Consider the following 137,226-nt stretch of genomic DNA (forward strand, 5'->3'; position numbering starts at 1 on the left):
AGTAAACACTCCTGGGCAGGAGTCTATGTATGCAGGGACATAGAAGCAAACTGCTCAACAAACTGCTTCTGCATCCTGGAGCCCTGCAATGCACCCCTGCAGCCAGAGGCCATCTTTAAAAGCCAGCCCCGCTCCCTGCTCCCCTGTGTTTCTGTTCAGAAGCAGTGTGCAGAGCATGGGGGCAGCACTTGGCAGCTCTCCTGCTGCAGCCTCTGCCTCCCCATGCCATGGCTGCTCCAGCCCCTGCCACTGACACCCAGGGCCCATGGCTCTTGTTGGCCCACTGCCAGCTGGCCCACAGCTGTCTGGACCCTGCCGGCTCCCCCACATGCAGCGACCACCGGCCTGGTTCCACTGTGCTGTCTCAGGGCCGCTGCCTCCATGCAGCATCCACCTGGACCCCATTCTGCTGGCCACACCCCGACAGAGACACCAATGACGGGCTCCAGGACACCATAGCCAGGGCCATCCTTACCCTCCAGCCCTGTCGCCTCTGGGCCTGCCAGGCTAGCTAGGACTGGTGGCTGCACGTTATCCAGCACACCTGGGATGAGGAGCAGTGGCTAGATGTGTTCCGCATGACCTGAGCCTCCTTCCTGGACAGCCTGGAGCAGCTCCGCTTGCACCTGGGGGAGCAGGACACCACCATGTGGCAGCCCCTCCCTGCAGATATCCGGCTGCCATTGCAGTTGGGCACGCCTGCCAACCTCCACTATGTTGGCCACCTCTTCAGCGTGGGCAAGGCAACTATAGGAGGCCATTCTGGAGGTGTGTGGCACCCTCCAGGACATTCTGGGGCACACCGTGCTCTGCGTGCACGACACCCTGGAAGTAGTGGCGGGGTTCTGTGCCCTGGGATTCCCCCAGTGCATTGGGGACCTGGACAGGACCCACATCCCCATCACCTGCCCACCCCATGGTGACCACCCCTACTACAGCTGGCAGGGCTTCCACTCCATTGTGCTCTAAGCCATCCTCAACTACTACAGTGCCTTCACTAACGTGAGAACCAGCTGGGCAGGCAGTGCCCACGACACCCACGTGTTTCAGAACTCCCCGCTGCCAGCCCTGGTGAAGAGTGAGTGCTTTGCATCCGAGGTACTGGACCTCTAGCTGGGCACTGTGGTGGTCATGCCCCTCCTCATCGGGAGAGTGCCCAGAAGCCACTGGAGGCTGGTCCTCCGAGGAGACACTCTGGCAGGTGGCCAGAATGTCTCTATGGCTGCTGTGTCTCCCTGCTGCTCCAGCACATTGCCTCAGCGTGCTGGAGAAAATACAAGTGGGGCATGGCATGCAGCAGCAGGCAGCAAGCCCTCGGGGCGCTCATGGCCAGTGGCAGGCAAAGCTCCCTAGCAGTACATGGCTATGGCTGAGTCTTGGGAGCTGCACATGCGTGGGGTTTGTGGGGAGAGCGACCATGTGGCCCCCTCCCCCATGGCACACAGCCCCTACCAGCAGTAGCAGCAGGCTCACGGGGCGCTCAGGGCCCTCTACAGGCAGAACCCCCCCGGTGGTGCTGAACTCTGGCCAAGCTGGCCTGGGTCCTTGGCACGCGCCTTTGGTCTGAACTGGGCTGGCTCTGTGCCAGCACATGGGGCTCTTGGCATTGCAGGTGGGAGCCACGCACCATCGGGCTGGGCCCGCTCTGCGCCTCCATGTAGGGCTTCCAGCACTCCAGCGGGGAGCTGCACATGGAGGCATGGAGCCAGCCTAACCTGATGGCAAGTGGCCTGGGAGCCACAGGAGTTGTGCACCATCAGCCCAGGTGGGTGGCAGTGGGATCTATGTGTGTATGTGATGGGTCAGGGGTGGCAGCAGGGGTGTGTGTGAGACAGAGGTGCAGGGAGTGTAGGGGTTACAGGTAGAAGCAGGTGCCAGAGGTGGGTTTGTAGCCCTCCTGCTCCCCTGGAGCAGCTTGTGCAGGGGGAGGCCGGCATGGAAGGGAAGGGGCTTTCCCAGCCCAGTCCCTGAGCCCATCAAGGGCTTCCCAGGAATGACATGGAGATTGCTGGGGCCTGGGCACAGGCATAGGGGGCAAAAGAGCAAGGGCTGGTACTGCTCAGAGCCACAAAGCTGCAGGTGGGAGAGCTGAGGCTGGACCCATGTCCTGGTCCAGGAAGGGAGCTGCTGCCAAGAGCGAGCAGCAGCAAATGATAGGCAGGCAGGGGCTGTGGGTCAGGAGTGAGGGGCAAGGGCATGGGCAGGACACCAGGATATCAGTGCTGCTCAGTGCCACAAAGCAGCTGCAGGACACTGACTGTGATTTTTCCCTCTACTTTACCTGTGGCTAATCAGGAAGTTATGCCTGTTTTTTGCACATCCTGGACATGTCCACATATGCAAGGGCATGCGCTTGTAGTGCCACAAACAGCAGCGGCACAAATTTGTGCTGGTAAATTGTGCCTCAGGGTGCATTTTGTTTTGCAACAAATTGTGCCACTTTTGGCAACTGCCCTTGCTCAGCAGCTCCTAGCTGTGCAGCCAGGGGAAGCTGGAGCCTGGGGCCAACAACTGTGCTGGCCCCAGCAATATAAGCAGGTGGCCTGGCGAGCAGCTCAAGGCAACTTGCCCTCAGGAGTTTCTTAGGTCTGGTTAGTTGGTATCTGGTGACACTAGCCCTGTGTCCCAGCTGGGCTGCTGCAGAGTGGTCCTTGTACTGCAGCAGTCTGGCAGTGGGCACTGCTGACATACTGAGACTTGCTGCCACCTGCTACAGCATCTACCCGCTTGGACCTGCGGCCCCATGGATGCATGCCTGCCAGAGCCAGACAGGGACCACACGGCTGCCTGTGCTGAAGTATGGACACTCCAGCAGACCTGCCTGAACCTCTGGACCAGCTGCCAGCATGCTGTGGCACAGCAGCACCACTGCACCCAGGGAGACTGGCCTTAGGTTAGACTCAACTGCCTGGCTTAGGTCTGCAAGTACCAGCTGCCTCTGCCAGGGAGCCCATCCTGATGCCCTCTGCCCCACCGCTGCCAGCACAGACCTGACCCAAGGGGGAGGATGAAGATCCTGACGTCGCCTCCCAACATCTGCTGCCACATCTGGGCCTGGGCCACGAGTAAATACTGGTGGGAGCACAGTCCTGTCCACTTGGGATGGACATTGGGTGGCCCAGCTGGCCCCAAACATCAAGCAGCAGGACACCATGATGCACCCAGCCCTCACCCTGGAGAAATGTATGGCCATAGCCATCCCGAAGCTGGTCATGCCTGCCAGCCTCAGGTACGTGGCCCACCAGTTTGTAGTGGAGAAGTCGAGTGCTGGCTTGGCCATCCTGGATATTTGTGGGGCCATCCAGGACAGCCTGGCTGACCAGGTCATCCGGTGGTCGACCCCAGAGAGGTGGTGGTTTGGAGCCCTTGGGTTCCCCATCCTCCCAGTGGATGGAGAAGCTTGCTATGTATCTCAGCACATCCAGTGACAGGAGCAGCAGAGCCGACCAGCCAGGAACAGTGTTGCAGGCAAAGACCACCCCTTCTGACGGTGGCACGCAGGACCCAGAGTGTGTGAGGCCATCACTACTCATCTGCTGACCTACCCCCCAACGCAGTAGGGCACTCGCCTTCTCACCGCCTATGCCAGGCCACCCACCCAGGGGCCTCCATCCCTGCCCACTATCAGGACTGCAACAACATAGGCAGTGTGGCTCTTGTGAAAACAAAATCAACTTTATTTCCCTTCCCTCTCCCCAAAACTTCTGCAACACCAACAGCTCAACACTGCAACAATACCCAACACAAGACCCTCCACAATCCTACCACCATTCACCCAGTCCCACCCCCCCCTGCACAAAACCATTCAAAGCCAGTACACTGTAACTATTTACATAAGAACCAGGGGGAAAGAGACAGTCCATAGGGGCAGAGGTAACACCAGGGGAGGAGGCACAGGGAGGAGGGAATCAGAGATTGGCAACCCCTCAGCCCTGAGCCTGGCTTTGGCCCTGTGTGCCACCACTCCATGTGTGGAGGCCATGCTGTCGTGGCTGGGGCCCTGGCTGCTCTGGGGAAGGCAGTGGGTGCTCCTCCTCAGAGGCATATGCTGCAGCTACGTCCGAGACCAGGAAGCAGGGAGGCAGGAGCGGTACCCCTCGATGGCTGTGGCAGGCCTGTGGGGGCTGCTGGGGTACCACCTGAGCCACCAGCCAGGCAAAATGCTCCCAGCTGGGACCTGTCCCTGGTGGTGGGAACGTGGGCTGGTCAGGGGGTCCAGGAGCCAATACTGGGGCTGGCATGGGCTGCGGCACAGCAGCTTGAGCGGTCAGGGTGGGGATGGCGGCTAGGAGCTGCTGTGACACCCTGAGCTTCTCCTGAATGGCAGTGTTGATGGAGGCCTGCAGTTGCCTCAGCTCCCTGTAGCTGTCCTGGGCCAGCTGCCGCTCCTCCATTATTTTTGCCAAAAGCTGTTGCAGTGCCACCCTCCCAGCCCGCACCTCCTCCAGGAAAAGTGCCTGGTCACGGCGGGAGCGGCGGAACTCAGCCAGGACCTGCTGGCGGTATTCCCGGGCCTCCCGGAGGTGTGCCCGCTCTGCCCGGAGCAGCTCCTCCTGGATGCCGTCCCGCCGCGTGCGTTGCACCTGGTGCAGGTGGCGCATCCGGATGGCCCCTGGAGTGCCTGAGAGTGGCTGGGCAGCTTCTAGGCGCCGGACAGTGGCCTCTCCCCTGGCAGACGGGCTGTCTGTAGAGAGAGGAAATGGAAGGCCATCTTCAGCTACAGAACCATGGCATGGGGCACGAACAGGCCTTGGCTAGAGTCCCCAGGGAGTAGCCTCACGCTTGGGTACAGGGCCAGACAGATGGCCCCCAAGTCAGAGCAATGTGGGGCTGGCACCCTGACAAGGACCGTAGCCATCCTGGGGTTGCCTGTTCCCTCCCAGTGTGTGCCTGGGTGGCCTGCTGCCCAAAGGGGGCCCCCACCTTGCCCATGGCCTCCGCAAGGCCCCACCTGGAAGGGACAAGCGTTACAGCTAGCCCAGCCTGGGGTGCCCAGCTTCTCCCATTACCAGGATAGATGCATTGCTCTACAACCCCTGGACCCTCAGTCACTGGCTCCAGTAGGTGCAGAGCTGCAGCCTGACAGGCACAGCCCTGGTGACACTACCACCTCCCCCCTGCCCTTCTGGCCGGGACCAGCTCCATCCAGCTGGGAGTTTTGGCAAGGGGGGGAGGCTGTTCTGCTGGAAAGGCTGGGCCTGCACGGCAGAGAAGTGGGGGTCAGGAGAGGAGGGAGGAGTGCTGTTCCTGCCTCCCTGTCCCAGGCCTTGCTGTAGTGTCTGCCTCTGAGGAGGAGTGCCCACCCTCCTCACCAGAGCAGCCGGGGCCCCGGCCACATCGGCGTGGCATCTGCACACAGGGCAATGGCACACAGAACCAAGACCAGGCCCAGGGCTAAGGGGCCGCCAACCCAATTCCCTCCTCCCTTTGCCTCCTCCCCTGGTGTTACCCGTGCCCCTAAAGACTCTCTTTTCCCCCTTGTTCTTGGGTAAATAGTTGCAGCGTATTTCTGGGTTTGTGCACAGAGGACAACTGGGTGAATGATGGTGGGGCTGTGGAGGGTCTCGTGTGGGATACTGTTGCAATGTTGAGCTTTTGGTATTGGGGAAGTTTTGGGGAGAGGGAGGGCAAACAAAGCTGATTTTGTTTTCACAACAGCCACACTGCCTATGCTGTTGCAGTCCTGGCAGTGGGTGGGGATGGAGGCCCCTGGGCAGGCGGCCTGGCAAAGGCAGTGAAAAGGCTGGTGCCCGACTTGGCGGGTGGTCCAGAAGATAGGCAGTGATGGCCTCATTCACTCTGATTCCTATGTGCCACCATCGGAGGGGGTGATCTTCATCTGTGGCACTGTTCCGAACTGGTCAGCTCTGCTGCTGCTGTAACTGGATGTGCTGTGATACACGGCAAGCCTCCTCCATCCACTTGGGCTCAAAGATTTCTCCCTGGGTCCTTTGCACATTACGAAGGACATAAACTGCAGCGATGATGTGGCGTATGTGCTGCAGCACTGCCTCCAGGCAGATGGCAAGGCTCTGCCAGTGCCCCTTCAGCTGGCCAAATGACCACTCAACAGTGCACTGGCAGCAGGTGACTGCCTCATTGTAGCGCTGCTGCCGAGCATCCAGGTGCCCCAGGAAGGGGTGCATCAACTAGGAAGGAGCAGGTACGCAGCATCCACCATCATCACTGGTGGGATGGCAACATCCCCGATGATCTGGTCCTGGATCCCTAGGGCAAAGGTCCATGCCTCAATCCTTGGACTGGGAAGTGTTGCAGCATGTGTGTGTCATGGGCCCACCTGGTGTTAACGTGCGTGAAGCGGCCGCGATGTTCTATGACTGCTTCAAGCACCACCAAGTGGGCACCGTGCCAGTTGACATACTGCTGCCCTTCCTGGGGGGGCAGAAAACAAGGATGTGGGTCTCATCAAAAGTCCCAGAACAGTTGGGGAACCCAAGGATCCCAAACTCCACCACCACCTTCCCGGCGTTGGCCAGCCAGATGACCCATGTGGCTAGGCCAGCCTGGATGGCCCCACAAACATCCAAGATGGCACAGCCATTGGTGGACTTCCCCACACCAAAGGGCTGGGGACATCAGTGTCCTGTTGCTCAATGTTTCGAGCCAGCTGGGCCACCAGGTGCATTAATGTGCTCCTTGACATTCTGAATGTTTGCACACAGCGTCCAGCATCCCAGGTGGGGAGGACTATGAGCTCCCACCAGTGTTTACTGGTGGCCCAGGCTCAGATGTGGTGGCAGATGCAGGGGACATCAGGATCTTCGTCATTCATCATCAATGAGTTGACATGGCATAAGGTGACCAGTGGCGTTCCTCAGGGTTCAGTACTTGGACCAGTGCTTTTCAACATATTCATCAATGATTTGGATTTGGGTGTTAAAAGCATGCAGGCAAAGTTCATGGATGACACCAAATTATGGGGGAGTGCGGTCATGCTGGAGGACAGACTGGGGATACAGGCTGACCTGGACAGGCTTCCAAAGAGGACAGATCAAAACCTGACGACCTTTAACACGGAGAAAGCGCTCCATCTGGGGAGAAATGATCTGCAACACACTTACAAGCTTGGCGGTGCTACACTTGCCAGCACCATAACTGAAAGAGACCTGGGGGTCATGAGAGACCACAGAATGAACATGAGCCACCAATGTGATGCCGTAGCTGGCAAAGCAAATAAAATACTAGCATGCATCCACCAATACATGTCAAGCAAGACTAAGGATGTCATCCTCCCACTCTACTCAGCTCTTGTGAGACTGCAGCTGGAGTACTGTGTCTAGTTCTGGGCGCCACACTTCAAAAAGGCTGTGGAGAAGCTTGAGAGAGTCCAAAGGAGGGCCACGCACATGATTAGAGGTCTGGAGAGCAGGCCATGTGAGGAGAGGCTAAAAGACATGGGACTGTTTAGCCTGGAGAAGAGAAGACTTAGAGGGGACTTGGTGGCAGCTTATAAGTATAGAAGGGGCGTATATCAGGGCCTGGGGGAGCATTTGTTCAACAAGGCACCCCGGGGGAAGACAAGGAACAATGGACATAAACTGCTAGAAGAACACTTCAGATTGGACATAAGGAAAAATTTCTTTATAATTCGAGTTTCCAGGGTCTGGAACAGACTCCCTCCAGAGGTGGTACAATCATTTATCCTGGAGATCTTAAAAAAATGACTGGATGCACACCTTCCTGGGGTCATCTGACCCTAGCAGTCTTTCCTGCCCAAGTGCAGGGGGGCTGGACCTGATGATCTTGTGAGGTCCCTTCCAGCCCCTAACATCTATGAATATAGCCAAGTCATCTTCCCCTTCGGTCAGCTCTGGGCTGACAGTGGTGAGGCAGAGGGCAGCAGTAGGGTTGACTCCATCCTCCCTGGCAGGGGCAGCTGGTACTTGCAGATCTGAGCCAAGTGGCTGACTCTGGCCCTGAACCAGGCTTCTGGTCCACTTCCGGGTCTGCTGCCGAGCGCGCTAGGGAGCACCCCCCGCGCTCCTGTGGGATGCGCCATGCGCCCCAGCATCTCAGCATTCACGAGCTCCTGCTACCTAGAGGTATGTAGAAAAAACATTTAAAGCTGTGTCCATGTCCGAATCTGCGAATCTTTCCGAATGGATTTGGAGAGATTAAAAGGTCCTCTGATTCGATTCGGATTTGGAGGTTCAGCCACAGAATCGGGCTGAATCAAATCAGGGACTGAAGCTTCATACAGCCCTAGCATCCATACCCTGTGACAAATCTCAAAAACTATCTGACATACTGGCCCGTCTAGGAATTTTGCCTGCCCAAATACTCCATGCATGCATCATAAATGCCATCTCAGGAAGCCGTGTTTACAGAAAGCCCAGGAGCTATTAGCATGCTACCAGCAGGGTATTTTTCAAGAGGGGATTCTTATCTCTGAAACATCTTCCCCCTGTTGCTCCAGCAGAGCTCGGCTTTATTAAAACAAATTTTCAGGGCATGTTGCAAAACTCACCTTTTCAGTTGGATATGCTGTTTATTAAATCTGCAGTAATGATTTTGAAAGAACTGAGAAGCCAGGTCCTTGGCAGATGTAAATCAGCATGGCTCCACTTAAGTATTTTGCACCTCCTAAGCATTTGGTCCCTTGCCTCAGAATATATTGGAATTCTATATACTCTTAGAATAGGGAATATTGGAATAGAACATTTTATGTCTGATTTATCTGTTTGGGGATTATGAAGTGTGTTGCCTATTCTCTGTTGTGGGTTTGTATCTGTGAACTCTGGAAGCTTGCTTTTTAACTATATCAATACTGTGCATATTTCAATTAACAAACATTTTGGCGAGTAAAGTTGCTGTTTTATGGAAAATGGATCCTTACTAGGCCTGTGCTAGGTGGCTAGTATTCGCTTCGGATTCAGATTCAGCCGATTTGGGGGGCAGTGATTGGATTCGGTGATTCGAATCACTGTACCGAATGAATTCAGCCAAATCTGATTCAGCAATTCGGCTGCTGCCAAAACTCTGAATCAGGCAGGCCCATCTCCCGCCTGCTCTCCCAGCCCGGCAATGGCTGCCCGCCCACCCCAGCCCCCTACACTTGGAAAAAAAAGCCCCAACTCAGCGGGTGCTGCCAGGGGCAGGAGGATCCCCACTGCCCCATGCTGCGTGGGGGGCTCTGCACAAGCCCCCTGACCCTCCCTGATCCCTCAGCCCCCACCTGGCCCGTGCAGCTCTGGCTCTTTAAAAAAAAAAAAAAGAGAGAGAAAACCCCCGGATGCATGGTTCCTGTCTGGTAGGGGGCGATCCCCGCTGCCCTATGCCATGTGGGGGGCTCTGCATGAACCCCCCAAAGTTTCAAGGCTGCTGCAGGAACAGTGAGTCCTGAGGCTTTTCTCATCTTTTTTTTCTTTAACGGACCGGAGCCAAGGTGGCCAGAGCACTCATGGTGGGGCAGGGGGAGTGAAGCGGGGTTGGGGGGCTCATGCAGAGCCCCCATGCAGCGTGGAGCAGTGGGGGGCAGCAAGGATCACCCCCCTGCCTGGCAGCACCCAGTGAGCACCAGGGCCACCAGGGACTGCTTAAATCACCAACGCTCTCTGAATCTTTACGAAGATTTGGAGAGCTTTGAATTAATTTGGACCTTTTAATTGGTCCCCTGATTCGATTTGGATTCGGAGATTTAGCCACCAAATCGGGCTGTATCTCTTCCAAATCGAATCACTACTCAAAGCTTCGCATAGACCTAATCCCTGCAATGGGAATAAGACCGCCCAAATAAAAGTTCTGTAGCTCTTTTAAAAGTATAAAAGTTCTGTGAATATTATGAAGACATCATTAAAACACAGTTTCATCTGTAACTTTTTGTAATTACATTTTATTTTTGAGGATGATAATATTATTAACTTTGCTTATGAAAATGAAAGATTGACCTTGTTTGCAGGGGGGGAAGAACCTTGAGAAGCAATATGAGAAAAGCTTCATTTGTTTTTATGATCTTATGAGGCTATGATCTCCTTAATCTAAGTTTATAGTAGGTTGTGCCTAAATTAGTATTGTTATATCAATACTTTCATTATGCCTTGAATTCTCCACTTATTTTTATATAAAAGAGCTCAAGTATACAGAAAGAGTCATATACTGCATAGCTAATTCTAATAGGAACACCATCAAAGTACAGTTGAAATATTTCAGCTTTCCTAGTTCATATTTTAGATTATGGACAGATGCAAAAGGGAAGAGACAAACCAGTGATGGAATGTACAATCCAATCCCATTTATATAACTAGCCCTGTAGGGCTAGCTCGAAATAGGGAGCTAACCCCTTAACCATCTGAACCACTGCTCTGACTTTCAGCTTCTCTTCTCCCTAGTATGCATGTCCTGGGTGGGAGAGATCCATACATGCTAAGTGCCTCAGCTCCATCGCAGGATGCCTGAAGCCCACCAGCCTGAACAACGTGTCCCTGCTGTTGAGTGATGCCAGCCAGACAGAACGATCGAGAGAAACTGAAGATGCGAGACACCCATTGTACGACTATCCTGCAGCACACAAACTGAATTCATGCAGGAGCTTCCTCACCAGTACCCAACCTCTCAATGTCATACCACAGAAGACATGACTATGGATGTGGAACAAGAGGGTGAAAAAACCCCCAAAACCTGACAGTGAAAAAATGGACATTTCAGCAGCTGAGTCTTTACCACCAGGGGCTGATGAACCATGGTACAGGTGGCGATGTCTCAACTGCCTATGCACCAGAGCTGGATGTTCCAAGGAACTAATGAAGAAGTAGGGCTATACCATTGGTTCAATCATCTGTGACTGCAGCATGGAGTCTCAGGCTATGCAACACCTTCTGCAACGCCCAATGCTTGCAGACACATGTACAATGGAAGATCTTGCAAAGTACAATAAACAAGCACAAGTCCATGCAACAAAATGGTCAAACGTGGTGTAGAGACACGAAAGAAGAAGTCATGTAGGCGAGCTGTCCACGTCAAGTCAATAAGGCTACTCAGGTAAGACCCACTTGTGTAACAAAACATGAAGATTTACAGCCTGTGTCCCCTATTCTCCACAGTATCTTTTATATGCATGCGCGCACACACACACACATGCACGCACGCACAGTACCTCCTAACAAGAATCAAATGCATAACAAAAGAAAAAGAAAAGGTGGAAGCAGAGGGGAGCAGAGGTAACTCTAGATGAGATCTGAAATGAACTGGAGTGCTAATGAGGTACAGATATTAAAGAAAGCTGTTTCCGTTGTCAAGCGTCACAGAGAAGGCTGGCTCTTCTCTCGGCATTCGGTGTAATATGTGAGGGAAGTAGGCAAAGGAGTTTGGATAAGTTCTGCAAGGTGGGCTGATGCAAGTCTATAGGGCAAAGAGGCTATATTGTCCCTTTCTAACTGGGTTTTGAAATGAATGCAAGGCAGCACAGTCACTGAGATGTGGATGCATTCCTGTTCACAGAAGAGAAGACCAGCAACACAAGTCTGCAGGTGCTACAGTCCATACAGCTCAGACTTGCAGAGACCAGAGAAGGGAGAACTGCAATAAGTGAGGAAGGGAAGATGAGAAATAGATGAGAAACACAACTGAGACAGTGCTGAGACAGCACTATATGAAGGAGATGATGCAAAGATGATGAGATAAATCTGCAGCCCCAAGAGATGTGAAAAAAAAAAGGAAAGTTCAGAATCGAGGGCTGCAACACTGTTCCAGACAATTAAAGCAAATGGGAAATTAGTTAATGTAATTTATTCTGGCTTTCTGGAAAGAAGCAGAAAAATACCTTAGTTTAACAGTGAAGGCCTTTCTTTGTAGATCCATACTTCCATCTGAGGACATCAAAACATTAAAATAGCAAACAGGATTAAAAGATGGAAAATGAAGCAGATTTGACATCTGGTTTCAAACTAGAGCTGATGTATCAGACAAACATGGTTTTCTAGATCTGGCACCTCCATATAATCTATCACAGAACGTGACACACGTTTAGGCCCAATAGTTCTCTGCTAATAAAGGGAGAAGTCAGTCCCCATAAATAAACCTGGGAATATGGCCAAAGTAGGAGAAAAGGAAAGGATGGAGCTAATATTAAAGGTTCTTTTGTGCCAAATCATGACCCAAGACATGCCTGCATGGCAGTATATAACACAGACCTGTAAAGATCTGCCTGTTGTTCAAATCATAAAAAGACAATGTCAGGAATGAAGGGCTGAAGCTGCAGACTTGTTTAAAGCGTTTTCTTCCCTTAAAATAACAACCGCAACGGCAAAACCTGGAACTGATTAGAAATGTTATCATGAAGTGAAAACGACGAAGCAACTTTTGTTCAGTCTTAACTATCCCCTTCTGGTGTTTGCCCCCCAAACAGTCATTTCTCCATGATATCACTGTGTAGAGGGACTCCCAGGCTAAATAGCTACACTAGGATGGGGCCTGTGTGCTGCACGCTCAACAGGGCTAAGTGCAGACACTCAAAAAGCCCGAGCCTGAACTGATTCAATCTTTGCAGGTTAGTCTAACCTACGTGGACTGAATGAACAAGCAAGTCAATAGACATTCACTTTTGATTCCAGAAATGCAGCCACTTGCCAGCAGTGACCCAGGCTAGATGCTGGGGGACACTAGAGCAAGGCCTCCCTTCTCTTTAGGCTGGATGGAAGTTGAGCTGGGGAAGGCTCAGGAAGGCCTATGTATGACTGGGAGGGGTTTAAACCCCTACCCTGGCCTACAGAGAGCTCAGCCAGGGTCTGCCCAGCTTTTCCACCATGCTCGTAGCTCAGCACAGCCTTAGACCCCCAGAGTCCCCTTCCCAGCCAGGAAGTGATCCCACTGTGCCTTCTCAGCTGCTGGAGCCAGAGTTTCACTTGGGGCAGCCCAGAAGCAAAGGCCAGATCAGGGGGAGGGAGGGGAACAAAATGGCACCATGCCCAGGTGGGGACATGCACAGAGCAGAATGCAGAGGGATTGTGGTGGCAGTGGCTTCATTCTGGACGTGAGCCCTGCTGAGCAAAGGGACCCAGGCTGCAGGGAAGGAGCTCGAGTGTATCAGTGCTAGCCTGGGGCAGAGCCAAGCATGCAGCTGGAGGAGCAGCTCCTTCTACCTGCAACCGGCAACCCCTTCTACCCACTAGAAAGTGGAGCTAGGCCCCCACACCAGCGTGCATGGCACAAACTTGCCCCCTCAGCCCTTAGTGTTACTACCTGGATCTCCCGGGCTGCTGGGTGCTGAGGTAGGCGTGCCCAGCTCACTGCTCTCCTATGCAGCAGCAGTGGTGCAGCACGGCCTTGTGTACCAGGTGCGGGATGCTGCTCCTATGGTTTTCCCGACGCCATCTGCCTGCCTGGCAGCTTAGCGCAGTTTGGCAGCGTGGGCAGCACCTACCAGTACGGCCAGTTGATGGTGGCAGGGAAGCCGCAGGGGTAGCGCCCTGTGCCTGGTACACGAGGCCATGCTGTAACCCTGCCACCGGGTAGGGGAACAATGAGCAGGGCACACCCAGCTCACAGACTCACTGTTTCCACATGAGCCTGGATCTGCTACCACATTCATGATGGCAGCCCTTGTCCTGGTGAGTTTGGGGCTCTGCCTGGCCCCTGCTACACACAGTGAATCACAGAAAATTAGGGTTGGATGGGACCTCAGGAGGTCATCTAGTCCAACCCCCTGCTCAAAAGCAGGATCAGCCCCAACTAGATCATCCCAGCTAGGGCTCTGTCTAGCTGGGTCTTGAAAACCTTTAAGGATGGAGGCTCTACCACTTCTCTGGGTAACCTGTTCCAGTGTTTCACCATCCACCTAGTGAGAAAGTTTTTCCTAATATCCAACCTAAACTTCCCTTGCTACAACTTGAGACCATTGCTCCTTGTTCTGTCATCTGCCCCCACTGACAACAGTCCAGCTCCATGCTCTGGAACCCCCTTCCGGTAATTAAAGACTGTTACCAACCCCCTCCCCGCATCTTCTTTTCTGCAGGCTAAATAAGCCCAGTTCCCTCAGCCTCTCCTTAGCAGTCATGTTCCCCAGCCCCCGAACCATTTTTGTTGCCCGCCACTGGATTCCCTCCAATTTCTTCACATCCTTGCTATAGTGGGGGACCCAAAATTGGACAGTACTCCAGATGTGGCCTCACTGATGCAGCATAGAAGGGACTAATCATTTCTCTTGATCTGCTGGCAACACACCTACCAGTGCAGCCCAGGATGCCGTTAGCCTTCTTGGCAAAAAGGGCACACTGCTGACTCATATTCAGCTTCTCGTCCACTGTCACCCCCAGGTCCTTTTCTGCAGAGCTACTGCCCAGGCAGTCACCTCACCTCCTCCCTAAACTGCTGCCTGCTGCAGTAGTCTGGGAGCTGACACTGCCTGTAAAGATCAAGGTAAAAAGGCACTGAGTCCTTCAGCCTTTTCCTCATCATCTATCACTAGGTTGTCTCCCCCATTCATTAAGGGACCCACACTTTCCCTGACCTTTCTCTTGTTGCTAACATACTTGTATAAATCCTTCTTGTTAGCCTTCACATCCCTTGGTAGCTGCAACTCCATTGTGCTTTGGCCTTCCTGACTTCATCCCTGCATGCCCTAGTAATACTCCTCCCTAGTTATCTGTCCAAACTTCCACTTTTTGTGTAAGCTCACTGAAGAGTTCTCTGCCAAGCCAAGCTGGTTGCCTGCCATATTTGCTATTCTTCCTGCACATCGAGATGGTTTGTTCCTGTGCCCTCAGTAAAGTTTATTTTAAAAACAGCCAGCTCTCCTGGACTCCTCAACCCCTCAGACTGGCCTCTAAGGGGATCCTGCTCTCTGAGGCAGTCAAAGTTTGTTTTCTGAAGTCCAGGGTCCTTGCTCTGCTGCCCTCCTTCCTTCCTTTTGTCAGGATCCTGAACTCAATCATCTCATTGCCACTGCTGCCCAAATTCCCATCCACTACTACATCTCCCATATATATCTGTATCTATATAATCCATTATCTAAAATATGAAATGGGAAGGCTGGACCATTTCAACTCTACTTTGATGATGATTCTCTTAGAAGTATTTGGATATGACTACCTCTTACTGTACACTGCAGCCCATATCTATTGATCTATCTATGAGATAGACATCCCCCATATATATACACATACACACACACACACACACGCATATCTATCTATACACACACACACACACACATATCTATCTATACACACACACACACACACACACACACACATCTATATACACACACACACACACACACACATATCTATCTATACACACACACACATATCTATCTATACACACACACACACACATCTATATACACACACACACACACACACACACACACACACACATCTATATATACACACACACACACACACACACACACACACATCTATATATACACACACACATATCTATATATACACACACACACACACACACACACACACACATCTATATATACACACACACATATCTATATATACACACACACACACACACACACACACACATCTATATATACACACACACATATCTATATATACACACACACACACACATCTATATATACACACACACACACATCTATATATACACACACACACACACATCTATATATACACACACACACATCTATATATACACACACACACACATCTATATATACACACACACACACACATCTATATATACACACACACACATCTATATATACACACACACACACATCTATATATACACACACACACACACACACACATATATCTATACACACACACACACACACACACACACACACATATATCTATACACACACACACACACACACACACACACATATATCTATACACACACACACACACATATATAGAGAAACACGCAAGGCAGGAAAACAGTATCTGCAGAAAATATCAAAATAAAGCCAAATCTCGCTCTATTACCTGGACAACTAATCCTACGGGTATGAATTTTAGAAACTCCTTGAGCTGTAATAATTTCAGATTAAGCTATCAAAATACATTAAGTAATTTACATATATGGTTTTTAATTTGACGGTGTCCCTGCAGATTTTAATCTTACCAGTACGTGATCACTGTTTTAGGGGATTATTTCAATACACGCCCATTAGCCCTTTCAACAAAAAAGAATGAATAGTATCTTATTAAAAACCAGATCCTCCTGATGAAAATCAGTTTTGTGGAAGATAGCATATACCAGAGTGCTTGGATGAAGGTCTAGACCTCTCCTCTGGCTCAGCTCTTTCAGGTACTTTATCTAAAAAAAGTGGTTTGCCCGGGTCCTTGATCCAAATTCTCCTTTCCCGCACCACTGTACTGCATGTCAGTTAGATGCTACAGTCCACTGCAGACTGCAACTGCCCATGTTGCAGCCTTGCTCTATGTATATTGTTTGTGGGGCAGTTGGTAAAATTTGGGCATGAAAGATTATACACATATATACAGTATTATTGCTAAAAATGAATTTATGAAATTAAGTACCTTCCTGGGCAAGCAATAGCCACTACTAAGGTAATATAGGAAAGCTTTAATTTTCTGTGCTGTTACAATGCAAAGGCTTTTTTTTTTTTTTTTTTTGAGTGAGAAATAAGTAGAGTGGAAACCCAAGACAGACTCAAATGACAAATGGGTAGATCTTTTTTCTGAGCAAAGCTCATTATTCTTTCTGATTTATTTTAGATGGCATTTAACATTCAGATTTATTATATAACACATGACTAAATGGAGCAGCGAATAAAGAAAAATGGTGCAGGAGTATCAGCCTGTCCTTCGAGAGCTGGATGCACTGTCCTGCGTATTGAAATGATCCCCAATAGCTTTTTACAGTTTTTACTTTATCCGATACCAATTCTAAATCATTCGTTAAAGAAACCAACTGGACTGCTTGCCTTGTCCCCACCTGGAAATGCGTTTTTCTAAAGAGTCTTGGGAAAGTGTCAATAAGCAATAACGAGAAAAAAAAAAGAAACCCTCTGCTATTTGCAGCCAAAGCCACCAGTAAAAAGGGTTGCAGGTGAGCAATTTTGTATTTTCTGTGGTTATGAACACCTTTCAAGCATTTTCTTCCCCCCTACTAAAATGCTCTGCTGAAATGCTCTACCAACCCAAAAGCTTGCAATTAAAGAATTTTTTTTTTTGCAGAAATCTTGTTAGTTTAATATAAAAGATGCCATCCCTACTACCAGTCCTGATTGCCTACAAAAAAACCCAGGAACTGTACATTCACTTGGGTATACTGCCTTATTTTCTGCCCAAATCGGCCAGAGAAGAAAAGACAACCAGCACCCCGTCCTCAAAAACGTGGCATTAGATTATAAATCAGATTTCTCCCCCCTCCCACCCCATCACATGGGGAAGGGCAGAGGTGGCATCTAGCCCTTCCCTCCGTCAGCCGGGGCATCCCTGCACGTGGGGCACGCCTGGCGGGTTGCGGCACCTGCCCGGTGACAGGGGCTCTGGGAGCAGGGGGCTGCAGCCCCGGGCACTGCACGACGTTACCTGGAGGATGCAGAGCTGGCCCCATCCTGGGCTGGGCTCGGGACGGGGAGCCGCACTCCTGGGCTCCTTCTCCTCCGCAGCACGTGCCCGCCCGTGCGCTGCCCCCTCCCGCCTGCAGGGGGCGCTGCTCGACCCGGCTCCTCCAGCAGGGGGCGCTGCTCTCTCCTCCCCCCGCCCCCCGCGGCCCTCCCAGCAGGGGGCGCTGCTCGGCGCCCACCCCCGCACCCCAGCAGGGGGGCGGAGCGCGGCGATGACACGCGCGCTGTGATTGGCGCGCGGGGGGCACTGGAATGAGAGCGGCGCTGGGATTGGCGGGCGGTGCCCCGTGGGGGGTGGAGGTCCTGGCAGGGGGGCTCCCCTTTGCCAGTGTACTGGGGGGCCCCCTTTGCTCCCCCCACCCGGCTGCTCGGCGGCTTTTCTCCCCTGGGGTTCCTGTGCCCCATCCCCACAGGCGGGGAGGGCCCTGGCCAATCAGCGCGCTGCACTGGTGGCTGTTGCCAGGCAGATTATGGTAATGAGGCCGGGCGGCCGCCCCCCCTCCCGCTCTGCAGCTACCATTGTGAGGTGAGGACAGGTGGGGGGTTTGGGGCCGCCACGGGGCCTGCGGCGGCGGCCGGGGCGCGGCTCCCGCACGGGACCCCCTCAGGTAACGCGATGGGACGGCCCGGGGGGGAAGCCTGGCGCGGGGGCACCGCGGGGACTAGCCGGGGGTTTCGGGCTCGTTGTTTTAGTCGCACCCAAGATGGCGCCCGGGGCCGGCGGCTCCTTAGCGCCGGGGCCGGGACAAACCGTTCGCTCCCGCGGGTGGGGGGGGGAGTCGGCGCACTCGTTCCCCCCCCGCCCCGCGGGAGAGGTACAGTCCGCTCCCCCCTCCCCGCCCGGCGCGGGATCCCCCACCCGCCCCGGACAGGGGGAGAAGGGGCTGCCCCCACCCGTGTCCCCCCCCGCCCGGATGGTATAGTCCGGACCCCGGCACCTCTATGGCGGGGGGTGGTGGAGCCATCTTACTGCCCCCAACGCCGCGGGCGCCTCGTCCCCAGCGCGGCCCGGGCCCCCTTCCCGCGCCCTGCCGGACTCAAATCCCCTCTCCCGGGCGCTGCCCCCTTCTCTCTGCTCGGCGCCCGCGGTGCAGCCCGCATCCTGCCCCTCCTCCCCCCGCGCACAGTGGTTGGGGCGGGGGCCCTGGCGCCTCGCCTGCCCTTGGGGGACCCTGGGGCTTGCGGGGCAGGGGCTGCGCCCTCTGATTGGCCGGGGACCTCGAGCCCCTTTCTCCCATTGGCTTGTTTTGGGGGGGAGGGTCGCGCCCCTTCCTCTGATTGGCTGCTGGTGGGGGGGGATACTTTGAATGGGTGCATGTTGTGGGGCTGCTGCAATGGGGGGTCTAGTGTCTGGCCCCTGAGCGAGGGTGCCCAGGTGAGAGGTCCTGGGCCTAGCCCAGTCTCAAGCCCTGGGGGTCTCCGTCCCCTGGGGGGCGCCCGGGTATAGCTGCTGGAGGGGCCACATGTCGCCCAACGTGGAGGAGCAGCGCGGCCCTCTAAGACATGTCTGACTGGTGGACCAGGGGATGTGCAGCTCATGATTGCGCGCTACCCCCCCTTGCCCAGCTGCCCTGTTGCTGTGGGGCTCCGTCTCCCTCCTCTCCTCCCTCCACGGGGGCGGGGGCAGTGCAGCTGGGAGCTGGGGGTGAGTCTGGGGGAGTCAGGAAAAGGGGGGACGATGCCTCAGTACTGCTTCAGGAGGGTGCACGTTGTGCAGGGACTTGGCCCATCTGCCTGCCGCGGCAGGGGTGGTGCCTGAGGGCGATGGTGAGTGTATGTGGCGTGCAGCGCTGGGCACGTAGAAGTTGGGCAACCCTGCTCTAGATGATGGCTGCCCCAGCAACACTGCGATGGGGATCGTGGGATAGTGGTTGCCTTTCCCCATGTTTTTGAGATTGTGTTGATTTTTTTTGTTGGGGACCGTCACTACCTGGTTGGTGCAGTGGTAAGGTGACATTTTACAACAAGCCCATGTATTGGGATGTTTGGCATAATTGCGATAGGTGTAGCACCAGTGTTGGAGCAAGGAAAAAGTGCTCAGGAGACTTTTTATCTGATCACTGCACACGCTCATGTGTTTGTATTTAGCATGTCATGCCTCAGGTCCTCTGGAGGCCTGGCAAATTATAATCATGCATACATCTCCAACTAAGCAAAAGGCACTTATGCAGCATAATGCATTTGCAGTGTATTGCGTGCTAAATATTGAAGTTGTTTCTGAAAGAGAAGTCGAAGGTGTAAACTCCATCAAGGGAGTATTTGTCTTGGTACCAGCTCATGCATCTTTCCTCATCAGTTTATTGCTTTCTACTATATTTTCTCTATATGTTGCGGGAATGCTGCAGCTTGACCTTTGTAACTTCAATGGAATCTGAATCTCTGAGGTCAGACTGGCAAAGCAGCTGAGTGATGGCATGCATACAGTAGCCAATAGTCAACTATTACTTTGCATAAATCAGGCATACAAATTATTGGCAAAACAGTATGGAAAAAAATGAGATATCAGTGTTTTGATGGATTTAACCACTGAATAGATTGTTGCAATTTCAGTATTTAACATGCAGTACATTGCAAATGTATTATGTTGCACAATTACCTATTTCTTACTTTGAGATATGTCTTTTGTTATATGCATTTATATATGGTGTTTTATCATTGTTTTAATGGGAATAAAAGCTACAACACCCGTATGGTTTCCCCATCTCTTTACGAATGTTTCACTTTTATAGTTATTTGTTGGACTGCTGGATATGCTTGAAATGTTTGCCAAAATGCAGGTCCTTATTAAAATGAGCTGTTGTATATGTTTTTTTCTGTAGTCTGTGTCTTTATTATGGAAACACAGTAAATATCAGCTCGGCTAACTCCTTCATTCTTAATGATTAAAAATACGCCTATTATTCAAACTGATCCTAAATTAAAAAAATATGACTCCTGAATTGTTGGAATTGTACCCTAGAGATGTGTTCACTTTTCCCAGTGAATCCTCGAGACACATGAATGGACTGTTAGTTCAGTGGACACCCATAATTATTCACTGAGTTAAGTATGTGGAAGCATCTTTAAAAAGCTATGTTTGTATGAATGGGATAATGCCTTGTATGTATGGCTACTACTAATGTATTAAATTTGACAAGATTGTGTAATGAAACCTGTGTTTATAGCCAACAGCTGTCTCCGAGCACTTGCATTACTAGCTTTCAAAGAATATCTCTGCACGATCTCCTCTATATTAATTTGCAGTGTAACGAGTAGCCACCTTTATAATGTGTTTCTGGCCACCTGCAACCATTGCCAGCTGTGCAAACTGAATTGTAATTGACTTGTTAAGGCAGCTGGGGAGTGAGGCTGTTTTAAGATTAGGGATTTTGTTTTTAACTGGAAGATGTTAATAGATCAATTTGCCGCTCTTATTTACGGGTTATCTGAAGCATACAGAAGTGAAAGTGCACTGTAGTCCATAAGTGGAAGTACCTTGAATAGCCTTTTCTGACATGGTGTAGTAAGCACCCACCTGCTATAATTGACAAACAGCATGGAAAATCAAATCATTCTAATGCACAGACTCAATATTATTTTGAATCTTTGTGATAATCCTGATCACTTCAGGTATGAAGTTGGAAATGACTGCTTTCTCCTGATTTTTTTGTTTGTATGTTTGTTTTCACTTTCATCAGGGAGCCATTTTGCAGTCTCTTAAAGGTTCAAGCTACACACCTGTGATAGTGCCACAGCTTTTGTCTTCCCAGCAGTCTGAGGGGTTTAAAACTATTGACTTAACTGAGAGAGAGAAAAAGGAGAAATGGCAATTAGGGCTGCATGACAGGCAGCCAGGGGCAGATTAATACTTATTTTCTAAATGTTTTAGGGGCCCCACAGGCTAGATACAATGGCCTGGCAGGTCGCATCTGGCCCCTGGGCTGCATATTGCCTACCCCTGGGCTAGCACATTTCTATCCTGTCCTTTTTTCAAAGCCTTTGTGCATTGTGTTTTAGATATTCTGTACACAGCACCTCAGGGGCACATATTTGGCAATGGCCTTTATTTTCCTTTTTTTTTTTTTTTTATATATATATATATATATATATAAACTATAAAGCAAGTACATCTTTTAATCATTTAGTTTCCTTGTTATACTACTTTCATATTTATGTGTTTGGAAAATGTGATAGACAAAGGTCCCCCTTCCTCAAGTGTGACAGGCCCAAAGGCCAGAAACATGCATGTCTTGGTGAGATCAGAGTAGGAAGTTTTTGAGGAAGAAGTGGGCCTGATGGAGGCTGTACCAAATTAAACAGGGAGTATAAAAATCAGGAGGCCAAGAACTGGAGGGAGAGAGCTGTTACGGGGTAGATATGTAGTTGAATAGCAACTGAAAAGAAGGTAGATGATAAATGAAAGCATAAACTCTGGCAGGAATTTGGTTGATGAAGTCACTTTAGTCCAATCAAAAGAGGCAAGGATTATTTCAGAGTGTTAGTGAGGTAAAAATCACAGGTGGTAGAAGAAATCATATTTCTTTGTAGGCAGAAGATTTTTGCCATAATTCATGGTAGTCAGTTTGTAGGATCTGCTTTTTGAAAAACACCTCCTTATTAGGATGTTTGTCTGCCCTCCTGGGCCTCATTCAGAGCGTTGATTCTTTATATTTAGTGGTATAAATGAATAGATTTTAGCAACGAATCTAATAAACTGTGGGAGAGTGTTTAGGAACATCATAATGTAATTGTAGGTACTCAGATTATATGATGATGGATGTGATAAAAGCACTTGGATAGATCAATCCATTACACACAATTTGAGTAAAAAAACTGTTTGTGTTTGGCTGAATTATTTTCTTTATTATACAGCTGAATAAATTGCAGCCATTCCTCCTTCCATGGAAATAAATAGACTCTCTTGTCCCAGCTGTATATGTCATTTCCATCTCTAGCCCACCAGTAAAATATAAATACTGTGGTCATGCATTACCTGATTAGCATCCAGCCAAAATGCACTAGAGCCAGAGTTCCTTGAAGCAATATGAGCGTTTGATGAATGAGAATGCAGAAGAAAGACAGCAGTTGTGACTCAGTAGTCAATGAGGTTATAAGCCTATTGTACTTCCCAGCCTTTTTGCTGATATAAGAGCAAATCCTTGCCAAAGGATCTCAGGAAATGCACTAGTTTTGCCTTTTAGGTGTGCTGGGATAATTAACTTAAGTGTAGGATAGAGTTTCTTGTGGACACATGTAGTTCTACTTTTGTGCATGATAAATCGTTCTTATATTAAGAGCTGGAAGAAGGCCAGCAGCATAATTCAATATAAAACCTAGCTTTTATAGCTATCTTGCATATGGTTAGCAGTGAAAGAGAGTGCTTAGTGCTCAGCGCTTGTAGCATTAAGTTAATAACCATTGCGGTTCAGGGGATCCCCATCTGTATGCAGACCTCTTCCATACCCTAGAGTAAATCACACCAGCCCTTCCATGCACCAGTTTTGTAAAAGGGATTCTCATTTGAGGTACTGCAGTGTCCTGTGACTTCCTGAGCTGAAGGTGGCTCATTCCTTCAGCCAGCTCCAATCTTCTCCCATGCTTATCCTCTTGGAGCAGGGACAACAATACATTTTGGAAGCCACAGAATATTACTTTCTCTGTCTCTAAAAACATTCAAAGGGCCCACTACCCTCACTGTCAGGATAGGGCTGTAGTTCCCCTGCGTGTTCCCATTGTTGAAAGCAAACATCTCTCCCCAAGTGCAAATAAACATCATATAAGAGCATATAAAGGAATATAAATAGACACCACTCTTGAAGAAATATAGCTACTGTTCAGTGTTTTTGTTGTCAAGAAGGCCCTCATCAGAAACTCTGGGAAGAAGAAAATAGACATTGAGCTTAGCCCAGGATAAAAATGCTATCTCGAGCTAAATGGCTTTGATTTGAGAACAGGTCTACACAACATTAGGCTGGCAAGGGAGTGTGAAAAAATGTACGTTCTTAATTTCTGCAGTTACGCCAGTAGTCCCCTTTCTTCCCCACCTGGTGTGGATAAAGCTATGCTGACAGAAAAGCACCTTTGGGGGATTTTTCAGTAGAGCCATGCTGGCAAAGCTGTTACCAGTAAAGCCTTTGTATTATTGACTATTTCTGCTTTCCTTGCAAGGAGATAAAAGAAACTGCTTTTTTCTGCTTCCCTAACCAACTAAAGGAGAAGAAGGACTTGTGTGGCCAGGCTGCCGTAAAGTAGGTCTTTGCTCCTTAGACGGTTACATACCTGGGTGAAGCTGACCAGCAAAGCGTTCTTCTTTCATGATCTGTCCACGCTGAGCTAAGCAAGCTATTCCAGTGAACTTGCAGTTATGCAGGATAGCTTCTGACAGCAGAGCTGTATCCGTCAAAGATCGTTCCTCTTCGTACCCTGACTGACAAACCTGTGCTGGCAGAAACTAATGGGGTAGGTCCAGTGCTGGGACCCAGAGTAACTGTGGCGTAGTCTTAAAATTAACACCTGGTATAAGGCCCAATTTAACGTTACTAAACATAACACCAGTTATACCAGCAAAATTGCATTTTTTGCCAGGATAGTTTGTTTTCCTTGGGATGGTGTAGCAGCCAAGCAGCTCAGGATGCATCAGGGTTTGCCCATAGAGGTTAAGCCAAATGAACTGAAGTTGTGACTTTAAAGTGTTTTGGGTAAAGGGCATAGACCTCTGTCTAGATGCTCAATCAGAAGTAAAGTTGGCTTTAGCTTAATTCAGGCTGTGCCTATAGTTTGGCCGGCCAGGCAGGAGTCACTGAATCTCATTTGTTAAAGCGATGTCCTTTCTCAGAGTCAGCAATAAACATAGCCTCTCTTAGACCCTTTAGTAACAAAGGGGCACTCCACATCTTTGTTGAACGGAGTGGATCCATCAGAATGGAGTTTCAGCCTTCTTCCTTCACAAGAATTTAGGGCAAACCAGTATTGGATCTGTATGCCTCCATCAGCAGGAGCAATATAGTGTACTTGGTATAAACGTGCGTAGCCTCAGGACTGAAAAATAGGCTCTGCACATACCCAAACATAATCTAAACAACATTCATCCATGGTCCTGTGGTATTAACAGCTCCCAAACTGATTAGCTCCCTTCATTTTCAGGGCTTATGATGGTTTTAGGGCTACTATTGGAAGACTTGAAAATGAGTGGAGATATTAGACATTAAATTTGTTGGCTCTCATCATTTCCAAGATTTCCAGTACCAATCCTTAGACAGCTGCTTCCCCTTTCCCTTTTCTGGTACCAACTCTTATGCAGATATACACGTTACAAAGTAGATGATGGGCTTGAAAGATGCTGTGCACACAAGTGGTTTATGCACTTAGCCAGGGTGCAGATAACTGATATGTGTTGTAATGCAGGCAGTAGGCAAAATATTGGGACTGGCACTGTGGTATGTGTACAAGTGGAGTACACTATAATGCCACCATACCAAACCCAGGGCTTTGAGTACACCCCTCATTTACACTTATAAGCTGCCAGCAAGACTCTTAACTGGGCTGTGGTTTTGGTTATGTAGATAACTGGTTTGCTGAAATCTGAACTAAGAGCACTTTGAAGTCGGTAGGACAGCTCTTGGGTCAAGATTTCAACCCCCATCAATAATTCACATCCCAGTAATCCAACGGTAACAGCTCACAGTCCCCAAAGAAGCTGGATTCAAGCTAGCAGACTAGAAATGAAGCATGCTGTTCTCCACTGCTAGCTTCTCAAATTTTCAGGTGTTCAGAAGGATGTGTTTTTGTTTGCTTTTTCACTTATTGTGCACTTCTCTGGTATGGAAAATATATAAATATTAGCATATCAATTTTCCTGTAAAGGACAGATGGTACTGGCAGAATTCACTTGTAGATAAAGGTATGTGGGCATTGTAACTCCAAAAGTAGAAAGCAGCTACTATTCTGTGTATCTTAAATAAAGATAAAGCAGCCTGTTCAAATCCCTGTTCATCTCTTAATTGAATTATTATTTTCCAGAAGTATAATGTTAGGGTCCTGTGATTGAGAAAATTAGTTAAGGGGGGAAATTAAAAATTAAAAGCTTGTGAGTATTTAGCAACTAATCCACTACACAGCTCCTCTCCCTGGCATTGCAGTATCAGCAATACTGAAATCACAGGGATCCGTTTTCATTCTCTGTTGCATCAATACATGGTTGATTAGTTTCTTTTTCTAGTGAAGTTTTCTTAGATTAGGGCCTTACTGAATGCACTACCTGAATCGATGCAACTATAGCTCTTTGTGCATCAGGACTCCTGAATATACTCCTCTCAGCACATTCTTTTTTTTACCAATGGTGGTACAAAAAAGACAGGTCTCTTTCCTTTCTCTTTGACCTCCCTTATGCCAACAGTGACACAGACAGTGTGCGTTCTTTGCATTGGACATTGAGGGAATCATTATTCAGTGTATCAAAAAAGGAATACGATGCGTCTTCCTTGAGATTCAGGGTTTTTAAGTCAATGCACTAAAAGCTTCCATTATGCTAATTTTTTTGTCTTGTATATATTATCCTAAAATCCTTCCATCTCTTCTTTTAATGATGGAAAGTAAAACAGAAATAAATGATTGAAGCCAGTACAGCAAAACTTTTATCATCTGGAACCCAGGAGCTAACACAGGTGTCTTGCTGTGATGAACTGAAATGCCATGTTTTTCTGCCTGATCATTGAGTTTGTAGCACGAAATGTGCCTACTTTGGGTGAGGCTGTTGCTGGATTGTACGTGCAGGAAAGGGGCAATGGGTGTTTTGTAATGGGGCAGCTGGTGGAAGGTGCCGTTCTGGGTTAGAGATGAATCTGTTGGGTATCGATGTGTTTGGTTTGGGAGCCAGCCCAGAATGCTAAATGTGGGTAGGGGGCTTGTGCTAGGGATGACAACACTGACAAAGGGACTATTGGATTCAGGATGGGGATGCTTCTACTCCTGGCCAGAGCTTAATTCAGGCCATATCTTTTTCCCATGCTCCAGAGCTGAGTGCAATGAAAGATGAAGGCTTTACTAGAATTGGTTAGGAATGGGAGCAGAGCAGGAAGAGAGTGGCTGGAGACATGGCACCCAAGAAGACAAGGACCTTCCTGGGTCCTGCTGCTTCCTGACTGGTCTATTCAGCTCCTAGTACAGGACCACACATCACTCATAGGCCTGGGTTTAACTCCACATTTTGTACCTTTTTAGTTTTCAAAGTTGTTTTGGGGGTGCTCGCTCATATTTGGCTTCACCTCAACCACCCTTTCAATTTTTGAGGACTATTACTGCTAATAGAATAAACTGTATTGTCTGTCACCTTTCCAAAAAATTTGCGGAATTAATATAATTGCTGTTACAAATAACACATGGTACAGCTAAATAATAAAATAGGAAAGCAAAGTTAGACAGTGTCAAAAGTGTAAAAATGGATTTCTGGGTAAGACTTCAAAAGGTATGGAGAATTACTCGGGCAAAGATTCCCAGAGAAACTTGCCAGCTGGCAGAAGCTGCAAAATAGAAACATCAACTTTGATGAGATCTTGGAATGGACAAAAAAAAAGGCAAGTGTTAAAAAAGTGGGACAAGGTCTTTGACTCTGGCAAGAGTAAGTTCCCAGAGAGTTTCAAGACAAGGAGGACAATTTTAAATTGCATCCAAAATGAACAAAGAGCTAGTGGAGTGGCTGGAGGATTTTGTTGGTTAAGTTGCATTTCTTTACACGTTTAGGAGCATTTGTCATGTACTGACACCTGGAAAGCTGGATACAGGGTTTGCACCAGAACAGAATAGGGGGTTAAATAGTCAAGGCTGATCATTTCATGAGCTCTCGCTTGTTGGAGACTGCTCACAGGTATACGGATACATGTACACAAAACAGTATTGTGGGAGCTTTCCTAAAAATAAAGGAAAATGTGTGGGTTTTCTCCTCATCTGCTTGGTTGTTTCTGCCGCATCCTATTGATGTGTTGCTTTCACAGTGAGCTGATGTTATGAAGTATTTATATCCATTATCATTGCAGCCATCGTGTCATCACCTGATTCTGTATAGAGTGAGGCATGACTGCTATTTTGAGGAGGGAATTGATCTCTTCACGGCTGCTGTGGATAGTTTAGCATCTTGTCCACCGGTATTGCCTCCTGCTCACATCACATTCACATAGTTTAGCGTGAATGCAAGCCTCAAAGATGAAAGCAATTGATTGAGTTACCTCTGATCACATAGCATCTGCATCCATCCTTCTGATGCAGCAGAATCTCTCACTGACACTAGCATTGCCATTCATATTTTCCTAAGATGTCAAACTTTTACACGTTGTATGGAAAAATGGAAAGTAATTGGAGAGAGAAATACGCACAGGTTGAGAATGATCTACAGATGGGTAGTATGGAGAGAGAGCAGAGAATGCTCTCTTATTATATCAGATGTCTGGCTATCCTAGAAAAATGAGACGTCACTTTCAAAAAAGTGTAGAAGCCCAGGAAAATATTTGTGTGAGGTTCATTGATAGCCCTAGCTGTAATGTCAAACTTTACATATAGTTAAACATCCTTGCAAATTTGTGCATAGACTTTTGTGCAAATTATTGTTATATATTGTCTTTATGTATTGTTATATATTGTCTTTATGGGGCAAATCAACAGTTCAATCACCCTAAAGTGGGACCATCATGAAATAAGTGGTAACTCACCAATTACCACCAGGCTGGCGCAGCTAATTTATTGTAAACAGCTTATTGGTTGTAAAGCGTACGAAGGAGACTAAGAGTTTTCAGTGCATCTGTCTACGTGAGATGCTACACTGCCATAGCGTTGGCAGACAAAAACCAGGATGCCACAACTACATCACCGTAGCCACAAGCGTCTAAAAATAACCATGCAGCTAAATATAGTGCAGCTAAAAATAACCATGTGCCACCAGCACAGCGCAGTAACGGCTGTTACAGTGGCGCCACAGGGGCACATGTAGATGTGCCCATTATTAGATGAATTGACCCAGCTCGCTCTACTCTAATACTTCCTTAGCCACATTCTAACTTGGGCTTCTATTGCTTTACTATGCATGGAGACAGCACTTGTGGGAGAACTGGGAAAAGTGGAGCGTCTAAGAGTCCAGAGACATTAGAACTGATTTTTTTGTAGGGATTATGGCTGATATTGTGGAGGAATTTGAAGGCAAGAATAGGAGCCTCAGGGTGGTAGGGTTGCCAACCCTCCTGGATTAGCCGGGAGTCTACTGGAATTGGCATTGGTGACTATTGAAAGGAATTTGGAAAATAGATATTGTGAACGGGTTGAACGGTAGCATTAATGACATTATGTCACATTGGGGAAAAAAAATCTCCCAGAATAGCTTCAGTCAGAGTAGGCAACCCTAAGGGGCGGGTATCCCATTCATAAAGGCCGTCAAGAAAAGGTATTTTGGCCTGTGTCTGCATCAGCCCCCATAAGCTCAGGCTTAAAACCTATTCAGGTATTTCATAGCAGTAATGCAGGGCACAACATAACTTCCAGCTCAATAGTTTTCATACTTTCTACAGCTGCACATTCTTTTTTCAAAAGTCTCATTTGCCCAATGAGCATTTGCACTAGCCTTGCAGCCTTTGTGCAGGTACACAGGGTGGGGGGGTACTGCAGTGATATAAAAAGTGACTTGCAGAGTCACTTCTGACTTGAAGCCATGCATACCTCTCTTTTCCATACAGGTAGCGGATAGATTTGTCCTAGTGGAGCTACGCTGGTGCACAAAACACAAAGCCTAATGGAAAATAAGGAATGCCCTCACTCCTATCAGACTGATTTAGGAGCAAGTTCTTGGAAGACTGACATTCTCTGTTTATCCTCAGAATGCTTCCTGGGTAGCATCAGTAGAAGCTACGCCATACTACCCTGCCAATATGTCTTTTCTTTTTTCACATGGCCTGTCTACTGGGAAATTCATTTTCTGTTGCACTTTCAGTCTTTGGCCTCTTGTGCTAAGCCTGTCAAGAAAACTCCCAGCTGCAGTCCTGGTTTGAGCACAATCAAAAATTGCAATCATTTAAACTTTTTTGCCAAATCTTTGTTTGGAAAGCTTAGAAGTAAACCCCTTTCCAGACCCAGTTTTGGAGCCAACAGAGACTTTGGCTTCAACTGTGGTTCTAGGGAGATGTGCTTTGCTGCATATTTTGCTGATTATTGTAGCAATACACACAAAAAACCCTAATTTTATGCCAATTTTTGGCATTTCAGAGATATACACCTTCATCTTGCTAACCAGATTGCTTTTGAGGTAATTAATTAAAAGTAATCAACAAATCCCGCACGCTCCAAGGAGCTGGTGTGCCAAACCAGTGTGATCAAGGATCCTTGGATTCCCCGCAGGACTTTGGACTTATCACCTAATTGCTCTGCCCTAGTGTACTCGTTTGTAAGTCAGCTTTGCCCATCTGTAAACAAGTGTGCTCTGATCAAGATCTCGCAGCAGGCCAATTCTTTGGCCAGTGTAAATTAACGTAGCATAGTTCAAGTGCAGCTATAGTAGGCTATTACAGAAGCTGAGTGTCTGACTCATTAATTGTAGAATAATTTTTTCTTGGCTTTATTGAGAACTCACAGAGCCACAGCAAAATTGTAAACCTTACCCTAAACTTTCTCCTCCAGTTTGGCTTTTTCGGGTGTTTCCTTGCAATGGCTTATCCATCCTAAGGCCAGGTTCCCTAGGATCAAATTGGCTCTTCCTCAAGGTCAAAAAGACATTCCTGACACAGTGAGTCAGCAGAGCTGAGTCAGCAACTCCCATGCCAGCTCCAGAACCTGAAAAGCCTCTTTCATACCATCTGGAGCTTGATATATCCATGCTTGCCACTTAAGTCAGTCCCTGGCTTGGATAATTAAATCTTTACTAATCAAGTCACAAAATTAAAAATAAAACATCCAACATTTATTTGGATTGTTTTAGGCAGTTATTTATTGGATTAAAAGACTCACTGTTGCTAGTCAAAGTAATTGAATTCCTTATTGCTTAGTTATCACCAATGGCCAAAATACAGAATAAGTTGAAAGAAAGGACTCTCAGGAAAGATAGGCATGATAATAGGAGCTATAACCAAACATGGTGTTGTTCACACGTTGTCATTGACATTAGCAAGGCTGTCATGTTCTACAGAGACTGTTATCTATATACCTTGGTAATCGTATGCCTAACCAACAAAAAAAGGATTCTTTCAATGAAGGGGACAGTAATGCATTTGAAGAAAGCTGTATAAAAATACTTGCTTACATCATAAATCGCCATGAGAGAGTCTGGATGAAAGATGGTACAGTGGGGCAATTATTATCTATTTGTAAACTTTTTTTCTACCACTCCTGGGTTATGACATAGATGCTCTGAGTGGCTGGATAGATGATGGTCTAACCATTGTTCAGTGCATCTCCACTTTTATCTCCCTAACAATTTACCTTAAATTTAATCACACGTGGCTTAAGTGTCACTTGTTGACCTGTCATTGATTTTTTTTCCCCCCCTCTTTTGTTCTTTGCCTACATTATGTTTATGTACTTACTCATGAATGCAGCGTGTCTTTTACTTTTTCTCTAGAGCCTAACGGCATGAAGCTAACATGAAGTCACATCACACACCCTACTGCAGAAGCATCACGAGCATGTATGTGATGTGTTGCTCAGCGTGGGGGAGCCAGTGGGAGGCTGTTTTCAATATGACGTGCTGTCTAACGGGTCATAAAACCCACTTTTCTGAGTTGCGTATTAAAAATAGAAAGGGTATTGATTTCCCACCCTCACATCATTCAACTGAATGATGTTATGGTGACACTTTTCTGTATCTTGGATTTGTGCCTTCTAGGGAAGGCCTGTACTATGTATGTGCTCAGGTTCCATGGGGCTCCTTTGTTGCTGATGAGATTAACAGAAGGTAGAAGGTGCCTGGATTCGTTCCTTCTTTTTTTTTTTTAGCTTGTCAGCAACAAGCCAAATGCCAGTATTTATGGGAATAAATTATGACTAAAATAATTTGCATTTAAAAATGCAAATGAACGAAAGCATCAGTGAGGGGCCTTCTGCTTTCTTCCTGGTGCACAGGCGGGTACTGGCAGTAGCTCAGACCAGCAAAGCAGTCAGTATAAAATAAAGTTAATTGGACTTGCTAAAAAATCAAACAGGCTTGGCCTCACGCTAATACCCAAGTCTGTGATTTAATATGACATTGGAGACGAAGGACTGGGAAGGTGCTGAATGACTGACTAAACCAATCAGCAGAGCTGTAAATTATGCTTCTGAGATTCCCAGTGGCAGATTGAGAGGGCCCAATAAAATCACAAGGGTGAATAAAACCTAGCATGGAAGCAATTTGTCAAGATTTCCAGGCTTACATCAATTAGAATTTAAGCTTCATTGTTCTCTCTCTCTCTCTTTCAAAATTTTCTATTTTAGCAGTATCTGAATGCCAACTTGAGAATGCAGATCTGTGCATGGGGAAAGCTGCCTTACAACCAGTTCAACTGAGTGTTCTACCAGAGTAAAAAATTAAATTGAGAAAACAGTGGCTCTCTGAACATAGCAGTTTCTTGTCAGAGACCTGGATTTGTTTCTCAATCCCATATCATGATATCTGGGCCATTAGATACTGTGAGAACAGTAGAGGGAACACTGTTGACCCCCTCTGCTGAAGGCAGGCAGTAGCAAAGAGAATCTGATCCCTGGCCCCTCTTAGCTGAAACATGATCACTGTAATGTAAGGAGCTTGAGGGAGGGGAAGTGGGATGAGCCTTGTTAAACTCCCTCAAAACAGTTACCTCATTCAGTGTTTCAGGAAGGGAAGGTTGCTTCTAAGTAGTTATTTCTGCCACACTTCTTAAAAGTCTCTGCTGATTTCAGTTATTGGTCTGCCTACTCATCAGTGGCAAATGGAAAATACAGCTGTATCTAGGAATGGAAACTGAGAACAAATACATTAATAAAATCAAGATGTTTCCTCTCCTTATAGTATGTTCCTCCATGTGATAGATAAAAAGGGGACGATAAGTTGTTAATCTTGTAATAAAAAATGACCGTAGTGTATTCAGCCATTTAATATCTTGTCTCTCTGTTCTCTCTTTATAGCCATGTTACAGAAGATCGCTAGGTCCTCTGTGAGTAGAACGGTAGCAAACAGATGAATCTCCAACCGCTGTTCCATTAATTGGTTTGTCATCATGGAGCACCACAACAGGGATGATATGGACTCAAAAGAGGAAAGTCCACAAGTATGGTCTGAATCTGCTGAGCAGGAGCAGAATACTGCTCAGGTGACTAGCTGCTCTGAGAACTCTCTGTAATGACTTTCTGTAGTCAGGCTTGCTTGCAGGAGCTCAGCAAATGGGTAGTTTCTCTGAAGCCTGCCAGCTTCTGCTTCAAGAACTAAGCTTTCATTTAAGAAGTTTCAACCTGGCCATTATGTTTGCAAAGTTAAGCTTCAGAAAGCAGATGGAGTAGAAGTTAATGCTGTGCCTTAGTTTGCAAACAACCCAAAAAGAGAACTAAAATAAAACCTACCATCATTTAAATACCCACATTGTCCATGATTTCACTGCTGGTACAAACTAGGGGTGTGTGAAGGGGACCCTATTCAATTCGGATTTGGATTCGGCCTAAACTGGGGACAGAGAGTCGGAATCCGAATCTGATGATTCAATGCTGATTAAGTGAATCAGCAATTCAGACACAGGCACAGCTTTTAAAATTTTTTTCTACATTCCTTGAGGTAGCAGGCGCAGCTCGTGATCACTGTGGTGCTGGGGCGGACGGGGCGACCCACAGCAGCGCGGGGGGCTCTCCAGTGTGCTCGGCAGCCAACCCAGAAGTGGACCGGAACTACTTCTGGTCCACTTCCAGGTCTGCTGGGGAGCATGCAGGGGCCCCCTCCCACCCGGCCAATCGATTGGCCACTGGGGGACCCCAGGTGTCCCTCCAGACCAAGGAGGCACCAGTCGCCAAGCCAGGGGAGCACGGAGGGAGGCCCCCAGTGGACCCAGAAGTGCTTCTAGTCTGCTTCCGGGTCGGCTGCTGAGCATGCTGGGGAGCCTCCTGTGCTTCTGTGGGATGCTGCATCTGTCCCAGCACTGCAGTGTTCAGAGCCCCTGCTACCTAGATATATGTAGAAAAAAAAAAGCTGTGTCTATGTCCAAATCGCCGAATCTGTCCAAATCTCTCTGAATCGATTCAGAGAGATTAAAGGGTCCTTTGATTCGATTCGGAGATTCAGCCACCAAATTGGGCCAAATCTCCGCCAAATCAAATCAGGGATCGAAGCTTTGCACAGCCCTAATACAAACATGTAGGAAGGGGACATAACATAAAGATTTGCACAATCTGCTGTTAGTGGCATCTCATTTTTGGCATCCTGCCTAGTAGGAGCTGGGCTATAGGTGGATTACCACAACTCATTTTTCTCCTGCTCATTCTCTAGTTAAAGCATAATGTTAATTAGTAAACGGGATGATGGCAACAGAAATACAAAATCTGCAGTGACCAATAGGGCCAAATCCTGCTTACCTTCTTTACACATGAATAAGACAAGATTTTGGCCCACAATATTGGTACATTGGATATCTGTACAGTTAAATTTTTAGTTTGTTGATGCTGAACTATGTGACTAACTGGCCTGTTCTACCCTTGACAAGGTTCCATTTCAGATGTGAATAAAAATATTCTCCATATATGAGTTACTATGATAAAACACTTTGGAGATCCCTTTGCATACATATCTTCCTGTTTATCTATATTCATAATAAAGTGAGATTTTATTTTTTGAATAATAGTGAATATCTAAGCTACCCTCTTTGTTAGGTTATGTCAGGGTCAGGAAAATGTAAAATACCATGTTCTTGCTATGCTTGTAATTTATCTAGGTCTTCTAGGTGAAAATAACATTCATTTAAAAGGACACGTTCACAAATGAAGGAGGAATAACATTTTTAAAAGTACTCAAGTAAAATTGGTTATTTCTTGTTTTTATCTTTTTTCCAATCCTGTGTCATTTTTTTAAATTTAAAACTTGATAACATACAGTTATGCTGATGGTCAGAGCAAGGTGGAGGATTAAAATGAAAATTTAAAATGTTTATTGTAGCTCACTAAAGCATTTCTATTAATTTTAGCTTTTCTGAATAGTTTAGGTAATTTTTGAGGCAATCTGGTATCTGCCCAAGATCACGAGCAAGGCCAAAGAATTTGGCTTTCCTAATTACTTGCTTTTATTGGACTTGGAGGAACCACACTTCTCTCTGCTTAGGTTTCACTACCCATTAAACGTTATCTCTTGCACTTGGGAATTGTGAGGATTAACAGATACTTACACAGTGCCCTCTAAATGCATTGTATTATTTGCATCATTATTAATAGGTTTTATAAGATATTTTGTGTAATCTACATTTAGCACCTATGCTAATATAGTCAGTCTTTTCCTGGCTGGGGTGGGGGGAATCTCAAAGGACTAAATAAAATTAAGCAGGCAAGGTTCTTTGGATAGACATGATATCTTTTATTAGACCAACTAAATAGTTGGAAAAAATGTTCTTTTCAAGCTTCCAGGTATGAACACCCCTCTTTAGGCATAAAGAAGGTGTTGTGTTGCCAGCAGAATCTCCTTATGCCTGTAGAAGTACTATTTAGTTGGTCTAATAAAAGATATTGCATCTATCCAGAGAACCTTACCTGCTTATGTCCTTTGACCAACATGGCTACAATCAACAACCCTGCAACATGGTAAATAAAATGAATTACTTTATAACATTTTATATTTACAAAACAAGATGTTATTTAAAAACGTGAAAATACAGCATCTGCATACAATCTGGCTAAGATATTTTGAAAAAGGATACTTACAGTTAGATTTGTATTTAAGTGGCCCAGTTTACCCAAGTGCTGAACATTTAATTCTAGAAGTGAATATTTTTTAGTTGGCAATCAGCCTGAGAATACCAGCTCATTGCAGATGGGCTGCTGAACAGCTAGGGGGAAGATAACAATTTTTGTTCATTATCACCCTAGTTAGATTTGAACTGCTATCCTGGAGATGTATTTCTTTAGCAATCTTAGGACCCATCATTTAATACTTTTGATTATATTTTTCTTAATTAAACGGCCATATTTTCTACTAATACTCCATGTGCATGTTACAGGGAAACAATCAAACACTTATCAGAGATGCAATGATATTACTGGAAGCATATCTACAAAGTTAATAATTATTAGCCATTCAGCAAATAAGAACTAAATAATTATTAACCAAATATAAGGCTAACTGGATGAACTAATAAAAATTCAGAAAGCTATATTAACATTTCATGTATAGATTAGTTGTGTTTTGCAAATTTCAAAATGGAGAAGAATGATTTAAGAACTAGTTGCAAGGAAGGCCCCAAATAACTACATGTCTAGTTAACATGCAGGGTGAAAAGGAAAAACGGTAATGGTTTTTATATCCAGGTTTCTACCTTGCTTATATTTAGCTTAGACTTTCTGATCCAAATTTCATTTGGACTCGAGAGGTTTTTTCATTGTCTGTGTTCATGGATGCTCAGACATAGGCATGAGTCTATAAATATGTATTTAAGTGTCTTATCTTATGTTTCTCTTCCAGGTGCACTTTGTCCCGGAAGGTGGAACAGTGGCACAGATTGTGTACAGTGATGATCAGGACCGTCCTCCACAGCAGGTGGTCTATACAGCAGATGGCACCTCCTACACCTCAGTGGACACTTCGGAGCACACGCTTGTTTACATCCACCCTGTTGAAGCCACGCAGGCATGTGCAGTTGTGTATCCAGTCCCTTCCCCCCTGTGCAGACTCTAAAGGGAAAAATATTTGTTCAAGATTAAAGCCCTCTACTTTTGAAGCATTGTGATTATAGGATCAGAGGCAAACAGGGCTGGAAGGGACCTCACAAGGTCATCTAGTTCAGCCCCCTGCTCAAGACAGGATTGTCCTAGCTAAACATCTGTTCAGCCTGCTCTTGAAAATTTCCAAGGATGGAAATTCCTGTTCCCAAGCTGTGACCACCCTCATAGTTGGAGAGTTCTTCCTGAAATTCAACCTTCATTTCCTTTGCTGCAGCTAGAGGCCATTGCTCCTAGTCCTCTCCCCTAAGGCCACTGAGGAAAAACCCATCTCCATCCCCTGTATAATCACCCTCCAGATATTTGAAGACTGCTATCAAATCCCCATTCAGTCTTCTCTTCTTCAGACTAAATAACCCTAGTTCTTTCAGCCTTTCCTCATAAGTCTTGCCTCCCAGACCCCTAAACATTTTTGTCACTCTGTGCTGGTCTCTCTCATTTGTCCACATCCTTCTTGAAGGGTGGGGCCCAAAACTGGACAGAGTACTCCAGGTGAGGTCTCATCGATGCTGAATAGAGAGGAAGGATCACTTCCCTTTGTTTGCAAGATGCAATCCAGGATGCTGTTGACTTTTTTTTTTTTTTTTGCAACTGTTGATTTATATTCAGGTTATGGTCCACTATAACCCCTACATCCTTCTCTCTAGTACCGCATCTTAGCCATTCATTCCCCAGTCTGTATTTCTGTATGCAATTATTCCATCTCAAGTTCAGGACTTTTCACTTGTCCTTGTTGAATCTGATCTAATTGATTGCAGGCCATTCTTCCAGTTTGCCCAGGTCATTCTGGATCTTAGCCCTACCCTCCAAAGTGTCTATGACTCCATCCAACTTGATGTCATCTTCAAATTCACTAAGCATGCACTCAATCAATACTGTCATCCAAACCATTAATGAAGATGTTAAACAGTACTAGACCTAGGATAGACCTCTGGAGAACTCCACTTAATACCTTCTCTCAGCTAGACATTGAGCCATTGATGACTACTTGTTGAGCATGATGACAAAACCAGTTATATATCCACTAGGGCTGTGCAAAGCTACATTCCCTGATTCGATTCAGCAGAGATTCAGCCCAATTTGGTGGCCGAATCTCCAAATCCAAATCGAATCCGAGGACCCTTTAATCTCTACAAATTGAATCGGAACCCTCTGAATCGATTTGGAAAGATTTGGAGATTCGGACATAGAAACAGCTTTAAATTTTTTTTCTACATACCTCTAGGTAACAGGCAGCTCATGAGTGCTGCGATGCTGGGGCACACGTAGTGTCCCACAGAAGCACTGGGGGCTCCTCAGCGTGCTTGGCAGCAGACCTGGAAGTGAACCAGAAGCATTTTTGGTCCACTTCTGGATCCGGCAGGGAGCGCGCTGTGAGACGGTCCCCTAGCTTGGTGACTGGTACGTCCTGGGTCACAGGGGGGTGGTGCCCAGCGTGCTCCCCAGCAGACCTGGAAGTGGACCAGAAGTACTTCCAGTCCACTTCCGGGTTCACCGCTGAGCATGTGGAGGGCCCTCCTGCAATCCTGTGGGATGCTCCATGCACCCCCGCATCGCAGTGATCACAAGCCATGCTGGTACCTCTAGGTATGTAGAACAGTCTTTTAAAGCTGTGTCTGTGTCCGAATCGCTGATTCTCTGAATCAGTGTTGAATCTTCAGATTCGGATTTAGCTGAATCAAATCAGGGAAAGTGATCCGAATCAACAAATCGAATCAGTGTGCCTGATTTGGGCCAAATCTGAATCATATAGGGCCCATTTTGCACACCCGTAATATCCACGTTACAGTGGGACACTCTCAAAATTCTGCTAAAGCCAAGGTATATCACATCTACTACTCTGCCTCCAATTCACAGAGCCTGTCACCTTATCATAGAAGGGAATCAGGTTGGTCAGGCACAACTTGCTTGGTGACTCCATGCTGACTGTTCCTGATCACTTTGTTCTCTCGGTGCTTCACAATAGATTCCTTGAGGATCTACTTCATGATCTTTCCAGGTACTGAGGTCAGGCTGACTGGTCTGTAATTCCTCCTTCCCGTTCATAAAACTGGGCACTATATTTGCCCTTTTCCAATCATCTGGGACTTCACCCAACCTCCACAATTTCTCAAAGAGGACAGCTAATGGCTCTGAAATTACTTCAGTCAATTCTTTCTTTACGCTAGAGTGCATCCCATCTAGTCCTTTTGGACTGAAAGCATCTAGCTTCTCTAAGTAATCCCTAACCTGTTCTGCCATTACTCTAGGCTGTTTGTCCTCCTTCCCTCTCTCCTGCCAAATGTACTTGTCATCTGATAACTGTCCTATTTGTGAAGACTGAAGTGAAAGAGGCATTAAATACTTTAGCCTTCTCTGCATCAACTGTAAACTAGATTGCCTTCTGCTGTCTGTGAGAAAATTGTGATTTCTTTGGTCTTCCTCTTACTTTTGACATACTTGTAGAATCCCTTTTTATGATCTTTTATGTCCTTTGCCAGTGGCATCTCAGATAATGTCTTGGCTTTTCCAAGTTTCTCCCTACATGGCAATGCAATATTTTTATACTTTTCCCTAGTACTATGAACAAGTTTTTTGTAGGATTCATTTTTGAGTTTCAGCTCATTGAAGAGATTGCTGTCTAGCTAGTTTGGCCTCCTGTTCCACTTCCCATTCTTCTGTCACATTGCTCCTATGCCCTTTATAGGTCCCCCTCACCTGGCCAACTCACCTGGACCCCCTACCCCTCACACTTGCTTCCCAGGGAATCCTGCCCACCAGTTCCCTGAGTTAGCTAAAGTTTCCTTTTCTGAAAGTTCATTTTCTTTATTCTGCTGTTCTCTTTCTTTTTTCCCCTTAGGATCTTGAACTCTATCATTTCATGGTCACTGTTACACAAGTTGCCTTACACCTTCACATTCTCAACAAAGGCCTCCCCTGTTTGTGAGCAACAAATCAAGAAGAGCTTTCCCCTACTTGCCCTGTCTGTCAGTTGTATCAAAAAAATATCCCCAATACACTCCAAAAAATTCCTGGACTGCTCGTGCAACGATTACAGGTTTCTCTTGCCAACCATGGTTTTGAGTATCCACACTTAATATTCTATATACCATTTTGGCTACCACAATATACAGTTGTGAGTAACCATGGTTTTCCGTGGCTACACATTAGCCTGCCACCTGCCATTTTTCCCATAAGCCTTTTGTCTTGCCAACCATGGTTTTGCTAACCACAGGAACTTTTAGGAGCCTAACCCCAGCGGTTGGCGAGGGAAACGTGTATTAGCTGGGCGTAACCACGTAGCCCTTGTTAAATAGGGAGTTCATAATGTTTATTTGAAATAAATGTGGCAATCCAGAGATGATGAGGCTTCAAGGGATGCTGGTCTGGCAATTTCACTTTGGTTCAGTTGGCCTGTAATTGAATCAAAGGCATTCTTAAAATGCTGATGATTATTATAGATCCTGCACATCACTTACCTTCCATAAAATGCTAAAAGCTTTAGGCCATGAATATTTAGGAATGGGAAGAAGTGCTACTTAATCTATGCTTTTTCTGGAAGCAGGTTCCTTTATTTGCACAGCTAGTTCTTGAAATTAATGATGATAATAACAATACACTCTGCACTTGTATGACACTTCTTTTCAGAGGGCCTCAAGAAAGCATTGGATTTAATCTTGCAGTTTTTGGTCAGATAAAACTATTGTTTTTAGAGGAATGCCTTTTATCTTGCGTAATTGTTAAATTTTTATAGCTAATAACTGCTGCCCCAGCAGTCTATATTTATATGAAGTGCATGAATGTGTATGTGCATGTATGTATCTCTCTCTGTCTGTATGTAATAATATTGAGAGAATAGATTTCATCAAGAGCAGTTAGTCAGCCCTTTGCTGATGTTGCAGGGTTAATAGCTATACTATAAAAGGCCTGTATTTGATACATGGCTCAATGCTGGCATTGTGTTCTGCTCCATGTTCTCTATACAGCATATAGCTCCCAACTACTAAATATATAATTTCACAGCCTGTGGGCTATGGATCCCATCCAGATTCTGCAAGAAGTGGGGATGGTGATTCAGTGGGTGGCTCTCTGTATTATGGAAACAATGCTGGAGGTATCATCTCTCAGTTTTTAGATTAAAAACTGCCATCCTGGCCACTTGTAGTCTTGAAAGATTTCATGGCAAATTCAGTGCGAGATTGGTTTGATGTCTGATGCGTCTTCTTTTTCCCAGCAGTTTTCAATTGAATACAGCATTGTTTACTTTGTGCCATCAGCAGTAATGTAATGTTACTGAGCACCATCAAATAACTGTTGTATTTCATCCTAGAAGGATTGCATTTTAAAACGGGCAAAGTGACTTCTATACATAACATCAATAAAGCCTTTAAAGCCCTTTCGGTATGAAGATGAAAGGTGCTAGATAAATGAGAGATCAGTATTCTTTTATGGAAAAGTCACTAGAGTGTCATTTTAATTTCTCTATATATAGGCTCATTGGGGTAAGTTGAACACAGCTGCCATGGCAATAAGCATTTTAGAAACTTCACAAACTCAATAATTCTTGTATAGGTTGCTTCTCAGCAGGAGAGTAATTCATCTTGTGTGAGCTGGGAATAAACTATCCTGAGGCCAGTTTGATAAGCCTTTTTCACTTTGTCTAGACTCTGTTTACAGATCCGTCCCAAGTGGCTTACGTCCAGCAAGATGCCACAACACAGCAGGTAAGAAGCACCTTTTTCTATTAAATCTTAATAATAAGGAAACTGAGAAGCAGTGTAAAGAGACACTTATGGGTGTATATTCAATTATAAGACTTTGAGATTTGTCCAAAGCAGATCGTGTTCTCTCTCAATTAGTCACCAGCAGCACAATGATCACAAGCAGCCAATCCTGGAGTAATAAACTAGGGCTACCTTGTCCGACGTGTTTATGATTGGGGAAAAAACATTTTAACAATGAGTGTTTAATTTTGAGCTTTAAAGGAATTTTGTTACTAAAATCCTGATTCTCTTTTTCCCTAACTTGATAAATATTGTGTCCTTTGAAACCTATCTGTCAGTTTCTTGGGTTTTTTAACATAATTACAGGTTATGTGAGGGTCTTCATATAGGGTCTCATCCAAAAGCCATGAAAGTGAATTGGAGTGAATTGGAGTTCACTGTTGCCAGTAGACCGAAACTTTTCAATTGGGCTCTAAAACTCTTTAAAAACCTTAGTGACTGGCTCCCAGGTCTTATACCCATATCACAGATGTCCTTGACTTGCACACACACGTGGAATTAAGTAGAAGCAGCATGGAATTAAGGACTGTGGTTGTGAAGTCTAGATGATGAAGAAGAAAATATAGAGTGGGTTGCAGGGAATTGTTCTTTATTGTATCTAATATGTCTGTAGAGATGAGATGTTGAGGAAATGTTAAGAAAATATGGATCCTTTCATTTCTAGGTCACTGGTTCAAACTCATCTCTGGTTGGTAGTGACCTTAAATCATCATCATCATTTGCTAGGTGTTTAGTGGTCTGTGTGAAGTGAAAATGGTTGGTCTCAATTTGTTCCATAATATAGAAGCGAGCTTTAACATTGATACTAATTTGTAATCCTCTTGACGTTCTCAGTGGAGTGAAGAAAGATTGAATAGACACAGAAAATAAACTTCTGTATATTAGAAGAAAACCCTTCAAATTGGAGTTGAGTCACATTGGCAGAGGTCAATGTGAGGGGAGCTTGCTGTGTTGGTCTCTGTCCCTGTTGTGCTTAGAAAGCTTCAGTGTTCTGAGTTGTCCATTAGGCAGTTCTCACTAGACTAGATTCATGTTTAAAAAAAAAAGTGAAGCTCACATGTACTCCTGCCTCTTAAATCAGTGCCTTTTTAGCAGCCTTTTAACAGTAAACATGGGATCAAACTTAAGATCCTAACCCTTATGCACACTGCGCAAGTTATGTACTTAAAACACCAGCAGAGAGTGCTGGCTTCTGTCATCACATGTGCGGTATCTCTTGATAATGACAGGACATGCCACCTAGGGCCTAAATGCTTTATCTCTGTGTCCCCAGCCCTTCTATCAAAGGTTCATCTCACACCAGCACCCACAGCATTTCCAAGGCAGGGATTTCTAGTTTGTTTGTGAATTGTTGTCATATCATTAGGGCAGCTGCTGCTTTTGCGGATTTTTTATGTAGACATTTCCTGTAAGAAATCCCTGAATTAACATTGTTGTTAAAACAATAATCAATTATGTACAGTACATTTATGTTTTGAAGTCTGATATATGTAGGAGGTGCTACTGTGATATATACAGACACAAGCTTTATATGAGGTTCTCGTTGATGGCTGTTCTGGAGGCCTGCAGTTAAATAATGATGCCTTTTACATTGCCATTTGGCATTAGGAATAGCAATACCAGACAGTGCACTTCAGCTGTTGTTCTGGCTGTTTCCTAGTCAGTGCTGTTCCCCACAGTCTTCTGCAGCCATCATGATAAAGCAGTCTCATAAATTGCATCAATTAAACCAAAAACAACAACCAACTCCAAATTATTAGGAATTTGTATATTAAAATAGGTTTAGTTCCCTGAGCCTGTATTTCCCAAGCACCTGGGGAGCTGGCCTAATTTACCAGTCACTAATATAGCAGCCAGTACTTCCATTCACTTGTGCCCAACTTGTCCACAGTGGAGCCTGGGCTGCTTTCTAAAGCAGAACTAGAGATAGAAGACTGACGCTATTATGTGGAGGGTGGGTCTCCTGTTCTGTCACCCCCTGATTGCATACTTTTGTGTGTGTGCGTGTTTTATTTGATTATTATTTAGCCTTCCCAAAGCTTTCTATAGGTGGACAAAGGTTTGTCTCAGTGTGAAAACTGCTTATGCAATTATATGCAAAAGCCAACACTACTGCAATTTTACGGGTTAAGAAAGGTGAAAATCCAGATAGCTCAATGGTGCCCGGGATGCAAACATGCAGAAGAATAGAATTATCGATTCTATAGATAATAGAATTCAGGACTCAAAAGTAAAGACGGATCATTTCTGGTAATGTTACCTCAGATACATTAACCTGCTACAATGTGCTATGGTTGAAGTAAATCAATACACACAATACTGTAAATTAAGATTTTGCTACTATAACAAGGAGTAATACTGGGAACTAATGTTACAGATGTGACCGCATGGGGAAATAGATAAAAATAACTTTAAAATTCCCTGAGTTTCTGGTGCATAATTGCGCAAGTGTAATCCTGTAATCCTTATTTTTATCACTGGTAGGTTTTAGAAAAAGAAAGAGAGAGAAAAACAGAGGAGATGTATTATTTTTTGCAATGGAAAACTGAAAGAGAGGGAAAAGTATAGATATGGGAGGAACCAAAGTAAAACCAAAGTCCCCAGTTCATTAGTCTTAACAGGAATCAACCGGCTAAGGGCATTAAACCCTCTTGTCTCTGGTATAGTTTTAATCCGAAAGTTAAAACTAAAAACTGGAGATGAAAAATTCCAAAGCAGCAATATTTCAGTGTGGAGTGAAAGCTCCACATCCCCTTTTCCTCTGAAATCTGGAGTGTGTGGAGCTTTGTTCAAGACCATAATTTTTTTTTTAAGTGCACTTTTTTGTGTAGCATAGGGTTCCAGGAAACTTTGCATGCAGGGCACTGCCCATATGTAAATGACTGATGGAAATGACGCAGTGCTAAAATGAGTGCCTATAATTTTAGGTAACTGTGCTCTTGCCTGCTGCTGCTCAGAGCATGAATCCCACCAACCTCTCCGTGCTCGGCAACGTTGCCGAATCCCCACAGCAAATGGCTCTGGAGCAGGGTCCACAAGCAGATAGAGTAAGTTGCTAGGCACTCTTGTCTTTTAAATATAACCATGCTCTCATTTCATTGCTCCATTGAAACAGATGATCAAATATGTTTGAGTGATATGCAAAGTGATATGCAAAGAAATGCAAAAAGTTTTAGTGCAGGTTTTGAAAGTGTATTACAGTCTCACCATCTAATGTGGGGATTTTAGGGAAGATGATTTGTGTAACATGCAGTGAAACCTATTCTTTGAACTCTTTTCTCATACATAACCACTTGAAGGTGTTTCTTCAAGATCTGGAATCTTAAATTTAGCAAAAGGTAATTCCTACTGCTATATATGGCCAGCATCCTCTGGTCTTTTTGTTAGTCCCCTGCTAAGACACGTTTTACCTTTTATAATATTTCTTATTCTTTTTCCTGAGATACCTGTTTGGGATGTGGGGTATTTATATACTTTGTATAGCATTTACCTTTGCTTTCTACACAGGGGCAAGGTAAAATTACACACACGTTCTGAAATCCCATAGCTGTCTTCCATATCCAATATTATAGGTGTTTGATTTTAATTATCTCCTGCCTTATTAATTTCTGTATGTGTGCTTGGTGGGTTGTTTTCACTTTTTTATGGTAGTAGGGCAAAATCATTGGTCAAAATATTCAGTGCTCACAATTAATAAAATAGAGGACTGAGCCCCTAGATAAGTTCTTCAGACATAAATGGGGAGAGAGATTTGTTTAATTGCAAAGACCCTCTGTGAGGATTCAGAATTTCTTTGACTTGATGTATCCTTCTGAAAAGTCACTATTTTCTCTGGTAGGGTTGGTATCGTCACAGAGCCCTTCCCAGCAAGGGTCAACACAGCATCAGCCGTGAAACATTGCAGGGCACAGGACATCAACAGTCACAAACTGTGGTTTCACTCTCCCTCACTTTGCTTGTTTACCAAAGGAAACAAAGTATAGAGTAGACTAGCAAGAACTTCATTTTTTTGCCGTTGTAACTGAGATGATTGTGTGGTGGTAAGCATACATCCACTGTGATTGGAAGATTGACCTAACTTTGTGTTTTGACTTCTTTCCTCAGGCATCGTTACCGGTGCATAACCAGGTGTTACCTCCTATGGAGGCAGTGGATGGTTCTGATCCTTTGGCACCTCTTCAGACCCAAATGGAAACAAAGGAGGAAGAAGAGGAGGAGGAGGAAGAGGATGAAGAAGACGGGGATGACACCGACATGGATGAATGGGATCCAGATCCGCCAAGACCTTTTGATCCCAATGATCTGTGTAAGCATAAGTGGAAGCGTTTAGCATATAGGCCTCTTCCTGTCCCTGTTCATTTGGGTTTTCTATTCAGTCACTTGGTAAGCAGACTATTTGTGTCTTCAGTTATCATAACCTGCACCCCGAATTGCATTCAGAAACATGTATGCTAATGCCAGCTTACCCTCTCTAAATTTGAACAGCTAGCGCGTGCATTAGCTGGAGCCTTTGAGTTGCCTTCTGGAGGCAAGTGCACTGTTTCTTTAGAAGCAGAGCAGGAAACTTTGTTTATATATTTTGTTTAAAGATGAAAGCCCTCTATCTTTCAAAGTAGAAACAGCCCATTGCCCTGAGTGCTGTAGTACCTAAGGCTGTTTCTGGCAGGTATGACAGGGAGATAATATCTTGTGCCTAAGTGTCTTTCCTGTGCTGGTAGAAGGGAATTTATGGCTCATAGTCATGTTCTCTTTTGACTTTGTGTCGCAGGGTGCGAAGAGTGTAATAACGCACATCCCTCAGTGTGTCCAAAACATGGACCCCTACACCCAATCCCAAACCGGCCAGTGCTGACCAGAGCAAGAGCCAGCCTCCCTCTGGTGCTCTACATAGACAGGTTCTTGGGGGGAGTATTTTCTAAAAGACGCATTCCCAAGCGCACGCAGTTTGGCCCTGTGGAGGGACCTCTCGTCAGACAAACTGAACTGAAAGACTGCTACATACATTTAAAGGTTAGTCGTGCATGTGTGTGTGTGTGTGTGAGGGAGAGAGAGAGTCCAAGTGTCTAGTCTGTTTCATGTATTTAAATCCACAGTGTTGACTTTATTGACAGTATTCTTCTGGCATTCTTATCTTATGCCAGCGCTGCAGTTCCCAAAATTGTACAGCCAGAGAACCACCTAGGTAGCTACAAGCAGATACAAAGCATTCCTGGTAGGCCTCCTGATATTATTGTGTTGTGACTTATCTATATCTCAACACCAGGTAGTATGAATCTCAAAGAAAAGTAGGGGCTCAACACAGACACCCTGTCCTACTGACAGAGTGAAAATCTTGGCTCTTGCTGCAGTACCTCCTTGGAGAAGCTGTAGTTGTTGGAACAGATTGTTAAAGGCTCTCGTTCCTGTATTATGTAACCATTGCAGAACATTAACTACTGTGTTTTGATTTTTCCTCTCCTTGTGCCTAAGGTGTCTCTTGATAAAGGTGACAGAAAAGACCGGGATTTACAGGAGGACCTGTGGTTTGAACTGTCCAGTGAGGCTCTGTGTAATTGGATGATGTTTGTGCGGCCAGCCCAAAACCACCTGGAACAGAACCTGGTGGCCTACCAGTATGGCCATCACATTTACTATACAACGATTAAGAACGTAGAGCCCAAACAGGAACTCAAAGTATGTAATTGTTTACACTTTGTGGTTCATCTTTACTGTGAGAAAACATGTAAATTGAATTGTACAACATATTCCAAATGCCCAGCATAGCTGTGATCCCACCTACACTAAAGATTTAAGCTGTACTGCCATCATGTTCCTTGACTTGGTTGTAATTATGGAATAGACAAGACCTTTATCCATTTGGGTTTATTGTTCTGGGATAATGAGAGCAATCTGCCTTGATAATGCATATTGGGGTCTGAATCAAGTATTTTGAACTTAGTTGAAAGACTCTTGTTTAACTAGCAGGCTTTGGATCAGACCCTTAATGAGGAAGTCTGACAAAAAAGTATGTAAAGATCTGTCTCCTACTTTCTACTTGTAGCAGCCATTTCTTATACTCCATTGTTTATATCCTAACTTGACCTTCAACCACTTATAGCTGTCTTTCTTCTCTCATTAGCCCCACACTTACATGAATTTGACTAGCTGCCTCTGTAACAGTGATCTGTACATGAATGTGATCTCTTACTTCAGCCTGCTTTCTTGTGACTTTTGAAGCTTAGACAGGACGTTAGGAATCTAGCTTTTGATGCTTCTGATTAAGCACATTGTGACTTACTTGTGAATTACTTTTTTAATTCAGGTGTGCTCAGACTGGGGCAATTGAGAAAGACAACTTTAATTATAAACGTCGAGTTTGATGACTGGAAGAGTAACGAAAACTCACATTGCTTTTGTCTGGCGTTTTCTGGGTTTCTTCTGTCCAAGCACAGGAATTTCATTAGGTTTATTTACACCAGTACATAAACCCATGTAGACACTTTTTATTTTAAGTGGAACCATTTCTTATTTCACCTTAAATTTATACCTAATCATTTAAGATGTGTCAGTAGAAGCCAGAGGATTCATTACAAAAGCAATAAAGGTGTCTGTGTGCACCCCCCTGTGCTGAGAGGTGTGAGTTCGACACTGGTGTTGGGTTGTGTTGAAAGCTGTCTCCTGTTGACCCAGCTGTAAATGGTACCTGATTGTTCAGGCTGGGGACTCAGAGATGTCTGGACATGATACTAGTCACGTCCATTCCTTGTGTGCTTTTGTCTATAGAAGCTGGCTTGCCTCAACCACACTAGCCTCACCTCTCACCTTTGATTTGACTTGACTAGAAGCCTGCATTATATCAGTTTTCCAACTGTTTAACTAAAACAGTTTTAAATCAAACTTTAGTTAAAACTTATGTATAGACAGACCATTAATCTCATTCCATTCATTAGATGTGTCATTTGGGGTTAAAATCAGGCTAATAATGGAAAGTGAGTTTCTTCAGCCCCATCATGTTTTCTTTCGTTCAGCTAGATCACATTTTCATCATTGGTGTAGGTAATCAGTTGCATGTAAGGATGGAGCTGGGAGGATCATTTAGCAGAAGCTGTGGGAACTCTTGCATTGCTTGACAGATAGAGAGACTGGTGTTGTTAATGAGCTGTTGGTTTCCCTTTAACCAGAAATATTTGTCCTCGTACTGAGGTTCTTGGAGAATAATACATGTCCACAAATGGCTCCATCCGCGGGTCAGGAGTGTAATTTTTGCCACTGCGATAAGCATGCTTAGACCCTATAGCAATTTTCTGTCTTGCTTACTGTAATTTCTTCCTCTGTGAACTTCTTAAATTTCTATTTTCTAAATGAAGTGGGAACCAGACTGTTGAAGCCTAACAGGTGTGCGCCCCGCCCCCCCAGAAGTAGGACCACATTGATTCAAACAGCTTAGGCAAATTTTAAATGAGTCTTCACCGGCTACACACACCCATGCTCAAATACACATACAAGTTCTGTATTGGAATTCTTTAAGATCATATAGACAGATCTAGCAAGAGTAATCTTACTTCTTTTTAGAGGTAACAATATGTGAGATGAAGACTCATATTAGGAAACTGTACCTTAAAATTAAACAGGTGCATTATGTAAGCAGTTCTGTTTTACTCCCCAGTGGGGACACGCTGAACTCAACAGGGGTTATTATCAAGGTTAGAGGAGCAATAAGAGTTACTAGCTCAGCTGAGATGCGCCAAGGAATGAGACTTCAAGCCTCCAGTTAATTCCCCTTTACTCTGGGCTCATTTAAGAAAATGTCTTTTTGCCTTACGTGTTTGCTCCAGGTGTGGTATGCTGCCTCCTATGCAGAGTTTGTGAACCAGAAGATCCATGACATATCTGAAGAGGAGAGGAAAGGTAATTGGGTACTTTGTTTTTCCCCTCTTCTGTGTGGCTGTGTTGCTGTTTTCAAAAAAAAGGTGGCTAAGTTTATCACCTATCATTGCATTCTATGTGCAAAATTCTCATTAGATCTGAAGAGGAATTGACCTGTGTTAGGCCCATGATTCTGGATCCTCCATTTGTTATTACATGTGCTAACATAAGGATAATTCAACTTTGTGCAGCAGGGCTTTGGTTAATATGCAGAGGGTAAGAATGGAATTTTCTTTCATATACCTGGATATATTACTGAGTATTGTAACTCTGTTTAACCAAATACAAAGGGATTGATTTTTGATGGTCACTTCATTCAGGTTTAATTTCTGCATATTTTGGCTTTTAAGTTTTAATGATTTTATTTGACACTCCCATTAGGAATTTACAAATGCAACTTAACATAGGAAATTTGTTAGGAGGACTTGGGGCCAATGTCACCATTTAATAAATTTCTCCTTTTCATTACAAATGTTCCTCAGTCCTATTCATTGTTACCCTTGTCTTCGTGCAATTAGCTGGGATCACAGTGTAGTTCAGGGGTGGTCAAGGTGAAGCCTGTAAACCAGTTCGAATTGTGCAGCATGTTCTTCAGTTGGGGCACAAGAATGTGGCCCAGAGAGGACAAGAGGGCCTACAGAAAATGTAAGATATAAATTGGTGGTAACTGAATGACTGCTGTTGCTACTTCCAACTTATAACAGTTCTTCGAGACCAAGAGAAGAATTGGCCATGTTATGAGTGCAATCGTCGCTTTATGAGTTCAGAGCAGCTCCAGCAGCACCTCAACTCCCATGATGAGAAGCTGGACTTCTTCAGCAGGTATTTATTGTTAAGCAGAAGCTGTTTCCCAAAGCTCAGTATTTCGTGTACTGCTTGTAGGCAATGATGATAGGAGAATCTCAAAAGGCTGCTGAAATGAGCTTACAATCCAATTTGGACAAATATGGTATAGTGCATTAAAAGGCCCAAGGACCAGAGAGATTTTGTTGGGGAGGTGATGTGTCTAGAATACTTTACAAAATACCTGGTTTATATGAGGGGGCAGTAGGAGTGAAATTGTACCCCACTGAAGCCAATGCAAGTTTCCCCACAGATTTCAACACAGCCAGGATTTTAGGAATTTGAAGATGTATTGGAATTCTCCAAGCTTCTTGGACATACAGGTTTAGTCTAGAAATCACAAGAGGATGATTTTCCTGATGATATTTTTGTCTTATCAACTTGTTAAAACCTTGTTTCTTTGGGCATTTATTTCATACAGCTGGGAATGTTTTCCAGGATGCGCAAATAGCATAGGCTGTTAGAAGGAAGAGGGCTGTTTTTGGCTGCCATTGTAAGGACTCACTGGGAGCCAGTAGTCCCATTGCCTGTCTTTATGGTTCTTCATATACTGAAATATATTTCCTTAGCACAGGCTTTTATTTCCAGGAGAAGATGAGATAAAGATCCATTAATCTGAGCACTAGTTTTTGCTGCCAACATTCCTTCAGGTTTTGTGATTTACTTTAGGCCATTATTACTGAACTAGGTGGTTTAACAATGATTGCTTAGAAAAAAGATGCCGGAAATGAGTGGAATCCAAATCCATTTCTTTCTTCTCTAACTTGGACCACTGTATGTTCTGCAGAGCAAGAGGCAGAGGTCGTGGACGAGGAAAGCGGCGGTTTGGACCGGGCAGACGACCAGGGCGCCCTCCCAAATTCATGCGCATGGAAGTAACCAGTGAAAATGGGGAAAAGTGTGAAGAAGGAACACAGGTATACATAGGGAAGGAGAGGAGACTGACATCATCTCTGATGTAACCTCTTTGTTAACAAAAATAGGGTCAGATTCGCTTTGTTCCACCAATGGAAGCCAAGGGTCAGAATGGACTTCTGATTTATAGCTGTGTAATGAAGACCAGAATGAGGCTCTTCCTTTTTATTATTCTGGCAATGAAACTTCAGCCAGAAGAGAGCACAGTAAGTTGTTTCTATGAAATAAGTTGCATTTCTACAGCACCTTTCATCCCGAATCACTTCATCCAACACTGAAACACAGTTATGGGATGGAACGTGACAGCTGCTTAATAGTACTATAATATTGTCCACATCCCTACACAGTAGTATAGTGGGTACTGTGTAAAGGTCACCTGGAGTTGAAACTACAGTGGGAATGTAGGTAAGTAGCAGAATTTGTCTTTGACATAAGGGCCCCGTCTGTACTCTGGATATTTTTGCCAATGTAATACTGTTAATTAGGGTGTGCTTATTTACCGTGCTTTAATCCTGGTTAAAGTCCAGGGGACAGATCTTATTTTCCCTATGCCATACCTCAGGTACCTAAGTTTGGTCCTATTCTTCCCTGTTTGAGTCCCTGAAAAATCATCAGTGTAAAAAATGACTGGGTTCTCCTCCTCCTTGCTGTTCTTTGTGCCTTAGTCTTAAACCTAACATGAAAAACAGTTGTTGTACCATGCTTTCAGAAACTCAAGCAGGGTAGAAGAGGATCACATGCAGGCACCTAAGTACTGGTTAGACATCTGATAGGAGGAATGGGATCTGGCCCCTAGTGTAGGCACAAGTTATACAAGCAGAAAAAGTATTTTTGCTGGTGCAGGCTGATTCATGCAGGGGACTAGGTGGGTTACTGCTATAGCTAAATCAGCAGAGCCTCTCTGATGTAGACCAGGCCTGTGGTTACTGCCGATCCTTTTATGAAATGTGTCACAAGGGATTAGTGGCTCAGTTTTATGTCTTAGCTGAAAGCTGACATCTGGAGCAGTAATTTGCCCTTTGGCACCATGCTGGGGCATTGGTTCAGTGCTGATTGAGAGGGGAGATTGCATACATTGCATACAAATGATTCTCATTCATCTTGTAATACAACAGTTAGTGTTTTCCTCAGTGTCCAAGCAATACTAGGTACAACCCTGCTTGGCTTAGCAAATAAGTCTCCAGGTGGGGTGACCACAGAGAAATCTCACTGAGTATGTCCAAAACATAAAAAAAACTACCCTCTGCTAAAAAAATCCATGCATAAAAACTGTGGTAAGCATCTGCTTTATTCAGCAGTACTGGGGTGGAGGGATGGAGCCTGTATAGCAAAGCATCTCATCAGGGAAGTTCTCAAACTCTGGAGCCCTGTAGCTGTGGAGGATTTGCACAGTTATCATTGCACTTTGGAGTACAATGAAAAAGACCTTATGCTCTGCTGATTTGTATTGACTCAGTTGCAATGTGTTATCCACTGCTTACACACTGACTTTGCACTGACTTTGCTCAGCCTTTCATAGTGTTTTAAGTCAGAGGGTCTATTATCAGCATCTAATCTGATCTCCTGCATAACACAGGCCATAGAATTTTACCCAGTAACTCCTCATCAAACTCCTTAGCATCCAAACCAGGGTTTGAACTCTGGCCCCAGATTAAAAGTCTCCACTGACTGAGCATTCAGGGCTCATAACAGGATGCATTCCTTCTTGCAGCTTCTTTTTTCTTTTCTGCCAAACCTGCAACACAGATTTGCTGGGAAATCCCTTGAGCTAACACACACTTGTTCCCCATTACCTAGCTTTTGTCCAGCATACAGTTCCCTAGTTATTTGGCGAGTAAATGGAATTATGATCAATTTTGTTTCTTCAGGGATTGGAATTTTTTATCCCAGGATATTTACTGGAAGCCGAGGTGGGGGTGGATTTTGACATTTTGTTTCTCATTCCCAACACTGCTTCTTCTGAGCTGATGCAAAGAAGCAGAAAAACAGCTCTGATGTTTAATAAATGCAGACTATACACCGCTGGGTATTCCTTCTGCCTGGGTATATCTAGCAACTTTGCTAGATAGGACAAATTTTGAACATCAAAAGGTCTAGGTTGCAGGGTACTGGCAAATAATTTTCACAAGAGTTAAACTGTCTGCACTACCCTGAAGGCCTGGCCTATGCTGAGCATTTCGCCTTAGAGTTTCCCGCTGCACCTAATCTGGGTTCATGTCCCTTGATGACAGCATGGGAGGAGGGTACAAGCATGGGAAGGCCCTTTGTGATTTAACTGCTATACTGTCCTGATCCATGAGACAACATGGTAGCTAGGATGGGTAGGAGTGTCCACCTGCAGCCCTGTCTACAGGAGTGCTACACATGTTGCATACTATCAGTAAAGCTAAACTGGTGTTAGCAACAATGGAAAGTTTTGGAGGAAATATGTCAGTATGGACACAGCCTGCATGTAATGAGTGTGATCATTTAAAATATGCAGGAGTCTGACTACCTGCCAATTGAGTATTATTAGAGCCTCTTTCAGTGGGTGGGGGGAATAATCACTAGCTGTATGATTTGCGATTTCAGGACTTGCTGCATTTTTCCAGCAAGGGGCAGTTTGATGAGGCTGGACAAACCACACTGAATGGGCTGGAACAGCAGGAGCAGACTCCAGTGCCACCAGAGACGCAGTCAGCACTGGATCAACAGCCAGAAGGCCACCCACTGCAGCTCCAGCAACAGCATGATGACAGCGTGGTGCCTACGCAGAGCACCATGACAGCAGATGACATGCGGCGAGCAAAACGTATTAGGGTAAGTGAAGAGGATGGTGGCTCTTGCCCCCTCCCCCGGTCTTTTCTCTCTGCTTTAACTTGTGGAAGTCATGATTTACCAGCTGGTAGCAGCTGGTCTTTTTCCCTTGGTGTAGTGTCTGTATCCAAATCCCAAGCACAGCATCTTATGTCCAGCAAATTCCCTCGTTCTGAAACTAAGACAAACCTCATGCAACGAGTTAGTGTCTCATGAGATGTAGTGAGAATTGGTCATCAGTTGGAGCTGGTTCAGTTCCAACACAGTAATTCTTTCATAGAAACATGGTCTGTCCAAGCTGGCAAGTGGGAATGCTCCAAACAGCCGTCTGAATCCTGGTGCTGTGGCATGGACTAATGGCCAGTTCAGAGCACCATCTGTGTGTCTCACAAATCTATTTGCTTTAGAATTTGTTGCCAAAGAGGCATCCTCGCCCCAGTTTGTCTCTGTTCATTCAGATGATGCTGATGGTGACTTTCAATGATAACATTCCTTTGTTGGAATCAAAAAATCTCCCCTCTTTGTGATTAAAGCCTGGGCTAAGAACTTTGCATGCCAGGAACAAATGCTTTGAACCTGTGCTTTGTGCTAACTGGGGGAGCTGCTTTTCCACTATGTGTGGGAGGGAAACGATTGAGGCAAATAATCCTCCAAAGCAATAACTGTGTGATGGGTTTATTCTCTTTTTCTTTCCCCTCCATGTGTAAAATTGTGATTATAGAAGGGAACAGCTGCAAACGGGCTGAGACTTCATTTTTAGGAGATGAGAGAGAGGGGATTAAAAAAGAGTCAGTGAGTAATTCTCCTGGAAGACTGCCGCCACATTTTATTCTTAGTTTTAAACCAGTGTGTATATGAGACAATCAGTGGTGTTACTCCCAAGTTACAGTGACATATCAGAGAGCATAATATGGGTCAGTCATATAAGTATGGACCTGATAAAAGGCCTTGGTGTCTCTGAATGACAAGCTTATACTATCAGTTTAACTCCAAGATGCCAAACAAGGTGGAAGCAATGTTCTGGAAACTGGTCTTTCTGCTGATCTTCCTCTCCATTAACAATACAAACTTTGAGATGGCGTGCTCACCAGCAACACTAGGAATATGGCTGGTAGGGGCAGATAGAGGGCAAACTATTAGTCAAGAGCCAGTGGCTGAAGTTCTGATAAGAAATAGCATTGGGCCTAATCTCACGCATGTTGAGATTCACTCTTTTACTGCAGTTTTTTTCCTGAAAGCTGCAGCCCTGGGTTTGGGGGAGAGAAATGGTTTCACTTGTTTGCCGTAACTACTAGATTTAAGAAGGTTTGGAAGCCTTGCAAGAGAAGGGTGAGAGACTGCAAGCTGGTTTGTCTCATGCATTAGTCTGTGTTTCCTGGAAATTTGAAAGTGGGTTACAGGGGAGATGAGCAAGGTGCTGGGTTAGTCTTCTGTGATAGGTTTATATCACAGACCTCTTCCCTTTTATCTCATCAGAGTGGCACATTTGGCAGCAATTTGTTAGCAGAGTTCTATAATTGCAAAACAAAGGTTCTTCAAATCAAGGGCATCTGGCAGAAGTGCATGTGGCATAGTTGCACAGTGTCCACTTATCCTCAAACTGTGAGCCGTGCTTGCATTCTCTGATTTACAAGAGGATTTCAGCTAGGGAACTGTCACCAGCCATTTTAACCATAAGATCCAACATCAAGCTATGGCAATTTGTCAGAACTTACTAATCAAATATGTATACAATTCACTACACCCTTTTATTTCTGTGCGGAGACATAAGTGTCATAAACCAGCCAAGGGAAGCTGGAGTGCTGGCTTTAAATGTGGAAATGCCCTTTGTTTTCAAAGAACAGGAAAAAAGTTACAGCTACCAGTTGGGCTCTGGATTGAGATAGCTGTATTGTAGCCTGATTACTTAGATCAGATTTTTTTTTTTGCTTAGAAATAATAATGATTTGTATGCTGACCTGACTGGCAAGGAACGGTAAGAGAGTCATGGCCATCATTTTATCTTTGTAAGTCAAGAATTGTGAATTGCTTGTGCCTTTTGGAGCAGCAAATAAAGCACAACATACTGGCGCAGAATTGCCACATTTTCAGACAAACATTTGCAGTCAGAATTTTAAAAGAAATAATGATAAAGAGGCCTTGTTTGACTTTTTCAGTCTTTTATTAGGCACAGACCTTATCAGTTTTATTATGTCTTCTTTTCTTGCACTGTGAAATTAAATGTATATGCAGGTACCCTGGTAGATGACCAATATTAAAAAATGAATAAAACTTTTACAAGTGTTGGATCAATTTAATCTTCAATGTGTTAATAGTTGATGGCACCATGCTCAATGGACTGACCTTTGTAATGACACGTGATTCTTTTATAACAGCAAGAAAGGGGAGTAGTGTTCTTTGAATTTAAATAATAAAAAGTGACTAATGCTGAACAGGACACGGGAATAGTAAACTGGTGTTTGAACAGTCAGACTTGTGCAAGGTGGCTTTATATCATTCTGGACAATGCAGCCTCTAGAGGGAGACATAAATGCACACATCTCTGCTTATGGATAAAAGGACATGGGTCCTGATTCAGTGCCCACTAGCCTGTGAAAAGGTTGTCATTTGCTGTAGTGGGTGCCAGACTGGGTCCATGCTAGAAGAGGACAAACAGATTCTCGCTGTTGAAGAACAAACCAAATGTATCATTACTTGGACAGATCTGCCACTCCTCTGCTGGGTTTCTTATTTACAACTTAGGCATTGATTTCCTTTTGCAGGACTAGAACCAGAGGCGCACATTGAGAGTAGAGAATGCTACCTTTTCAAATTTGTCCCACAAAATGAATAACTTCCTTGCGACACTTGCTGTTTTACTTACTTCTGTGACATTGCACATTGTGAAAGGTGTCACCATGTAGCGTTACAGTAGCCAAAATAAATGCAGGGCATGGTAGTACCTGTCAAAGTCCAGCACTGTTCTATATTTTGTGAAGATGGTAGTTTTATCTTTGAAGGAGCTACTGTATAACAGAAAGGGGTAGAACATAATGCATATGCTTTACAAGCCAGAGGTGACGGCTTTCTAGTTTGAAACACTGAGACTCTCTGGAACTCCAAGGTCACATCCTGATAGGATCAATTCATTCCTGCAGCCTTTTGAAGAGTTCCTGGAGTTTACCCTTCTGGGGATTTTGAAATCAGAGCTTGAGGTCTTGTCTACTGTCTATCAATATAAAAGATCCCATGTGGCACACTTCGTAAGAATAGTGCATTAGATCATTGTCCGTGCTCAAAATAAATCTTTCTTGCTTACCTTTGTGTGGCCTTCAGTGTGTTCATTACCCACTGTCTAGTCTCAGGAAGGACTGCATTTCAAAAAGGCCATGCTGACAGAGTTGTTCCATGTGAGTGGACACCTGCGCTCACACAGGGTAACTTGAAGGATAGGGGCACAGATTGTAAACTGGAACTTCAACCAAAATCCCCCTTTACTTCCCAGCAGTCTGACTCTTTGTACCCTTCCTACCTTCCTGCTGTGAACATTTCATTCTCACTGATACTACAGTCTTCACTGCGTCACTGTTAAACTCTGTATCTAAGAGACTGTGAAAGGTGAAAAGACACTGGATCTTAAAAATTCTGTGACTTTCATCTTCATTCTTTAAGTCCCTGTAGACAGCTGTTAACTGAAGGGCAAACCTTAAAGTCCCTACTTAGTTCTTACTGAGACAAAACCCTCACGAGGGCTTCAGATTTTGGCCCTGCCTGATAGACCCGCAGGAGACTGACTACGGCTGCAGTCACATCTTCTGTTTTACAGTCCATTGCATAACATAAATATTTTTCTCTCCCCCAATGCTGCCTGCGCAGTTGGAGCTGCAGGTAGGTTTGTTTATTTTGCTGTGTCTAACCTAACGGAACATAACAAAGTTGCCTGCCATGTCATTTTGTGCAACCTCTGCATAATGTCTCCGGCTGGAATCTGCATTGTTGACGGTCCTTTGTTTTCTCTTTTGTATACAGACCGTGCACAAAATCGAGTGTTGTCTCAGTAATAAAGTATTCACATTCTTTTTAGTTCTCTTCCCACTGGTCCACATATTCAGCTGCTTAAAACATATTTAAATTAATTTGAAACGAGCTGGGGGGGGGGGGGGTTAAATTGATAAAATACTGTCCCACTGGTCCTCAGAATCTAGTAGAAGACTTTCTGGTACCTGTGGCAGAGCCATCTTTCTGTTTACACATCATCAATCCTTTGTCTCATCCCAAATTCTCCAATATCTAAAAGTAGTCCCAAGTTGCTTTAGGTGGCCTTTCTGCATCTACTCTAAAGCTATGATCTTCCAATTGGAAGGGAAACAAAGGTTTTATGCCTTCCATACCTAGAGTCCTTTGGAGGAATGGGAAATTTCTTCTTCTCTGTGTGTTTGACTGTTTGTCTAACCAAGCGACAAACTTTCTCTCAATCCTGGTTCTCCAAGGGCTTCAGCCTGTCATACAAACATTACAGTGCCCTTCTGTGTACCTAATTTTGATGGTTTATATCAATCCATAGACATCTGAGAAGTCTATCGAGGATCACATCATAAACCTCTCTGACTTCACATAACAGTATCTACTTAGGAAATACTGAATATGGAGCTACATGCAATTTGGGAGGGTGGGGCCAGGGGAGGGGAACATTCCCAAGTAACTTAGGTGACCAACATTGGACCAAAGACGATCAATCTTAAAATCTAACTGGCATGTGGAGAAATGGTCACAGCTAGCCAGCATAAAAGTCATGTTTAAACAAAATATCCTTTAGCCTTGTTCATAATAACATTTTCTGTTACAACCATGAGAATTTAAAACATCTAATATACTTCTTCTATTTGCATTTTACCTGCTTTGAATGTAAATGAAAATAAATCATTTATTTACATTTGTTAACATGATTATCAAATGTCTTTCAACACATTTAGAAAAATAACTTAAATAACAAAGAAACAGTTACAGCAAATAACTGGACAGGCCACTCAGCACTGAAACTGGTCTGGTCAGTTTCACTCTTAATTTCTATTAAATTTCGATTTCTAATTTCTTTTGTACTGACACATTAATGTAGTACTAGTTTACATCCCAGTGTAAAGGGAATGTTTAAATGCAAAAGTAAATGGGAAAAGTCAGAAGAACATTTGTACTGATAGGTTTTGTGAGGCCAGTATTTTTTTTCAAAAGCTAAATGATAATCCTGAAAGTAGTTGACAGGATCTTTTAAACGAACAGCGTCTCCAAGGCAGTTCTGACAGTCATGATGTTGGCATATAGTACAGTATGTGTAAACGTAGGAAAGGCCACAATTGTTCAGAATAACTGGTATTCAGTTATACCAGAAACATGAGGAAGGTATAAAAACTCCTCCACAGATGAGGAATTAATGGCTGAGAAAAGGAACCTTTCTTACTTTTGGATCCTCTCTTCAAATCCATGCGACTAGAAGAGGCTGAAGAAGGGACTTCTTGCTGTCATACAGCAACTTAAGTGTTAACACTTCATCCATTGCCCACTGAACAGGTGTTTACATCATAGTTAATCCAAACTGATTGTCTCAACAGAGACATTCATGCATGTGGGCTAAGCATAATATTTGAATCAGGATCCATTATGATGCTCTGAGAATAGAATTTTGCTCTAAGATGAGCCTAACAGCTTTTGTAACACGCTATTCATTTTGGTTATCAATAATCATATCTTATATATACTATGCCAGTAAAGAAGAGCCTGATTGGCAGTCTGGAGAGTGCAGCTATCTATGATTTTCTGTAAGGATGTGTTGTTTGATCTTTTATAATCTCTCTGATATAGAAAGATGCCAGGTGTCGTCATTGTTTCAGATTCCGAAATTCACTACTGTTAGTGCTGAGAAAGGAAACAGACAAAAATGGTGGGAAAAGGTGTGTTATTGTCAAGGGTCTCTGTAGTAGGCAGGAGGATTTATAAGCCTTAAAGGGCCAATGTCTGTAGTCCAGATTGTTTTCTGGTGTCAACTGGAAATCCCCTGTGAGATCACAGGGGTGGTGGTAGAGCAATAAAACATCTTGCTGTGACTCTTGAGCGATGGTTCTCAATCTTTTTAGTCACACCACCTCTCCACCACTCCTTTGAATGTGGCAGATCCCTGAGTGAGAGTCTCTGTTGGTGCTACTTCAGCTTATGTCAGTGATTCGCAAATGGGTGCTGCTGCCTGCAGGTAAAACTGCCCCGTGTGCTTGTTGTGACACCAGACTGGGAAGGGTTGCGGCACATGCGCATGCTCCTCCTGTATAGTGTCTCGTGGAAACAGAGGTGTATGGGGCAGGTGGAACTGCCCATGTGTGTTTGTTTCTGAGAGGAGTGTGGATGGGAACCGGACCAGGAAGGACTGCAGCATGACTTGGCTCTCCTGCCTGCTTTAGGGTTGTCAGAGAATCCTAATGAAGCAAGAGAGCGCACACACTTGCTACAGCCCTGCATGTGGGCCAGTTGTATCTGCTGCCACAGTAGTAGCATCACCTGCTTTGTGGTATACTTGAGGTGGTGTTGTGCACCCTGGATGAGAACTGCTGCTTTAGAGGCTGTAAGTTTAGGCTCTCCTCAGTCAACCCAGCAGTAAGTACAATACATCATTAGTGCTGGGGAATCAAAGGCAGCCAGATGTGACCACAGAAATGCATATACCTTGACCATGCTGGCTCCTAGGCTCAGGACACCTTTGGCCTGGGACATCAATGCTGTTATGCTGATTGTTAAGAATTGGTATTGGAGGGAAATTTGCATTGCAGTTTTTTAAAGTATTTGTTTTCCTAATAAATGCCTGAAGTTAAAGGAGAATTACATATTTTGTATTTAAAAATACATTGTTATATACACAACATAAAAACGCAAGCATGAAATTCCGTTGCTCTGTAAATGTGTGGAGGGATTTGGATCTGATGACTCCAGGATGAAATTTGGGCTGGTGGTTTTTAAGAGGGCTGACTTCTAGATGTAAGAGCTGGAAATTGAGAGTCAGTGTATTTGGGGTCTGTCTGGCTTTACCATTGGCTCTCGATGTGTGACTTTGAGGAAACCACTGCACCACTCCTTGCCTCAGTGCTCCCATCTGTAAGGCAGAGATGGTGATACCTGCCAGGGGTCCTGCGAGCCATGAAATGTCTTCAGGGCTGAAAAATTTCTGTAGTCATGTACTTGATTTTATGTATTCTCTCTACTGGAATGAAAGGGTGAATTGCTCTTTTGGAGTTAAGACTTCAGGGACGGCTATTCAGATTTTCTTCGTGTATCCATAACCCAGTACTCCAAAGTAACTCCCAAGGTGCCTTCTAATTCCAACAGAGCAGCTTCTTATGTTACTTTGTCAGCATCTGCTGTTTGACAAACACTAAGGACAGCAGTGTATGCCAGCCAAGAAGCTCCCATAGGAAAAGAGAGTAGAAACTGCTCTGCCAGAGAATTCTGTTGTCTAAGGCCCTGTCTTCACTACATGGGGAAGTCTGCTAATAACAAACATCTTTAAACAGTGATGCCAGCAGTATTCTAGTGCTGTTTCTCCAACCAGCATGATTATGTTTTTAATGGCTGAGAAGCTAGGTAGAAAGGGACATCAGTAAATAATGGAGGGGAAATCCTGCCTTGATGGAGTAAAAAAAAAAAGCTTTGATCTCAGTAGCACCAAGAGAGAAATTGCAGAATCACTGTGCCATTTCAACTTCCTGCTGCAGTGTAATATGGGCTTTCACATACAAAAGCAAACAGTATGCTCCCATATTTACCACTAGGCAGCATAAAAAGCCCTCATCCACTACTGAAATGCAGGCCTTGCAGGCAAATGGCTATTTCTACAGGCTGCAGGTCTGGCTGTGACTGCTCCTTTAACAGCCACACAGGTATCATGAGTTGGAAAGCTCCTCCAGATTTATCTAGTCTAGAAGTTGAGAGAAGGAAAGAAATACCAGTTATGAAATGTTAAAGAAAAAGTAGCTTGAAGGAAAACAGCCACTGAAAAAGGAGAAAGGGTGAGAAGAAAGGATATGCAGGAGAAAGAAAAAGAAAGAAAGAAAGAAAGAAAAAGTGGATTGAAGGAAAAGGAAAGGAGAAGGAAGAGCAAAAGCAGGAGAGACATAGTAAGTTAATTTTTAAAATGCATTTTGAATAGATTTTAATGAGAAAATGTTATAAAAAAGCTTCTTTAAGTGAACCACATAATTCTGCCCTTTAGCTCTCTCAAACTGTGTGTACACTTGTTGTTTTTTATCTCTCTCCTTCAGCCTCGGATACACATACGTGGTGTACATTCAGTAGTAGAATTTTGTAGTTCACTCATAAGATGTAACCCATTGTACTTGAGGCTTCTCATCTGCCTCTTCTGTAATGTTTTTACAGTTCTTCTGTTCAGTAATAAAGAGATGGCTTGGGTTGTCATGAGATCCATACAAACATCTACCACCAGGAGAAGTATTATGTTGTTGCTGCAGATCTCTCATGTTCCCTGATGCAGAAACCAACAGTCTGAAATGATACAGAATTTCACAGTACCATAGACAGGCAATGTGTGTGAGGACATGGCCATATGTCAGGGTTCCTGAATGTGTTGGCTAATCTTTGAAAATAAAAACAGAGAAAGTGGGAACTGCCAATACCTGGCACCTCTTGGGTGCAGCCCTATAGCTAACAGGGAACATTTAGTTTACAGCACAGAAAAATCTGCCAAATATAGTTAGAGAAGGGGAGATGAAGTTGGGACTTCTGAGTTCTGTTCCTGACTCTTTTGTTAATTCCAAGTAACCATAGGTGTGTCCCCTAATCTCTTTGTTTGTTCCCCCATCTCTTTGAGGGTGATAATAGGCACTTACCTCAGAGGGCTCTTTTGAGATTTAACTCGTCACTGTCTTGGCTTGCTTGAAACTGGACGACTTGTACATAAAATATGTCCAGAATGATTAACGCTGACATGCTTTATTGGGGTTCTCTTTCAGAATGCAGCTCTTCAGCACCTGTTCATCCGAAAGTCCTTCCGTCCTTTTAAATGTCTGCAGTGTGGGAAGGCCTTCCGGGAAAAGGACAAGTTGGATCAGCACCTGCGGTTCCATGGGCGGGAAGGGAATTGCCCTCTGACCTGTGACATCTGTAACAAGGGCTTCATCAACAGTGGGGCCCTGGAGAGTCATATGAAGTTCCACTTGGACCAGAAAACCTACTCCTGCATTTTCTGTCCAGAATCTTTTGACCGCTTGGATTTGCTCAAAGATCACGTGGCCATCCACATCAATGATGGCTATTTCACCTGCCCTACTTGTAAAAAGCGCTTTCCAGATTTTATCCAGGTGAGTGCCATGCTGATCACCCACACTGGCTTCCAGGCCTTTGGCCTGCATTATGATTCTCACCGTCTTGGTACAGCTTCCATTCTGCCTTAGAGCAGCTTATGCTGCAAGTCACAACACACTCTCAAATTAAGCGGGATCTGCCTGGGTCAGCACTTGGATGGAAAACTGAGAGTATTTTGTAGATGCCTTTCCACTGAGTCAGAAATCACCAACGCCTCATCATGATACTAGTGTATATTGTCCTATGGTTGGAGATGGAGTCTCTTGGACATGAAGCAGAGGTCCTAACTATTTACTGGCAGTTAAGACCCTGGTATAAAAGATTTTTTTTTTTTTTTGCTGGAGAGAGTAGATCTCAGAATGGACACTTGTCTCTACTTGGTAAATCTGTATATCATACAAAATGTATTACATATGTATATACACATGCATAGATTTATATACATGTATTTTAATATCCATTAGCCTTCATTGCAAAAGTAGTACTGTTGAAAACCGTGCAGTAAATCAGAGCAGTTTAGTACGTTCTGTTTCCCAGAATTTCTCCTGTAGTTTCAGCTGGGAACTTTATTATTCTTCATTTCCACATTCTGTGGTAGAAATGGCTGCATTGGAGCAGTGAGTAATATAACTGTTTTGTGCAGTTTGCAGCGTTGTTCAAGATGAACTACACTATTAGAAAATACTATTTTCTTGTTCAGTAAGAAAAATATAAACGTACCTTGAAGATGCTCATTACATTTAATAGGAATAAAGAAGACGATAGGTATCTTATTAAGCTGCCTGGACCTAAATCTAAATCAGGACATCCATTTTTAAGTAAAGTGATAAATTCAGGAACTGAGAAGCATTATTTAGAAGGCCAATGAACAAAAGATACAGGAGGGGAATTATTAAAATGAACCCTTATCCTAAAGTAATTCCAGCTTCTGTTAATCTGGAAAAGACAGAAAATGATAATAAGGCAGTTACACTGTGCAATGAGCTGCACCCCCATAAATTTTCTTTTGAAACTGATCAAGAAAGTGAAAGGATCCCAAATTCTTTCTAGTTTTCAACTCTACTTTGGAATTTAAAGATACATTTTTCATATGCTGCTGTATGAATAATTCAGTCTAGTCATTCTGTGAATCATTGTCTGCTTCCTGAGCCCTTTATGTTGAACAGATATAGATACCAAACGGCTCCATGCGTGATCAGAGCAAGAAGAAAATAAAAAATTCAGCAAAAATCTAGTTCTCCAGCATTTCTGGGATTGGCAATGTTAAACCTCACCAGCTTTTTCCTCACTTGCTCTTTTATTAAAAAACATGTTGTACGCCTGATGAGGCAAAGAAATTCCCAGAATATGCAAAGGAAATTGCCAGGCAAGAAAATGTTCCAGATGAATCGCTGCTTAATTCCCATGTATTCTGTAACTGCATCTGATTCTTTCTGATTAAAAGGGATCAGTCCCTGTTCTCAAATTCCTTGCAAATAAAGTTCAGAGAACAAGCATCAGCTGAATATGGTAACTTGAAGATGGTGATCTAGTAAGACCCTTGCCACTTTGTCAGGGATCTTTCTGTTGTCCTTAAGTTACCCAGCCATGCAATAGCAGGTGCCTTCAAGAAATTATTCCTGAAGAAATCAAATTGCCTATGATAATCTGGAACAAAGATAGGAAGCTTCATTATTTCTGCTGTTATCATCTGTTAAGTTGTTATCAGCACCCTAAATATTCTGGTAAACTGCTGCTTTTGCACTACAGCAAATTAGAAAACTTGTACAAACTCTTTTGGCCCATCTCCAAATCTCCCAGATGTAAGAAGAATAGGATTCTGAAGCACCACTAGGAAATTGTTTTGTCTAATCCCCGTTTTCTTGGAAACTGTTATTCAAGGCTGTACAACATCTCATGCTGATGGACTCTGTCCAAAGGAAAGAGCCTCAGTAGTAACCTAGTCTCCCCCTACCGTTGCTAAGAGCTCCTGAGACCATTCCCCAAGCTGTTCTCTCCATGTCTGAGTGCACTTTTTTGTGCTCTGCACTACCAGGTGAAGAAACATGTGCGCAGTTTCCATTCGGAAAAGATTTACCAGTGTACAGAATGCGACAAGGCTTTCTGTCGTCCCGACAAGCTGCGGCTCCACATGCTGAGACACTCGGACCGCAAGGACTTCCTGTGTTCCACCTGTGGCAAGCAGTTCAAGGTAATGTACCCAATGGATTGTGGCATTCCTGATGGGAGAGTGGATCGCTGCTTTCTCCCTCTTTTGTCAACCTGATTGTCATCTTGGAAATGGAAGCAATCAACCCAGGTAGACATGCTAGGTTTGCATGTGATGTGTATACTGAAGCATACGATTTGTAAGGAGGCATGATTCTCTCTACTCTGGCCTGAACGAGTTGTTCGTATATCATCTCTTGCAATAAGCTTGTTTAACATCCCTGGGACAGCTCCATCTATCTTTCATCTACTTTTAAAGTGTCTGCTCGTTTCATAGTTTAAGTGAAAACACCGTTAATGTGCTGCTTCTCATTACTTGGTTTAGAAAGCCTATTTTACTGATACCAATGGATTAATAATCCAAAGAAACCAAGAAAAATAAGTTGTAATGAATCGCTGTGGATGTTTAGCCCTATAATTACAACTCTAAGTAGAAGTTCGACTATTGTAGACATTTTAAAGGGACAGTATGAAGCTGAGCTGAATCACCAGGAAGCTGACAAAGGAAAGCTAAAATCCTGTAAATGCATGAAGGATTTTTCTGGTTAGAATAATGGTATCAGTCTGGTCATTGTGAAACTGCAGGTGCTTCAACCTTTTAAAAGTTAAAATGAGTATCAAGACCCAATCATATCATCAAAAATTAAAGGTCAGATAAAATAGCGTTATCTCTGTTGGCCAAGGAAAGGATTACTTTGTAGGAAAAGTAACGGAACTGGGAAGATGTAATAAGTAGTGATGCTAAGAGCAAGGCACTTTTTAATCTCTTTAAGACTCGGATTTCCCCACGGTGTGCGATTAATATAGAATTCATGGTATCTTTGGAGGATTATTTTATACTTGTAAAGCATTTGGAGGTGACATCATGCATAAAGGTGTAAAATGTTCCTACACTGTTATTTATTGTTATTATTATAAAGCCATTCTCAACAGAGGTAAGATCATCTCTAGTAGTTTCTGTTATCGTAAGGCAGAATGTAGGACAAAAAGAAGGTAAAATGACAGCCACATAGTGTGCTTTTAAATAGAACTCCCCAGTAGCATCACATGCATTGTTACTTTAAGTAGAGCAAATAACAGTTTCCCACAGTATTTTCCCTTTCCATTATGTATGTACTTGTGAAAAATGCTATAATTTAGCCCTGGAAATATCTGTCCACAATTAGCCAATACAGGTGCCAAGCCTCAGGTCTGCTTTTAAGGGGCAAGTTTCACTGCCATCAACAGTTATGCTTTGTGCCAATTCAGGTGATGAGGATTATTTTGCTGCTAGGAACTGGACTGAGATCTATGAACTCATCTTGCACAGAACCCCAAATGAGTATGAGTTAGGTAACAGCTTTTGTTCCCTATCAGCCTGAGCTGGAGTTGGACCAGAAACCAGGAAATGAAGAGTTCTGAAATTTAGCAACTCTGAGACTGAGTCCCACAGTCATCAGTGAAGCCTGCAGAAGCAGAATTTTCCAGCGTGCAGTGCTGCATCAGTTCTGTAGCAGCCCGATGGACCCCTATATAGGATGCATTTTGGCCACTGGCCCTTAAGAAACAAATCCTGTAAATGTTGACCATTTTTCTTCCTCTCTCACTTGCCCTGAACAGAGAAAAGACAAGCTCCGGGAGCACATGCAAAGAATGCACAATCCAGAACGAGAGGCCAAGAAAGCTGATCGAATCGGCCGCTCCAAAGCCTTCAAGCCTCGGATAGCTTCTACTGACTATGAGAGCTTTGTGTTTAAGTGTCGATTGTGCATGATGGGGTTCCGGAGGAGAGGCATGCTGGTCAGTGTCCATATCTGAGCAATAAACTTTGTCGCTTAGAAAATGTTTTGCAGCACCTAACAATTTCTGATTTCAGGTGATTAGAATGCAGGGTGTAGAAAAAACTGCCAAGTTCTTATAAGATGTCCTTTTTCTCCTGCTTAGTTTGCCTTCTCCCATATCCATCCATCTCTCCCATTTTATCACATTTGTTTCTTTCATGTCTACTTGTCTATCATGTTTCTAAGGTGCCTGTCATCATGGTATCTAGGCACTGTGATTTATAATGCAGCCATCATAGTGGTGTCTGAGCACCAACTATACAATTAATAACAGTTACATAGACCAAACAAGATGCAGGCTTTATCATTCAGTGTCTGTACATTGCTCTGTTACTAAATGGAGTTTCTCTGGGCCCTCTTTCTGCCCCCTACTATCTTTCTTTCCTTTTTTTTTTCTTTCCATTCTTCCTGTGAGGGTCCTCTCCCAGCCATTTCCTTTTATTGTGGGGGAGAAAAGGGGCCATGCAAACAGACTTCATGCTGCATTCCTTGAGGACTCAAGCGGATTGTGATCCCTGCTAGGAAAGGATTCTTTAACTGAGAACACTTTACCCCCCAGCCCTGTGAAGTTTAAGCCCATTCCCTTCCTTTTCTCATCTTTGATCCTGCATGAACGTGATGACATCTGGCCCTCCTTGTGAAGTTACCAGAGAAGAGGCTGAGTGCTTTGGGGACATTATTACAGATTCATGCTGCTGGAGGGTTTTCTGTTGCACCGACTCAAAGCGAATTAGGCTAGTGTGTATAAGGAGAATTCAGCTGAGGGAATGTGTACTGTAATAATGTTGCTTTTCCCATCAGCAGTTCTTTCAGCCAGAGAAATTGTTAATGGGATCCAGTATGACCAGATTAACCTTCAGCAGTTGACCACAAGTGTATGTTAACCCTGTGCCATCAGATGAGTTATGTGCTGCTGGTTAGCAACAGTGCATTTTCCTGGTGGGATGTGACATTGTAGAACGCTGACTTCCCATGTCCACAAGAAGAGGCAGTTGTATAGCTTCCAGCTGTAACATGCTCCCTTATTCTGTTTTCTTTCTTTCTCGTAGGTGAATCATTTATCAAAGAGACATCCAGACATGAAAATAGAAGAGGTGCCAGAGCTAACATTGCCCATCATCAAACCCAACAGAGATTACTTCTGTCAGTATTGTGATAAGGTATGTAAGAAAATCACCCATTAGAGTGTAGCACAGCTATAGACTTAAGTGTAACAAATTTGTCTATATGTGTAGACATCTGGCAGAGCTTGTAATTTTCTTGAGAAAATATCTAATTGAACTGGCCAGTGGCATTATTCCTGCCAGCACTAGCAAAGCAGAAATGAAAATGAAATGTGCTGAGGCACCTGAAATTTTTAGTTCTGTTTCTCTCCTCTTTGTTTTGGATATTTTTTAAGTCTGTGGAGCTTGAAGGTTTTAAGGACATAGTAGCAGATCTCTTTGTTGATGGCATTGATCTAGTAGAACATATGCATATGTGTAATCCTGTTCAAGTCTTTGCACTGCACAAGGCTATGGGCCTGATTTTCACTAACTACTCCTTTTGGCTTGCAAGTGTCTAAAAATCAGGGCCTACGACCTTTTATTATGAGCTGCCTACTTCTTAGCCATATGGCAGTGATTCCCAATATTCAGTATAGCCTGCAGCTTCCTTTGCTTTGGCTTTGGATACTTACACTTTCAGGATGCAACTTATTCACTGAGCTCCATTTTTATGTGGGCTGTCATTTATCATGGAAAATGCCCCAGCATGTCTTGTCCTCTACCACCAATGCCAGAGTCTGTGGTGTACAGGAGAGCCCTGTTCCTAGCAGAATGCTTCCCAGATTTATTTAGCTTGCTATTTGTTTTTGCTTTTTTTTCTTAATTACATTATTACACAAGATTATTATGTTGGGTTTTGTAGCTTCCATGATATAGCTAATGAAACTAGATTTAGAAGAGTCCTGCTGATTACTTGAGGTTATTAAAAAGTCTAATACTTTAAGCAAGAGTACGTATCCCTGGTGGCTGGACAAATTCCAGTGTGGGTGGTTACGGTCCCAGTGTCCTGACATTTCCCTTTAGAGTATCAGTTGAATAGAGTTTTCCTCACTTCCTGACTGAATTAATTGTGTAGTACTGATTTACTGCACACTGTCAAACAGTTACCACATTCTACCCTAGAGGGAGTTGCTCTCAGTAGCTGACAAAAAGGTATGATACACGTGTGTGTGCATGCATGTGTGTATAGATAAAACCTAAAATACTTGTAATATCAATTGAATATGGATATTTTATAATATCCCTATTAACAGAGACATGTTAACTTTCTGGATGGAAACAAACAAATGCTATCTGTTTTCTGCACTGCCATCAGTGTTACACTGCTCTCATTCCAGTCATCTATCCTGCAGGTGTACAAAAGTGCCAGCAAACGCAAAGCACATATCTTGAAGAACCACCCTGGTGCTGCGTTACCTCCGAGTATCCGGAAATTACGCCCAGCAGGCCCAGGCGAGCCAGATCCCATGCTGAGTACCCACACCCAGTTGACGGGCACAATAGCTACTCCACCAGTCTGTTGTCCTCACTGTTCCAAACAATACAGTAGCAAGGTACGGTGAATGTGTCCCTGTTTCCAAACACTGCTCCTCCGCTCCCTTCCCCTCTCTCTCTCTCCCTCCATGATGTCTAGTTATTGTCCTTGTAATCCATCAATCCAGGGGGCTTGCTCTTTCATCATGAGTCAGATAAATGATTTTGAACTAAGTGCTAACAATGTTGTGAGCAGTTTAGTATATTTACAGTTTGCAAAGGAAGGGACTGTTTAGTGGTTAGATTAGGAAACTGGTGGGGTTCCTGGGTTCTGTTCCAAGCTCTGTCTTGAATTGCTGTGTGAGGTTGTGTAAAGTACTCCATCTGTCTGTGCTTCAGCTGGAGGAGATAATCCTTGCTTCTCCTGGATAAAGGAGTTTCAGTGTGATTTCACCGCCCCCCTTTTCCAGGGCTCAGTCCTAAAAAATTTCTGGTCTTCCAGAAGCAGACTGACAGGGTACGAACAGGGCTTTCACTCAGCTTTTCATGCCTTTGCCAGGTTTTGTAATAAATCTGAGTATTTGCCTGGATTTTCAGTAATGGTTTCTGATTTTCAAATGCCTCACTTTTGGGTAACCCAGTTCAGATATCCTGGGTCTGACTTTGAGAGATGATGGGTGTCCACAAGCTCCAACCACAGATTTTCAGCACATCTCAAAATAGGCAGAAGACATCCCAAGTTAGTCATCCAGAATATCAGGGCTGTTTTAGAGAATGTTGCCCACAGGTCTGGTTATTCAAAGATGTACTCCTAAATTTTTTTGGGCAATGGATTTCTTTTTTTGAGGTTGTTAGAGAGGAAAGAGAGAATCAGTGACAGAGGAGAGACTTGCTTCTGTCATCTCAGAAGGGTGTGTACTTGGCACATGTACTTGGCAGTGCTAGGGAAAGGATTTCAAAGAATCACAAAGTTTGAGGCAAGGTCTGCTTAATACAAACACAGTCATGAAGATCTTTTTGCTTCCTCATTGGTCCCTTGAGCATTGCATGGTTTGAATTACATGCTCATTGTTTGGGCAAAGCAAAGAACTAAGATTCACACAACTGCTGATTTCACTTGCATTAGAGATGATCTGCTGGCCTGCTCCCTAATTCTTTTCTACAACTTTCCACAGACCAAGATGGTACAACATATTCGCAAGAAGCATCCTGAGTTTGCTCAGCTCCCTAACACAATACACACGCCATTGGCAGCAGCTGTCATCAGTTCTACGCCAGCAGTTCTAACCACTGACAGTACCACTGGAGAGACAGTTGTGGTAAGGATGAAAAAAATGTTAAACTGGGCAATGCAAGTGAAACAGCCAAAGATCCTGGGTTGTAGCTATAAGAACTTATTGACACATGAACTTTGTCAAGAAATTACTATAAATCAGTGATTTGAGGCCTTTCTAGACTCAAGGAATACCTTGGAATGTCAACTCTTAGTTTTCACTTGGTTTTTGATAACACAAAAATAATAGAGCAATTCTTCTGTTGCATAGAACTCAGGAAGACCACAGCAGGCCAGAATGCTTTTTAACACTGTGGAGTCCTATGTGAAATCTCTGGGTTTATCTTATGAATCATGTTTGCACACCTAACAGTGCTATCATTGGGCATCTATACAGGTGCTTCGGGGTGAAGGGTGGGGGTGATTTAATTAGAGTGGCTCTGAGAGCTGCTCTAATTAAAGTGGCCACAGCATCACATGTATTCAGCATCCTGCACTTCCAAATGGCGGCCAGGGCGACTGAACTAAAGCTCATTCAATGAGGTTTAGTTAAAGCACCCCCACTGGAATTTTGAAGTGCAGGGACACTGAGGCTGCTGGAGCGCGATTTAATCAAGTCTGCTACAACGCATGCTAATTAGCATGCGTCAGAACAGATGTTTGGCATGTGTATAGGTGCCCATTGTGTGGCACTCCAGGGCACCCCTGGAAGGATCTCAAGGTACTGTAGCCCTGATTAAGAATCACTGCTGTAGATCCGAGTACCAAACTCTTCTGACCTTGTGGCCAGGTGAGTGGCATGGGACCAGACCATGGGCCAGACGAATGGTCAAGGGCTGGCCCCCGCAGGCTGGATTGGGTCCACAGCACCCTCCTTACCCCACATGCCAGAACCAGTGCCTGTGGCACTTGCTCCAGCTGGTCCAGGATTGAGTTACCTACAGTGCCCACTCTGGCCAGATCAGATGAGAGCTGCATGTGGTGCTCACTTCAACTGGTCCAGGGTGGACTCCGCGTGTAGTGTGAGTCCCAGACTAGCTGGAGGAGGCACCAAATCTCTTGCATGTGAGGAACCCATGGAGCCTTCCCCCACAACCCCACATGCTGGATCCAGTACCTGGTCTGCCCAGTCCAGGACTGCAGTGCCTACTTTGGGATCTGTGCTGCATGTGGTGCCTCCCCTGGACTGATTGGAGGAAGCACCGCTTGTGGCACAGTCCCAGAGCAGGTGCTGCGTCTGGCATGGGAGGGGGAGGGTCCTGGACTGGCCCTGGGGACTGGATGAGATGGCTCTGCAGGATGTAACTGATATCCTTGCTATAGATCATTCCTGCCATTGAAGTTTTACATTATATTTTTGTTCTCCCAGGGGATTTATATTTCCATTTTTTTAGAGCTCTGAGGATGTACTTGTTTCCCAAGTCCGGTTTCTCCTGTTCTCAATATCCATAGGCTAGAGACTCAAATGACACTTTCAAATACACCTAACTGACTTAGGAGCATGAGTCCCAGTGAAAATCTACAGAACTTGTGCTGTTAAGACACATAATCAGTTCGGAAAATCGTGTCCTCTGATCTGATGGAGGAGGACTGGACGCAGCTCCCTTCGGTACAACGGGGAGTGAATATAATAGCACCCTTTAATCAATCAGATGGGTGCTGTTGAGCAATATGAGCCTCTCACCATCAGCCGCAGTTAAGCTTGTGGCTTCCACAACATTCCAGATGTCAAGACAGTGAAAAGAGAGGCTAGAAAATTGATCTTGTGTCTCCTCAGTGGCACTGAGTGTTAGAGGGCTGCTCCCTTGCAATATTTTAGAAACGAATTATCCACACACAAACCATTATTTCAAGATTGTGCATTGAAGTTATAAATAACAGTGAGCATAGTTTGCTTGAAATAGGGCAGATTCACCCCTGTCCTATTCACCCTGTTCCTGGCTTGATGCATCTCATTAGCTGAATGTTATGTTTTACCTCATATTCTGTAAATAAGGTAACACAGAATAGCATCATTTTGCTCCAGTGGGAAAAGTTAGTTGAAATGTTTGGAGAACATATTCTCCAAGCACAGATTGGACCCTGGGGCAGACAAAGTTTCCATTGCCATAAAGAATAATTTAGAGCTGGCAAATATAACAACTGTATTTTCTATGCATTATGATCACATTTAAACATCTCAAGCAGGATCTGGGCAGAACAAGCGCTCCCAGTGGCATCATTGCTGCCAGTCTCCAATTAAGCAGAGCTCCATGTGCAGTAAGCTCTTGTAAATAACTGATTAGTTTCCAGTGGTTCAGATTAGGTTTCTAGAGCCCTGAAATAATTACAAACACATAAAGTATTCCGTCCAGCAGATAATATTGGATGATGAACTCTGTCTCTCTCTCTCCCCACCCCAGACAACCGATTTACTGACCCAAGCAATGACAGAACTGTCCCAGACCCTCACCGCAGACTATCGAACCCCACAGGGAGACTACCAGCGAATCCAATACATCCCTGTGTCCCAGTCCACAGCTGGCCTGCAGCAGCCCCAGCACATACAGCTGCAGGTTGTGCAAGTGGCCCAGGTAGGTTTCTTACTAATGACTAAATTGTCTCTTACCTCCCTCAGTCTTAAATTGTGCCACAGTTCTGAAGATTTTTTTTTTTTTAATTTCCTGATGGAGAAAGGCTCTGGGTAGATATTTTTGGGAGACTAATGCTCTGGGTTTTATCCCTAGAAAAATACAGAATCAGTCCAAACTTCCCTTATAGTCCACATTTACCATGTGTTCTACCTCTGTTCTGATGGGAAAGGATGTAGAATGTGATATAGAGGTTTCTGTGGTCCGTTCTGTTTTTGGCATCTGATGAAGCTTCCAAGGAGACCAGTTATGGAAGTAATATCTGATGAAGTAGGTTGTTGTCTATGAAAGCTCATGCCTCTGAACCAGTTAGTCTGTAATGTGCCACCCTGCCCTGCCTTCTGCTGGAAATAGTTTCTCTGGTGTAGACACTAGTGCACTACTTTAGGAGGAAGATAACCATCTCTTCTTCAAACAGGCACCCATACAGCCATCACTGAGGTCAAAGCATTGCTGCTGCTACTGGGTTTGCGACTCAGGAGTTGGTAAAGTGTATCAGTGGGTGACCCACTTCTACATTTGTGAGCAGTAACTTGTAGTTTTTTATTTTTAGAGCCCTGGAGCCAAAATTTGGAAGTTTGGAAAGTGTTTGCTTTACTCTTGAATTAACTGTTGGAGGATTCATTCTCTGTGACATTCAGTAACTGCCCCCAAAATAAATGTAGAATATAACAGGATTAGCTGATCTGGGGAAAATGGACTTAAGGCAGCTCTAAGTACTCACCAGAGCCCTTTTAAATCTATCAGTTGCTGATTGCTTGGATGGATCTGAAATTGCCGGATAGTTGGTATTTAAATCTGAAGGCTGAAGCTGTTTCTTGCCTTTTTTGTTTCTCCTTTTTAGCAATGCCACGCCTCTTGTTAGCGATGCCCCAAACAATAGGGCTGCTTACCATTATTAACAGATGAAGATTTAATGATGCAGCTGTTTTGAATTCTGATGGCTGCAGTTTTCCATTATCTTAACAAAATGTGATGCCTCTAATTAAATTACTATATTGATTAGAGGGTGCTGCCCCAAAGGGTCTTTAATAAAATAATAGAAATTACTCCTCTTCTGTCTGATGTAGATCTATAGCTAATCATAGCATGTTCTTAAATGTGTGAATACATATATTTAGGGGGAGGGAGTTGCTTGGGGCACTGTCCTAACTCTCGGGAGACCTTGCTACAGAATCCATTCTCTGCTTTAGGTGTCTTGTATGATATTGGGCAAGTCATTTAGCCTTTCTGTTTCCTCACCTGTCAAAGTACTTTTAGTAATTAAGATAATTGTCCATTGCAGCTTCTGTGTTTGTCATTCGGCTTCCATCATGCCACAGTTTTCTTGCTTTACTTAAAAGTTAGCAATATCCTCCCTTTGTACCACACATTGATCACTGGGGATTATTCTTTAATATTTTTAATTTGGTAGTGCCCGGAGATCCTGATCAGGATCATGGCCCCATTGTTCAAAGCACTGTACAGTAAAATGATGGACACAGTCCCTTTCTCAAAAGAATCTACAGTTTCTAGCTCTGTTTTGATTTGTCCCAGGCTACCTCACCTCACCAGTCCCAACACTCTACTGTGGATGTGGGACAGCTGCATGACCCTCAGACGTACGCCCAGCATGCCATCCAGGTGCAGCATATCCAGGTCACAGAGCCAACCTCAACAACTCAGTCATCATCGCAGGTATCCCACACTTTTAGTGTAAAGAGAATTACGCATAACAGGATGCACAAGTGTAAACCTTGGACAGCTCAATCTGCAGCAGCTTTATCCATAGCATTCCTCTTGAACTGCCCATGAAGTGAGTGCTCTTTGAAATCATTTGATAGTTCCCAGTTGGTCCAATTTATCATGCTATATGCAGGGTAATTATAGAGACACAGTGGGTGGGCACATTTATGTCTCCATATGATTAAGGCAGTGTGATCCATTAACAGATGTATGAATATGGGCCATCCCCACAGGGAACCTCAGGGGAATAGGTGCATCTTGATGAAACAGTGTGGACTGAGCCTGAGACTAGAAACTAGGAAGTCTGAGTTCAAATCCTACCTCTGCCACTAACTAACTGGGTGACTTGGGGCAAGACCTACCAGTTCTTTACCTCCGTTTTTTTCTATCTGTAGAATGGGTATAATGATACTTACCTATTCCACAGGTTGGTGATGACTGGTCAAACCAAGAAAGTGCATAAGTGAAAGTCTAATGTGCCTATATACTGCAGGGCTGTGTGCTTTAGAAATGCATTGGCAGCTATATAAGAGAGACATGTTCAAAATGGGCCTTTTTTATAAAACAAGTCTCTTTGTGTATGGAAAAAATGTAAAATGCTGTTTAAACAAAAAAACCTTTACATAGAATCATAGAAGTCGGGTCGGAAGGGACCTTGCAGATCTTCAGGTCCGACCCCCGGCCTGGGCAGGAAGAAAACTGGGCTCAAATGACCCCAGCCAGGTAGGCATCACGCCGCTTCTTAAAGACCCCCAGGGTAGGAGCCAGCACCATTTCCCGTGGAAGTTGGTCCCAGATCCTAGCCGCCCTGACTGTGAAGTAGTTCTTACGGATGTCTAATCTAAACCTACTCTCTCCAGCAACTTGTGGCCGTTATTCCTTGTTATCCCGGGGGGCGCTAGAGGAAACAAGGTCTCCCTCAAACCCTTCTGGTCCCCCCTAGTGAGTTTATAGACAGTCACCAGGTCCCCCCTCAGCCTTCTCTTGCGAAGGTTGAACAGGTTCAGGTCCCGTAACCTCTCGTTGTAGGGTCTGCCCTGCAGTCCCCGGATCATGTGGGTGGCCCTCCTCTGGATCCTCTCAATGTTGTCCACATCCCTCTTGAAGTGGGGTGCCCAGAACTGGACACAGTACTCCAGCTGCGGCCTGACCAGTGTCGCGTAGAGGGGGAGCATAACCTCCTTGGACCTACTTGAGATGCACCTGTGGATGCATGATAAGGTCCAGTTAGCCCTGCCGACCGTGACCTCGCATTGTCGGCCCATGTTCTTCTTGGAGTCAATGATGACTCCAAGATCCCTTTCTGCCTCTATGCTCTCAAGAGGGGAGTTTCCCATCTTATAAGTGTGCTGCTGGTTACTACTGCCCCAGTGCAGCACCCTGCACTTGTCAGTATTGAAACACATCCTGTTTTTGTTAGCCTACCCTTGCAACCTATCCAGGTCTTTCTGCAGTCTTTCCCTCCCTACTAGCATGCCCACCTCACCCCAAATTTTGGTATCATCAGCAAATTTGAACAGGTTGCTTTTCACCCCGTCGTCCAAATCGCTGATAAAGAAATTGAACAGTGTGAGCCCAAGGACCGAGCCCTGGGGGACTCCGCTGCCCGCTTCCCCCCAGGTCGAATATGACCCATCCACCACCACCCTCTGAGTACAACCCTTCAGGCAATTCTCAATCCATCTGACTGCGTAGGCATCGATGCCACAGTCACCTAGTTTTTTAATGAGGATGGGGTGGTAGACAGTGTCAAAGGCCTTGCTGAAGTCCAGAAAGACTACATCCATGGTGACACCTGCATCCAATGCTTTTGTGACTTGATTGTAAAAGGCAATCAGGTTGGTCTGACATGACCTGCCCCTAATGAAAGCATGCTGGTTGCCCTTGAGCATCATCCCTGATGCCGGCCCGTCACAGATGTGCTCCTTGATGATCTTCTCAAAGAGTTTCCCCAGGATTGAGGTAAGACTGATGGGCCTATAGTTGCCCAGGTCCTCCCTCCTCCCTTTTTTAAAGATGGGGACCACATTGGCTATCTTCCAGTCATCTGGCACCTGGCCCGAGCACCACGAGCGCTCGTAAAGCCGTGCCAAGGGCTCTGCAATAACCCCTGCTAGCTCCCTCAACACCCTGGGGTGGAGAGCATCTGGACCTTGCTGATTTGAACAAGTCCAGCCCCTTCAGTAGCACTCTAACCCGGTCCTCCTCAACCTTAGGTCTTGAGGCATTCCCCTCAAGTCCATCTTGAATCACGGTGGGGGAGTCCCTGTCCCTGCACAAGAAAACGGAGGTGAAGAATTTGTTAAAGAGGTCTGCCTTCTCCTCTGGCGCGACCACCAGATTGGCCAGCGCATCTTGCAGGGGCCCCACATTTTCCGGCACCTTCTTCATCCTCCCTATATATTTGAAAAAGGACTTTTTATTATCTTTGATCTTGGACGCTAGTCCTAGCTCTATGTCCGCCTTAGCTTTCCTAACAGACCCCCTACAGGCCCGAGCAGTGGAGGTATACTCCTCTTCCACTAGGTGTACGCCGCCTTTTCGGCAACCAGGCATTCCCGGACGTCCTTGGTGAGCCAGGGAGGCTTTTGGGCGCTCTTGCCCCCCTTGCTTCTAGTTGGGATCGTCACCTCTTGGGCCCTGAGTATCGTCTCCTTAATGAACGACCACTCATCTTGGGCACTGAGTTCCCCTGCCCTCGAGAACCCCAGCGTCTCTCCCACCAATCTCCTCAACTCGTTGAAGTTGGCCCTCTTGAAGTCTGGGGCTACCGCCTTACTGCAGGCCCTTGTCACCCTGTGCTGGATGATGAATTCCAGCAAGCGATGATCGCTATCACCCAGGTGGTCAAGGACCTGGAGGCCCCTTACCAGATCATCGCCTGTGGCCAGGACCAGGTCCAACAGGACATTTCCTCTGGTGGGACTGTGCACCTCCTGGGTTAAGTGGAGGTCCTGTATCTCTGCCAGGAACCTCCTGGATCTGTCCGACCTGGCTGACTGCTCCTCCCAGCAGATGTCCGGGTAATTTAAATCACCCATGACAACTACATCCCTTGCCTTAAGTGCTTCTGCAAGCTGGCCCGAAAATTCCCAGTCCAGCTCCTCCCCTTGGTTGGGGGGTCTGTAGTAGACCCCCACCGTTACATCCCTCTCCCCATGACCCCCTTGTATCTTGACCCAGAGCACTTCAGCTTGCCCTTCCTCCGACCCTCCTCCTACAGACTGGCTTGGTGCCAAAAAGATTTTCAGGGCCCTTGCAGGGCCAGATTAACCCTTTAATGGGCCCTAGACAAAAAAACTCATGAGCCCCGGGCTGGTCAAGACCCTCCTTCCCACCCTAGTGCTGCCGCCTGCGGGGAGCAGGGCTTGGAGCCACCGCTAGGAAGCAGCCACTGTGATGGTGAGGCCAGTAGAAGGGCAGGGCAGGGCCCTAGACATATGCCTAGTTTGCCTGTGCGTTAATCCAGCCCTGGTCCCTTGTAGTCATTTCCTCTAAAACACCATTTAGCACTGCCCTCTTCCTGTTGGAAATCTCAGGATAATATATAGGCTTTTCAGTCATCAAATTCAGCAAATGAACGGGGTGGGCTAAGATCCAAGGTCCCTTACTTGAAACACTGTTTGCATCTCCCTTTTTTGCATCACTCAAGTTGTTTAGCTGTGTACAATCTCCCTGGCAGCCTTGAAGATAGGTACAATAGTTCTTTAGCTATTGGCTTTGATGCACTGAATGATGACCAATGGTAGGTGCATTGCCTGCCAGTTAGTACCTGGTGAGAGGAGATTTAGGTTCTATGACTGATGATGAAGATGATAAACTGAGAAAATATAAATGCTAAGGAAAAATTAAAACCTTTTTTGAAGTGTCAGTAGATTGAAATGTGATTCTTCTTATCATGGGAAGGTGTTCATCTTATAGTCTTGGTCTCTTACTGGCAGCTAGAGACTTGTACATTTCTGTTTCTCTTTTGATCCCAGCTCCTTGCCAGAGACATTGTGACTTTGAACAAGTTATACCTTTGTAACTCAGTTTGTCTGTCACAAACTTAGGTGTAATAATATTAGCCATGCATAGAGGTTGTGAGGCTAATTCAAAGAAGGCTTTGAAATCCTTGGATGAAAGGAACTATATAAAGTGAATGCATTATCCTCAATAGTAGTACTAGTACTAGTATTGCAGGGGCAACAGAAGAACAAGACTTCCGTTTTTAGCATTTGAAGAAGAACCACCCCTAGGAATGGCAGAGTGTTTATTCTCCATGCCATTCATCCAGTGCTTGGCCTCATCTGAGGGTGTTGTTACACGTTAACTTGAATATGTGTTAAGGGCCATTAAAACAGGAGTGTCCGCACATTAGGGCAGAGAAACACAGTGCTAAGGGTCCTCCAAGTGGCTCAGAGATAATCCTCTTCGATTGAGGATTGCCTGTGACTGGTTTTGAGCAGCTCACATTGCAGTCATGTATGACTGCTCCATAGGCCCAAAGCCAGTTGGGAGTGATCCTCCAGCATCCCAAGAGGAACCACTTCCAGCTGCTCTATCTTTCTTCATAGTGACAGCACCTAAATGTAAGAATCCCTCCTCTACTCCCACTCCAGGTTTTTCCTGGCTCCCAGGGCCCCCCTGTTCCTGCTCCCACCCCTAGGGCTCCTCCCCTGCCCCTTAGGACTTGCCTCTGTCCCCACCCCACTGGTCCTCATGGCTCACCTCTGGTTCCTGTGTCTCCCAGTTCACCTGTAGGTTCTGATACTGTCCTAGGGGAGCAGGGAGGGAAGAGGAACTCATCTGCCTAGCCACCACCACTGTGGCTGGGCTGCTACTGCTCTTCAGGCTGAGCCCAGCCCAGAGGGTGGCTGGAAGGCAAGTTCCCCTTCCCTGATTGCTCAGGTGGGACAACTCCAGGAGTTGCAGGTGAGCTGGCTGCTGGAGGGGTGGAGGGTGTGTCCAATCTGAGGATGCAAGGCGGCTGGCCTGATCGGAGGCGGGGCAGGCAGTGCGGTGGGCCCAGTCCTGGGAGGGGAGGGGGCATTGATGATGTGGCAGGTCTGATCTGGGGGGAAGGAGCAGACACTGAGCCCAGTGCCAGCCTGATGCAGGTGCGGGGGGTGCGAACCTCTTCCCCTACTGTCCTGGATCAGGCCTGCACCCTGGATCCCTGCTCACTGCCCCCTTCCCCTCACCCCAGGAGCTCCTGGTTTAACCTGCAGCTCCTAGCACTGACCTGGTGGAGTAAGCAGGGAAGGAGAACCATCCTGCCACCACTACTTGCTCTCGTGGCTGGTCTCAGCCCAGAAAGTAGTAGCAGCCTGGTGGCAGTGGCAGGTGGGTTCATTCCCCTTGCCTGCTGTTCCCCTGGGACAGCGCTGGCAGTACAGGTAAACCAGGGGACATACGGGGGCAGGAGTGAGCTGTGAGGGCCAGGGAGGGAGCCCTAGGAGTTAAGAGGACAAGGCACAGCAGGTGGCTTGATCCAGGCAGTGGGGGGCAGCAGGGACACAGGACAGGCAAGGGCTGGCAGGCCCAATGGGACCCTTCCAGCCCCTGACTGCCACAGTCCAGGCCCCCTACTCTGTCCCTGAGAACAGGTGAGCTGGGCAGGCTCAGAAGCCAACTTGGTTCTTAGCCATGCCCCTGATCACCAGCCCTCTAAGGGTAGGTCAGAGCAGTGCACATTACAGGGGGTATTAGCCCTTAATGTGGGACTGCTCAAACCACATGCTAATGTTAACACCAATTACAAGTAGCACGTGCTAAGTGTAATGTGCAAGGCCGTGAGAGTGCCAGAGGTTTGATGGCTGTAATACACATATTTACTCTGTTGAGAGCTGCGCTGAAAACACACTGATTCCTGTCTTGCTGACAGTCTGGTTGACTGTCATTCAGTGCTAACCCAGGCTGAGGTTTACATGGGATTAGTGTCAGACTCCTGTTACTGAGAAGAAGGTACATACAGCTGCACAAATGTAAGCTTCAGCGTGCCGGAATGTAAACAATAATATGTGCTTTTATGGTCTTGTTCTAGGTGGGAAGTCAGCCACTGAGTCCCTCCTCACAACAATCGCAGCAGGAACTCAGCCCTTCCCAAATGCAGACCAACACATCAGCACAAAACCAAACCCTCCAACAGCAGCAAAGCTCCTCAGTCCAACACACGTTCTTACCCAGCCCGTGGAACTCATTTCGTAGCTACCGTAAGTATCAGGAATGTGGGAACAGTGCTACTGATTCCCTGTATTAGGCACATGTCTGTCCTTGACTGTGGATTGCTCATACATGCAGTCTGAAAGCGCTTACACAGGGGTGACGTGAAATGGGCTTTTCATGCCAAATATAAATAACTTCTTGTACAGTTCTGAGTGGCTGGAACCTTTATGTATCCTTGAGCAGCACATGGTTAAGGAGTTCTTCATCTGTGGTGACAACAGGATGTGATGTCTAGAAAAGGGCCAGATTCTCAGCTGATGGCAGTTGGAATAGCTCCGCTGAAGTCAATAGTGCTATGTTATTTTCACTATTAGAAAACTGGTTCCATGTGCCTGATTTGTTCAGCAAGGAGTACTCAATCTTTGCAGGAAAAATTCACAAAAAGCCCAACATGTAAATCTGTGGCCACTTTAATCTTGCAACCCATAGAGACAGCAGATGCCAACGTGCAATCACCATTTCATTTGAGCAGTCCTGCTGCATTGCATCCTGGAACCTCCTTTTCCACTTACCTCCACAGGAAAGCAGGATGATCAGAGGGCATATACTATAGCACTCTGTGGGCTTGCTTTAGAACAGTGGTTCTCCACCTTTTTAGACTCAAGGCACCCTGCCATAACATTTGTGAACTGAGCAGCACATCATTTATATATTGTAGTGCTTACCCACTTGAAGAGCGGCTGGGAAGGCAGAGCAGTCGGCAGGGAAGAGCCTGCACTGCAGTGAGTGGGGAGAGGAGGAGCAGCCGGAAGGAAGAGCCTGCACCTACCTCTCTTATCTCCTCACTCCCTGCAATACCCTTCAAAGGCTGTCATAGCACCCTGGTTGGGAGTCACTGCGTTAGACCTTCTGACCACTCTTATCGTCCTCCTTACTAACCTATGAGAGTGTTTGACTATATTTTTTCTAATTTCTACCTTCTAGCATCCGAGATTCAGATGATGGCCATCCCACAGGGTCAATATGTGATCGCAGAGACTGCTGTAGGTACTCCTGTCACCACAGTGAATACAGGGCAAGTGAAAGCAGTCACACAGGTAAGCAAGGGGATGCAGCTTTTGTTCTGGGGGGAGGAATAAAGCTTAGCCATAAGGTCTAACCATTTTAGAGAACACCAAAACAGTAATCGGGCACATCAAGCAGAGAACATGGTAATGGTAGTGTCACAATAGGGGAGCAGTTGTATTTAAGTTGGAAGCTAACATGAAAACTGAGTGTGTCTGCATATGAGTGTGTGGCAGATGGGATTACATAATCTAAAGCATAATAGGCTTTCTGCAGTTCTTGGACCAGCTACCATATTGGGACAGAATCCATAGCCAAGAAGTCAGTCCAGAAGTGATGTGACACACCTGGTCAAAATTGTCCTGGAATGAGAAGGAATGGATTAGGGTTTTTTAGACTCCTTGACGCAGAAAATGATTTGTTTAGTAGGAAGGAAGCAGTCATGTCCTTCCAGGAAAGCAGTTTATTACTTTTGAAATAGTAGCATGATATCTTAAGAGATGAGAAAAACCGAAGGTGCTTGCGAGTTCTGAAGTTGCCAGACTCTTACACACACAAGTAACTTTGAGGAGCTGGTTTCATTGGCTACAGATGTCATGTTCGTCCTGAAATAAATCATTTTATCCTGGGACAAAGTTCAGCTGTTTAGATGTCCCAGAATATATCCTAAAAATGTTAGAAGTGCTAACAGTATATCCCATGACATTGCAAAGTGTATCTGAACAATTATCTCAGGACTGCATTGAATCAATGGTAGAAAAGTGGCAGTGCATTCAGCTGCTCACTGAACCCTGACTAGAAGGGTGATGTTTGTACACAAAAATCCTGGGATGGTTTTGTTCTGGGATAGAGGCAAAACTTTTCCAGGGACAAATACAACATCTCTTTCTAGCCATTGTGTTCATTGCACTGAATACAGAGACTTTCCACTTGGATAAATATTTGAAAGATCAAAGCTCAAATTATTATCAATTTTAGTTATAAATTTAGGTAATATACTTGAATTTAATTTTCAAAACAGTATTTTTAGATGCCTTTATGGTTTCAATTTCTGCATAACTGAATGGGCTGAATGACCTCTCAGCGGAAGCTTCCAATGTACTGAAAGCACCTTGAAAGAGATCCAACATATTCATGTAAAGTAGAACACAGAAAATGCAAGTTTGACTTAAGTGCAAGGTAGAATAAGAGACTTTCACAATGATTGTGAGGTAAATCCAGTTGTTTAATTTTAATTTCTAGGAGATGTGTTTAATTACAGCAGGTTTTGGCCTATGGTAGATTAACCCTCCCTAAGGGAGTCCAGCATACCTTATGACAAATTGAAAGTATCTTATTTGTGTTGTGCTTGTTTCCATAGTTGTTTAAACATGATACAGTTAGATCTTTCATTCATGCCAAAATATCTCCCAGCAGATAATTTAGAATACATTTTAGAGAAAGATGGGTTTTCAGCTCATATGAAACATTTGTGTAATTTTTGCTTTACCCTGCAGACTCATTATGTGATGTCTGAAGGTCAAACCGATTTGGATGTAAAACAGAACTCTTCGCTCTCCAGTGGGGTTCAGGTGGGCGTGTCTCAGCCATCAGCCCACTCAGATCCCTTGGAAGCACAAGCAACCAATCAACAGCAAACGACCCAATACATTATCACTACGACCACCAATGGAAATGGAGGCAGTGAAGTGCACATCACAAAACCAAGAACTTTCCCAGCAGAACATGAGTGAAGAAATCCTTCAGTGTCACCTGACCATAAGGACAGCCACCCTCCAAAAAAAAACCTCCCCTGGGTCTCTTGGAGCTCATTATGTTTTCAAGTATTCGTTCACTTCAACTAACATCTTGGAGTTCTTGCTAATGCTTTAAGGGGGTCCAAAGTCTCAGCGACAATTTAAAAGGTACCCTTAAAATCCTTGCGGGGTGCCGCCATTTTATGCAGCTCTTTAATAGAAAAGAGAAGTCAGGAAATGGAAACTATGCTTGCTCTACTTTTTTGGCATGTCTGATGACCCTTATTTTCCTTTGTGGAAGTATTTACAGTGTACAACATTTAGTGTAACGGTAGAGGAGATGACTTGTCAAACAAATGGCTAAATGGCGATTTATGCTCTGTGTATATTTTTAACATCAACAGTTAAACAAAACAGCATAATTTAAACTGCCTGTGTTGTTAGCTGTATGTCGGAACTGCTCCCTCTGTCTTTGCTTTTTAAATGGCCAAGGAGGAAGGGCGCTTACCAGCTTGGTAAGGACCAGATCACTTAGGAAGATGGAGCAGCAGCAAAACAAAGACTCTTTGTGTGTGTGTGTGTGTGTGGGACAGACGTAACAATGAAGCTGTGAAGCTGTGCGGAAACAGTCAATTAAATTATTATTTTTGCAGCCCTTTAGAACTGTTTACATATTGTCTGCCTTGCCCTGCCAAGCAGTTCTAGGGAGAATGAAAGGTGCAGTCTTGAAACCTCAACACTTGGATGAATGGACTGAAATCATAGTAGCACATGATGGTAAACACTGAGCCTATGTTGTGTTCCCCCTACACTAACTGGGAACTCTTCTTTCACCTGTAAGCATGTGAAAGGCTCAGTAATGTTTTAACCTGCACAGCAGCTTTTGCTGTGTCCTATGATGATGGTTGTATCAGGAGAGAATGGATGGAGGGGAAACAAGTGGATGTTTTTACCCTGATTTGATCATTTTAAAGTAAGAAGGCACTCGAAAATCAGTGCCTTGCAGTTGCTGTTTGAGACACACTTTAATCTGAAACATTGGAAGATAACCTCTCTAACCTCCTCTCCCTATGCACACCTCTTTGCAGACGCTGAGGTAGCTATCTTTAATGCTGTCTCAAAATGTGTTTATTTTTCCCATGAAGGTTGGATGGAAAGTTGGTTACTCACATTTTCCATGGATCTTGTTAATGATGCACTGTAATTCCTATGGACTGTTTCATAAAATGACCAGCCTTGGACTCAGGAAACACAACAAAAAAAAAAAGAACACTAGTGGACCACTATTAAAAAGACAATGAAAGCCATCCCAAAGGATTGCCTGTGTTCGTAAACCTGGTCTGTGTACAGAACTCGTGTCACGCTTTGGGACCAGGAGAAAGGGAAGCTGTACCTTTAAGGCAGTTTGTTTTTCCTTAAGTTGCTCCTCTTCAAGGGTCTGGTTGGTTGGGGGTTTTTTTTGTCTTTAAACCAAATGGAAGGGGACCATTTTCATTTTGTTACCTGGGAGAATATGACCACAGCTCCAAGTACTGTTGATGGGGGAGATGCTGTATATGCCTAAACCTCTAGAAATTCTGCCTCAAAAGTCATCCCAGAATGCCAGTATAATAGGATAAATTTATTCCAGAAAGTGTAAGATTTGGTTGTAACAGCATTTCATGACATTAGAGACATTAGTAGGTTGAATAATTCTTTTCCAGTGCTGCACTGAGTGTGAATATGCAACCCTTCCTTCCATCGGTATTCCCACCAATTTTGATGGGATTACTTATGCGAGTGAGGACTCCAATCCACGCAGAAGTTGCAGTACCAAGCCCTGTGAAGCGAACATTTTAACCGTAAGAGAACAAGCTGAAGTCATGAAGTAACACCATAACTGGACGACTGGAAAGCTTACTTGCTGGCAAGGCCTCATGCCACGTATCACTGTTAATACAGAGTGGAAATCATTACTGTGCGTGATGAAACAAGCCCTGTCAAAATACGGTAACGGCTCAGCATTGCTTTGGGGTAGCCTTGAAGTGATTTGCCAAAATGTAGATTAAATTTGTGCCTGGGATCTCGCTTCTTTTATCGTCCCAAAATGCTGGGGCATTAAAAAGCCTCTTCAAAGATATTAAGGGCCTGGGTCCTGATCCACACACAGTGCTTTGAAATCAATGAGTGTCTTTCTTTTTACGTAGTGGATTTGAGTCGGGCCTTTTCTTGCAGTGGTGCTAATCTACTGCAGTTCCCATTAATTTCATCCAGAGTTGTGGATGCTGAGCACTTTTGAAATTGGGCCCTTGGTTTTGTTGTTTGTGTGGGAGAGGAAGTTCACTGCCCTGTTTTGCCTCTCAGTTTCCTGTTCAAGAGAGGAGGCTTTCCTTAGACTGCCAGATGATGTAGTGACACTGTCATAAAAATTCAAAGAGCCAAATATATGGTACAAATGAAGAGAAGTGGAAAATATGGAAATGTCATGTGGCAAGTAGTTACTGTTTTATGGAAGTATTTTAAAGTCTTAAAAGGCTCAGTTTTCAGACATGAAAATTGGACCTTTTTTCCTTTAAATTGTTGTAAATGTAGAGTTTAAAAAGCTATTTTTTTTCTTTGACTTTGTTTAGAAAGTATCAAAAAATGTGGACACTTGTTTTTGTACCAGTTCTTTCAGGATGAACACAAGTCCGGTGTTATGGAAAGCAGTTTCAAAATGGCCTCTTTGAATGTGCATCTTGCTTATGTAGGAGTCTGTCCTTTTTTTCCACAGCAGCATCATACACAAAATCACCAGCCAGAGATCTGTGTGCTGGTTCACTTCATGTCCCAAATTAATGAATGCATGAGAGGATGCTCTTCCCTGAGAATTAAGCATCATGCATATTCATTCCAAGTTAATGAGTTGTCTGATTATAATGATTACACAGATGTGGAGAAAGAACAGAAGACAGGGCCCAGTTTTGCAGCTTAGAAGTCCTACAGCATGTCAGTACTGCAGGACCCCCTTAAACGAGAAGCTCTCATGGACTTCCGCAGTGCAAGACACAGGAAATTTTGCTGAACCAGCCCAAAGGTCTCTTTGTCCCCTAAATAATGTCCCATCGGAGCTTAATTCTGGAATACACTTCTTCTGCTCACTGCCAGCTAAATTCTGCCCTAAGAATATGCTAAGGGAGTCGTCCTTGGCTTCATTGGGGGTCCCTGTGCTCATGCCTCCCGAGTGCAAAAGTTGGCACCAATTCTTTACTCTCCAAAAGAATCGTACCTGATTTTTTTCAAAGGATTACTAGAACACCTGGGACTAAATCTGGATGTTTCATGAGACATTGAATCTGACATACGTTGCATCATTCTGACCCTGTTATTTAAATGTGTATGTTTATTGTACATTCAGTGACTGTTATAGTGTTAATGGTCTTGTGCTACCTGGCAGGTGTAAAAACAAAAATAATAAATCTTTTCTTTTTTTACGTACCAAACATGACCTGTGCATTCAGGAAGGTGAGGTCATCTGCACTGCCACCTATATGTAATCATTGTTTCATTAAAACTTTTTGTCTCCACATCCTGGGGAAGGGACCAGGCTTTTCCTGAGTCTCCAATGCTGCACACACATTGTGGTGCCTACCCAGGATAAAATATAAGCAGATCAAATCCATCCCAAAGTTAGTCGTGTGACTATAAGTAGACGCTACAAGATGACTGGTAGCCTTTGTGAGCACGGGTTTCAGTCCACATGTCCGCAACACAAGAAAAAAAAAAGGAGGGGATTTGTTGGAAGTCTCAGCGAAAGCTTCACTTTGAATGTGTCATGGAGCTTTATTATGCTCCTTTCCTCCCCAAATCCATCTTGACCCGGGGTAGAGTTGAGACGCGTGGACTAAGGTGGCAGAGGAAAGCACGCATCGCTGCTGTCCGCACTGCCTGTGTCAGTGAGACGCTGAAGACGTGAGTGAGGCTTCTCCAGAACTGGAGAGATCAATCGGGTGCTTAACGTACGGCCTGCTGGGCTACCGGAGGGCACTGTGTGGCCAGATCCTGCTCTCCCGTTGCCCATGGCCCTGTCTTGGCTGTGGGCTCTCGTACTGTTGCTGGGCCCATGGCAGCTCATGGCCCAGGAGAAGCCCATGTGGGTTTGGCGCCCCAGGGTACACGGTAGCTGTGAGGCAGGTTGGGGGGCTGGTTTGGTAAGAGACCCTGGAAAGGCCTGGAGAGAAGGATGTCTGCTCCAGCAACCCCATGGGTTCTTTAATGCCCCGCTTGACATTTTGTGGTGCATTTTTTGCCCAAATAGCACAAAACTCAAGGATGGGTATCTGACAATATTTTCCCTTTAAAAAAGTTTCCTAGCACTATGGAAATTAAATATGACATCGTATATTGGATGCTCAAAATTATATTTGCTGAAAAACTATTGTACACTGAAAAAAATGTGCAAATAAGTATGCGTATAAATCTTATTTTGTACTTTGTATTGCACAGCGTATTTTGCCAGTGAATGAGGGAGAACTGGGTCATAAGTTGAAGCATTTCTTTATTTCGGGGCAAGGAAGTGCTGACAGGAAGCTGGGAAGTCGGTGACGATTCCTGGTGACTGAGCTGGGCTTTGCCTTTGCTGCAACCAGCGGCCTCAACACTTGCCCTACGTTTTGCAGGCGAGGCTCCCTTGAGTAGATGCGATCTCTGTTATTAGAGCAACTCAGGAGTTGGAGGGGAAAAGTTATTTTTTTCCAACTCCTGAGTTGGTTTCATAGAAGAGATCACATCTCAAAAGAGCCTTGCCGCCTCCTGTTTTTGGACAACCAAAAACCCATCCTACATTATGGGGTACAAAAAAACTAGATCTCTTGGTTCCCAAAGGATGCCTTTTATTAGACCCACTGGGAAATCGCAAGAAAATGGTCCTTTTCTGCATTTGGAACACTTTTTTTTACTATTTTTGATCGTACGTCGCACCAAGGGAGAAAACAACGATTGCACCAATACGACGCTGCCCGCGCCCGGGCACACCGCTCCGCGCGGGGGCAGGGGGCGCAGTCGCGGACCCGCCCGCACTGCACTGCGCATGCGTGAGAAGCTGTGCCCACACTCGCCTCCCGGGGAGGGGGCGCGCATGCGCAGGGAAGCTCGCGGGCCTGGTGTGCGCCCCTCGGGGTGCGCATGCGCGGTGCCCCTTCCCCGGGGAAGCGGAAGGAGCCGTAGCGGCCTGGAGCGGGCGCGCCGAGCGGTGAGGCGCCGGGGCCGGGGCCGGGGGGCAGCAGCGCCGTGTCGGGGGCGGATCCGACCCTGACCGAGCCCTGGGCCTACCCCGAGCGCAACACGGGGCGCCGGGCCGGGCCCTTACGGGGAGTCCGCCCCTGAACTGTCTTTTGGGCAGTTCCCCTCTGACAGCGACTTCCTGCGGGACCCCGGGCACGTCCCTTAGCTCCTCTGCACCCGGACAAGGGCCCCCCCCCCAGCTGAAACCCGGGGTCTGCGTGGACCGCGGCGCCGAGGGCCGGTGTGTCGCCCCTGGTGCCGTTGTGCGGCCGGGAATCTCCCCGGGGTCGCGGCCCAGTTGGGAAAGACAGAAGTCAGTAGCCGCCGTTCACCTTTTCTCTCTGCTGTTGCTAATCCAGGTCCAACCTCTTGTGCTTGCTTGCAGGGGAGGTCGGCCGTCACCCGCCGCGGTGCCGGCCCTCGCTCCGGGCTTTTAATGCTGTCAACGTCCAACAACAGGCGCCGTGTTTCCTGCCGAAGGTATTGACCCCCTGCTCCGTCTCCGCTTCGTTTCTGAAGGGTGCTTTTCGCCTGTAAGACGCCGGAGCAACCCCTGCTGCGCTGGGGGGGGGTGAGATCAGCGCAGCCGTTTGTCAATAAACGTGCGAGAGATGAATTCATTTTGATCGGTTCCCACGTTGAGACTCGGGCCGCGGTCCCGCGTGCAGCCCTTCGTGGGCAAGCCTGGTGCTGCTCAGCAGCCCGCCGTACGCGGACGGCGTGTCGCAGTCTCAAGCGTAGACGCAGCCCCGTGGGTCGGGGATTGGCAGCCCCTGGCACACGTGTCCGTTAGTGGCACGTGGAGCCGTTTCCCCCGGCATGCCAGGAGGCGCGCAAGGAAATGGTTTTAAGATATATATTTTTAAGTTGCTGCTCCAGGCTCTCTTAATACAGCTGTCTGCGTCCCCAGGCTGCACCCTCCAGCCCGGCCTGGTCTCTGGGGAGCTGCGGGAGTCCCGCCTCGGCAGGGCAGCTCCTGGGTGCTGGGGCAGGGTGGGGAGAAGTAGGTGCAGGGGGAGGCGCCGCAGGTAGGTTGGCTCTTGGGAAGGCAAGGCCTGGGTGGGAAGTGTGGCTGCCCTGGGGCTCTGCAGGCTCAGGCCACAATGGACCAGCGGGCAGGGGCACCCAGCAGCACTTGAGGTGGGGCCTGGTGCGGCCCCCGCAGCTCCATGGGGATGGGCTGCAGCCACCCTGCCCAGGAGGGGATGCTGTCTGGCCAGAGCAGGATGCTGGGCTTGGGGGGGCTCGCGACTCTGGGCTCAGCCTCCCTGCGTGCCGTGTACACTGTGAGTGGGACGGAGCTGCCCCCTGTGCAAGAGCCCAGCTGTGGGAAACCTCCGGGACCCCAGGAGCAGCTGCTACCTACCTGGGCCCCAGCCTTGCCCACCCTCCGCTCCCCTCCGGGGTTCGGGGCTCAGGCAGGCGCTGCACAGGACTGCGCCCAGCTGGGGCAGCACACATGCATGCCTCCTGGTGGATGGCAGTGGAGGGGCCAGGGTTGTGCTGTCCCGCCCTGTGCCCTGAGGCATACGTTGCAGTCACTGCCAGCGCAGAGCTGTTCCCAGGGTCCGGAGCCCCGGCACCTCAGGGTGGATGGCAGGGAAGGGTCCTGGGGTTGCGCTGCCTCGGGCCCCTCCACTACTGTCTGTCCAGAGGGGTGCACGGCAGCCACTGACACAAAACCCAGTTGGGGTCTGGAATCCACAGGGATGGCCCTAAGAGGGGGCTGTGGCCACTGCAAAATTCACCTTAGTACCCCCTCCCCATATCCACCCCTCCAGCACCTCCCAGGCTGCTGCTGCCTGCCCCACTTCTGAGCCCAGCCCCCCCACCAAGGAGTGCTGCACCTTTGCAGGCTCAGCTGTGGGAGGCGGGCACTGGTAGCCCTGCTGAGAGGGGTGGCTATGAGGGTGGTCGGAAAGTGGCCATAACCCCTCCCAAGTCCTCTCTAGCACCGTCCCTGCAGCTAGCTGATGGGCAGGCCCTGGGCTGGGGCCTCCATGGACTGTGCTGCAGCCTGGACTTCGGCTCCCCAGGGAAGCACAGGGGCTGGGTTCAGCCCAGAGCATTGTTGGTTGGACTTTGTCCTGCGGCCCAGCAGCCCAGCCACATGTGGGCATGTGTACACGTGTGGCTGGTTATGTGTGCGTGTCTGGTTTTATGTGCATCCATGTGTGTGTGTCTGGTTGTATGTGTACGCATAGTATAGGAAGTTTTATTTACTGTCGCCAGGTTTAGAAATTTTAGAAAACCTGGTATTTCTTGTCAGACTTGCTCATCTTAGCAGATCTGTAGCTTGAAGTATAGTCTATGACACGTAATGAGAAATACTGTTTATTTCCAGGTGGGTTTTTATATGCTTACTCTTTGAAGCCCCATTCCTGGGAAGTTTTTGTCCTTTTTGGTTTGCATTGCCTGCAAGTTTCACTCTCTTGGTAAATAAATAAATCCGATTTTTGTCGAGGCAATTCTTTAGAAATCCTGTTGAAAGTGGTGTGAGACTTTAAGCATGAGTTACATTGTCAGAGTGAATTTAACTTGAAAGACATTTGAATTCAAATCCGTATACTACTTTCTGTATGACAGCATGTTTTTAATTTGGATTTAAACATTCCTCAGCTGTATTTCATTCTAGTTTTGCATTGCTAAAATCAAACTCACACGCACCAGCCCAGTCTTTTATTACTGGAGTTTAATGACAACAAAATACAAGCTACATTAAAAATGAAAATGATGTAACATGGAAGTGGCACAAGTAAGAACGTTTTAGAGCTATCAGTATTAATCAGCTAGTGTCCTTTTCTGTTTCCCTGAGGTTCTTCATGTACAACTCACGTCTGTGCACTTGCACATCTCAACTGAAAGTGGTAGCTTCCTGTATTTTTTATGCATTGTTGAATTTACCACTGCTAGTACACTGGAGAACAATTACCCATTCAGTATAATTGGTTGACTACCCAGTTTTATGCACCCATTTTGTTAAATGCACGTTCTAAAAGAATAATTCAGCATCAGTTGCATCAGAGATTGGGTGATGGCAATAGATGAGGGGATGGTTGTGTGATTTGTTTGTTTTGTTTTGTTTTGTTCAGGATCATAAGAGTGAAGAATGGATTCTCTGGATCATATGCTGACAGATCCTTTGGAGCTGGGACCATGTGGGGAAGGAAATGGTGCACGAATCATGGAGGACTGTATGCTGGGTGCAACAAGAGTTAGCCTGCCGGAGGACCTTTTGGAGGATGTGAGTGGTACTAAGAGCACTGTTTACTTCCAAAGTCCTTGACAAACAATGTTCTCAACACCCTTTGAAAATGAATAAATACTCTTACTCTATCTCTGTGAAACAGTAAGGAGTAAAGAAGTGATAATATTTTCAGGTATTGCATTCCCTGTTGAAAAAGGATGTTTTTTTAGAAAACGACTTATTTTTTAGTTTGCTCTTTGTGTAAATCAACTTAGTAACTTATTCCCTTTACAAATCTGCCCTTGAAACTGCTCTCTGTGTAATAACTCTGGTTTTTCTCTATCTCATGGCCTCATGACTGAAATCGTTTAATTTGCTTACCTTTTAGTGTCTTTATTCCTACTACTTTCCACAGCCTATGCCTGTTGTCTTGTCATCTTTAACTGTAGTATGCCTTGAGGGATTCACATTTGTTAAGGATGCTTGGAGACATTCTGCTTCATTTACATTTTGATTTGGTTTTGTTTTGTTTTGTTTAGCCTGAGATCTTTTTTGAAGTTGTCAGCTTGTCTACATGGCAGGAGGTGCTTACAGATTCACAGCGCGACCACCTGAAAAAGTTCCTGCCTCATTTCCCTGAAAATAATGCTGAACACCAGAACAAACTCATCTCATCTCTTTTCAGTGGAGAGAACTTCCGCTTTGGAAATCCATTGCACATTGCACAGAAACTCTTCCGGGGTCAGTGGTCAGCCCACTTTTAACTTTGTTTTTAATTGGATGTATTGCTTGTATAGGCTTCCAGGGTGATAATCCAACAGTCTGAAGAACTCTTCATCTGCACAATTGGTACAGAATGGACAGCCCCACATGCTGCTTTGCAGCATTCTTCACATTAAAGTAGGACTCATGCAGGAAAAGATGAAACTTTGGTCTTTGACCTCTTTTCTAAGATGGTCAGAAAGAGGTTCAGTCAGTGGCAATTGTTCTGTTTCTGTGATATATATGCCACTCTGTTGAGACCTCAACTTATTTCTCAGAGGATGCTGTAACATGGCAACAAATCCTTGATTTGCTGACCTAGAACAGTGAGGCTGCATATCTGATTACCACTCCCAAGAAATCTAGTCTTTAATACTGTAATTCATTCTTCAGTGTCGTAAGAGCTACCATAGTATCTGGATTAGTTAGGAAGCAAAAATATATTACAGCACTTTAATTTTTGCTTTTAAAAAAACACTCTTCTTCACTCGCATCTGAGCGTTTATTCTTTTCTGCAGATGGACATTTTAATCCTGAAGTTGTGAAATACAGGCAACTCTGTTTCAAGTCCCAATACAAGCGCTACCTGAGCTCCCAGCAGCAGTACTTCTACCGGTTGCTCAAGCAGATCCTTGCCTCCCGCAATGTAAGTGCCTGCAGGGTGCAGTGATAAGCTTGATGCATTATGTGAAGAACAGGATAAGCGGGTATGTTTGTCTGAGATTAAAGGATTCAGTATGGGCTTGTCTAGCCAGTTTTCACCTGGTTTTAAAAAATAATACTGCAGTTTTTATTTTCAATCTTTTACTGAAAGGATTTTGGACAGTTTCACAGATATTGCGTGTCTTATTCTGAAACTAGCCATACATCTCATACACTGTCTCTCTGTATCCCTCAGGAGTTTGTTTTACAAACTATAAGCAGTTTTTCCCTCTCTTTCCTTCCCCCCTCTTCCCATTAATTAAGTACTCTTACACTGTACTGTTTTACAGCTAGTTGACCATCAGTTTACCAGATTCCTCCAGCATCAGATGGAAAGCAGCAAAACTGGAATAGAATCATTTTCCTGACTTTCTGTTCTGATGGTTTTCCCGTGCTAATAAACCATTAGTACTGACTTTGAATGTTCTGTTGTAACTGTTAGTCCTTTCTCCTTTCATTTTAATTGTGGTATCTTGGCTTTTAAAGACATTGAATTTGGAATGCAAGGAACATAGGTTGTGGTTATCTGCTAACCTTCTTTAATATAGCAGTATTGCTTACTAAACTTAGCTTGCAAAGCTGACTGGTCACATAGTTAAAGACTAACCAGAGAGCTTCTCTCATGTTAAGGTTGAGTCCAAGGTTCTCAGTTTCTCCTGCAGCTTGTGGTAAACATAATAAAAAAATCTTAACAGCTTTTGGATATTACAGGTGCTTTACCCTATAGTGCAGGGGTGGGCAGTTATTTTGGGTGGAGGGCCGCTTACTGAGTTTTGGCAAGCCCTCGAGGGCCACATGACAGGCAGCCCAGGGCAGATCAATAATAATTTTCTAAATTTTTAGGGGCCCCGCGGTCTGGATAGAATGGCCTGGCAGGCCGCATCCGGCCCCTGGGCCGTATTTTGCCCGCCCCTGTTGTAGCAGGATATGCAGTCAAGCTCATATACTAGGCTTGCAGTAGGTGAAAGAAGAGGGCCTGGTTTCCAAATAAACCATTTATTTGTAATTGGGCTTTCACACATGCTGTTACTTTTAGCTACCCCTTCTTGCACAGCTCTTAATTATGTGAGTCCTGGGCCTTTAATCTTAGGATGTTAAGTAATTTCAGGGGCTGATAAAGCTTCTCTGTCTCTTAGAGAAGCTGCCTCAGAAGGCAGAGTTTATGTGATGTTTGACATGCAGTGAAAGTGCTGAGCTAGGAGTGCAGGATGTTTCTGGCTGCTGGATACAGTGCAGGTCTGGACTTCTGAAAGGTCCATTCTTACACTGCTATATGAGAGGCTCCTTCCTTTGATCTCTGCAAGGGGCAGGCAAAATACAGCCTGAAGGCCGGATCCAGCCCACCAAGTGATTCCATCTGGCCTGCAGTGGCTCCTTTCGGCTGCTGCTGTGTACTGGCACCCTGGCCCATCTGCCCTGCACCCACTGCCAACGGTGCCAGATGGAGTGGGCAGGCAGGCAGGTGGGGTTTCCATGGAGACTGGCCCAGGACCCTCATTGGCAGGGCACACTTGGCCAGACAACTGGGCTAGGACCTCGGGCAGGTGGGCAGCAATGTCTAGGAACGGGGCAGATGGGAGAGGCCAGGGCTGGGATCGCAGGTACCTGTCAAAGGGGATGGATGTGCAGGGAGCAGATCGCAGCTCTGCCCTGGGCCTGGACCCCAGCCCCCTGCTGTTACTACCTAGCGCCACCCACCTGTCCCTCCTGGATGCCACTGCCTGCCTACCCATGTTCCCTTCCTACCTGTCCAGCTGAGTATTCTCTACCCACAGGGGTCCCAGGCTGGTTTTCATGGTGACCCTGCCCACTCCATCCTGTGACCCCAGCAGTCAGTGGGTGTGGGGCAGATGGACCTGAAGCTGGTTAGGATCAATTGGCATCTCTTCAGTCTCTGCTGTGCCAGGTGATGTAAACAGCTGTGATGGAGCATTGAGGCCAGGCAGAATGCCTTGTGGCTACTTTTGCACTACTCCCTCAGGCCCAGAATCAGGGGAGGAGAGGGGCTGAAAGTAGTGAATTACTGGGCTACATGCCTTGAAAGTCACTGCAGTTACAGCTGGAGAGCCAGGGAGAATGAGGCTCTCCACCTACAGAAAGAATTATCTTGGCCCTTATACTATTCATGAAGGAGTGAAATAAGAGTTGGAAGGTAGGGTTTGTGTGTAGCACTTTTTTATTCTAGTGCCTAAACCAGTGTCATTTTTCTCTGGAAGCCTTTTTTTGTCCCCATATCTTTTATGTAAAACTGATATTTGAAATTCATCTTTTCAGTTGTGTTTCAGGATGGTGAGTAGGCAGTTCTTGATAAAGTGGATCATTTGGAGTGAGAATAAGGGATAGTGGAAACGGAGGGGAATGAAGAATACAAATCAGTTTTTTGATTGTCTCTTATTAACTGCTGGCCTGCTTCTTAGAGCTGTCTGAATGCCCAGGGTTTGTCCACAATAAGGTTCAGCATCTAAAGAATTGAGGCAGATCCTAACAATTTAACATGGATGTTGAACATTTACTTCTTTGTAAAACTAAATGGGTAGTGTGGTTTGAATGTAAGTTAGTTACATTCCCTACAGAATTGGGCTCTATATCCATAGTCTTCCAGTGGTGTATCTGTCTTCTTCTTTCAGTACTTGCTAGACCTGGCTAGGAAAGGAGGGCCTGATATGACCCTTAAGAAGAAACATCCAGCACCTGCACGTGGCCCAGAAGAACGGGATAGACGGACACATCGGCGCTACTTAAAGGTTTTGAGGGAGGTAAAGGAGGAGTGTGGAGACGCTACTTTATCCTCTGATGAAGAAGGTAATGTTCATTGTGTTCTAGGACTAGTGTGACGGATTGGGCTGTGGGTGTGCTAGAATACTTTGCGCAAATAGTTGAAAACTTCCCTTAGGTAGAGACCAAACAAAGAAAGAGTGACTTTCTGGGTTTCTCTTGGCATTTAACTTCCTTGAATCAAAATGTCTGTTATAAGACCCTCCTGATAACCTGCTCTTAGGGGCAGAGTGAATGGTTCAGAGAGGTCACAAAAATGAAAATAGAGTTTTCCACTGATCGGTTATCACAAAGATTATCACCTGGACTTGCACATAAAATTCACAGTTTCTGTGAGCATAGGTAGAGAAGCATGCAGAAGCTGATCCTTATGCACTTAATTGTGTTGAGATGTAATTAATCACATTTCTTGTTTTTCAGATAAATGAGTTATGTTCTTTTGGCTTAGTTCTGGGGAACAGAGTGACCTTGCTTTTGACACCTGTAGAAATGGGGTTGAATTTAACTTTTTTTTTTTCTTCTATCAGATCTAAGTTCCTGGCTTCCAAATTCTCCAGCCCGTTGCCCAAGTCCAGCAGTTCCCCTCAGAATGACCCCCACATTATCAACCCAAGACATGAAAACATCAGGTGAGAACTGAGCTAGGATGTGGGGCTGCCTGCAGCCACTCCTGCAGGTGTGGGTTCATTCTAGATCTTCTGAAGAGTTGAGCATTGTCAATCATGTAGTGGATGCGAAGTTTTGTAATGATTACTTTCCTAATTCATGAGATATCTAGCTCTTCTTTCTTTAAAAGCCAGTATTTTGTTGAGGAAAGTTACTCTTTTAACACAAAGTTCTCTTTCTCCTCTTTTTGGTGGTAAAAAGACTCCTAAAAACAAAACAAAAAAACCTAATTGTACTACCTGATTGTTTTACTTTAACGGTCAATACATAATGCAGGTTGAATGATATTACTATTGTAGGAGGTCATCCTCCAGCTATCCAATCTGCAAACTCCTCTTCCACCCTGTTACCCGGATTACAGGTAACCTTATGGGTAGGTTACTGATGAGAGGCAGAAACCGATTTACAGCCCAACCTTTTACTTGGGCTTTAGAACATAAAAAAACATTTATCGCAAAGTTTGTCTGGTTACCCATGACAGTACAACATAGATTCTCACCTATATCAGCTGGGGAAACACGGAAAGTACAGGGTGGGTAGCACGTAGATAAGCAGCAGGTCTTCTTGAATTTGCCGAGTTCTCCAAATTTTTCTCCAGCCTATGCCCAATATTTTATAGATGGTTGATTCTAATAAATGATCTCTGATTGGTTTTATTTAAATTTCTTTGTTTCACTGAAACTTTTGGAACTGAACTAAGCCAGATCTTTTGTGGACTTAAAAGGTGTCAGTTAGGATTTATATTCTTGGGAAAGAAAGAGGGAGGGTTTCTTATCACCTTTCCTTCCTCATTGTGGAGTGCTGCTCAACACTGGTCTGGTTCTTCTTCACCTTAGTTTATGGTCTTCTCTGACAAGGCTGTTTTTCTTTTTACAAATTATCTAAGCATTTTAACAAAAATATATCTATTAAAGCAGAATAACACAATATATTTGGTTACATCAATTACTAGTATTAATATTTTATGATAAAGCTCTGATATTGTGTGTATGGATTATTTAATGTATGGTCTTCCCTTTTCTCCTTTCAGGCCTTGTGCCTTTTTGTGTTTGGCCTCCTTTACTTTGCTGACCAAGCTTGTTGTCACATCTGCAAAGGTTCACACTAGGGTCACACAGAAACAGGCTTTTGGGTCCTTCTGCTTGGCAGCATTTCTGCAGCTTGGCCTAGGCCCCTTGAAAATGGCCAAGGCTGGCAACCCCTACACATGCAACCAAATAAAGCTAGGTGGCTCGTAGAAGAAAGTGTTGTATTCAGTGTTCCCCACTTGATCTGATGTGGGTCACAGCTTGAATCTTGAAGCTTTTGAGGAAAGTTGAACTCTTAAAGTCTGAAGATTATGGAAGATGCGGATGGATAAAAAAAGCTTTTTAGTTTACTGTAATAATGGACTGACAAGGAATGCTAGTAACGGCCTTTGAATTTTTCATCCCAGATAAAATAGAGCTCGGGGAGAGCGACCTGAAGATGATGTTGAAGAAGCATCATGAGAAACGGAAACGTCATCCTGTAAGACCCTCGGGAGCTTAGGGATGGGGACTTACCTGTGTTGTGTTTAGACTGTCTGTCAGCTGGCAGCTTTGGCTGGCAGAGTGACTGTCATTTTTTATGGCCCATGTTTTAACCTTTACAGTGCCCTACAGTTAACAGTAAATGGGATAGTTACTACTTGTCTCTTTTGGTTCTTGCATAAATCTTCTGGAACTCAGTAGTCATGTGTTATGAAAAAACTAAATGCTGATTTTAGACTTCTAAGGCTAAGTGTTTTTTCCATAGTTTATCTGCAGTAAATTGAGTTTTGGAGGAAAATCACAGATGGGTTTTAGGAATTTCAGGCTCTGGCTTCTGTAGCACCTTCTGTATCCTAGCACTACCTTTTATCTCCTGTGTCTGCTTATTTATCCCTATTTCCTTTTTAGGACCACCCTGATCTAATGACAGGGGACCTGACTCTTGATGACATCATGACCCGTGTGAATGCTGGCAGGAAGGGTTCCCTGGCAGGTGAGTGTTTTAGGTATAGTATTGTTGTGGGAAATGTGCCCCTGGGGCTGTTTGTGGCTGTAGTTCTCTTGGGAAAAAGAGAGTGATTGTCTGTCACCTTATATCACAACTGAAGAACTGGCAAGAGTAAGCACTTTAAAACTTGAGCAAAAATCAACATAACTATTGATCTGGGTCTGAAATAGTTTTCTTCTTGGAAATAATCTTAAGTTAACAATTATCTGGGACGCTAACGAATTACGGTAATGTAGGTGCCATATACCATGTCTGTGTAAAAGACTGAAGGTCAAAGCATACATGAGTCTAAGTAAATATGCCAGCCATTCCAATCTGGTATAGCATCTATTTTTAAATATCCCATTCTCTGACCAAAAAGTCTTTTTCTAGTCAACTTCAGTAAATTAAGGAAGAAACAGGATATTCCATGGGATCCTTACTAATTCAGAGGATTGCACAAACCAGTGTGTTTGTTGCCAGGTCTTAAAAACCTCCAAGGATGGAGAATCCACAACCTCTCTGGGCAACCTGTTCCAGTGTTGTACTATCCTCCTCCTGAGAGAGTTTTTTGTAATATCTAACCTACATTTCCCTTGTTGCAACTTGGGAGCATTGCTTTTTGTTCTGTCATCTGCCACCACTGAGGACAATAAGTTCTAGTTCCATTATTTTTGGAACCACCATTTAGGGCGTTGGAGACTGCTAGTAAGTCCCCTCTGTCTTCTCTTCTCCAGACCTAATAAGCCCAGTTCTCTTAGCCTCTCCTCAGAAATCAGGTGCCCCAGCCCCCTAACCGTTTTTGTTGCCCTCTGCTGGACTCCCTCCAATTTGTTCCCCATCCTTTCTGTAGTGGGGGCCAAAAATGGACACAGTACCCCAGATGTGGCCTCACCAGTGCAGAATAGAAAGGAAGAATCACTTCCCTAGATCTGTTGGCAACACTCCTACTGATGCAACCCAGCATGCCATTAGCCTTCTTGGCAACAAGGGCACACTATTGGCTCATATTCAGCATATTGTCCACTGTAACCCCCTGGTCCTTTTCTGTGGAGCTGCTGCTTAGCCAGTTGGTTCCCAGCCTGTACTGGTGCATGGGATTGCTCCTTCCTAAGTGCAGGACTTTGCATTTGTCCTTATTGACTTCTTTGTCCTTTTATCCAAAGCCTTGTTTGACCTTGCAACTCTCAAGAAGAAGGTGAAAGAAAAAGAAGAAAAGAAGAAAAAGAAGCTGAAGGTGATTAAATCTGAGGTGGAAGATTTGGCTGACTCCCTTAGCAATGCTGAGGGAATCCCACCAATATCTCAGGACCTGTCCCCTCCCCCTCTGCCATCTGTTAAAGAAGAGTAAGTGGTTCCAAGGAAGGTTCTGTGTGTGTGACAGACATAGAAATAAATGAGGGTCTTGTACTCACTATTAACTTCATTAAGGTTCTTTTAAAGTCACCACTTATGCAGGCTGTGGTACATTAAATGCATAAGAGCAAGTGGAGATGATGTATAATCAGTCCTTTTTTAAGTCATTCTGTTTAAAGAGATCTGTCAGTGGAAAGATAGATAAAAGGAAAACCCTCTGATCTCTTTTATTGACAAAAATCATTCTCCATGATTTTTTTGCAACATGATTGAAAATTGTGAATGAAGATCAGACATTAAAACCCATGGTGTTCAAATTCATCAAATTCCTGATACTATACACCTGAAACATGAGGAACCCACTTGATAAATTGAGCTAGTAGTATTTTTAATTAATCTACTCGCAAGGCTGCTAAAATGAGGTGGTATTGTGGGCCACTAAATTTGGTGAGGTATATTGGCATAGCCCTGTGCACTTTTCAGGATAGTAATGGCTACAGGTACTGCAGCTCAGGTTTGAGGTACATTGGCAAGGCTATGGAATATGTTGCTTCTAACCAGCATTTAGCCAGTCTCACCTCATTCAGCCACAACTGGGGAAGTCAGAGCTGTGTCCTATTATGAGCTTATGTCCCTGTCCAGGTGTGGATGGTATTTAGGTAATACCCTGGAGGTTGTTTGCCTCTGTTTTTGAAGGATGCTGTGGGAAGACTGCTGTTATTATATAGTATTGATTCTAATTTTGGCTGTTTAACTTACAGTGGTTGTGTTCCTTTACTTTCAGACCTCTTGAAGACATCAAGCCATGCCTTGGAGTAAATGAAATCTCTTCTAGCTTTTTTTCTCTCCTTCTGGAGATCCTGCTTATAGAAGGACCTGCTAGTCTCTCTGTGGTAAGAATCCACTCACTCCCTGTTCTTCTAGAAACCTTTCTAGGCGTAGCAAACTTGGAGTTTACCAGTCAAGGACTGGAATTCTCTGCTAGTTATGAGTATCAGTGATTTCACACCAGAGTGGTTCCCTAGAATCATGCGTATAAGTCTTGTTAAGTGAATACTCTGATAAATTTGTAATGGTTTGTAATCTCAGGCAAGTTTAGCATGCTATTCAAAAGAAGTGTTGAGCCATTTAACTCTAGATCTTTTCTCCCACCCTTCTTCCTGTCAATCTCTTAATAAGCTTGTTTTTTCCCCACGTTAAGACTAATCTCGATGTTAAAGCTTCCCCTCTGCAGCTTTTGCTGTCTAAAATATGTTCTTCCTATATCTGTCTTTGCAAAACTCTGCTGTTTATATTTTTCTGCTTCCTTGTGATTTCTACCTCTGCCATTTATTATAGTAAAACCTTTTACAGCTTGCTTGAAAGATGCTGTGAATTCACTTCTTTTATTTACAGCTTGAGGATAAAGTCTTGGATTGGCAATCATCCCCAGCCAGTACCTTAAATAGCTGGTTCTCCTTTGCCCCTAACTGGTCAGAGCTGGTTTTACCTGCCCTGCAATATTTGACAGGTGACAGTAGAGGTAAGACCTCTTATTTAAAATAATAGTTTTGTTTTGTGCTGCAGTTCTACACTGGTCTGTATTTGAATCCCAGTCAGCAATTAATTCACCAAGGTACTGAAGGTACTGAGTCATTGTTAATGCTGCTTACACCTCTGTGAGGGTGTTGCAACATTGGGATTGTTTGGGGTTTTTTTAGCATTGCACTCTACTTACTGTATTTTTCCTGATGTCTCTCAAAATGTGTATGAATTGGAATTTGGTGAAAGGTGCCCTGTGGATAGCCAGGAAGACTGCAGTCCCCTGATTGATAAATTATCTGTAGACAACGTACAGCTTGGGTGGTGACAGTACATGCTTATCACATCCACAGATGCAACAAGGCCCTAACATTTGCAGCATGGGGGAAATGCGCTCTCCATGACACACTTCAGTCCTTGGGTTCTTAGTTGTGGCTTTTAAAGTTGGGGGCAGCATTAATATGTGTATTTTTATAACAGTGTTTGTAATATGAATACTTTGGGAACTGAACTGAAGAGTTCTAAATTCATCTTACATAGCCAAGAAGCATCCATTGTATGGTAGCAACTTCAGGTTTCTTCCAGTCTGAACTGGATTTGAACTGACAGCGTCAGTGAAGGTTCAGCATCTTGTTCCTCTGCTCTCTGGGGTTTGCAGTGCCAACCTTAAGTTGCTTATATACCCTCTAGCACCTTCAGCAATGACATATGTAGAGATGTGGTTAGCTAATCAGTTAAAGTGCCTTGTTCATCATTGCAAATCTAATTTGGCAGCTTTAAATGTAGCTTAGAATTTTCCATGTGTATCTTTGTAAAGCATTGGACATGAAAACCACATCTTTTTAATTGCAGATGTTCCTCCCAGTTTTTCTCCATTTGTTGAATTCAAGGAAAAATCCCAGCAGTGGAAATTGCTTGGTCAGTAACTTGTTCCCTGCCTTGTTTTTATAGTAGTTAAGGTTGGATGTTTTTTCTAGGTGTCATGTTTCAGCTACTTCAGTGTTCAGCACCTCTGTCTTTTTTTTAGCCGGCAAGGCTTTTCTTGTCTCATCAGTAAGGTCAGGAGGAGAGATTCGGGTATATTTGGGTAAAGTGGGATATGACAGCTTCCTTAGTGTTGCTGACCTGACTGTCCCTTCTCTTCTCTTCCAGGCTGCTAAAACATCTCATATATTTGCTCTTTTTTCTATTGGCTTACTTCTAAGGAGCACTAAGTATACTGCACACACTGATGAATTAAGCTCCTCTATGAGACAGAACAGTACAACTGTCTCCATTTTAAAAGGAGAACCGAGATTTCCCCCCCCCCCCCTCCCCCGTGCAGGTGAGGGCACGAAGGGATCTAATGTGTAATCCACACAATCCTGCCTCCTGCATGCCACGCGACTGTGGGATCGCACATTAGATCCTATTGTGCCTTTACTGCTGGTTCAGGGAAGCCTGATCCTGGGCTCCCCCTGCATCATCAAGAAATAGGCTCCTGCATCTGGAAACCCCCTCTGCTGATGGGCTGCCAGCTGTGGGACATCCCACGCACCCCCTGGGGCTGGGATATCACAGCAGCGCCCCACATGGGGTGCAGCCAGAACAGAGAGTCCTGTCAGCTGCGGGACTCTTGTCACAGCTGTGCATGGGGCAGTGGTGTGATCTTCTAACCGTGGGGGTGTGTGAGGTGCTTTGCAGCTGGGAGTTCACAGCAGATGTGGTGTCCTAGCTGCTACATGGAGTGCCTCAGTGGCTGAGAGATCACAGCTGCTGCAGTCTCCCAGCCCTGGGACCATTGCCTACATGTGCAAATTAAACCTAGATAGAAACCAGCTGTAAAGTTATTACACATTTTTGAGCAATGACCTTATAGCTCGTTGGACCTTTTTAAGGCGCCATAATTAGTTTGCACATGTAGCCAGTCTAAATTTATCATGCAGTTAGCCAGGTAATTGTGTAATAGATATAACATGTAGAGGGGACCTGAGATGCAGATTGATAAGGAGCTTGCCCAGTGAGTTAATGGTACAGCTGGCAGCAGAACCCAGGCCTTTTGTATTCTAATTCTGTGATTACTTATCCGGCCAAATTTCGTGTCTTAGCCACAGTGATTCTTGCTCAGATTTGAACTTGGGAAGATACTCTTCTAGATCCTTGTTCTCAGAATTATGGGAGTGGGGGTGTTGCACTCCCTTTTGCTGAGGGATTTGAGTTCACTTGCACCATTCGGCATGCCCTACTTCATTCACCATCCGTTTCCCGCTCAGACAAAAGCTACAGTTTTAATCCTTTCACAGCTGAATTACCAGCAGTACTTAGCTGCTTTGAAAAGCTGAAACTGTAACTGTTGCTGAAGATTGGACTCCATAGACAGATTTAGGATTTTGAAAAGAGTTAAAATAGTCTGCAGGGCTGTGAAATAAGAGAACAGTAGCTAAATTGCTAAAGAAAGAATAGCTTGATTAGTGGAACATCAAAGCATTAAAAAGGAGATGTGGATCATTAATACCTGTTGAGTGAAGAGCAATTAACAGGAAAAAAATAGATTCTAATGAGCTATGAAATCAGTTGACTCTCTCAGGGCTGCCTGAATAAAAATGCCACTGCTGCTATTCTGGATGGAAAATCAGCTATCCTGCTTAAGACACACACCCCAATTTTGGACGGCTAATTTTGTGGGGGATGGTGCATGTGGTATGCAAGTAAATATGGTAATTGAGGTGTCTCTGCTGTGATCTAAACTTGAGGGAGGTTTTGGACACTAATGGAAGAACAAGCAGCAGGGTGCTAGTTACAAAAAAAAGTGACTCTTATTGCCTCTTTCCTTTGGTGTTTTTTTACCAGGCTCTTCCCAAGACCTTGAGAAGGAATTGGCAGCACTTTTTCAACTCTGGTTGGAAACCAAAGACCAGATGTTTTTCAAGGTGAGGCAGAGACTCTCTTCGTAGTGCTGATCCCAGCTGCTTATGCACCTGTCTGACGTTTCTTTGTTTCTCGACAGGAAAATGAAGACAGTCCAGATGCCACCACACCAGTTCCCAGGGTGTAAGTATATGGTACTGAGGTAGCCGGAAACCCTGGTCCCATGAAAAATGCTACAGCTGTGGAGTTCAGTTTAGGCCTGTGAGCCTAAATCACTGTATCTGCAGTAGATATTACTATGTGCACTGCCCTCTGAAGAGCTGGTGAAAGCACCACTTGGCTAGTGGCAGTTGCTTAAGTGATGATGAAAAATTATCCCTCCTCTTCGTCAGCTTACTGCAGAGAGCTACCCCAGAGGTCTTTGAGTCTTTGCTGGCTTTACTGATGACATAAATAAGCCTTGCAGATCCAGTACAGCCTCAGGAGAGTGAGCTGGATTCTGTCCTATTTTATGCACTACCAGCATGAGTTCATTTCTGATTATGTAATCTTCACTACTAGTGATGATATATCAGCGGTAGAAAGAACACAGCTGGGATTTCAAATCCCAGGTGTAATTAAGTGTTCTGGCCAGATTCCTACTCTGGAAATTTACTTTCTGCTTCCCTGAGCTCCTTCTACCCTTTTGATTAAATGGGAGGGGTTTTGGGTTGTTTTTTTTTTCCCTAGTGCTGGATTGATTGTTTTTGTTATGGCTGTGCATTGTTAACAGAAGCTACAGTCTAGCAGCGGCAGCGTTTTGATGGTCCCATATTATGGATACACAGTGTGCGAAAAGATGCTCGTAGAAATGTGAAAGAGCTTTCTGTATTCTGATAAATCCACCTCACAGGGAGATTCAAATATCCCATGTTATAGAAACATAAATTGGGCTGCAGAGAGACAAAATGACTTTTCCCAGAGTTTTCCAGATGGACTAAGGGGCAGAAACCAAGTTTCCTGAGTGTCAGTACCATTCTCTAATCTTTAGTTGGTCCCCACCTTTCTCCAGATACAGTCTAGAGAACACTAAGTTCTGTACAGAGCATTTCATCCTTATAAATGTAAGCTCATTCAGAATCAGTTTCTTCTCATGTAGATATATTTGCAGAGAGGGTGTAAGGAGTTGGTCCTATATGATGTCATTTGGCTGCAGTTTGTCTGTAGTCACTCAGTGCTGATGACGATCTTTGTTTCAGAAGGACTGACTATGTAGTCCGACCCAGCACTGGGGAGGAGAAACGTGTCTTCCAGGAGCAGGTGAGGAGAGAATACTCTGTTTTAACACGAATGGCCTTAAAACTGAATTTGCTCAGGGTGAGGTGGACCCATAGCCTGACCTGGAACAAGAATGATTTACTACAAACTTAAGCGAAAAAGTGTTGCTGTAACAAACATGCTGCCTTTACGTGGCTGCTGCAGTTACTAGCTGAATCATGCTGCACTGAGAACATAGCCTGGCAGTTTCTGCTCCAAATACAGCAGTGTTATTCCCACGAGGTATAAAAGAGCAAATCTATTCAGATCAGTAATGCCAGAATTTGTATCCCTATTGGAGCTTCCAGTACTTGAAGGTGACTTAGCCACGTGCACCTGAGCTAGTCTGAACTGAAGCAGCACAAAACAAGTGGTATATGCATGTGCGCGCAGACTGAGCAGCTTTATTTGTAGCGCTTGTTAGTTCCAATATGTCTTTTCAACTAGCAGTCCATTTAAGAATTTATGTATACTGTGGAGCAGATATTCACCTGTTCTGTATGTGTGCCCACTGATACGGGTGGGTCTGTGAAAGGCCAGGTATGGATCTGGAGATCTTTGCCAAATGATAGTAGAAAGGATTGGGAGGATGTGTTTAGATGTGGATGAGAATCCTCGCTAACTTCTCTTAACTGTTCAGACTCCTTTCCTTTGCTAAAAAGAAACTAAGCTGATGGAATTGCCCTTCCGTGTCTGGAGTCTAAATGATTTCAAACTTATGATAGTACCTTAATTTCTACCATGACTAGCGTACTCCACACTTACCTTCTTGACCCTGATCGGGCTGCTTGCATTAACAGCCTGAAACGCAGCAAGACTTGTTTTTCTTAAAAATAAGCCTCGTGTTAACATGGTGTCCCATATGCTGAGGTCTGGGAAGTGCTTGTGGTTGGGTGCTTCAAAGAGAGGCTTGAGAAACCCTAATGCACTTCATTGTGTAGCACTGAATCAGAAGAAATAGCTGATATTTGTTTTAAGCCTTGAAGTGTGAGAAATGTCAGTGATTTCATGCTTGCTACAGGGTAAATGCTGGTGTAAAATAACTGCCATGCTCATAAGCAGCTAATAAGATGTCTTTACTATGTAACTTATTCTCCACTGTTCCCCTTTTATTCCCCACTTGCAGGAGCGCTACCGTTACAGCCAGCCCCATAAGGCCTTCACCTTCCGCATGCATGGCTTTGAGTCAGTTGTTGGTCCTGTGAAGGGCGTGTTTGACAAGGAGACCTCATTGAACAAAGCTCGAGAGCATTCTCTCCTGCGATCAGACAGGCCAGCATATGTCACTATCTTGTCCCTTGGTAAGGCGGTAGCACTCTTTGCAATACAACTTTTTATGATACTGTTTAATTCAAATTGCATCACATGGGGCTTTGCACAGCTAGCTTGTAATAGTTGAATGGAATTAAGTGACCTAAGCAAGAAAGAAAAGATGCTTGAAATAAGGTATTAATAGGGTGATTCAGAGAGCTTGTTCCAGATGACAGAACAGAAGAGACTTGTTTTTAGGTCTGTGTTGATCTGCGAGTAAGAAGTGGGGAGGAGAGTGAAGGAGAGATGCACAGATGTGGGGCCTGGCTAGGAGAAGTGCTCAAAGTATTAGAAAAACAGCAGAGGTGTTTTTGAACTGTGTCCTGGTACAACGGTCCTGTGCGGAATGGTTTGGATATGTGCAGTGACATAAACATATGACCTTCCTGCGTGAGAAGGTGGAGGTCAGGGTTGTTCATATGTGGGACTTGGATGTGGTTGAAAAGGAAACTACTAGCCAAGATAGGAAAGGTTAATACAGGACTGGAGTGGGAGTAAACCTAGTATCGCTCTCATAATCTAATACTTGCTTTTAGCTCTCCTGAATAGCATTTTGTCTGGGATTTGTTGGGGGTGGGGGGGTTGTGCCCATTGAAGAAAAAAGTATGAACTTTACAGATCTTTTATTAGTTTGGAAAGAGCCTGTTGCAGACTAGTTATCCAGGGGGTTTAGCTCATGTCTGAGTGTGCAGTATGTTTTTCGTCACAGCATACTTCCCTTTGGAGGAGAGAGCTATCTTTCTTCTGACGGAAGGTCTGTTAGTGACCAAAGGGCTGCAGTGCAGGTAAAGCTAGATGTGACTTGTGGCTGCCCCCTGGCTGTAACTGAGTGGGAGACAAAGGCTATCAATTTCAGACTTCTTTTGTTCAAGTGATCTCTATTCATTTACTAAGGAAAATTCAGATGGGAGCAAGTAGGAGGATAGAAGGTATTTTTGCACTTAAATCATTGAATAACAGGACATGATGATCATGTCCTAGCTTGGGCTCCTCTCCATTTGTCATAGTGGTCCTCTGTCTTTGGGTACTCTAGTTTGTGGCAGAGCTATGCAGGTGATAGAGCTCAGACTCCCAAGGTCATTTCTCCGACACCCAGGCCAGCAAGTGTTGAAGATGCTGCATATGAATAGTTCTTTATAGTCTGCTCAGTCATAAGTATTAATGGGTTCTGGGAAGATATTCCTGGATAGAGCTTAGTCAGAGGAAGAGCCTTTCAGTTTTCCTGATAGAGCCTAAACTTTCTCTTTTCAGTGCGGGATGCAGCAGCCCGCCTTCCTAATGGAGAAGGAACACGTGCTGAAATCTGTGAACTGCTTAAAGATTCCCAGTTCCTGGCTCCTGATGTCACCAGTGCCCAAGTAAGTTAGACAAAAATAATCCGTATAAAGCTCAACATACTTACATTTCAGAAACAAGTATCCTTCCTAAAGCGTGCACTGTTCAGAAAAGGCATTATTCAGTGACTCAGTAGCTTGTGGCTCGTTGATTTGGAAATGGGATCGGTGTACCATTTTACTGTGGTACTACAACACACTCGCCTTGTGCTCTGGAGGACTAAAGCACAGATAGTAGGCTATATGTGTCGCACCAAGTTAATCCTGTGGTCTACAGCTTCTTGTATTAAGGAGGGGGTCATTGCCTACAGAGACTCCATCCAGGTAAGGCTCCATCTGAATAGCAAGTAACATCCTACATAGTCATTTGCATTTCAAAGGCTGCACCTCCTTATTCAAAAGAAGGTTGCTAACAATTTGTAAGATTCATACTCCTCACCATTTATCAGTATGACCATTGTTGGGCCAAACTTGGGCTCTTTAAGTTATTGTGAGTTTTGACTTTTTATCCAGGTTAATACAGTGGTTAGTGGTGCTCTGGACCGGCTCCATTATGAGAAAGATCCTTGTGTGAAATACGACATTGGACGTAAACTGTGGATATATCTGCACCGGGACAGAAGTGAAGAGGAGTTTGGTAGGTCCTGACTTGTTAATATAGTTGTTTTTACCTTAGTAGAAATTAAAACTTTAAAAAACTCATTTAATTTTCATTTTGCAAGCTGCTTGTGGATGAAGTAACTGATAGTCAGTCTTCTTTCCCTCTTTAGTCACTTTCTGATCCTGATGAAACAATTTCATCCACAGTTAAATTGATCTATGGAATAATATAGCAAAGTGAAAGACTAGACTATTTAGTCAGAAAAATTATGTTCCATGCACAAGAAATGTGTGTCCAGACATGTATGCATAACTGTGATGATTGAATATTCGATTGTTAGTGCATTTCATGCATATTTCTTACTAATGGTCTTCCTTGTTTCTGGACAGGCTACCAGGTCTTTTAGTTTGTTATATTATGAAGTTGATTTGTTACTGACAGTTTCTGATTATAGTGTCTCAAAATGAAGGTACAGTGATGAATGAATGGTGCTGTGGCTCTGCTCCGTCCGTTTCAGTCTCTGTTCAGGGATTGTAATTGATTGTTCTTGTTTACAGAGCGGATTCACCAAGCTCAGGCTGCTGCAGCAAAGGCCAAGAAAGCCCTTCAGCAGAAACCTAAACCTGCAGCCAAGACAGTAAGTTGTCTTGTTTAGGGATAGAATGATTTGGGGAATTGGGACTGGGATACAGAGTTATTGGGTCAAATATAGCTCCTGTCCCTAGTGGTACAGAATAACTGCCGTCAACTGGACCTAACATTCATGTATACAGAATGAATTGGTGATTCATAGTCCCAAGAACATGGATGTTTCCTCTGGAAACAAAATCTCCACCATGACTGGCATTAATTGTCAGCCCTGTCGGTGGTCTCAACTGAAAGGCCATGGAAACTGAACTACACTCCCTGCCTTGGGTATCGACCTCCACAGCTCATGGTTGAGGCTCGTGTGTGCGCGCATGTGTGTGTGTTACATGCCTTTCTGTTGCCCGTGCTATAGGCCCGTGGATAAATAGGAGACTTGGCTCTCCACAACTCTTGGTCCAGAATTCATTTATTGACATGAAATTAATTAAAAAAATTTTAAGTGACATCTTCAACTAGTGAATTAGCCAAATAGCAGGAACATAAGAATTGCTCTACTGAGTCAGACCAATGGTCCATCTACCCCAGTACCTTGTCTCTGTCAGTGGCAGGCATGGCTGTTACAGAGGGAGAACAGGGAGATCTATCCTGTTTTCTGTACCTGCCTGGCATCCACCATTATTGATTTAGAGCTGACAGAGGAAACGTCTGCAACTTTTCTCTTCCATAGCTGTTAAGAGGTGGGAGGATTGGGTTGCATGGGAGACATGAACTCTGTATACATCCACCACTGTTAAAGTGCAGTCCCCTCAGAACAGCAATAGCGAAACTTCTCAAAGTCCCCTGTGCCATAATGGTAGAAAAGAGGATCGTCACCTCTTATTTCAGGGTCCAGCTCTGTGGGTTCATTCGTGTCTGTAGAATGTGGTGCTCCAGTTTAAGGTTTCCCATGAACAGCAGGTGACCTGGGCAGTTTTCCACAAGGAAGCCCACCCTAATTATGATTCTGTTGCAGAAATCTAGTAGTAAAGAGAGCTCTGTGAAAGCACTCCCCAGCAGCACTTCAGAGCCAGGCCAGCTGAGCCTCAGTGACTCCAGCATGCCACCAACCCCCGTGACTCCTTTGACTCCCACCACACCAGCATTGCCAGCAACACCCATTTCACCCCCACCAGTTTCTGTGGTTAGCAAGAATGTGCCTAGTGTTGGACCAGAGCCAGCTAAACCCAACCAAAGGTAACATTTCTTCTTTTACTTTTCCTCTGTCAACAAATATCAAGTTTATTACCACATGAGCACTGTTGGTTTCTCTCATCTCCTTTCTGCATTAATCTAGTGACTTTCCATTTATCCATAGCGTTCTCTTAGTGTCATCCCCTGCCATGCCGCAGCTCGGAACGCTTCTTTCCACAGCTCAGAGCGCACAGACACAAGCTGGGCCGCAGCCGCCACCCCCTACCCGGGTGGTAAGCCATACTGCTTCCTCAGGGCTTCCACAGGTCCGTGTAGTGACTGCACAGTCCAGCCTCCCACCTGCATCTCAGCAAGCCCCTGTGGTAACACAGCAACAACAACCTGCATCAGTGCCTCAGATCCGTGTTCCAGCTACAGCCACTCAAACCAAAGTACTGCCGCAGGTGAGAGTGGTGATGTGGGAAGCATGGGCCAAGTCTAGTGCCTTTCATTATGATGGATCCTGTAGCATTAGGAGTTACAGGCATCAAGTGCCCACTTCTCATAGACAGTTGCATCTGGAGTGGAACAAATGAGCTCTGCACAGGTGCTCAGTATTTTTATCCTTCATTTATTTGATTCCTAGAGTGTAAACAGAACTCAATCATTGGAAAAAGTCCAAAGAACCTGCTATGTAAGACCAAGCAAATGATGGCTAGGAAAGGAAGCTGAGTAGAGGGGTCATTGGGAGTAGGAAGACAATTCCTGAAAGAATAGGTTTTAAGAATTGTGTGAAAGATGGCCTTAGTGAAGGCAGTTTGAGGAGGAGGCTGTTTGGTAGACAAGGAGTGAAAAAGAAAATCAGAAAATGGAGGAGGAAAAAGAGGGACAAGGTTTAAGGCATTAAGAGGTAAGCTTGTGAAGGGACTCAAGCTAGAGTGTTGACACGATCAGAGTGACTTGCTAGGAAGGTGGTGAGGTTTGTTCTGGCTGGAAATTGCAGAGGCGAGAGGTGGGGAAGCCAGAGGGAGGGTAATTACAAAAGCCAGTGATAGGTGAGGTTTTGGGAACCAGGAAGGTTCCTCTTGTGACACTTATATAGTGCAATAGGACCCTGATCCCTAGGTGTCTTTGGGCACCACAGCAATACAGATAATTACAAAGTTGTGAAGTCACAAAGTGACTGATACCAGCAGCAGAACCTGGGCAAAGGATGCATGTCCTTAATAACAGTGGTGCTCAAATTCTGGCCCACAGACCAGTTCTGACTCACAAAGTTATGTTATCTGGTCTGTTTGCCTCCCCAGGGGTCTGAATATTTGGCAGTGAGGGAGCAGTGGCGGTGTTAATTGCCATTCCCTTGCTGCCAAATTTCTAGACCTCTTGGGTGTCCTGCAAGCCAGATGATGTGGGCTGGCATGCAGTGGGGCTGAGCCCACGGTCATACCACAGCCAAATCAAGCGCATGAGGTTGAGTTGGTATGCAGACTGGCCCTGCACCCCTCATCTGGCCTACAGGGCCAGAAGATTGAGCCCCTCTGCTTTACAGTAAGGAGGAAGAAATAATAGGGTGGAGGTAAAAGGGGAGATTGTAGAGTTGTCTGAAGATAAGAGTGTTTCAAGAGGAAAGATAGTTTGATTTGGGGAACCTTAAAGGTGGCTGGAGATCTGAGGAAAAGTAAGAGGCAGCAGGAAAGTTAGAATGGGAGAACAGCTAATACTGTCTATGTGGGTACCAACATTTTAGTCTTGTACACTTGGCAGTATGGATTTCTGCAGTACAGATTTGTAGGTAGACTGGGGTGTTTCAAAACTGTGAAGAAGAGAGTATCAGATAAGGATTTGGAGATAGGAGAGGTGCATAGATTGGATCAGGTTGAAAGTTCCAGTCGACCTGGGCAATGTGGGATCAAGCAGAATAAAGGTGTGATGGAGTCAAGTACCTTACCTGTGAACATGTCTCTTTTATCTTCACATTAGGCTGTTATGACCCTACCAGTGAAAGCCCAAACCAGCTCAGTGCAGGTGCAGCGACCAGGAGCTTCTGTGACGGGACAGACGGGCATCACTGTGACAAGCCTCTCTGCAGCACCCAGTCCCACAGTAAAGCCAGTAACCAGCTCTCCTGGCAGCTCTGCACCAAGCTCCTCCTCTACCACCACGGTCATCCAGAATATAGCTGGCCAGAACATCATCAAGCAGGTGAGAAGTGCATGGTAGAGAAGTGGTCTCTGTAAGCTATCTATTTCCTGTTTATTGTGGTCTGGCAAAGGGCCGGGGTATCCAGATGTGAACAGCTAGTGCAAGATGCATTGAGTTCCTTACTGTTTGAGTTTATTGCCCACACAAATTCAGGCAGTTTATGGCTTGCCATAGTTGGGTGCCATTTGCAAATGTCAGTGCCTCATTTGCAACGCAATTGGGCATGTTTACAAGTAAGATTAGTTGGTATGGAATGTGCAGGCACCCCATGGAAATTGTGATCCTTTGATTCACAAGCCCAGAATGTTGGCTGTTCTCTCCCCTCAACTCAGTTGCAAGGAGACTGGCTCCAACCATCTGTCTCTCTTGTGGTGGGAAGGGCCATCTAATGAGTGAGTTGTCAAAACCTTTTCCAGCATCACATCACGCTCTAGCATCTTGTTGGAGCATTGATCCAGTTCTGAGGGGAAGAGAGAAGAACACCATCTGCTGAAAGACAACATTTTTTTTGCATTCTGGCTGTTTTGGGGCATTTGCTGGTTTGATATAATTATGGCACTTTGCTTTTCAGGTGGCTATTACAGGGCAACTAGGCATGAAGACCCAGGCTGGAAGTGGCATCCCACTCACAGCTACTAACTTTCGGATCCAGGGCAAGGATGTGCTGCGCCTGCCTCCCTCCTCCATCACCACCGATGCCAAAGGACAGACTGTGCTCCGTATCACTCCAGACATGATGGCTACTCTTGCCAAGTCCCAAGTCACTACAGTCAAACTGACTCAGGATCTCTTCACAGCTGCTACTGGAACCAGTGCTACCGGGAAGGGCATCTCTGCAACTTTGCATGTGACATCCAATGCTGTGCAGTCTGCTGATACCCCAGCTAAGACTAGTCCAGCCAGTTCAGCTTCTCCCAGCCCAGCTGGCAGCACAGTGGTTAAAGTAACTCCTGACTTAAAGACTGCAGAGTCAACAAGCTCGGCTTTCAGACTGATGCCAGCTCTGGGCATGACTGTGGCAGATCAGAAGGGCAAAGCTATTACCACAGCAGCATCCACTGAGGCAAAGCCAGCTGCCACCATACGAATTGTGCAGGGGCTAGGGGTTATGCCACCCAAACCTGGGCAGACCATAACTGTAGCCACTCATGCCAAGCCCCCTTCTTCCACAGTAAGCGTGCCTGGCACAGTTCACACCTCAGCAGTCTCTTTACCAACTATGAGCGCCACAGTATCAAAAGCAGTTGCTGTGGCTTCTGGAACAGCTGGCACTCCCATAACCATTGGAACAGGGGCCTCCGCTGTGAGGCAGGTGCCAGTGAGCACCACAGTGGTATCCACATCCCAGGCAGTAAGTTAATTGAGCTTTGTTTGGTTGGGGGGTTCCATCCAGCCATTCAGAGGGTAGCAGTGGGGCAGCCCAGCCACAACTCAGCCTTGCAAGGGAAGGGAGCATGGCCTGGCCCTGCAGAGGGCAGTGGGGCATGGCTTGATCCCCTCATGGGGGAGGGTTTCATAGTTGTTAGGGGCTGGAAGGGACCTTACAGATCATCGAGTCCAGCCCCCCTGCACTGGGGCAGGATAGACTGCTGGGGTCATGTGACCCCAGCAAAATGGGCACCAGGATTCTTTTTGAAGATTGCCAGGGTGGATGACAGTACCACCTCTGGGGGGAACCTGTTCCAAACCCTCAGCACTCGACTTGTAAAGAGTTTTTTTCTTATGTTAAAGAAGTTTGTGACCTGGCCTCAACTGGGCCTGTGGGGGAGGGGGCATGGCTTGGCCCCACAAGGGGAAAGGGGGCATGACTTGGCTTGTGGGAGGCGGTGGGGAAAGGGGCATGGCCCAGCCCCAACTTGTCCCTGTGCAGTGGGCAGGGAGAGGGGAGGAACAGGATGTGACCCTGATCCAGATATTTGGGGGGAAAGGAGGGCATGACCCAGCCTCATGAGGAGAAGGGGGCGCAGCTTGGCTGCACAGAGGGGAAAAGGGGGCTCTGCAAATACGACCCATAGTTTTTAGCAGGATCACTGTAACCTCCAAAGCACTGGCAAAGTCTTTTCTTCTTTTAAGCTTGTTTCATTGATAGCACTGTAGCAATGGCTAAAATTCCAAATTCCTGTATCTTGCAGTTCAGTGTTTTTGCTCCAAAATAAGAATCTCTTGAACAGTTATTTCCTTGTATGGGGAAGTTCTTGTTGCCTGCATGACCAGGGGGTTTAGTAAAATGAATACTGTAATTTTCAAGTTTTATGCACAGTCTTCGTAACCTAAAATTAGATCTTGGAAGATACATAAGTGGCCTGTTTCTAGTTGTAGACTTACATGCTTTGAAATTTGGGAGTTAAAATTAAGTAACCATCCTTCCCTGAGAAATACTGCTATAAGAAGGAGCTGGTGATGTGGGGCGGATGGGGGAGTGAAATTTTAATGAGCCAGAAATGGTACAAAAATGTTATCAGCAAATGTAATAATTGTCATTGGTTGCAAAACTGAGTGTAGAAATAAGCAAATGTGGTGCTTGTGCATTGTCAAGCTTGTTGCCTATGTAACAAGCTTTCCACTGCTACCAAAAAAACTGAATATGCTTCTGCTTTCCCTAGGGTAAACTGCCAGCTCGAATCACAGTGCCATTATCAGTGATCAGCCAGCCAGTGAAAGGCAAGAGTGTGGTGACTGCTCCCATCATCAAGGGCAACCTCGGAGCCAAGTGAGTATTGTACGGAGAATGGAGAAACCTGCATGGCTTCCAGTGAGCAATGCCTCTTGCACTAAGTGATCTGAAGAGGGGCAATAGAGGATCAGGTTCACGTGTCTGTCTTACATGATTAGAAAAGGACCCTTGTTCAGTGCGCTAGTCTGATAACATATGTAATACCAGTCATAATCGCACCTTGTTTGTGCTGAGAAACTACTGCAGAAGTAGCTGTTTCAATGTATGTTCAGTAACATTCTAGTAATAGGCCATTGGTCCTACTAGTGTTGCTGTAGTTAACACCTCCAGACAGAAATTTCCACATGGTGGATTGCAGTTTGCGTGCACTAGGATGACATGTAAGCAATCCATGCTTTTGCAGCCTTCCTAGAGAGGTGCTGTGGTGGATGACCATGACTGCCACCAGTGTTACAGTTGCATGACTACATGCAGTTTCTATGGCTGGAGTACATGGTCAGTTTTTACATAACCTAGTCGCTCAGTATCAGACCGTGCCATCAAATGGGGAAAAATATTTGTACTAAACTAGCACTTAATGTACTAGCTAAGTACAGGTTACAGTTATATCACTGTATGCACTTGATTTTGCACAATAACCTGGGTTCAGTAGAAGCTCTGAGCAACACTTCAGTGTCACAGTATTTATAAATACCGTGTAATGAGGCCATATCAGAATCCTGGACCCAGGCAGCCAGTCCCAGTTAGGAGATCAGGGTAAGTCATCCCCTGAACTAGTGCTACTTGCAGCAAGCCCAGAGTTGCTGAGCTCTGGTCCCAGCTGGGCTGAGTGAAGCAGTTCGGGCAGCCAATCCCCTGAAACTCCAGGCAGCAAACTGCAGCCCTAAAAGGTAGGCCCAGCCTGCAATATCCTTGTCCTAGCAAAGGTGAAAGTTCTTGTTCCAGACTTATGTACTTCCTTGCTGATCCTTCTGGTTCTGACTCCTCACTCTGACTCTGGCTTCTGATTTTAATAAGACCTTTGGCCTTGCCTGATTCTGGTTCTCACTCTTGATTCTGGTTTGACCTTCAGCTCTGGCTTTCGGCTCCTGATCCTAGTTAACCTTTGTCTTACTCTGTCTCCAGCTATGGCTTCTGACCTCAGCCTGTTTTGACTTGGGCTAAACCCAAATCCATTTCTGATGCCAGACCCCTCCATATCCCTCACTCCTTGGGAAACTGATCTGGACTGTTTGTGCGCTTCATATGTCTAACTAGCAGGCAAGGCTGCCCAAATCAGAGTTTCCTAACATACCTGTCCATACAAGTTTTAGGCTGAGGGTTGCTGAGTTTGGGAGATCCTGACCCATTGCCTCACTACTGATTTCTTAACTGCTTTGTTTTCTCAGCATTAGTGGATTGGGTAGGAACATCATCCTGACTACAATGCCAGCTGGGACCAAGCTGATTGCTGGGAACAAACCTGTGAGCTTCCTAACTGCACAGCAACTGCAACAGCTGCAACAACAAGGCCAGGCCACACAGGTAAGGGCACACAGATGAACTGCTTTTTTCTGATGTAGCATCTCCATGAGGGTGTCTCACCTGATATGGGAGGTTCTGTGGAAACTTATAGTATCCACTCTGTGAATGCATGTATGTAGCGCCAGCAGTTAGCATATCCGACGTCTCATCCCATTCCTTTCTGTTGTATGTTCTGTCCAGATAGTTGTTTTAAATCTTCACGAACTGAGTTGCTCGATGAGTGGGGGAAAAAAAGCAGGAATAATATTAGCAGGCAAACAATCAGCACGCAGGCCTGCCTGCCTGCCTTCCTTTGTTCTCAGAAGGGGCTGAAGAGATTGCCTCTTTTACCTTATACTGCTGTAGCACCTCCTTCTAGACACCTGCACTTCTAACTCCCCCTCTATCCTGGGGTAAATCAACTTTATGCATAAATACCCCCATCCCTGAATTGGGTCTGATGCTGTAGAATACTTTGCGAGCCTTTCCTAATGCTCCTATGCAAATGTATGGTATCTTACCAGATTCCTTATTCCAGAAAATCTGGGAAGGCAACAGATTTAGGTTTTTGTTCAAATGTCAGTTGAGCCTTTTTCTTTGGAGTTCGTTTGGCTCGCCCCCAGCATTCCCTCTAAGCTGCACAGTGTGTGCAGGCACACTTATACTGTGCTGCCAGGCGCACCTGCGCAGCCATGCGTGCCACGCAGCTTAGAGGGAACGCTGCTCCCCACCCTCACGGCATCATCCTGGACTGTTTGTGGATACAATTATCTTGTGGGTGCCAGACTCTTCACTGCATGCATTTTGAGAATCAAGTGCTCATGTGAAGGTCATTACTCCTTTTAGCTTTGGTTGTGGTTTGAAGCAAGCGAAGGCTCTGTCCCCAGTTGCAGTGCTTCTGTTTCATAGAGAATCATGACATCAGACTTTGCTCTGGAATGAGTTAAGTGTTCTTTCATTTCAAACAGGTGAGAATTCAAACAGTCCCTGCCTCTCATCTTCAGCAAGGAACAGTGTCTGGTTCTACGAAAGCGGTCTCCACTGTTGTAGTGACAACAGCACCATCTCCAAAGCAGACCCAGGATCAGCAGTGAATGTTGGCGTGCAAATGGATTGCTTTCCAAGACCACCTCTGATCCAATTTTTCTCCTGTTCATCACCAATCAGGACTTCATAGGTGCAATCACAGACTGTTCGGCCTGCAAGGTAGAAATTTGAGAAGTCCTGTCTGTGCCAAAAGCAACAAATGTTGCTTGCCTGGAGTCAGCATTTTTTGAATGCAGCAGAAATCCCAGTATAACGTGAGATGCTGTATTTAAAACCTGAACATTTCAGTCCAGATTTGCAAAACAAGCCCCCTAGCAGTGACCTTACTGGAGACTTTATTCTACTCATCTCTTTCTAGTTGCCCTTTATGCAAACACCAGTCTCTCATTTCAGTATGTTCTGGGTTACCTTAGGTAAATAACCCATGGCCTTCCTTAACCAGTGAAGCCAGCTGTAAGGGGAGCCAGATTTTGTAATTCCCTAAGGTCATGGCCAAGCACATCCTTATTGGAGTCCAGTTGTTGCGTTTATACTTTGTAGAGGTGATTTTAAAGTTGGTGGCTTGACCACCAGATTTTATTTGGGACATAGCCTGTAGTAGATCCTTAACAAAAAATCTATATATTTATTTATTTTATAGCTTTTAATGACTTGTCCCTGCTTCCTAACCCATATTCCTTGTTGAGCTGCTGTCACGGTTGAAGTGAAAAAGTTTTCTTTTTATTGTCTTCACAAAAGCAGGATAGAGAGTCCTTTCCCATAAGCGTGCCTGATCAAGGGCACTGCTGTTGTAAAATGGCTAGTAATTATGGGGGGAGGATCAGTATATGTATGTCTTATTGCAAGTGTGAGCACCCAGCAATGGAATAGAAAGAAGAGTCTCCCAGGGAGTTTTCTTTCTTGCATTCCTCACAACAAGACGACAGAGCCTTTTTCAGTCGGAGAAGACTGCAGTTTGCTTTTAAAGATGGAGAACAAGCTTTCAACTGTTTGAACTGCATTCTCAGATTCTTGCGGATGACATTTTTAAGCTCGCTGGCCTGGCCTCTTTGCTTTGTTTTGTTCATTATCTTTCTCTGACTTTTTTTTTTTTTTTTTACCTTGATATACAAGTTGTTTGGATTTTGCACATTACAGATCAGGAAGTTATCTGACTTCTACTTTAGACCAGTTCTGACATCCCCTGGATTCTTTTTCTGAAGGAAGCCAGAGGATACATGGGGCAGAAAGAGAATAAAGACGCAGAAAGCCTTACAGATCTAACTTCCCTCCTGCTTACAAGATTATACCCGCCATCTCTCTTCAGTTCCATACAGGACATTTCATTCTGGCAGGGAAGGCATTTGACCATACCATGAACTGAAGTGTGATCATCTAACCTGCCAAGGGCTAATACTCTTCTTCGTCTACATCTGTAAAAAGGTTTCCTTTATGTTGTTTCTCTTGTGTTGTTTCTTTTTCTTTCTTTTTTTAATATGAAGTTTGCCTTTGATTTTGTCAGTAAATGTATTCTATTTAAAGAGAAAAACCCTGCTGTTTGTTACCTTCCAGTATTTAGCTGAATTGTGTAAAGCTGGATTCTGCTCAAAACCCTGGGTTGTAGCTCTGTGTTGCTGGCTCAGGTACAGTCAGTAATGTCAGTAGGAGGCTTTGATGGAATTCAGGTTGAGATCTTCTGTGTTGCACAATCTTTTTGAAATGTAACTAACCTGGTTTGGAAAAGTCGGGTACAAAAAAATGGAATTTTTATATAAATCCAAGCCCAAATCAGGATAATCACTTTGTCCTATACCACTCCCAGTCACATCTAATGTAATGGAATTAAGTATTGGATGTTCCTTACAGCATGTAGTACTATAGCTTTAGGCTAGGTGCAGACATTCAGAAAGCCTGAGGTAGAATCAGTCTAAGTTGCATGGTTTTCTCTAAGCGGTGTAGATTAGGTTCATAGTGAACAGAGCACACATTCACCCTTTAGTGTGTGTGGGGGGGGAACAAATCTTACACTGGGTTCCACCCTTTTTCAACTAGTCAATGTGTGCCGAACTTCTGTTCTGGGTATAGACTGGTTTCCGATCACTTATACCAGTAAAAGCGTAACATCTGTATCTGGCCTTAGTGTATCTGGTTGCTGTTAATAAGTTGTATTCTGTGACATAAGAGCTTCTGATATTACTAGGATTCAAAACATAAGAAGCCCATTGTATCAGCAACTTTATTGTGGTTGTGAGATTTCACCCCTGCTACAGAGGGATAGATTTACTCTAGCCTACTCAGGTCAACGATCCAACAGAACTTCTCCCACCTTCTCAGATCCTTTTGATGGCTCCAGTTCTGCTTTGTTAATAACAGCTACTAGTAGAGGGAGATTATTTATCAGAATAACGCCTAGAATCTACTAATCAGAGGTCGGGGCTCTATTTGTGTTCAGTGCTATACATACACAATGAAAATAGTCCCTTCCCTGAAGAACATAACCCATAAGTTTTTGTCACCCATCCATTCATTTCTCCCAAGCATGTTAACCTTGGTTCCTCTATCCCCCCAAAATGTTGAAAGTTGTACTCACGTGGGCTAGGTCTTCAGAACCTTGTTTCCTAGCATCTTTGGGGTCATTAAATCGAATGGGTCCTTCATTGCTCTGCTGTAGCTGCCGAACATGGGCATAAGCAGCCCTCCTTGGAGTATTGCTGTTCTTACCACCGTTCTGTTAGCGTTTGAGATAAGCTCCTCTTTAAAAGGTGCACAGTGGATGGCCTGAGGCAAGTCTATACTGATGTTACACATTCTCTCTCTGTCCTTTCGTTCTGCAAAGCCTATAATTTGCAGGGCTCTTGCTTTGGTACCTTTTCATCACTAAATCTAGTGTAAAAATTAGGACATTGCTATATACAGAAATGCGGGCTGTTTGTTTTCCACTGTGTTAAGAGATTACAACCAAAGCTGTGAGCCAGTTCTTCTGGATCAAACACCTCTAAGTGCTTGGGAGTAAAAGTGCCTTTATTCCTTCTTCCTCAGCCGGTGCCATCGATGCACTTTTTCACACCAAGAACTAATAAACATTGTTCACAAAAAGTGGCCTATATACATGCCCATCAAACCAATACTTTTCATTGTAACCTGAGCTTAATTTTTAACAGTTGCTGTTGCTCGATATCATATGCCCCTCACGTTCTTAATATAGGGTACCTTACAAGTGACATGAGTTGAGTTGCACAGAATTCTTTGTTAATGAGACACAAACTAGACCCTGATTTAAATGCTTTTAGGGGCCATGTTCCATCTTCAGAATACTTCACTGTCATTCTTGGCCACTGAGACTTGGCCACTGAGGCTCATAGGATTTCAGTGACAAATCTGAGCTAAGCATATGGCCATTCCTAACCCCTCTAACTGAACACTGCCTATTTGTAAAATGTGGGCATTTTCCTGCCACATATTATTTACTTAGTGCTGTAGCTATAATGCCAGCTCAGCACCTCCTCTCAACACATGCCTTAAAACAGTGATCTCAACCAGCATGCTGTGGCACCCTGGGGTGCCTTACCATCCTTTCAGGGGTGCCACTCAATGTTATTAGCGCTGTTAAGTGAAAGCATGACTGACAAGATAAACCCAGAGATTTCAAAAAAGAACATGCTGTGTTAAAAACATTCTCCCCTGTTGCGATCCGGCTGAGTTTGTTGAAGCAGAATTGCGCTAGTATTTTTCTGTAGTCAAAAAAGGAGTGAAAACTAAGAGCTGGCATTTTCCATAGAGTGCCTCCAGTCTAACAAGGGGTGCCTTGAGTCGAAAAAGGTTGAGACTCACTGCTTCAAAAGCACAAGTAGATAGAATACATACTGAGACCAACCAGAGCAGGCAGTTATGTGGTGAGGGAGAACGTGCTGCTCTTCCACTTCACCCTTGAAAAAAGGAGCCTTGCTTTGCAGGTAGGTTTTATTGTTAAACTTTGGTTTAAACCTGATGCGTGAAAAGAAGCAGAGGGCAGGGATGGAATAGTGATACTGTATTATGTAAAATTTTCACAAGTGTCTAAATCAGGAGCTGGCGACCTCTAGCTGCAAAGAGATCTGATCTGCCTTTCAAGGGTCCTGTCTGACACCAGGGACTGGTGGCACAAAACTATGCTATTCTACCCCTCCCCTCCACAGTGAATGCAGCCAGCTGGCTGCTTTGGGAGACAGAGACTTCTGGCCTACAGCTACAGTGGGGTAACAAGCTTCTGCCACACCGACAAAAGGCTGCTTATCTACCCCTGATTTAGATGCTTTAAGTGCCCATCCTGCTGAAAATCGCTTCTAAGTCTGTTTATTTGAGCTGAATGACAAAAATCTGTTCGTAACTGTAAAAATGCAGCATTATTTGCAATGCAGTAGTGCCTAGAAAAGCAGACAGTGGTGAGGACTCTGTTCTGCTAGGTGTTGCATATGTTTATTTTAAGTGCGTCTGCCCTGAAGAGCTTACAGTCTAACAGCCCCACGCAGATGATGAAAGGGAAAGTTGTATCACCCCATCCTTACAGCAGTAAAAGAATACAAAACTGGAAGGAACCTGTATCACTGGCTGTTTTTACACATGCTCATGGGGGCAGGTGGGCATTTTAATTGGAGCAGCTCTGCCCTAATTAAAGCACCCAGAGCGTCTCGTGTATCAAGGTCCCCATGCTGCAAAATGGCAGTGGGGGTGCTTTACCTTAGCCCGTCATAGGAGCATTAGTTAAAGTTAGCCAACCTTTTTTTAAACTCAGTATAAAAAAGGGTTGGCTGCCAGTTCGCAGTATGCCAGTCACATCCAGATTTCCAGTCCAGCAGCCAACCTTCCTGTGGACCGGCTGCTAAACCTTTGCAGCCCGGGGGTTGGGAACCCCTGCCCCAAATCCACTTCAAGGCCACATGCACTACAGGAAGAGCTTAGAACTCAAACCCAATTTTCTAAATCCCAGTCCGTTAGCCACAAAACAATCCTTCCTCAGCTTTTACTTAAGGTATCAATCCTGGCTTCTAGGAAAGGAGAGCCACTGTGCAGAGTTATCTTTCTCTGTGGTCTGTTGCAGTCAGGGGAGTGTAGGAACTCCTACTGAACTTCAGTTTCCCAAATTCTCTGTGAGCACTGCATTTCTTCCACTTAATGCAACTGTAAGAGATTAATAGTAACACGAGCACAGTTAAGCCATGAAACAGCTTCCTAACTCAGAGGAGTGAAGCGAGAGTGCCAGGATTTATATTCTCATGTTCTTTTTTAGTATTTAGTTTTGATTTCTAACAAGAATCTGTTGCTTAACAAGAGGCAAGTTCACAGATGGCCACCAGTCAGACCAAATCCAAGGGTGTAAGTTGGACGGCATCTGTGCCGAGTGTGTGCCATGCTATGTAAATTCAGGCAGATAGGTTTTCTTCAGTGTACTTGCGTTAATTTGACATGTCCCTGACATTCTGCTCAATGGAGTGGGTGTTGCAGATTAAACTGCATCTGAAGTGAGTTTATCTTTTGGCAGTAGTAACATGGTGTAATCAGCACTGTCTTCGCTTCCTGTCTTCAATCATTTCAGAAGTAGAAAACACTCAAGGCATTTGCACTTTTGTGCATTTTATTTTGGATTTAACACTCCAAAGCCCTACTTTGGAGTCCATGGATACTTCCATCTAACCTCTCATTCACATCATAGAAAATGAGGGTTGGAAGGGACCTCACAAGGTCGCATCTATTCCTGCTCAAAGCAGACCATCCGCAAGCAGGTCATCCCAACCAAGGCTTTGTCTAGCTGGGTCTTACAAACCTCCAAGGATGAAGATTCCACAACCTCTCCAGGTAACCTGCTCCAGTGCTTTACTACCCTCCTTGTTAGAAACTTTTTCCTAGCATCTAACCTAAACTTCCCTTGCAGCAACTTGAGACCATTGCTCCTTGTTCTGCCATTTGCCACCACTGAGAACAGTCCCGCCCCATCCTCTTTGGAGCCACCCTTCAGGTAGTTGACGGCTGCTATTAAATCCCCCTCAGTCTTCTCTAGACTAAATAAGCCCGGTTCCCTCAGCCTGTCCTCAGAAGTCATGTGCCCCCAGTCCCCTAACCACTTTTGTTGCCCTCTGATGCACTCTCTCCAATTTGTCCACATCTTTTCTGTAGTGAGGGACCCAAAACTGAATACAGGACTCCAGATGGGGCATTGCCAGTGCTGAATAAAAGGGAATAATCGCTTCCCTTGACCTGCTGGCAACACACCTACCAATGCAGCCCAGGATGCCATTAGCCTTAATGGCAACAAAGGCACACTGCTGGCTCATATTCAGCATATTGTTCACTGTCCCCCCAGGTCATTTTCTGAAGAGTTGCTGCCCAGCCAGTCAGCCCCAGCCTGCACCGGTGCATGGGATTGACCTGTCCTAAGTGCAGGACTTTGCACTTGTCCTTATTGAACCATGTGAGATTTCTTTTGGCCCAATCCTCCAATTTGTCTAAGTCTCTCTGAATCCTAGCCCTACCCTCCAGTGTATCTACTACTTCCCCCCCTCCCCCCCTTTGATGTCATGGAAGATGGCACAGCAAGTTTGCAAATGACATCAAAGGGGGGGAGGGGGGGAAGTAGAAAACTGGCTGGAAAACTGCAGTATCATGAAGATACTGAACAAAGCTGGCCCAGGATCAACCCCTGGGGCACTCCACTTGATACTGGCTGCCAACTAGATATAGAGCCATTGATTACTGCCCTCTGAGCCCAATGACCCAGCCAGTTTTCTATCCACTTTATAGTCCATTCATCCAGCCCATAGTTCCTTGGCTTGCCTGCGAGAATGTTGTAGGAGACTATCAAAAGCCTTGCTAAAATCAAGGTACACCGTCTCCCCACATCCACAGAGCCAGTCACCTCGTCATAGAAGGCTATCAGAGTGGTCAGGCATGTCTTGCCCCTGGTGAATCCACGCTGACTGATCCTAATCACCTCCAAGTGCTTAGAAATGGATTCCTTGAGGATCTGCTCCATTTTGTCCAGGGACTGAGGTGAGGCTGACTTGTCTGTAGTTCCCTGGATCCTCCTCCTTCCCTTTCTTAAGCATGAGCAGTTTACCCTTTTCCAGTTGTCTAGGATCTCTCCTGATCCCCATGTGTTTTCAAAGATTATGGCTAGGGTCTCTGCAATTACTTCAGCCAATTCCCTCAGTAATCCCGTCCAGCCCCATGGACTTCTACACATCCAGCTTTCCTAGGTAGTCCCTAACCTGTCCTTCCACCACTGTTGACTGCTCACCTCCTCCCCAACTGTGCTGCCCAGTGCAGTAGTCTGGGCGCTGACCTTGCCTGTGAAGACTGAGGTGAAAAAGGCATTGAGCACTTCAGCCTTTTCTGCATCCTCTATCCCAAGGCTGCCTCCCCCATTCAGGGACCCGCACTTTTCTTGATCTTCCTCTTGCTACTGACATACTTGTAGAAACCCTTCTTGTTACCCTTCACATCCCTTGCTAGCTGCAACTCCAATTGCACTTTGGCCTCCCTGATTTCTTCCCTGCATGCCCAAGCAATACTCTTATACTCCGCCCTAGTTGTTTGTCCAAGTTTCCACATCTTATAAGCTTCCTTTTTGTGATTTAGTTTACTGAAGAGTTCTCTGTTAAGCCAAACTGGTCTTCTGCCGTACTTGCTCATCTTCCTGCTCATTGGGATGGTTTGTTCCTGCACTCTCTGTTTGTGCATAGTCAAGAAGAGCACAGCTCCTATTTGGCTATTCCAGCACTGGCAGCAGGAAGGTGTCCCCAACACTGTCCAAAACTTCCTGCATTGTTTGCACATTGTTTTATTGTCCTCCCAGCACATCAGAGTGATTGAAGTCCCCCATGAGAACCAGGAATTGTGATCAGGAAACTTTTGCTAGCTGTTTAAAGAAAGCCTCACCCACCACTTCCTCCTGGTCTGATGGTCTACAGCAGACCCCCACCACAACATCACCCTTTTTGGTCTCCCCTCTTACCCTCATCCAGAGTCTTTCAACAGCCCTGTCTCCAGTTTCATACTGGAGCTCTGAGCAATTATATGACTCGTTTCCATTAAATGCAACTCCTCTTCTCCCCTGCCTGTCCTTCCTGAGCAGTTTGTACCCATCCATGACAATGCTCCAGTCATGCGAGCTCCCACCATGTTTCTGTTATTCTGATCACATCATAGGTCTGTGACTGTGCAAGGACTTCCAGTTCTTCCTGCTTGTTTCCCAGGCTCCATGCGTGCACCTCAGGTAACTACCCGATTACTCTGCTTTCCCAGGAAGAATGAGAATGCCTCTCCTTTTGCCCACTTCCACTTGCACTTCCTTCAGGTTACCCACTTGCCCACTTACCTCAAGGTTTTGATCCTTATGGCTAGCCTGTTGTTTTGCTTTTTACACCAGCCGTCATCTCCTTGTTACCTTATGCTCTTCATCTGGGTTTGGATCCACCTGTTGTTCTGTTCCATATTTTGCTTATAAATTCTTGAGTGAATGCATTTTTTGAGTGTGCACAGTGCCCAGCCCAGGGAGGACCTGATCCTGACTGAAGCCTTGTGGTGCTACCGCAGTCCTTGCATTCTGAATTTAAACAGCTGCGTTACATAATGTAGGTCTATGATGATGTAGGTTGTGAACCTCTCACAGGACAAAAGCAAGCTGGACTAAATACAGTAGCCAACAAAGAAACCTCAGATTGACTGACCTGCTTCTGGCTCCATTCACTCTAGGGACCATAAAGACTGATCTTGGATAAGAGAATTAGTCTAGACTGGGAAGCCAGTAAATGAGGAGCCCGTACAAGCATATGACTAAGCTGGGCAGCTCCCTGCAGCAGTTTTTCAATAAGGTCTGTGCAGACATTGAGAGCAGAGAGATAAAGGATACAAATGAACGAGGTGTTAGTAGTACCCACCCAGGGATACTGATGGACTGAGTTTGGAAGTGCTCAAGGGGATGGCTTAAGGGTGTGGACAATAGCAGATGGTCCAGTTCCCGTAGCTGTACAGAGACCTGGACAAGGTAGAAGGAGAGACAACCGCAGACTTTCCACTTTCCAGGTTTGCTCTCAGAAATCTATTGGCTAAGTATGTCCATATTTGTTCTCCCACCCAGGCTCCTGCAGTCTAGCCCAGCTGCATACCTGTAAATGATGGTGTAGTTGAAGGTGACAAGGAGGAGGATACCCATATAGTGCCAGCAGAAGCACATGGTGATGAACATGATATTTCCATGGTCAGCCTGGTCCCAGCCTGGCTCTCCCCATGGTGAGTACAGCACAAATCCAGTCTGGTTAGAGTAAAATGATACAGTAAGCAGCCCAGCCCTGCAACCTTATCACTCAAGTTTCCCTCCCTTGTTCTGCTTTGTTCCCAAATGTGGATGTGCTGACTAATGGGTTTCCATGCTCTCCATGATGTTGCATTAAGGTCTTGGACAAACACTCCAGTTTACTGTGAAAAGGAATAATCTGGCTTTTAAAAAACTGCAGGCATATGATGCAAACCCTTCCTGATTAAGCCAGTCAGTTGGCCAGCTATCTCCACTTTTATTCCCTCTGGTCACTGAGCTGACCTCTACTGGGCTCCAGTATCATCATGATGCTTGGATGTGTTGTTCTACTCATCTGCTGGCCTATGGGCAGATTCTGCCTTTTTCCTGCTTGGCTGCATTAGTAATAAGGATCTTTCTTTTGTCACTTGCTTTGAATTCCACAGTCTCTCTTTGCTGCTCAAGGATGCCTGCTCTCACCTATTGTTCCAGCAAGTGAAGCTGTAAGGAAGCCCTTGACCTACTCGTACTCTGAGTGATGTAAAAGTAGAGGAGGCCCTGGGAAAACAACATTGAGACTTAGATGTCTGCAGAGTGATAGTCCCGTGAAGCTGTCCAGACAGCAACCAGCATGATGCTCTAGTGCTGATTCAAAGCAAAAGACCTGATGTGGCAGTACAGAAGTGTCAGATGATAATTGCTGTAGTAATTTAAGGGGCTGTAGACTGAAGGCATTTTGTGATGCTGCTCTGGCATTTAGAAATGAGCACAGTCTTCATCCTGGAAACTAGTTGGGTGGCAGTTTTTTAAAAATGTTCATGCGTGATCCATGGAGGTTAAACGATACTTGGTTGCCCTAGTTTAGAAATCTTGCACTGTGCTGTAGCACTGGGGTAGTGGAGGAAAGACTGCAAACAATGCTAGGATTTTAGCTTTCCTTGCCATTGAGGTAGCTCATGGGAAACCCGTCTGACAACTGAGCAAAGCCCGCTTATTAGTATTTATCAGAATACTAAGTTTTGATGTTTCATCCCATTTCACATCTTGTTTTCAGTCTGTCTTAGCTTACTCATACAATTTGTCCATCTCCCTATGAGAAAAGCACTCTAGCTATGAGATATCTACCAGGGTAAGTTAAGTAGAAGCCTTCTCACCTTCCCATAAAGATTCAGGCTGATAGTACTAGACCAGAGTAACTAACCTGCCAGAATCACGATCCTTGTAGCAAGAACATACTGGTCCTCAAGAGCTCCAAGATTGGGTGGTCTCGTATGAATGCTTCCAGCAAGGTGCAGACAGCACCACCAAATATAGCAAGGAGCATCAGCGAGTGAAGGTGCTGATCCAGCGGAGAGCGGTTATGGACATGAGCATAGAAGAGCAAACCTGTCAAAATTTCAAATCGCATTATTCAGCTGTGCTAATGCTGCTTAAATGGTTATTGAGGAACTGGAAACAGGATGCCGACAAGCGTCCCTTGAACCTGGATACTGGTGCCATTTGAAACAGCTGGTGAATCTGATATGTCAATTTGTTGTTCAGAGTGAGTTAAAAGAAAAGGTGGATGATACTTAAGATTCCTCAAAAGGGCAAAGATTACAGTTCTGAGCTTACATCGGCCACTTGATTTTTGGAGGGCACAGGGGAAACTATACTGAAGCTAGGGACTGAAGCTAGTTCAAGGCATTAGCCTAGAGCAAATCAGCATGGAGACAAGCATGCAGTGCATTTGAAACCATGAGAAAATTGCCATTAATCCATCCAGCTTAAATATGCCACTGATCAGGCAGGACTACATCACTTTTAAAAGTTTTGTTATAAGTTTACAGGTTTGAATTGAGACAGCTTATCTTGCTCCAGAAAAGTTTGATTAGCCTCACAGGGCATGTCCAGATGAGCATGCATGTGCAGAGGCATGCATTTGCCACAGCATAATTAGTTGTGACACAATGCTGATGCTTTATGCCCCAGGGCATGCCTTTGGATGCATGCACTAGCACACACCAATTTGTCCTAGGTGGGGTAGGGAAGGCTGGGGCCAGCACTTGTGCTGGCCCCAGCAGCATTACCCAGAGGTCCTGGGGGCCTCCCAGGGTAGCAGTGGTGCTGATCTGCCAGCATGGAGCCTGGCTGGCAGCCAGAGCATAGTTCAGGACAGCCAGGCCCCATTTCTGGTGGCACACGCTGCTGCTGCATGCTCAGCACAACTTTTTTCTGTGGCAGTTCATTTGACACCAGGATCTCCCACAGAGGTGAACGTGCACCACATGAGGTTTGCATTGCCTCAAAGAGCTTTGAGGTGCCACAAACTGCACATGTGTGCTTGTCTGGATGTGCCCACAGAGTACACATGCTATGGATTTTTCTCCTGCCTCAGCAAACTGCATAGAAGTTATGCTATGGTCTAAGTTTGTGCCTTTGCTTTTTGTCTGTGTCTCTGTGTTCTTAATGATTAGAGCAGCGATTCTCAACCAGGGTACCACCGCAGTGTTAGCACCGCTAGGTGTGCAAACATGATTCAGAAGTTAAATCCAGGTTTTCAAATAGGAATTCATGGTGTAAGAAACATTCTGCCCCTGATGTGGTCTGTCTGAATTCCTTACAACAGCAGAATTGCTCTAGTATTTTTCTGTGGTCAAAAAAGGAGTGAAAACTTAAGAGCTGGCATTTTCCATGGAATGCCTCCAGTCTACCAAGGGATGCTTTGAGTCTCAAAAGGTTGAGAACCACTGGATTAGAGTGAAGTAAAGGATGGCCAACATATGAACTGGGCTTTAAATGACCACTTAAAGTGGCAGTCTGAGTGAGTTGTACCTCTAGTGATAAGCATTTGGCAGTCCAGTCAAAGGATCCAAGCTGCCCAGCCTTTTGTCAGTAGTGCTATTGGTACTAACCTTGAACAAATAAAGCTTGGGAGAGCATGAAGCAGTCCAGTCCTCGGGGCACCTCCACTGAGAAGGAAGTGAGCACATCCACTACTCCAGACAGCCCATAGATCAGGTACATGGTTCCGTGGATCCAGGCTAACAGATCCACCCAGCTGTGATCGTCCTCATGGTAGAGATGCAAGTAGGGTCCCCCGTGAATAAACTGTCCAGCAAGAAACCCTGGCAAACAGGCAGTGAAAATAACAGAAAGGGGAGAGGAGAGAAAAATGTGATCCAAGTGATGGATAAAGCTGTTAACATCTAACACCTGCTTCCTTTAAAGTTCGGCACATGGATCTTGTTCTTTTGTTTGCCTAAGCAAGGATATCTTGCCCCAGCCTGCCAACTGTGCTCCTCCCTTGTGTCCTGCCACTGCTGGGGTTTGTGTGGGAATGTGTAACTGCCCCACAGGTAAGCATTTTATTAATACTGACATGACATGAATAAGCACAAGCACTGGGTATTGTGAGACCCATCCCCTTGACTTTCAGAGTAATTTACAGTGTGTCCCCCTTAGCTATGAGAAGGCTTACTGCCATCAAAAATCCCAGTTATTTGTTAACCTTAACTGGAGGACAGAGGAAACTCTAGTCTGTCCCCCCTCCCTATTATCTCATCAGCTTGCTGAGCCTGTTCTGTTTCCTTTTCCATAGTATAGGAAGACATTTCTTCTCATTGACAAATCCTGATGTTGGGCTGTGGGGTCCATAAAGCAGCCCTATCAGTAGAAATACAAGTAACGAGTTATGATCCTTACCCACCGCAGCCATGATAACCTTGGCTATTCCTTCAAGGAGCTCCAGATATTGGTAGTTTTTATTTGAGGTGAATTTTTTATCCTTGTGCTGCATGAAATATTTTAGCGGGTATTTCACAGACCACAGAAGCCCAACTGTCAGGAAGTAATAGCCCGGAAGGATATGGCCTTCAAAGGTTGTCATCACTGAGCACCATGAAAAGCAAAAGCAAAAATAAATGCTTCTTAATTACATGCATCTGTATTATATTCCAGTGTTTATAGTCCCAGGCACCTTCACATTCACTACCTTCTCTGCCTCTGAGTTTTGAAAAATTTGGACAACGGGATCAGGATTTATTGCTTAGGGCAGCAGTTCTTAATATTTTAAGACTCAAGTCACTCCTCATTAGACTCAAGGCACCCCTCAAAAAATGCCAGCTCTTAGTTGTCACTCACTTTATAACAACAGAAAAATAATATAGGAGATTTTCTATTGCAAAGAACTCAGATAGCCCACAACAGGTCAACATGTTTTTAACACTATGGATTCCTATTTGAAATCTCTGGGTTTATCTTCGGAATCATGTTTCCACATCTAACGGTGCTAACATCGGGCTGCACTCCACAGCATCCTTGAAAGAAGCCCAAGGTACCCCATGGTGCTGCAGCATAGGGTTGGGAGGGCCTTCAGGGGCTATCTGTCTACCCCAATCTTCAGCACGCAAGCAGGATGCATTTTTCTAGTACTATCCTAGATTGATGCCTGGGCACAACAAAATAAAAATTCAAAGCATTTTGAACTGTTTTATTGTGTTTAAAATAGATTATAGAGATATGACTACAGAGCTAGAATTAAGTATGGTTTCTCAAGTGGCAGTTGTCTCCTGAGATGGGGGACTCTTGCATTGGCATATATGCCAAGCAAATTTTAGGAGCGTGACTCTCCAGTGGCCTGAAAGATAAGGTAAACCATGAGGTGACATCTTCACGTTTTATTATAGCTCATTCAAGAAACATTGTCTATGGAAGATTGCCCCACACTTCCCGATGATAAGATCCTGTTTTTAGTTTGCCAGACTTTAACCGCTGTGGCTGCAATTTTCTTTGTGATATCTCATTTATGCTGATTCTCTAAAATATTTTAGCCACTTCTGTACATGAGAAAGACGAAAATATACCATATTTACTCAATTAGAAGATGAGGTCTCACCCCCCCCACCCCACCCCCCTTTAACATGGAGGGGAAAAAAGCCCCTCACCTTTCAATCAAGTATGAGACAACAGGGGCAGACAGCTGCTGCAGATCTGGCCGCAACCTGGGGCCGGGGCTGGAGGCTCAGCTGCTGCCTGCCCACTGCTCCCTCTGCATGCCCTGCCACTCCTCCGCAGCTCCCAGTCTCTGCACCACTTCTCCCCCTCTCTCCCCCACTGCTGCACTCCTCCTTAACTTTGCTCCATGCTGGCAAGTCCTCCAGCCTGGCCCAGTAGCAGCAGAACCAGCTCCAGGCCTCTGCTATGGGGCCTGGCTGGAGCCATGTACTGCATACCAGGCAGGGAAGGAGGTGGAACAAAGGTAAGGGAGGTGAGGGGGTGGGGAGACAGGGGGAAGTGGGGTGAGGACATGAGGCCTCGGGGTACAGAAGCAGTGTGAAGGGGGAAAGGGGGGACAAGGGAAGGGGAATCAGGGCAGCCTGAGGCTGCAGGGGGAGTCAGGCACAACGTAGGGGTAAATGTACAGGTAAATGCAGGCACAATGCAGGCATAAAGGTGGGGGGGGGGAAGGCACACACAGATAAGATAGCAGGGGGCAAGTTGCCCCCAACCACCTGCTCCCTTAACTGCCTTTCCCCTTACTGCCCCCCACCTGCACCTTTACTGCCCCCCAACCACCTACCCCACCACCTGCCCCCCTACTGTCTGTACCTCATTGTCTGTCCCCCCACCACCTCTCCCTCTACCACCTGCAATAGTGGGGGGGAGACAAATTTAAAATGATCCTCCAGTAATTAGATTCCATGCATGGAAAATTATAATTATAAATTTTCCGTGTACAGTATAGAATCTAATTATTCAGGGGGTCATCTTAAATTCAGGGTTGTCTTGTATTTGGGTAATTACGGTACCGAGGTTAAAAAAAAATTACAAATGTTTAGTTGAGAAACTCTAGGGCCTCCTACATTTGAGGCAGGGACTTGAAATTTGGCAGGGAGAGTGATGGTGACAGGCATGTACCAGGTATAAGCCTTTGGATCATCGTGGTCAGGCTTACACCTAGGGCTGGGCAGACAAATTCTCCATTGAGTCCATCTGCACTGAGCATGGCCCATTCTTCACAGCTTCTAAGACTGACCATGAGTTGGTGTCATCTGCACAGAGCTACTCCGCACACATTATCCTTTGTGCAGCAAAACTTCCCCTGCAGTTGGCATCCCAGGCTGCCAAGGGCCATAGGCGCTGCCAGCAGAGAGCTCGGTTTCTCCCATACTCTCAGTGCTTCTCCTCACTGTTGAGGAAAGGAGAAAGCTGCCTGAGTGAAGAGGAGTGGCAGGAGAACTAACCTGGTTTAGGGTCGGTGATGCAGCACACAGCTTGAGATCCAGGTTGGTTCCCTGGTCTTCCACAGCTTCCAGTATGACCTCAGGCAGATCACTCAGGCCCCTGACAGATGTTAAAACAATGATATGATTGGGATTGGAGGAATGTTATGCCCCATCCAAAACATGGTGCCTCCTGCTGTGCCAGATGTGCATGGCAGGAGGCATGATGTTTGGAATGGGGCGTAAGATTCCCCCGGTCCCAAATGCACCACTGCAGAGCTGCCCCCAGCCTTATCCCAGGGATCAGGTGGGGATAGTCCCAGGACCTGGGGCTTTCCAGGGCAAGGGGCCGGCAAATAACTGATTGTCCACCCAGTGCCGGACAGTCCTGAGTTGGTTCCAAATTAGGGCTGTGGCCAATATAGACACTTTGAAGTGCTGGGTCCCAGTGAGCTGCATCCCATTGCCAACAAGTAGGGATTTGAGACAGCCCCTGGCTGGGTTCTAGACCAGGGCTTGGCCAAGTCCAGATGCTGACAATCAACTATGGTCAGCATCAGGACCCTTTCATGTCCTGTGCCAGGCAGCCCCAGTGGGGTGCTGGGCATGGGATTTAAACTCCCTGGCAGGGGAAAACCTTCAGTGCCCCCTGCCAGAAGCCTCTGATCCTCCATGCCCAGCTGCACTAGTGTCACAAATGTAATGTGTGCCAAAGACTCAGCTCCCAACTAGTATAATGGAGATAATAGCACTGCCCTACCCCCAAACATGTGGTAAGGATTAATACGTTAAATATTGTGAAGTGCTTGGGTGCTCTAGTAATGAGGGGAGATATCTGGGAAGGAGGAATCCCCAGCACACCTACAGGTTGGGGGATGTCCTCATCAGCAGCTCAGAGGCTGAGAGAGATCTTGGAGTCATAATTGACTCCAAGATGAACATGAGCCGGCAGTGTAACGAGGCCATCAACAAAGCCAGTCACACCTTTGTCGTGTATTAAAAGATGCATGACCCACAGATCAAGGGAGGTGATGCTCCCCCTCTATGCGGCATTGGTCAGGCCGCAGTTGGAGTACCGTGTCCAGTTTTGGGCGCCACACTTCAAGAGGGACACGGAGGATCTGGAGAGGGTTCAGAGGAGGGCCACTCGCATGAATAGTGGTGTCTGTGAAAGACCCTACGAGGAGAGGTTGAGCGATCTGGATCTCTTCAGCCTATACAAAGGACGGCTGAGGGGTGACCTTGTAGCCACTTATAAATTTATCAGGGGAGGACAGCAGGGAATTGGGGATGCGCTGTTTACCAGAGCACCCCAGGGAGTAATTAGGAATAATGCGTGCAAACTAGTGGAGAGTAGATTTAGGTTAGACATTAGGAAGAAATTTTTCACAGTAAGGGTGGCCAGGATCTGGAACGGGCTTCCAAGAGAAGTGGTGCTGTCACCTAGCTTGGAGGTCTTCAAGAGGAGGCTAGATAGTCACCTGGCTGGGGTCATCTGACCTCGGTCCTCTTTCCTGCCAGGGGCAGGGGGTCAGACACGATGATCCATTGGGTCCCTTTCAACTCTACAATCTATGAATCTAAGATAGAGAGGTCTGATGGAAAAACCGTGCAAGGATCTGGGTAGGTGCCAGGGAAGATTAACTTCAGGAGGAAGGCACACAGGGAGGTTGAGGAATAGGGTAGAAGGGCGTTTGCCAAATCCTCTACTCCTGAATGTCAGCATTCCATAGGTGTCCTGTATCATGCGAGAACCCTGCTTTTCTTCTCCCAAAGACTTAAAACTTGGCCAAGTTTGGAAGGATTTTTATGGGGCCTACCCTACCCCAAATTTCCCAGTCGAGCCCAAAAGTAGGGAGGTGCAAGAGCTTAAGACAGGAATTCGATTAGAGGAAAAATACTGATCTGCCCAGGTTAAGAAAATAAATCTCAAACCTTTCTGGGAAAGAGCTGCTATGTTTTTAATGACATTTTCCGAAAAGCCTTCATTCAGTATGACAGATAAATCTAATGGAAATTGCTGGGCAGTCTTCATTGCAGGCTACCAGCTCCCTCCTTGATATTAGGAAGGAGCAAAGCAAGGAGGGGAGGGCAGCTGATTGTTTTGTTTATAAGTTGCTTAATATCCTGCTGTTACATGAATATTTAACACATCCCTTTTCCATCCAGAGTGACAGGAAATAAATGAACTGCATCTCCAAACTCTGAACATACCAGTTTTCCAAGCTGTAGTTCTGGTCCATACATGAGGCATTTAGCAGAGATTGCAAAGTGAATCTAGTAATGAAGTAGCTCAGTGGTGGTGTCATTACAACTGTCTCCAACTGCGACTGCCATTTCCTGCAGCATGTATATGTTAACAGGAGATTTTCTGAAGTCTGTAGAGAGCACCACTGGTGGGGGGCAGTTGCAGCTATGATGCTTTAGGGATTATTGATATGATGCACATGCCTCACATCTTATATGTAGGGGTCTACCAAACCCGAGGAGGTGGCTGGCCAATTTCCTGGGCAGATCCCAGGGCTAGCTGTCATTTTTGCCGGCTGGGTGCGGCGCCTGCCTCCTTCCCCCCCATGCCTCTGATTGTTTGAGGGGCCCTGGCAGTCCCACCCCTCCTCATAGATTGCCACGTGGCCTGATACCATGGTGTAATTACATTGATTAAGCCCAGGGAAGTCATTAATCCTCGTGTTATTAAGTGTGGATTCATGACTTCTCCGGGCTTAACCAGGGTAATTACGATGTAGTTTTGGGTTATCCCCAAGCAGTGACTCCTTGCAAACAGCCCCCCCCAACCCCCCCCCACAAAGCCAAACTGACTGACAAGCAGAGAAGTCCTGCAGTCTTGGAGCATGGGGGAGAAGATTGGGGGGGGGCGGGGGGCGGCAGGGCTGCTCCCAGCAGCAAGCAGGAT

General features: G+C 45.2%; 3 protein-coding genes and 1 pseudogene across 11 annotated transcripts; 2 read left to right on the forward strand and 2 right to left on the reverse strand.

The window, feature by feature from the left end:
• Positions 1-3,654: 3,654 nt before the first annotated feature.
• On the reverse strand, positions 3,655-17,727 carry LOC106738121 (uncharacterized). Of its 2 annotated transcripts, none has more exons than XM_014600861.3 (2): positions 17,499-17,727; positions 3,655-4,684 (listed from the first exon to the last, which is right to left on the reverse strand). In XM_014600861.3, the coding sequence occupies exons 1-2, from the start codon at positions 17,521-17,523 to the stop codon at positions 3,927-3,929; spliced, it is 783 nt and encodes a 260-aa protein (XP_014456347.1). In that variant the 5' UTR covers positions 17,524-17,727; the 3' UTR covers positions 3,655-3,926. The 2 variants fall into 2 exon arrangements, 1 of the variants encoding a protein (XP_014456347.1); XR_009457915.1 differs by lacking the exon at positions 3,655-4,684 and adding an exon at positions 7,581-8,057.
• Positions 17,728-17,978: 251 nt separating this feature from the next.
• Positions 17,979-87,542, forward strand: PRDM10 (PR/SET domain 10). Of its 6 annotated transcripts, none has more exons than XM_014600891.3 (24): positions 17,979-18,062; positions 31,104-31,169; positions 32,624-32,808; positions 36,144-36,308; positions 41,044-41,103; positions 44,091-44,210; positions 45,268-45,469; positions 45,932-46,173; positions 46,633-46,836; positions 48,978-49,050; positions 49,773-49,890; positions 50,699-50,828; positions 53,398-53,625; positions 62,607-62,954; positions 64,994-65,149; positions 66,766-66,945; positions 68,036-68,146; positions 69,385-69,585; positions 70,681-70,824; positions 73,181-73,351; positions 74,945-75,085; positions 81,159-81,327; positions 82,265-82,377; positions 83,842-87,542. In XM_014600891.3, the coding sequence occupies exons 3-24, from the start codon at positions 32,716-32,718 to the stop codon at positions 84,076-84,078; spliced, it is 3,606 nt and encodes a 1,201-aa protein (XP_014456377.1). In that variant the 5' UTR covers positions 17,979-18,062; positions 31,104-31,169; positions 32,624-32,715; the 3' UTR covers positions 84,079-87,542. The 6 variants fall into 6 exon arrangements, with proteins under 6 accessions (XP_014456377.1, XP_059575694.1, XP_019345671.1 ...); XM_019490125.2 differs by having other exon boundaries at positions 18,060-18,144; XM_059719710.1 differs by lacking the exon at positions 17,979-18,062 and adding an exon at positions 18,288-18,351.
• Positions 87,543-89,206: 1,664 nt separating this feature from the next.
• Positions 89,207-120,390, forward strand: NFRKB (nuclear factor related to kappaB binding protein). Of its 3 annotated transcripts, none has more exons than XM_006277858.4 (27): positions 89,207-89,290; positions 89,708-89,802; positions 92,415-92,566; positions 93,049-93,250; positions 93,790-93,917; positions 96,601-96,775; positions 97,276-97,377; positions 98,850-98,923; positions 99,334-99,418; positions 100,579-100,759; positions 101,553-101,661; positions 102,164-102,290; positions 103,142-103,207; positions 105,119-105,198; positions 105,276-105,319; positions 106,375-106,435; positions 107,559-107,733; positions 108,995-109,101; positions 109,591-109,714; positions 110,236-110,315; positions 111,279-111,499; positions 111,621-111,900; positions 113,417-113,638; positions 114,210-114,989; positions 116,242-116,348; positions 117,701-117,836; positions 118,784-120,390. In XM_006277858.4, exons 3-27 carry the CDS (start codon positions 92,432-92,434, stop codon positions 118,907-118,909), a joined length of 3,927 nt encoding a protein of 1,308 aa, XP_006277920.1. In that variant the 5' UTR covers positions 89,207-89,290; positions 89,708-89,802; positions 92,415-92,431; the 3' UTR covers positions 118,910-120,390. The 3 variants fall into 3 exon arrangements, with proteins under 3 accessions (XP_006277920.1, XP_014456370.1, XP_019345686.1); XM_014600884.3 differs by having other exon boundaries at positions 106,378-106,435; XM_019490141.2 differs by lacking the exons at positions 89,207-89,290; positions 89,708-89,802 and adding an exon at positions 89,833-89,855.
• A 7,409-nt stretch (positions 120,391-127,799) lies between these two features.
• LOC106737172 (transmembrane protein 45B-like) lies at positions 127,800-131,115 on the reverse strand (annotated as a pseudogene).
• Positions 131,116-137,226: the final 6,111 nt, after the last annotated feature.

This window comes from Alligator mississippiensis, chromosome 16 (assembly GCF_030867095.1).
Source record: "Alligator mississippiensis isolate rAllMis1 chromosome 16, rAllMis1, whole genome shotgun sequence".
Classification (NCBI taxonomy): domain Eukaryota; kingdom Metazoa; phylum Chordata; order Crocodylia; family Alligatoridae; genus Alligator; species Alligator mississippiensis.

Coding starts and splice junctions, on each gene's coding strand:
- PRDM10 (XM_014600891.3), top strand. CDS start 32,716: ATGGAGCACCACAACAGGGATGATATGGACTCAAAAGAGGAAAGTCCA. Junction 32,809..36,143: donor AGGAGCAGAATACTGCTCAG/GTGACTAGCTGC, acceptor TTTCTCTTCCAG/GTGCACTTTGTCCCGGAAGG. Junction 65,150..66,765: donor CCTGTGGCAAGCAGTTCAAG/GTAATGTACCCA, acceptor TGCCCTGAACAG/AGAAAAGACAAGCTCCGGGA.
- NFRKB (XM_006277858.4), top strand. CDS start 92,432: ATGGATTCTCTGGATCATATGCTGACAGATCCTTTGGAGCTGGGACCA. Junction 96,776..97,275: donor TTTATCCTCTGATGAAGAAG/GTAATGTTCATT, acceptor TTCTTCTATCAG/ATCTAAGTTCCTGGCTTCCA. Junction 98,924..99,333: donor AGAAACGGAAACGTCATCCT/GTAAGACCCTCG, acceptor TTTCCTTTTTAG/GACCACCCTGATCTAATGAC.
- LOC106738121 (XM_014600861.3), bottom strand. CDS start 17,523: ATGGGGCCAGCTCTGCATCCTCCAG. Junction 4,685..17,498: donor GCCAGCTCTGCATCCTCCAG/GTAACGTCGTGC, acceptor CTCTCTCTACAG/ACAGCCCGTCTGCCAGGGGA.